General features: G+C 51.3%; 2 protein-coding genes across 7 annotated transcripts; one reads left to right on the top strand and one right to left on the bottom strand.

Moving 5' to 3' along the window:
* Nucleotides 1-35,154: 35,154 nt before the first annotated feature.
* SNX5 (sorting nexin 5) lies at nt 35,155-73,101 on the bottom strand. Of its 3 annotated transcripts, XM_073339728.2 has the most exons (14): nt 51,988-52,061; nt 51,787-51,891; nt 49,836-49,927; nt 49,038-49,148; nt 48,244-48,365; nt 47,581-47,704; nt 45,924-46,019; nt 43,464-43,569; nt 43,300-43,375; nt 41,334-41,373; nt 41,167-41,253; nt 38,874-39,033; nt 36,842-36,927; nt 35,742-36,542 (listed from the first exon to the last, which is right to left on the bottom strand). In XM_073339728.2, exons 3-14 carry the CDS (start codon nt 49,908-49,910, stop codon nt 36,462-36,464), a joined length of 1,164 nt encoding a protein of 387 aa, XP_073195829.1. In that variant the 5' UTR covers nt 49,911-49,927; nt 51,787-51,891; nt 51,988-52,061; the 3' UTR covers nt 35,742-36,461. The 3 variants fall into 3 exon arrangements, with proteins under 3 accessions (XP_073195828.1, XP_073195829.1, XP_073195827.1); XM_073339727.2 differs by lacking the exons at nt 35,742-36,542; nt 49,836-49,927; nt 51,988-52,061 and adding exons at nt 35,155-35,735; nt 72,945-73,099; XM_073339726.2 differs by lacking the exons at nt 49,836-49,927; nt 51,988-52,061 and adding an exon at nt 72,945-73,101.
* Nucleotides 73,102-73,411: 310 nt separating this feature from the next.
* Nucleotides 73,412-83,678, top strand: MGME1 (mitochondrial genome maintenance exonuclease 1). 4 transcript variants are annotated; one of them, XM_073339729.2, is made up of 5 exons: nt 73,412-74,596; nt 76,707-77,838; nt 79,275-79,497; nt 80,120-80,252; nt 81,600-83,678. In XM_073339729.2, the coding sequence occupies exons 2-5, from the start codon at nt 77,298-77,300 to the stop codon at nt 81,741-81,743; spliced, it is 1,041 nt and encodes a 346-aa protein (XP_073195830.1). In that variant the 5' UTR covers nt 73,412-74,596; nt 76,707-77,297; the 3' UTR covers nt 81,744-83,678. The 4 variants fall into 4 exon arrangements, with proteins under 4 accessions (XP_073195830.1, XP_073195832.1, XP_073195831.1 ...); XM_073339731.2 differs by having other exon boundaries at nt 77,231-77,838; XM_073339730.2 differs by having other exon boundaries at nt 73,412-73,519.
* Nucleotides 83,679-141,911: the final 58,233 nt, after the last annotated feature.

The raw sequence follows: 141,911 nt of genomic DNA on the forward strand, positions 1-141,911 counted from the left end.
TGATCATAGGAGAAGGATATGTCAAGGAACCAGCAACCCAGGACCACGATTCCAAGCTGCGGCAAATCCTAAACAGGTGCCGGGAGCAGACTGTCAGGCTGAATGCTGACAAGCTGAAGCTGAGGAGAACTGGGGTCCCCTACATTGGACAACTGTCAATTTCTTAGGAATTCCAGTGAGACCATGTGAAACTGAGATCCATTAAGGAAATGTACTGACCAAAGGACGTATAGGGAGGGCCAGCTACCTTCCCACTGGAAGGCTGTGAGCCCTTGAGACAGTTAACACACAATGGGGCAGCGTGGGAATGGTCAGAGACCCAAGACCAGGAAAGCAAATCACGAAGAAGGCACCAGTCCTAAAGCAGTACAGCCCCGTGGGGCATTCATTCTGGTTTTGTGCTGTTCTGTGCATAGGGCCTGATGCAAGCCCACTGAAGGTGATGAAACTACACCCACTTAGGCCTGGCTGGAAAACCCGTCCCATTTTGTTCCTCAGCAGGATGCAGGCGAGACCTGCTGAAATTTCTTATGAAAAACCAGAGCGAGCGAGAGCCCCTGAAATAACTTACAGCCCAGCAGAGGACGTGGGAAACCTGGGTTTCTGGGCCTGCTCCGCCTGCGGGAAAAGGAGAGACTCAAACCTAAATTGTCCACGTCCCACGTGAGCACCCGAACCGCTGGGCTAGTGGCAAGTCTAGGGCCAGCTGTGCTCAGTCTCTCATATTGAAGCTGTTCCACTTTGTTATAACTCATCAGTGCCACAAAAGATACGTCTGCGCAGCCTGAACAGTAAGCCTCTGAGCCCAGCTCGACGGACTTGACCCTCAACTGGGAGGAGAGGTAGATATGCTGGAGGGTAGGGATAGGATACAGAGGGCCCTAGACAAATTAGAGGATTGGGCCAAAAGAAATCTGATGAGGTTCAACAAGGACAAGTGCAGAGTCCTGCACTTAGGACGGAATAATCCCATGCACCACTACAGACTAGGGACCGAATGGCTCGGCAGCAGTTCTGCAGAAAAGGACCTAGGGGTGACAGTGGACGAGAAGCTGGATATGAGTCAACAGTGTGCCCTTGTTGCCAAGAAGGCCAATGGCATTTTGGGATGTATATGTAGGGGCATTGCCAGCCGATCGAGGGACGCGATCGTTCCCCTCTGTTCGGCATTGGTGAGGCCTCATCTGGAGTACTGTGTCCAATTTTGGGCCCCACACTATAAGAAGGATGTGGAAAAATTGGAAAGAGTCCAGTGAAGGGCAACAACAATGATTAGGTGGCTGGAGCACATGACTTATGAGGAGAGGCGGAGGGTACTGGGATTATTTAGTCTGCAGAAGAGAAGAATGAGGGGGGATTTGATAGCTGATTTCAACTACCTGAAAGGGGTTTCCAAAGAGGATGGATCTAGACTGTTCTCAGTGGTAGCAGATGACAGAACAAGGAGTAATAGTCTCAAGTTGCAGTGGGGGAGGTTTAGGTGGGATATTAGGAAAACTTTTTCACTAGGAGGGTGGTGAAGCACTGGAATGGGTTACCTAGGGAGGTGGTGGAATCTCCTTCCTTAGATATTTTTAAGGTCAGGCTTGACAAAGCCCTGGCTGGGATGATTTAGTTGGGGATTGGTCCTGTTTTGAGCAGGGGGTTGGACTAGATAACCTCCTGAGGTCCCTTCCAACCCTGATATTCTATGATTCTATGACTCAGGGTCATGCAGCGGCCCTAAAAATAGCCGTGTAGACCAGGGGTGGGCAAACTACAGCCTGGGGGCTGCATCCGGCCCTCCAGATGTTTTAATCTGGCCCTTGAGCTCCTGCTGGGGAGCAGGGTCTGGGGCTTGCCCCTCTCCGCGCGGCTCCTAGAAACAGCTGCATGTCCCCCTCTGGCTCCTATGCAAAGGGGCAGCCAGGGGGCTCTGCATGCTGCCCCCGCTCCAAGTGCCACCCTGCAGTTCCCACTGGCTGGGAACCATGGCTAATGGGAGCTGCAGGGGCAGCGCCTGCAGACAGGGCAGCGCGCAGAGCCGCCTGGCCGCACCTCTGCGTAGGAGCCAGAGGGGAGACATGCCCCTGCTTCTGGGAGCTGCTTGAGGTGAGCACTGCCCAGAGCCTCCACCCCAACCCCATCCTGTGCCCCAACCCTCTGCCCCAGCCCTGATCCCCCTCCTGCCCTCCGAACCCCTTGGTCCCAGCCTGGAGCCCCCTCCCGCACACTGAATGCCTCATTTCTTGCCCCACCCCAGAGCCTGCACCCCCAGCCAGAGCCCTCACCCCCTCCCACACCCCAACCCCCAATTTTGTGAGCATTCATGGCCCACCATACAATTTCCATACCCAGATATGGCCCTCTTTCTTTCGGCCTACATGGCACTCCCTTGTCCTTTTAAGTCATGGCTCGGCCTCACTAGCCCACCTCCTTCCTAGGCTTCAGGGCCTGAGCTCCAGTCCGAGCCGTAATGTCCGCACAGCTATTGTTAGCGCCACTGTGCGAGCCCTCCAAGCCCAAGTCCGTCGAGCAGGCTCGGTGGCTCACTGCCACAGGCTATGTAGACACAGGGGAAGAGACAGACTCTATAGCCTGGCGGTTAGGCCAGGCAGCCTTAACCTTGGCTTAATGGCTCTTCTGGGGCGGATGGGTCTCTGCTGTCTATCAGTTCCACCCTTGACCCCAGAAACCCAAAGTCTGGTCAAAGCTGGTATGTTTCTGCAGGAAAAAAAATCAGTTTAAACGGATCAGCATTTTCGGACTAAAAAACGTCCCCTCAAAGAACTCCCGAGCGGCTCTCTTCCCAGCACTCTGCAGGGGCTCGGGGCCTCGGCTGCTGGTCTGTACGTTCACCTTAGACAACTTTCTCCGTCGCCCTGCGAGGATCTGGAGCACCGCTGCCCTCCGCCAGCCCAGACGCCTCCTGTATTTGTTCAGCTCCCCCCCCACAGCAAAATGGAAACCCTGATGTGCGGCATGTTCGTCAAAGCTCAGCCCTGCCCCCCTTCCACCAAGGGAGAACGTCACCACAAAGAGGGGCTGTGTGGAAGCCCCCGCTCGCCCTGTTCTGAGCAGAGCCATAAAGCTCCTTTAAGCAGCTGAGCACAAAGAATAGTCTGTTACCTCACAGGCTGGTGGGCTCGCCCTCTCTCTCTCCACCAGGCACTGACGTGAGTCATCTCAGAGACTCACAATGCTGCCAGGTCAGAACTCGCAAGAGGGCCAGGGCTGGCGGGCGGGGTAGAGATTAGGAAATGTGTGTCCGTTTGGTAACTAACGAGCATCTGTAAGGAGAAGAAAGCCGCTGTCTGTAGGTATCACCGTATAACTTTACAAAGCAGTCTCTCCACTAAGAAAATACTGTCCGCCTGGTTCTGGTACAGATGCCTTCCGCCGCCTCTTGTAAGTCAAATCAAAATATTTTTCCCATGGAAACTGGCTTCTTTGGCAAAATGGGAAGTTTCGCAAGAAATGTCCAGTTTTGTCAACATTGTGGGCGGGAGGGGTTAATCCAGAACTTTTCTTCTTTTCCAGTGTAAAATCTTCCAAGAAAAATGTTAGCAAAACCCAAAAAGCAGTTCCTTTTCATCCACATTTTTTCACTGAAACAAATACAACCATTTCCCCACCAGCTTCAACCATGAGTCCTGCAATGTTTGGGGTTGGTCGTAAAGCCCCAGCTCCGGGAGGCAAGTGATTGTACATAAGAATCTTGGCTTTCATTTAAAAATTTAAAAAGAGCTTCTAGCCTGTATGGTTGTGAAGAAAATCTTGAAAATGTGACTCCTACAGGTTCAAAAAGCAGAGGGCAAATAAAAAGAACCCGAATTCGATTCATTTTTAAAATCCTATGATTTTTAAGATAATCTTATGATTTTTAAGGGGGACCCGACTCATGCTATTTTGAACACTTTAATGTTGGCAAGACTCAGACTTTGGCTATGTCTACACTACACCGGCACAGATATAGCCCTGCAGCTGTGCCCCCCTCGCATGGTAGAGTAGACACTTCTTACATCAGTGGAAGGTGTTTTCCCATCCAGGTAGCTAATCCACCCCTCCAGGAAGCATTCTTCTCTCGACCGAGCTTCGTCTACAGTGGGGGTTAGGTGGACCTAACTCTGATGCACAGGGTGTGAAATTTTTCACAGTCCTGAGCAGTGTAGCTAGGTGGATCTAATCTTTAGGTGGAGAGCAGGCCCGTGACAAGTCAAGATTTTCAAAGGATCATAAGGGCATAGGCGCCAACCCCGGGGCTGCTCTGGGGCTGGAGCATCCATGGGAAAAAATAGCTGTTTGGTGGCTGGGAGAGGCACTTGGGGAAGGGCAGAGAGGAGCAAGTGGCAAGAGGACAGGGCTTTCGGGTGGAGTGGGGTGGAGCACCCCCAGGGAAAAATAAAATAAGGATATGAGCCACCTAACTCCCACTGAATTTCAACTCAACTCTCTTTAACACTTCTTTAAAAATCTCACCCTAAATCTATCTGCTTCCATTTCCCCATCTGTTAAATGAGGCACAGGGCTTAGGTGCAACCCTACAACAACAAATCAACGTGCCTGAGCAGTGGAGAGGCTAGAGACACACATTGCTATGTCAAACTTGCAAGAACTTTTTAAAAAGCAGCGGGGAGTGGAGTGGGGTGAAATGATTAAACCCGATGAAATCAGTTTGTACCAAGGGGCTGATATCCAAAGTCCACTGGAATCAGCAGAAAAACTCCCAGTGACTTCAGCCATCCTTTTAAACTGGGAAAGCACACAGCAGGCAGGATGGTATTGAAGGGGGAAGATAAAATGCAGACAAGCAAAAGGGATCAGAGAAAGCAGCCAAAGGGGAAAAGAAAATAGATGTAAAAAGAAAGTCTCCCCAAGCTAATGAAGGACAGGATCTGTTAAACAGAGGACCCTGACAGTATTCATAAAGCCTGTATAAAGCAGCAGCTGCACAAACCAGCTTCATCACACTCAGATCCATGCATGGAAAGAGAGCCTTGCTGTGAAACGTGTGTAATACACAGAGGCAGAAACAGACAGTAGCCAGTCGCGGCCCCTGTGCAATTCTTGCTTGCAGGCAGCAGAGAAAACAGTAGGCAAGGTGCAGCCAGATCATACACGCTGTGCTCTGCGCTAGAGGGGACGACCCAATATATCATGGCCTAGCCATGGGCCATCAGGCCTAGTGAGAATGGAGCCAGGAGCCGGAGCCAGGGGTCAGGACCAAAGCAAAGGAGCAGGGCCTGTCATAACAGCCAGCTGAGGACTCCGCTTGTTGCACAAACACCTTCCTGCTGTCTCCTCCAGGATTAAGTAGTGCACCTGGACCAACCAGGGACCCCAGGAGCACTGCCAATCAGGCCTCCTGTGCATGGCACATCCTGCGGTGCCTGGCCCCATGAGGCCCACAGCCCATGGAGGGCTGCTTTGCCAGGGCAGTCGGATGGTGCTCTGGGTGTAGTAGCCATCCAGGGATGAGCAACTCCAGGTTCTAGACCCGTGGAGCCTCCCGCACCATTGGCACAGCCTGGGGGAATAAGCTACTCAGCAAACACGGTGGGGAGAGCATTGCCAGCAGGAGCAAGCAGCCCAGGTGAGATCTGAGAACAGGGGAAATGCACGCAGGGGCAAGGATAAACGCAAAGTACTCCATTTAGGAAGGAACAATCAGTTGCACACATACAAAATGGGAAATGACTGCCCAGGAAGGAGTACTGCGGAAAGGGATCATAGTGGATCATAAGCTAAATATGAGTCAACAGTGTAACGCTGTTGCAAAAAAACAAACATCATTCTGGGATGTATGAGCAGGAGTATTGTAAGCAGGACACAAGAAGTAATTCTTCTGCTCTACTCCGCGCTGATTAGGCCTCAACTGGAGTATTGTGTTCAGTCCTGGGTGCCACCTTTCAGGAAAGATGTGGACAAACTGGAGAAAGTCCAGAGAAGAGCAACAAAAATGATTAAGGGTTAAATGATTAAATCATTAAGGGTTTAATGATTAAATGATTAAAATCATGAGTCTAACCCCCCTCAATAAGAGGATTCACGTAAATATCATGAGATTTATAAGCATAACAATTTTGGCTACATTTTCTCTGCCTTCAGATGTCTGAGCTATTGAGGGCATTCAGCTGCTGTTTTCCAGCTTTTCTCTGCAACCATGAGAGCTAGAAACCCACTTTTTTGAACACATGAAGGCTGAGAGTCTATTGTAATCATGTGACTCCAGGCGCAGGGGCTCTCAGACACACACCAAATATCATGAGCCTCAGGACAAGATTGCAAGGCTTGTCAGTGCTCTATATCCCTTCCCCTTTTCTATACAATCAGCCAGTGAAGCCCAAAACACTTCACATGCATAGACCCGAGGTCCTGTTTCACAATACTGGATGCCCGTAGTACCCGGGCTTTGTCTAGGCTTGGGATCCACCCTGATGCAGCCAGTGGTGGCGCTAGACATGTGCAAACCCCAAGTGCAGATAAAGAAAACTGCACTCGTGCTACTAACCCCAGTTTCGAGCAAGGTTAGGCTGCGTTCGTGCAAATGGCATCTCAGTCTGTCTACACCAGTGGTTGGAATCATGGCAAAACCCCAGTGCTGTCAAAGCCAACATGGTCATGAAAGTCATCACACTCTTCTTAAGGCAGGCACACTCCCAATTCAGGGACTAGCTTGGAGACCTAGGGTCACATTTTCAAAAGCACCCAAGACCCATTTTCAAAAGTGACTTAGATTCTTTGGAGCCTAAGCACCACTGAATTTCAATGAGACGAAGGGTGTGTCTACATTTCTCCAGTGCAGTCGGAGGTACTGAAGCCCATGCCCCCATGTCTGAACTGTTATTTTTAGCTGTGGCAGCACAGGTAAACCTAGCGCGGGTACGTCTACCCATAGTGCACTCACACTTCTGACTGTAGGGTCGACATGACCTTAGTTCCTAAAAGTCACTTTTGAAAATGGGTCTTAGGCTCCTACTTCACTTAGTCGCTTTGAAAATTCCATTTCTGCTCCTTTCAGTTTCTGGTCTTGTGTAACAAACCCCCTGTGGGTCATTGTAGCAGAAAGGTTCACGATACACTGACTGGGGGTTTTGTTAAACAAAGCTGGGCCAGGTTTTCACGTGAGGTGTTAAAAGCCTGTCAAAGCAGATGGATTCGCAACCGTTTAGTCAACAAATAATAGGATGCAAAATTGCATAGGTTCATAGAGGCTAAGGGTAGGAGAGACCATTGTGCTCCGCTAGTCTGCCCTTCTGGATAACACAGGCCAGAGAACTTCCCTGAATTCACTCCTGCTCGAAGTAGAACATAGCTATACATGAAATATAGTGGTGAAAATGTCAATGTGAAATGCCGCAGGGAAACCATTGTGAATTCTGCACAGCTCTAGCCAGAAGGGACTGTGGAGACAGTATGTGCGGTGGGCTAAGTTCTGCTTGCGGTCAATCGGGGATCCCACCACTCCCATGCCCTAGTCCCACCCAACCTCCAGCAGCAGTTAGCCTGCTCTCTGGAGAGGTCGGCATACCATGCATTGCTCAACAAGAAACCCAACTGGCTGCTTAAAATTGTGGCGTAAGAGAACATCCTCTATTCGCCCAGCATGATGGTGGCACTGCTGTGAGGCCATGAAAGTAAAGAGTTAAAGGGATGGAATAGAAGGTCTCCAGGGACCTAGCTGGTGGTGATTAGACAGACAGACAGATGCTTCTGCCTTTGAATATGCTCACCCAGTGGGACTAGGCACATGGTTAAGGTAAAGCACACTCTCACATGGTTTCCTAGGTCAGGGCCTCCATTGCCCCTGGAACCAATAGCACCTGTACACACACACCCAAGGCCAAACTTCGGCCAGCTGTAGATAAACGATTGTTGTTAAACTGAAGTTCAAGTTCTAGAAAGAACAGTACACTCAGTGTTCTAAGCCCTCTTTTGACAGGCAGACTACGTGGAAATCACGTACCTCCTGTGAAGTTTACCCCTGTTGCTTCCCCAGTGCGTGGGATCTCAGGAATGGGGGGATATTTTGTCCCACATATCTCATATTCTTATCAATCTCTTTCAAAGCATATGTAATAGTTTGGGGAAATATGCTCCTGCTTCCCCCCTGCTACCCGCCCCCGTCCATACTCAGTTTGTTTGTGGCCAGTTAACACTGTCCAGTCAGAAAGGCAGCCACTTATTCCAATCAGAAATGGATGGAAATGAGGGACTTCAAGGCAAAAAAGCCACTGAGCACCTCCTGGGCACTTAGAAACCCTTGATCAACAACTGATTTCCCCCGAGTTCCCAGGCATGTTAGCATTCGCTGTTGTAAAGGCTGAGTCATGCTTCTACTACTCCCTGGTGGCAGTTTTCAGCTGACTTACTTGGTAATTATTATTTTTTTTAGGCTGGGGGGGAAAAAAAAACCTTACAAGTTGGCAAGGCAAGGGAGTGCCATGTAGCCCAAAAGAAAGAGCCAGAGAAGGGAAGGCATCCTGACCTCTTCTGCGACACAGTAAGATAGTTTTTAATGTCCACCTGATTCTCTACATGCTGCCTTACTCATGTGTCATTGCTCATTTTATTCCTTACAGAACATTCACAATTATTCTTGTGATGCTAGGGATTGGTGACCCATGGTAGGATCAAAAATAAAATCATCCCAAAGCACCATTTAAGCTAAATAGAAGAGCTTTGGGCTGAAGCCTGAAAAGACATTCCAGCCTGGAGCACCATTTATACGATAATGAGGAATTTATAGAGCGCCCTACCCATCTCTCTTAATTAATTATAGTCTGAACTCTTTACAGGCTGGTAAATTCCCACAACTGTTGACCCTCTCATGCCCCCTAGTGGGTTGCTACAGAGTGACTCCTGAAAGGGAGATTTGGGATTCGAAGTGGGTGACATTTTTTATCCAAAAATTTTTTTTTTTTTTTTATGAAAAATGTAAAATTGGGACACTGACACAATTCACAAATTTTGGGTTGGTTTTAGTGGAGTGTCTCAACCAAACCAGAGTTCCAGAAATATTGAAATGGTTCATTTCAGAAAGACATTTTGTTTTGGAATTTGAGTAGACCCAAAATGATTTTTTTGGTCAATTTTTCTGACCTGAACCAAATATTTGGTTATTCACACAGCCCTATTAATGACACTAAAGTCTTCAGTGCAGGGGCTGCCTCTTATTCTCTGGGTATGGACCATGCCCAGCACAATGCAGCCTCAAACTGCTCAAGTTTCCAGGGACTACAGTGATACCCATACTAGTTAGAAATGGGCAAAAATAGAGGGTAAGATATTCAAAGTTTCCTGGACTTTTCTGGAGACTCACCGCCCCTTAATGTTAAATGGAAATTGGGTATCTAAATCCCTCTGGCTGCTTTGAAAACATCAGCTGGAATCTTTGATCTGAAATACCACCACCACCAAGTTGACTTGTTCCCAGATCTTACAAACTTTTATTGTTTTTATTTTGTTTTGCAAGAGCCCAGTCTAGCTGAGCTGGTGTTTGCAAAGCAGAGACCACTCGAGTTCCCCCAGGATAGAGAAGCTCCTAGACTCAAACCTTCTATCTGCACCACTTGACCTGAGGTTGCTCAGATAAGTTGGGACCTCGATCCAAGCAATCCAGAGTCTGTTTCCCATGTGACTCACACAGCGTCTGGTTCCTGATGTTCTCAGACAAGACATGAGTTTATTTTTCTTTTGTGGTTTGCAGTGCTGGACAAACCATCATGAGCCAAGGCAGAGCCCTGCTTCAGCTCACCTGGCTGTGATATTGCATGTTTTTCATGTTTAAGGCCAGAAGGGACCATCGAGTCTGACCTCCTGTATATCACAGGCCAGAGAATTTCATCCAGTTACTCCAATAACTTCACATTTGTCTAAGGTGTATCCTCCAGAAAGGCATCCAGATCCAGCCATGATCAAAGCAGCATAGTCCCTTTGTCTTTATCTTGCAGTTCTCTGTCTCCACTCCTCAGGCTTCTCATTCCAGTCCCAACCTCCTTGCCCAGCCAATCCTACTCTGCCCCTCAAGACTCTCCAAGTCCCAGTCTCCCCCTTCCCAGTCTCCCCTCCACACCCAGTCCCAGGTCCCAGTATCTCCGATTAACAGAATATTTGAGCCACGTTTTCTAAACAGCTCTGCACCCCTGAAATGAAGCGTCAGATTTTCAAAATTGCACAGCACCCACCAGCAAACACGGAGAATAATAAAGAACCCTGTTTTCTCTTCTCCAGCGAGAGCAATGGGAGCTGCTGGCCCTGTGCAAAGAGAAGGGGACATGCCTGCATCAGGATTCAGTTTGTAAGAGTCATGGCCCATATCCTGGCCCAGCACACCACTTTCTCTCAGCCACATCCTGAGCCTTGTGTTGGTTAAGCAGGAGATCCTGATTCATCAATGCCTGAGCTTGGTTTGACCACAGGGAAAACAGTTCATCTGACTGGCCCAAAGGCAGTGCTGGGTGCTTGTCTAGCCTGAGAAGTTCCCAACGTCACCTCTTCACCTTTTGTTATTTTATTTTAAACACAAATCAACTGGTTTTGCAGCCAAACTAGTGTGAACGGCAGTAATGGAATGAGCTGCTTCGGTTTCAGATGGACAGCAGGGTCAGAGACTCCACCACCCCTGTGCAGCACTCTGCCCTGCCACACAACAACATCGTGTACTGCTGAAAACGTGGCATTGACCATCCCCTGCAACCATGAGGCAGTGCAGTGTAATGGAGAGAGCCTTCAAGGGGCCCAAGGGGAGCTGGGTTCTGTCCTTGGCTCGCACAGTGGCCTGCAGCCAAGTCTCTGTGGCTGTTTCCTCTCCCCGTTTGCCTACTTAGACACTGAGCTCTTTAGAGCATGAACCGGCATGAACCGACTCTTGGGGACGTCCAGCACCTAGCGCTGTGTTGGTCCCTTATGATGCTATTGTCGTACTAATAATACTGAGCAATGGGGGCTCTTCAGAATGGAGCCCTTTCTGCAGCCTGTTCTAAAGCCATCAACTGGGTTCATAAACATGGGGTGAAATTCATCTTTGGGAAGAAGGCCAGTGTCACCCACAGACCTCCTGGGGGTGGTATTCTCTCCCACCTAGTGCCACCGAGACCACTAAGAGAGAGAGAGAAAATGAGTCTGCTCTACAGCCTTAGCTTACAGCCAGCTGGTGTTTAACTCATGCGGTAGAGGCTCAGGCACTAAGCTCCAGAGGTCCCAGGTTTGATCCCACCCACCGACGACCGGGGTCTGTCGGTGCTACATCAGCACGAGACCTTTGTAGTCTTCATGCTAGTGCATGCACACAGGGGTATTTCGCCCCAGTGAACTAAAATCAATGTGCTACATACATATATTCGTATGGCTGGGATTCAGAGCTACATTCAAGAATTAGGGCACAGCGGATTCAAGAGCAACCCAACGTGATCCCAATTGTCCTTGTACCGAGGCCATGAGAAATGTATCCTCTGCCCCACTTATGGAGAGAAATCAAGCACAGTTTGTGATACACATTTATTTTGTACCCACTCACTACATGAGAGCGTGCTATTTGGACATATTATTAGGGCTGCATTGTATAGACTATAATATAACCACAAACACAATTAGTTATATTACATTACAGGTTGGGACTTTTAGGACCACTTATTATTAAGGTTGCCTGACACTTTCCATTTTAAGGCCTGCTTTCCGTTGCTTATAAGTTTGCCAAACTTCATCCATTTGAGCTGAAATTCACCCTTGGTGTAATTCCCAACTTCACTGGTAGCCCACTGTGTTCTGCTTCGCAATTCACACCTGCAATGCATCTGTAGAGACCCTCCATTGTTTTCCCCCAGTGTGAGCATGCTCTAGATGTGTGGTCCTAGGAATCATCCCACACCAATTTTACACATACAGCCCTACTTGGGCCCCATGATCGTACCACGGCCAACACAGCACCGGCCTCACTGCTGCATCTGGCGCCCCACCTAGCCAAAGACCTGTGGGCAAGATTTGGCTCAATAAGCATGGCCCACCCGACGCAGCAGTAGACAAGCTGTGCCACCCAAAACCATCTAAATGCACATATATTATATATATATATATATATATATATATATATATATATATATATATATATATATATATATATATATATATATATATATATATATATATATATATATATATATATATATATATAGGGCCAGATCTTCATTTGGTGCAAACTGGCACCCAATCAGTGCAGCTCTGCTGATTTACTCCAGACAAGGATCAGGCCCAGGGTCTTTTCAACCCTCACCAATTACATTTGAGATTCAAGATTACATTAAAAAAAATGCTCCACCTTTGCATTTCCCAGAGGTGAAAGCGAGGCCAATCCCTGCTGACCACAGCGGGTGTTTTTAGATAAAACCAAGAGCCATCAGGATTTCGCACCAGATTCCCCGCTGCAGTAAACCAGTGAAGTCACTGAGGCAACGCCAGTTTACGCCAGCTGAGAATCTAGCCCATCACATCATTTCAAGACTAAGATACAGGCGACCTGGCGAATTCTTTTCAAACAGCCCAAGATGGTTTTCTTGTGACTTGTTTTTATTTTTGAACCCCTGAAATCTTGCTTTTCCCAGGCACTTTTGGGGCACTTGCAACTCTTAACACCTCTTGTTTCACAAGAAACATGAAGCTTGGTATGGAAGCAGCGGTGGGGCCACCTTTGAAATGCTGTTGCTGAGGACTACACTGGTGCCCTGCCCCTAAGTCTCCCACGGACCTTTAAACCCTTACAAGTGATGTGGCCTGTAGACTTCACAAGTTACAGGCATGGCAGAGCCATCAAGCATCAGTAACAGCTCCTGACAGCATCACACAAAGCCACCGTAAATATGTCAAGATCGATTAGGAGTTAGGTAGGCACAAAAAAAAGTTTAGCATGTTACGTGGATGTAGTCAGCCTCCTGGGGCTTCTGTAGCCTTATGTAAACCAAATCAAGGATTACAACACTCCCGAAAACTCAGAGGTGAACTTTCCATAGGAAGGCACCAGCCTGGAGCTCTGGCTCATAACCACAAGTCCTCCTTCTCCCAGCATGCTCCACTAAAAACATACCAGAGACGAGAATGCTCCAGTGTTTGAGGCCCCACCCCAGAATACTGGAGACGTGGGCTCAATTCCCTGCTTGGGGACCTTGGGCAACACTTAGCCTCCCTGTGCCTCAGTTCCCCATCTGGGAAATAGGGACAATAGCACTTCCTTACCTCACAGGGGTGTTGAGAGAATAAATACATCAAAGATTATGAGGTGCCCAGGTACCATGGTGACAGGGGCCATATAAGTCCTACCACTTGACTGATACTGGGGCCCAGAAGGCTCTGGGGATCAGATTTCCAACCAGTCCTTGCGCACTTACTTTACACATACACTGTTGCACATGTGAATACTATTCTATATAGGTTCTCATAATGCTCATTACCATAGTATCTCAGAACCTTCCCGTAGAGCACTAATCAATGTAACTACACCTCTGTCTCTTGTTGGTTGTTCTCTCATTCTCTCTCCAGAGGAAGAAGTGTGTGCAGTGGAGTTTTAGTTTAGCAGGGTGTTATACACCCCCTTGTCGCTATGTTTATATTAGAGAAGGCAAAGGCAAAGAAGTGCACCTGACACTTGAAGTGGAAGGAGGTGAGGTTTTGATTGTCCTTAGTTCCTGGGGGACATTGTTCCACAATCCCCCACCGCCTGTCACGGGGGGCCCTGTGTGTCAAGTGGGGCCACCCCATTGGCTTGTGTAGGGTTGGTACACCCCATCACACAATCGTCAGGACTCCTAGTAGGATCAGGCAGTTGTAGTAAGGGGGGCTCAGGACCTCCAGTGGGGCTGAGCAAACAATCAGTCTGTGGCCTGTAGGTGAGGCAGGGCAAAGCAGAGTCTACTTCCCCTGGCTGGGGCAGACAATGGCAATTGGGGGTTCTGACCCTCTGGGCAAGGCAGGACAACAGTCAGTTTGTGGCCCCCAGGTAGGGCAGAGTAAATAAGCAGTAGCCATACTTAGTGGCAAGTGGGGGGTGGGGATAGGGAAACTTGGGCCCACCCAACTCCACCAGATTCCAAGCCAGGGCCCTATGAAGATAGGAAATTCCACATTAAGGATTTAAGCACCGGTGTCCAATACATTCCCTGGGTCACTTCCTACTGCAAGTCGCATTTCAGGCATCTCCTTGGCGTCCCAGTCAGTCTCTGCAGGCGGCTGGTCATCCAGGTCCACAGTTCCCTCCCATGCGTCTCTACAGGAGCCTGCCGCACAGGTCCTTCCTCCTCCCCAGCCAGCCCAAACTGAGCTGGTCAGCCTCCTTTTATCAGTCCCTGCCACCTGGAGCATGCACAGGAGGGGCGAGGGGCCCACAGTGAGTGGTCAGGCCCTGTTGGTCCAGTGCAGGATTCGTACACCCCATCACACCGCCCCCAGAGAAAGTTCTGTCTCCTGCACAGACAAGCTTTATTGTTATTGTGACAGTTTCATGGTGCCAGAATAGCACAGAGGTGGAGCAGAGTCTTCATCCTGGAGCTTTGGTCCATCTGGTAGGTAACCTGGGCCCAGGTCACAAAGCATTTTGAAGATAAAGTGCCAAGACCTTGAATGTGATTCGATATTGTATGGGAAGCCAGCGTAGCAAGCAGAGGACAGGTGTGATGTGCCCACCGTAGTCCGAGTTGCTGAGGAAACGCAATAGTATCTGTACAAGCTGGAGTTTCCTGGGTGCTGAAGGCTTCATTCCCATGTATACTGCATTGCTGTAATCCAGCGGAGAGGTGATGAGGGCATGAATAAGCGAGCTCAGGTCTCCATCTAACGCTGGTGGATGAAGTCTCCTAGCCAAGCAGAGATGGTAGAAAGGGCAACATGTGGATGCTGCTATATGAAAGCTCAGCATCAGCAAAGAACCCAAGAGGACTCCTAGATTACAGACTGAACCGACCAATTGTGGGTGTGCATCTTCAGTCCAAGAAGACTGTACCACAGCTGCAAACTCTTCAAGGTGCTTTCTCCTGACCACCAGCATCCCCTCTATGTTGGTCAGGTTCAAGTACAAACAGCTGTTCTTCATCCATGGGCTAATCTCACCCCAGCACTGGGCCATCTTGTTGGTAGCGCTGTGGTGGTATGTGGTACTGGATAGCTAGAGCGGTGTACCATCTGCTTAAAAGAATATAAAGTGCCCTAAAAGACCATGGAAACTCATCGTTTTAAGGCACAAGTGGACAGAGACACATTTCACAAGTACCATTCTTTCCTGTGGCAAAACTCTGCTCCCCAGAGGCACAATGTTCCCCCAGACCACCACTGATGCTTTGTCTCCCGTCACACTCCTTTACCAATAAGAATCGGCGCTGGTTTGTGGGAGCTTTTTGTGGAGAGGGGAGTGGAGATGGAAGAGAGGCCGAGAATAATTACAAACACACACACACACATTTGTTCTGTGTGGTTCAGGACAGGAGGGGGCTGTGAATGAAGCTGGGGGAAAGGAGGAGCAAGGAGTGCCGATGACAACGGTGCTGGAGATATTGAGCATAGTCCAAGCTTTGGGGATACTTTACGTCGGATGAGAAAAAGAGCTTGTGATGTTAGGCAATACACAAAGAGGTGGGGAAGAGATACAGGACCACACACACAGATGCCCCAACCAATAGATGGATGCTGCCCTGCATCTAGATGCCCCAACCAATAGATGGATGCTGCCCTGCATCTAGATGCCTTCCCTTGCTGCACCAAGACCCAGATATTCAGCTGAATGAGGATCAGACCTTATATTAGCCAAGTTCCCCAGTGGGCTAAGGATAGGCCTTCTTGAGAAACAAGGTTATAGGAATAGGTCTTAAACAAGTAATCTAGGGGCCTGATCTAAAGCCCATTGAAGTAAATGGAAAGACTCCCGTTGACTTGAACGGGTTTGGTCTCAGGCTCTTTCATATTCACCTGTGTGCTTCCTAAATAGCTGGGAACCCCTGTAAACCAGGCTGAGTGCCTGCAATCATTACCATGCATGTAAACCATGCCAAAAAGACAAACCGGTCTCTGGAGTTTAATAGCTGCAAAGACTTATGGGCTGACAGTATCTGGTTCTATCTCTAGCATGGCCTTGTCTTTCTCTCCTGCTAATGACACAGGTGTCTCCAGTTACTGAAATCACAGCTGGATTTCCTACAGAAGGCGAATTCCTCTAAATGTCACATTTGATTTCTCATGAGCTGCCCTTTTAAAGCCGGGCTTTTAATTGAATTACTCCAGAGCATATGAGTAATGCCTCATATGTTATTGCAGGGGGCCTATTGTGTCCTTATTTGGACAGAAGAAAATAGCTGAGCACATTTTTCCTTCTTTAAATCACAAAAGGAATACCAGATCACGTTCCTTATAGCCAGATTCCTTACCCCTTTGAAGACCAAAACATCTTTGTCATTTTCTCCTTTGGGCTTCTCAGATCGCTGCATGCTGTGTGGTTTCATTCATTGCTTTCTACACATTGGAATGGAGCGAACAGGTATTTGGTGCCCATGAAAGGCAAGGCGATAGGCTTCCCCCACCCCATCTTTCTCTGTTCATAGAATATCAGGGTTGGAAGGGACCTCAGGAGGTCATCTAGTCCAAACCCTGCCCAAAGCAGGACCAATCCCCAACTAAATCATTCCAGCCAGGCCTTTGTCAAGCCTGACCTTAAAAATATCTAAGGAAGGAGATTCCACCACCTCCCTAGGTAACCCATTCCAGTGTTTCACCACCCTCCTAGTGAAAAAGTTTTTCCTAATATCCAACCTAAACCTCCCCCACTGCAACTTGAGACCATTACTCCTTGTTCTGTCATCAGCTACCACTGAGAACAGTCTAGATCCATCCTCTTTGGAAACCCCTTTCAGGTAGTTGAAAGCAGCTATCAAATCCCCCCCTCATTCTTCTCTTCCGCAGACTAAACAATCCCAGTTCCCTCAGCCTCTCCTCATAAGTCATGTGTTCCAGCCCCCTAATCATTTTCTTCATTTCAAGGCTATAGTAAGGCAGCTTCTGATTCCCTGCTCCTGCAGTGAACAGGCAGATAGCTCTCTGCCCCCACGCAGAGCCCTGGTTTTCCCTGAGCTCACTACAGGCTCAGGGCCTTAAACAGAAAATAAAAGGACTATGTAAGTTTGGCAGACCACTAAAATACCCAACGATCCCTCTGCAATTCACAGCTTTGTGAGAGAAGAGGGATGACTTCAGGTTTCCAGCTATTTACATACCACCCCAGTAAGGAGACAGGTTTCAGAGTAGCAGCCGTGTTAGTCTGTATTCGCAAAAAGAAAAGGAGGACTTGTGGCACCTTAGAGACTAACCAATTTATTTGGGCATAAGCTTTCGTGAGTTACAGCTCACTTCATTAGATGCAGTAAGGAGACAGGTGACTCAGATCCCCGCCAGAGCCTGTCTCTCTCCCTGTGGAATGGGTACTGCTGGGCAACACTTTTTTGGGGGAGGGGGTCCAAAAATGGCTTTTTATAAATGAAAAATTTTCACAGAAAAGTTGACTTTTGCTAGATCGACCTCTCTTTTCTTTCATCAAAAAGGTGTAGAGCAATGGTTTTTCTTTTACTAAAAAAAAAAAAATTTCAGTCAAAGAACCATTTCAGTTAAGCTTGCGGGCAAGGGGGGAAAGGGATGACAAAAAATTGAAAAATGAGTGTTTCAAAGCCTGCCAAACTGAAACAACTTCATGTTTTAAATTTTTTGCTCATTTAAAAGTTAGGGCTGGTGGAAAATATTCCACCGAAAATTGAGGTTTCGACAAAATGGGAATTTTCACGGAAAGTATCTGCTTTCCATGGGGAAAAAACCCAACAGTTTCCCTCCCCCTCCGCACCATTTTTGTCAAAATTTTGCACAGGAAACAAGCTCCTTCAGGATCCTTTGGAATTCCCAGCCTCAGGGCTGCAATGTCCTTTAATGGATATTAAAGATGAGTGCTGAGGGGAGTAGGCCTTTACATGAGAAACTTTCCTTGCACGTTAGCCAACCCCACTCGCCCACCGGGAGCTCACTTTCAGGCCTGCAGAGTGTGACCTAATGCTCAGATCCCAGCATTTCTTCAGCAGCAACAACCACGAGCATGTCTAAGCACTCAGCATCTGCCTCACTGCTCTAGTGGAGATGAATATAACAAGCTAAGAGTGAAGCTAAGTTAAGAGTGAAGACAGAGAGAGACAGGAAACCTATGGGGCCAGATCCTCATCTGATCTAAATCGAATTTACCCAACCTGAGGGTCTGGCCCAGATTGAAGGTTTCCCCGAGGTGTGGTGGAAGTCAGATAAGCAAGGCACAAGGGAGAGAAGACAAATAGGTGAAGCGGTATTGTACTAGAAGGAAAAAGGAAGATCAGGCAGCCACCATAAAAGAAAGCACTAGGGAAGTAAACTTATATCAGCCTGCCATAAACAAAAACAGCGATGTATTCTGGTGGGTCAGATGTAGCCCCATGTGTTAGGTGAAATGTATTTCCTGACCCGACAGAACCCCAGCTTCCTGATGGTGGTGGTAGAAGCTCTGGGGGGAAGAGTTTGCCCTCAGATCTCGCATCCAGCTTTGGGGTTCAGCGTTCCTCAGCAAAAGATGGAGAGAATGGCACTGGGATTTGAGCCCTTTCACCTCTAGGATTGCAGGATGAATCCAGCCCGGGTCACAGCAACTGAAAGCCATGCCTAGGACTCCTGAGAGCCCCAGGTGAGCTTCATAGATGGTCACAAGAAGCCATCCTCAAAGCTGGTACCAGGGCCTATTGGAGTCATGGAAAGACTCCCATTAACTTCAGTGGGCTTTGGACCAGGACCTAACTAAGCACTTCGGGGGAAGTCACAGCGAGTGAGGAACGCACATGGAGACTCAGCCACCTTTTAATATCCAGGCCGCCCATCTTCCTCAGAACCCAGCATAGGATAGAAAAGCTTCTGTTTAGGCCAAGCTTGGTCTGTGGGTAAATCAGGAACTTCATCTGAAGTCCTGCCAAACTGGCATATTCCACACGCTCTGGGTTCGTGAATATAAAGTGCCCTAAAGAAAGAACAACGCTGCTCCGTTGAAGTGAGACAGGTCATGATATTATTGTTAGTACCATTCAAAATAATACCCAGCTCTTATCTAGCACTTTTCATCAGGAGATCTCAAATCACTTTACCAAGGAGCTCAGTAACATTATCCCCATTGTACAGATGGGGAAACTGAGGCACAGGAGGGGAAGTGACTTCTCCAAGGACACCCAGCAGGTCAGGGACACAACTGGGGCTCTCTGGAGTCCCAGTAGAGCATGCTTTCCACTAGGCTGTCACTGCAATGCAATGGAGCTTGCAAAAACTATCACACTTGTCACCCAGGTCAGTAATGGCTCAAGGTAGCTACAGAACCTGACAGCTATTTGGGGACCTAAGTGAAGGGGATTGTTAGTCTCATGTAGGTGATAGCAAACAAGAGTCCGCATTGCAATCACTTGGCAGCCCTAATATAGCAGCAGGGAAAACAAAAGGATATAACAAGTGACTTACATCTTTAGCACAAGAGTCATTGTCCCAGGAAAGAGAAAGAAAACTTGCACTGCTATTACCCCGACTGTACCGATTCTGGAGCGAGATAGTGGACTCACTTCCAGGATTGTCAATCCATCCCCTTTTCAACAGCAGGAAAGTCGTTTCTAAAAGTGTGATAGATGTTTGCAGAAAAATTACCTGGCTGTGTTTCGTAAGGAACCTAGAATATATGATATGCACATCATACGTTTCAGGGGACAGAGAGACACTTATCAATAAAAGTAACAGCTGCCTTCAGACACGTCAAAGGATACATAAATCAACAGTATTTTCTTCCTTTGCTCCTGGCATGCCTTCAGTAAGGACTTTCACTTTGAATAGATCAAACAAAGAGTTCCCTCCCAGCATGGTATGAGCATTACGTGGCTTAAACCAAGGACAAACGTCTCTTCGGTAACACAGATGGAAAGTGTAACAACATCAGATAGCGTCTCCTCTCCTTTGAGGTCACTTTGGCCAGCCTGAACTATGCTTGTGATTTAGGTTTCTTCTTCATCAGAAACCCTTGAGTGGAAGAGGCCTGTTATTACAGTTGGGAGCTGGCAGACCCTTTGGAAAAGCAGTATATTTAGAAAACTCTTCTCTGATTTCTGCTCTACAATCCACACTTGTGCCTGAAAAATCAGCTGGGCTTCCCTGGAGGGCCAGCTTAACTCTTCGACAGCAGCTTTCAGATGGCATCCAAGGGCCAAACTCTGTGAAAGTATTCCCGAAAAACACCAGTAAAATTCCAATAAAAACACTAGTGTGTAGCCTAGTAGTTAGAGCACCAGGCTTGACCTCAGGAGACCAGGGCTCTAGTCCTACCTCTGCTGGTGGCCTTGGGCAAGTCACTGCCCCACTCTGTGCCTCAGTTTCCCCATCTGTAAAAGGAGGAGAATTATCCTGCCCTCCTTTGAAAAGGGCTTTGAGATGTACTGGTTCAGAGTGCTAAGTAACGGTAGTATTGTGCATCAGAGTGAAATATTGGTGGAATATGAACAGTAGTAGAATATTAGCCCTGACCTTTTCCATATTCCTTCATTGTCTTGGAACCAAAACCTGAGCTGCTGTAAACGGAACTCTGCTGGTTGGCATGGCAGGGAAGGGCAAAGACATGCCTCCATCTACTTCCCACCCCCTGCCTCCTCCCTTTGGGCAATAAATTTAAAATCAACTTGGGGAAATTGGTTTTTTAAAAACCCAATGCACGTGCAGGCTGTAGAACTCATTGACATGTATGCACAGCCAATGTATGCACAGCCAATAAAAATTGCTCTCCTCATCTCCTGAGCACAGTGACTCCTGAGCATTTATTACGCCTTACACATGAAGCAGAGGATGTTTTTTATGTAGTGGGTGCTAACCAATATATAAGCATTGTGCTCTATAAATCATCATCAGACTGGTGTTAGGAAGATGCCCTCCTGCAGCGCAATCCACAAGGCAGAAATGCCACAGTTGTTCACTCGGCTATCCCTTCCTGCGGCCCCATGGAGGCCAGTAAAGGGATTTGGAAACCTTGTGTACCCAGCAGACGTGAGTGGGCAGCTTGGAAAATTAATTGCTGTGACATCTGTTACCTTCCCTGTGTGTAAATAACAGCCTGCCAATAGCGTAGGGAGGATACAAATATTTACAGACAAGGCGAGGACCAGCCGCACTGCCAACACTGTCAGTCACAAGAATTCCCGCTGGCTGCACAAACAAACCCGCCCGCGCTGCCCATTACTTTACTTTCACCCGGCTCCCAACTATTCCTGCAGTGAAAGGCAAAGCCAGGTCAGAACGGCATGGTCATAAAACAGCTGGAGTCTTTTCACCATCCCTTTACCAGCGCAGCAGACCCACCACCCCAGGAGGTCACTGGAGCACACCAGACCTGCGGTAACATACCAGCTGTGTCATGGACTCAGAGGGAAGCGTTGGGGGACACTTCAGCTGCTTGGCCATTTCAGCTGCAGCACCAGGTAGCTCCCTCCTAACACCCACCCACGCCCCTAAGGGACAGGATTATTCACCAGAGCTGCCTGCAAGGAAAGGGGGCAAGTGTAAGCCATTGGGGAGCGTAGGCTATGGGTTCCTCCCTAGGCCAGTCTTCAGGGCAGAAGAGGCTGTTACAGGCTCTAGCTCGAGCTCTTGTCCATAGCTCTGGTAGTCCTCAATTCAATACCAGCAGGTTGGCCAAGAGGGCAGCCATCACACAAATCCACCAGGTCCAATGGGTTGAATGGAGCAGCTCGTAAATGTGGCCTGGAGGGGGCAGCCTAATAGAGGTCCATTGATAGCCTCATGGCCAGTAACTCAGGTGCCCTTTCTAGTCCATCCTTTTCCTGGAGAGCAACTAAGCCTGTAGGTGCCACTGGCCAGGGTTGATTTCTGCCTCTGGTGGTCTTGGTGGGCCCCACATGCTGGCTTGCCACCCCGCCGTAAGGGTTGCCTCACGTCCCGTCTCTGCAGGCCGCTCCCTGTGGGGATGACATGCGACAAGCCCTACTAAAGTCCCCCTTTGCACATGCCGTACTCTTTTACCAGCACGGTGACCTCTCCCCTTTGGGCCCAAACACACAGTCCAATCATTGCACTGACCTGCCTCCTTGGGGTGCTTTGCAACTGAATCCTCAGTGTTACTAGATGCCCAAATAGCCGTGGTGGCAAAAACACCCACTTCTGTCTGTGATTGGCTATAAGATTGTACCCCAGCCTCTCAGACACAGACCTGACCGGAGGGATCCTTGCACTTGTGACCTCCAGGCTTCATTATTGCTCCTCACCATCTCTAGGAATTAAACCACCCGCCCTGAAAATGCTCCAGCTGGTACCAAGTGTGATAGCCATCAGCTGAGCAATGCAGGCTACCCTGAACACATCGCTCTGGTCTCCCCATTGGCTCCCCAGCAATACAGAGTGCAGCTCATAGCGTCTGCCCAGATTTTCAAACCCTCTCCAGGTTTGGGCCCAGCCCTTTAGAGATAGTTTCTCTGCCTGTGACCACAACAGCCATGTTCCCCTGGAACAATCATAGTGTCGACCAATGGGGGATGGTCAGGGGGGCAGAAGGCAGAACCTTCCCAGAGGCTGGATCCAGACTATAGAACAGCTGCAAGAGACATGCATGACCACGGACCTCACTCTGTTCAGCGCTTTCAGACGGGGCCTGGAATGGGTTACCTGGAGAGGCTGTCGAATCCCCATGAACGGAGGGACAAACTCCTGTCAGGGATGGTCTTAGTACAGTTGGTCCTGCCTTAGTGCAGGGGGATGGAGTAGCTGATCTCTTGAAGTCCCTGCCAGGCCTGCATTTCTGTGATTCTACGATTTACCCTATCTGAGGAGCTGGGCCTAACTTTCAAACCCATCAGACCACTTGTAAATCTCAGATCAGACCCTCCTGGCCCCAGGCTGCTCCCCGCTAGCAACCACCTCTCTGCAGCATGGTGCTTTACTTTTCTTTAGTCTCTACCTCCCCCTTCCCCAGGCTTTATCGTATGCATTATGTAGCTCTTGTATTTGAATTAGAATACTGTAGGATAGTAAATATAAAACAGCGATTCTTGTTCTTGGATCGCATGCTACTCCTCGAGAAGGAAATCTGTTTGGGCCAAGAAACTCTGGACCAGCTGGTGTAAGCCATCACGGCTGCATTGAAGGCAATGGACCTATGTCAATTTGCACTAAGTGGAGTCTAGCCCTTGGTTTCTGCTCGCAAGATTTCTTCTCATACCTTCTTTCAGAAGAGGCAGTTTTGTCCCTGTACCCTTTCTGTGGGGGTGTGGATCCATGTCCCAAAACCACTCGTCCCAAGAGCCATGGAGATACCTGAAACGCTTCTGCCTTGCTTTTCAGAAGTGGTGGACCCTCGCAGCTCCAGCTGCGTTCAGCAAATGGAAGATGCGGTCTAGAGATAATTTTTTAAATTATATTTATCCTTTTAATTTGGTAGAGATGGATGGACTTGGACATGGGCGGTCCTCCCATCAAGGAGGACAGCAGAAGGAGTGCCGCACAGATTAAAGACCAAGGAGAACACTGCCTTCTTCCTCACACGGAGCAATTGTGGGTGCAGGGAGCAGTAAACGAGCAGGAAAGGAACAGCTACCATCACAGATGTATGGTATTAATATATGCCTCTTGCTAATATACTAAATGCCCATATGGAGTTCCCTGCTGCAGATAATACTAACACAGCCCTTGCAGTGAGTTCCAGCCAGCTGTTTGATTTCCCTTGTCCCCTGCTCTTCAACATGCAATAACGGAATTCAGAGACAGGGCAAATATGTGCAAAAGTGGCAGGGGAAAAAAAATTAGACTTTAGGAAAACATGCCAGGCAAACGCCTTTTGGTTGTGATTTACAGTAGGATAGTTTCCAGTGTTTTCCCCACAGTGTAGACGAAGGATTTCCTGTCCTCCATAGCAACAATCTTGCATTTACTGAATAATCGGCCTGTGCCAATAATCCTTGCAGCAGTATGAAAAGTTTTAAAGTGGCACTGCATTGTAGCTCACACGTTTTAGTTGCTTCTAGCTCTTTTACCCCAAATGTCCTTCCAGCTTTTAATACACGCCCCTTTGCGTGTGAAGGAAAACAGTCTGAGGGCTGGGGAACCAAGATCATCACTCAGTGTCCCTGCGGCGTTTCGCTCCTTGGTAGTGTGTGTGTCAGATGTATAGCAGCGGAGGATCTGGCCCTTTAAAAGTAGCTTGTCAGCAAGAGGAGAGGCCTCGGTGGCAGTAGCATTTTCTTTGCTCACCATATTTTATTTTCAGTGTAAGCAGAAGCAAGTTTGGCTTTGAGTTTATGCAGATTTGGACCTTGATTGTTTTCCAGCCGACACAGCAAGTCAAGCACTTTCTATATTATTAAAATACAGCTCCCGGGGGGTACATCAACATAGTTCCACTACCGTCCATAGGGCTCCACTCATTTACACCAGTGAAAATCAGGCCCTACCTTGGGAATACATAAGACTGCAAGTAAAACTCAGATCACACCCCTTAGCCACAGCTAAGCAACCACCTGGTGCTTTACACTTAAAGGGTCTGCCTGCAATGTGTTCTCAGAGGGAGGAATCAAGCGTACCCAGCAGAAGCGAAAAGGGTAGAAGTAACCAGCTCATAGAACGAGCTCCTCCAATATCTCCCTGAATTCAAACATACATGGCTTTCCCTGAGCCCAGAATCTGGGCCCTGATTCAGAAAGATACTGAGGTATGTGCTTCAGCTCTGGTAAAGGACTTTCCTGAGCGGGGATGGATTAAACCATGTACCCAAGTGCTTTCCACAACCAGAACTGAATGGGTAGCAGCTTAGGAGAATATCTTTCAGCAGCTCCCTGGCATAAACCATGAGCCCTGAGTGTATACACAGAGTTTCCAGATTTGGGGGGGGTGGGGGGGGGTGGAAGAGGAGGAGGTGGGAGGGCAGATGCGGTGAGAGTCTTGAGCCTGCTTTAAAACAGACATTCACAAATTCAAAGGAAAGCGGAGTTGTGTTAACCCTATAGCAGCAGGATCCCTGCAATAGGACAAACAATTCAGACCTACATGGCAGGCTAGTTTTAAATGTGTGTGAAATGCTTTTCTGCCACTCCTTTCACACACACTGACCCCCACTCACAAAAGCATTCACTCAACAGAACGGGCTAGGAAGGTTGGCAAACAGCAGCGAGACAGACTTTACAGACTGTCTGAGGAAACAAAACCCAATGCTGAGACTATGTGACTTAAAGAGCCAAGCAAGAGCCCAGCTTCTGTACTGTGAGGAGTTAGCTGTTCCCCAGAGGAAGGGGGGCAAGGCCTCCATTTCAGTGGCTGAACCAAGAAGAGATGAGGAGGCTGGTTAAAGCACTGCACTGGGACATAGAAGATCTGGGTTCCATTCTCAGCTCTGCCACAGATGCCCTGTGGGACCTTGGACAAGTCACTTAATCTCTCTGTGCCTCAGCTCCCCATCTGTAAAGCTGTCGTAGATGGGACTGTCACTTAGGCCCAGATCCTCAAAGGAAGTTACATGCCTAACTCCCATTGGCTTCACCTTAATACCTCTGAGGATCTGGGTCTTACTGTGTATGCCCTAAACCCAGCACAATGGGCCCTGGATCTCATTGCGGGGTGCTTGGTGCCAATTTAATACAAATGATAATAAATACCAGAAACAAGTAAACGTCTTCATGGGAAGTAGCTAATTCAGGGTCTCACAATGTGAGAGGGGTGTAGCCTATAGGATGGTTTACACTCAAGTTAGGATTAGGGCCTAAATCAACTTGAGTGTAGAGGATTATGGGGAATTCAGTTTCCTAGCATGAGAAAGTTAGAGATAAGTTGAAGATACAGTGTTATGGGCAAGTAAGAGGTAGCAAGGACATGAGCCAGGCTTGGGTGACCTTTATAATTTGCTAAGAACTGGTTTGAGCAAGGTTTTTAATGAGTGTTTTGGAGAATAGTGAATGTCTTATTAAAATGTTATCTATATTTATCAAATAGGAAGGACATTGGGGCAACTAAATTGGTTAGTCTCTAAGGTGCCACAGTACTCCTTTTCTTTTTGCGAATACAGACTAACACGGCTGTTACTCTGAAACCTGTCATTGGGGCAACTGTTCATTGAAATAATGTGTATTTTAAGTAGCCAATAAGGAGGTGGTAGAAATATAATTGTGATAAGGGTCAGTTTAATGTTAATTAGTGTTACAATGGATTATAAAAGGAGTAGCCTTGCTAAACTGGGGGAGAGTTCCACTCGATATCTAAAAGGTTACTGTTAGCTTCCAGGATTATAAAGCTGTCCTCCATTCAGTCAGTGGGCTGGTCCCCCACTGATACACTCCAGGATAGAATGGTGTAAGTATAATTAATTGTAGTCTTGTGTAAGTGGCATTTGCATGCCCGTTTGCTTAGCTGATCATTTTCCTTTTTTTAAAAGTTTAGTTTTAGCATTAAAGTGTCCCCTAGTGGTCCTCTACTAAGCAAATTTTCTGTAACTGACCTAGAGGCTCGAACCTGAAACCTAAGTTGGATTTTATGGCCCCCTTGTCTTGAACTCAATATTAATTGGGAATATTTCAACATAAAGGTTACAGTGGAGGATAGGATCGGGATGCAAACTAGCTCCCCCTTCAGGAAAGGCAGTGAACTGCATGAGATCTAAAGCGCTACACAAGCGATTACCTTCGAGATCCTGGCTGCAGTGCAGTCAGCTCTATTTTCTACCAGTTTCTTGGGGTCTGGGATCAGCGCTCCTCGGCCATGGTCACGTCTCAACCATTTCTTCAGAGAAGCACAAACTGAAAAAGGATTTTCTTCAGTAGCTCTATCCCACATGGAGCAGCTAGCCCCTCCGCTACAGCTGGCTGTCGTCACAGAACGTTGGGTCACGCCCTGATCCCTCTGACCACAAACGGGGGCTCGGCAGCGTTAATTGCTCATGTGATGTCTGCAGAAGCTGTTCCTCTTTCTCTTGTTATGATCGATTTCGCTAAGATGACTGCGCATGCCAGATCCTCTATTAAAGCCCACCAGAATGTTCTTGGCCTGCTCCTGGTTCTCTCTGGGAAATTCTAGTTTGCCGTTATTGGAAAATTATTTATATTACGGTAAGATTCCCTGACTGAGAGCAGTGCCCCATTGCTCCAAGGAGAGACTGTCCCAGCCCCAAAGAGTTTACAGTTGACAATTAAAATTTATGGGTGGGAGAAAAATATAGTTACCCACATTTTACAGATGGGGACCTCAGGCACAGAGAGACTAATGAAACCAATGGGAGTTAGGCATCTAAATACCATGGAGGATCTGGGCCTAAGTGCAGGGGTGCTGAGACCCATTGAATCAAGCTGTAAACCCTGTACATGATGGAAACTACTTCAAACTAGGAAGTACGGCAGCACCCGTAGTTCCAGCACCTCTGCTGAACTGACCTTCTCAAGGTCAAGCAGTCTGGGACAGAACCTGGACACACTGTTGCCTGGAGTCGAGCACCCACAGGGACAGCACCCAAAGAACCACCAAAGGTTGAACCTAGAGCTCTTCAAGTCCTAGCCCAGTCTCTAACCACAAGACTATCCTTCCTCCCACCAGTGGAGAGCGCACCCAACACTTCACTGAAGTTCTATAGTGGCTTTTCCCACTAACGTCCCCAGCTTCTGTGAACCAGCCCCACCTGCCCTTTGTATTTCCTGTTCTCCTCGCCCCTGGGAATTGGGGACGGAGAGAGAGAGGGGTGCGCCCATGGTCTCCACTCCCACCCCATGGCCGTACAGTGAATTACCAGCATTGACACACACTGCAGGGCTCACACCCAGATGGAAGGTGAGAAACAATGTTTCTTAAAATTAAACTCAGGTCTTGTCTTCACTACAGAGCTTTGCCAGTAACACGTGCCTTGTGTCAGCACAGCTTCTCACGTGTCCATGCTCCACTTTGAGTCCCACTGACAAACTCCTATAATAGAGCTGCAACCCACCAGTCAGTTACCCCTCATCAGACTCAGAAGAGTTCATACATGTTCATAAGCTGGCCATGGACTGTGTAGTCACAAAATACAGAGCAGCACACTCTAGGCACAGCATGCTTCAGGCCTCCTCCTGTATCTGCACAGCGCCCAGTGGGCTCTGGTAAATACTCTTGTGCCAGGCTGATTGCAAGCACCGACAGAATATCTACTTCCTCCCTCCACTGTGCTGGTTACATTTCCCCCTTGGCATCACAAATATTCTGTAAAACACAACATGTAGCAACAGCAGTGGGAATGGCTGGCTCTCTCAGATCCAGCCTGGCCATAAGCCATCTCCATTGCCCCTTTAATCAGCCCAAGGCACGCTCCATGGTCAGCCAGCATCTGCTCAGCCAATAGCAAAACCTTCCCTTGCTGCTGTTGTCCACGTGCCCTGCGTTTGGCGTCTGGAGCCAGAGAACCAAAGGGCAGGCTGGGTCCCAGAGATTCACAATTAGTATTGCAACCTCTCTTGTGTGAACGTGGCAGCCCAGAAAAAATCTCCCTGCTGGCTGCTTTTGGAAGAGTCCAGTATTCCTAAAGAGGCAAGCACTATACACCCTCCCTGACCAGCCAACACTAAAAATCAGTGAAACACTCCAGGTGCTCCACCAGCACCTGTGTAACTATGGAGAAGTCCCCCATTTCTGTTTCTGTATTCAGAGGTAAGGCACAGGATGCGATGCTCCCATCCATCTATTATTTCCTGCATATTGCCCAGAGTCCCAGCCCTGCACAGCAGAACCCACTGAATGGCCCTGGAGCACCTGGAGGACAAATCATCCCACCAGAGATTTCCCAGCTCCAAACTGGCTCTCTACGGCGTGATGGCCACCCATTTCTTCACTGCCAAAGCAGCTCTCATTCTCTAGCATCTTTGGCCTGAGGAGCTGGGGCAAGCTCGACCCACAGATCCAGGAACGTGGCCTTACATATCAAAAAGTTGTACAGCTGATCCTTCCACAATCTGACCCCCCCCCCTTTCTCCCCCACACCCTGATGCTCATTTCACAGGCCCAAAACTGCCACGTTGGGGCATGCAGCTGATGAGTGAATGCCTACAGCATTATCCCCTCCTTAGTGGGATCATTTTCACTGCTGCACACGCATCAGCCCTAGTGACAGGTGTAGTTCCCCAAACACAAAAGAACCATCCACCTCGTCTCAAAAACCAGACCAGAGAGCTCGGCTGATCTGGTCAGCGTCTCTGCCAGCAAGATAGTGGAGAGGTTGAAAGCCAGCACGAGGAAGAGTGAGTTACAGGGCAGCACTGTTGGAATTTTTTAAAAGGATGCAAAAAAAAAAAAAAAACAACAATTCTGGGCTGGAACAGAGGGAATTATGGGAACTTGACCCCAAACTCCCACAATTTCCTGAGGAGCACTGGCTCCTGCCCCCCAGTGCACTGCAAAAACAATTCGCAGGAGGCAGCACACTAGACAGTGTCATGGGAGAAACTGGGACATTTCCCCACAGTGCCAGACATCTTTTGCAAATTCAACCAGTCACTGAGGCTGTGCAGCACCGGCAAAGGCAGCCAAATACGGATGTGCTCTAGTGACACAGCAGGGTGAGCAGCTGTAGGCCGGCAGAAATTACACCAGTGCAACTTCCTGGCATAGATGTGGCATTAGATTCTGCAGATAAGCCCCACTGAACAGCGTAGAACTGGATGAGTCAGGATAGCAAACACGCCCCCTAAGTTAGTTTTCCTCCTCCAGGACAACTGCCCATATTCCTACACCGAGCTCAAAAGGAGGAGAGAGAAGTGACTGGAGCTACAAGCCACGCACCGCAGCAAAAGTCTCTACTGCATGTGATCTCAGGCCCCGATCTGCTAACACCAATGCAAAGGCTCAGCTCTATGCACATGTGTAAAGGCAAGCTAGTGGATAAGCACAACCAGAACAGAAACTCCTGAGCAGGATCATACCTGAAAGCTGGTTCTGCTGTTGCTTCTCCGTGTGACCCCCATGAGTCATGGAGGTGGTTTTTAAAACCCTCTTTATTTTAACATACATCACCTCCTCCTGTCCTACCTTATCACCTCTATTTTGGTCCATTTGTTCTGCCAAAGGCTTAGGCAAGGTCCAGCTCCAAGGAAAATCAAATCAAAGCAAACATTAGCCAATTAGAAAACATTGCCTCACTGTCTTGTGTCATCTTATCATGACTGCCCACAAGATTTATGGATGGCTGGGTTGTGTGGGCAGCAGCTTGTTGTTTGGTGCCAACACATTTCTCTAACCTACTGCATGAACGCAGAAATGGCAGCTTAACAGATGTGCCATTTAAACAGCTGGATTGTACAGCAACTCACTGATACTTATAGTCATGCTGTAAATCCATGCCACATATTGTTAGGTACCAGCTGTAGAAGGCTGTCCAAGCCTGCCACCCACAGGATTGAAAGGAGGCCGGAGGGGGAGAGAACTAGGATGACCAGATTGCAAATATAAAAACTGGGACAGGAGATGGGGGCGGGGGGGCCTACAAAAGTAAAAGCCCCAAAATCAGGACTGTCCCTATAAAAGCAGGACATCTGGTCACCCTAGGGGGAACCCACAACCAGTTGTATTCCCACAGTCCATCAGGAAATCCATTATACCTAGGGCCCTTTCAGAGGTCAAAGCCCGATTGTGATCAAGTTAAAGCAGGACCACCTCCCCAGTGACATTGATGTGCGTTTTATACGGATGTAGCTATTACTGTGCAGGCAGAGGAGTAACTATACCAGCATAATGTACCTTTTATACGGCTAGAACCACACCCACCAGAGGGTTACCACCAGTATTATTTCCATTAAACACCCCCACCACACACACACACCCCAACCTCTTTAACTGAAACAGCTACATCAGCACAATGTAAGTGCAGATCAGCCATTTAAATTACAGCATCGCAATGACTGATCAATGAGGTTTTAAGTGGGAATCGGTCATTAAAGTCGCATGCGTAAGCTGGGTTTGAAGCATGTGTAACCTTTCCAATGCTAGCTTTAGAGAGAAAATTCAAACCCCAGGAAATGCAGAGTTATGGTCACATTTCTCACACAAGGCACTTACACGCTGTTAACTTTAACACTGCCCCAGTTTGGAACAATGCAGCATTCCCTGAAAAAAGATCAAGCAAATACACCAGAGAGGATGTCCCTCAGGGTGCTTCCAAAAGAAAACTCACAAAGTTGTGTTATGCTGGATTGCCAACCGCCAGCGTTCAAAAGTGACAAGACTGGCTTAAAACCTCCCCAAGAGATTTAAAAAAAAAAAAAAAAGTGTATATTTTAGGTTTTGGTTTAATTCGCTTTCTGTATTTTTAGCCTTTTCAATGCACTTGGACAAAAGTTTGAAGATGTGACCCAACCAGGAGAGAGCTAGAAACTTCCATTAAAAAAAAATGGGGTGGGGGGAGAGGAAGAAGAGGGGAAGGATAAGATTTTTCTCCCCCACTCACCTGATTCCAGAAGCTGGGGCTTTACGAAACACCAAATATTGCAAGAGACAACAACGCTGCTTAGGCAAGGTCCTTTCCCAAAATGTTAAGACACTAGATCTCCGCTAGGGGAATCAATTGTATGTTGGAAAGTGACAAGGAAAAGAACAGAATTAAGGAACTGCATTCACCCACCATATATTTCAAGTGGCCCAGATAATAAAGCCTTAACGTGAATCACAGTAGTTGTCAGGGTGACAGTCTCCCAGGGTTACAGAACCAACCCACTAAAATTCATGGTAATATGATTATTTTAACTTTAGGAATAGACAGAAGTCAGGTTTATAGTGGACACTCAGTTACAATCTTAACTATGGTGGAGCAGCTGCCCCTCCGTAGCGTCACTATGGCCATCAGGTCAGTAGCCACCAGGCTCAGCCAGGAGCATCCAATGGGTATTTGCTGGAGAACTAGTGTCCTTCACTGGCTTGAAAGCTGGTCAGCTCCCTCCCTATAGGTACATACAGTATATGGAGTGAGGTTCTGGGAGCACAGAGCATCTGCCGGCTACCGCACACGCACCTCTCAAGATGCAGCTGCTCTCAGGAAAAAAAAAAAAAAAAATACAATAGCATCCTCTGCTGGCTGCTATTACTCTCTGCAGAGTCACTGAATATACTGTACTCACTTCTTCCAGCCAAACTGCTGGCCACCAGACCTCTGAAGGTGGACAGAGGCAGCTCAGGGTAGACCAACAGCCTGATCTGCAACAGACCACTTCCCTTGAGGACTGTGGGGCAGTAGGCAAGTCATCTGGCAGCCCAGCACCCATTCAGACCAGGAAGGGCCCCACTCAAGTCCAGGAACTATTGCTTGCAGGTTTTGAGAAGGGAGGGATATTATTTCAGAAAATAAGGTGGTTACAGAAAGACAACATGGCCAGCCAATAGCCACTTTTCCTGGTAATTCTGTTTTTCCACTGGCCCCACAATTCAGCTGGTGACAGAAGTGTTTCAAGGCACCTTTGTCAGGCTCGTATTTCACTGGCTCTAGGCTGTCAGCTGGTGGGACACATGGGTTTTCAAACAGATCACTGATAGCCACTAGCACAAGGGAGAAAGCAGTATAGACTGCTACAAAATTCTGCCACCCAAAGCCCCATTGTCAATTCTGACAGTCATGCCCCCCTGTTGCAAGAGGTGGCCCAGATGAACTACTTGTGGGCTGGGAGCTTGGAAAGCTGTTGCAAACCATATAAATCTTCAAAGCAAGGGGTCCCTGCTTTAGACGATGTGCGGCCAAGACAGGCCATGACCTTTAGGCTTTGTCCAAGGCCAGGTGTACACTTACAAGCTTACAGCTGCACCACTGTAAGATTGCTCATATAGCTTCATTATGCCGACGGAAGAGCTCTCCCGGACAATAAAACCAGCTCAACGAACAGCAGCAGTCATGTCAGTGGGAGAGTCTCTCCTGCCAATGTAGCACTGTGCACAGGAGCACTTATGCCGGCAAAATTTATTTTGCCCTGGGGGGGGGGGGGGGGGTGTTTCTTTCACACCCCTGAGCGACAAGAGTTTTGCCTACGTAAATGCTACTGTAGACATAGGCCTAAGTCACAATGGAGCATGAAATAGACCCAAACTTGAGACAGGAAACCCCATCCCAAATCTAACTGATGGGAAAGAGCATTGGACAGCTGTAGCTTTTACCATAGGAAGAAGCTGAGGACAGAGACCCTATATGGTTTAGGCTGATCAGTGATCTGGGCAGAAGAAACAGACAGGATCCTGTAACCAAACTGTACTCACGCCAGAGCCTGAGAGAAATGCTCATCACCATGGTGATGCAACTGCAACGGTGTTTACTATTTTGACATGAACCAACTGGGTAAAACCCACCAGATCTAGACAATTACTGACACCACTGATTCACTTAGACCTACAGTTTTAAGTATTAGTTCTTGCTAAAGATTATCCCACCTCTTTCCTGGGTAAGCAAAGAGGCCAGTGTAGTGTTTTCTTAAACCCACAGCAGGAACCCACGCAGGAGAGGGCTGGAGAAAGGTTTAGACCAAACCACTACTGTAAAGCAGAGATACACTGGGGGTAGTGCTATTGGCCCTCTTCCCAGGAAACCTCTTGGACAAGGTCAGAAGCAAGCAACTTCAGCTCTTACCAGAGCCAGACACTAGCCAATTAAACAGGTGGCAAAACATCTGCAGCTAGATGAACTGTGGCTACAGGAAGTGTAGTGGATACGCCTTAGTGTTTTACTGATGACAGGTGTGTAATGAAACCCTGAGTTTATAAGAAGTGTAAAGCAGGCTTTGAGAGACTACTCAGCCTCTACATTCATAAGCCAGCACCAACCAGGCAAGTCTATTTTCCTTCTTTAAAAAGAAGGTGTACACAGATGTATACTTTGCCCATTTTAGGACTTGGCTTATCCTTTCCTATACCCCGCTCCCAGCAGTGCTACACCTACTTAACCCATCCTGTCAGGCTGCAAACTCTTCAGGGCAGAACCCTGTCTTAAGGCAGCACCTGGAAGAAGGCCACAGTCCTGCTATAGGACAAGCAACAGAGCAGATCCATTGGACTGCCTGTTGGGTTAGATTCCACCCATCTTGGAAAGGTGAAAGGACTAATGCTGGACGGAGGCAGGGACACAAGAACAGGATGTAGCAACTGAGCAGGGGGAGGAGGAGTGTGGCTAGTTATATGGTTACCAAACTGCTTTTTAGACAGGGCCACACTTTTACTGCCCAGCTAAAATGATCCTGCTTAGGTCATTGGTGACTGATTAATTTAAAGCTACTGGATTAGAACTCTTGAGACCTGGGTTCTCTTGCCCACTGTCCTCCAACAGGCAAGTGGCAGAGATGGGAAGGCGTATCATAGCTCCATGCCTTAGTTTCCCCATCTGTAAAATGGGGACAGTGATATTGCTCTTTTGTAAAGAGCACTTTGAGCACTCTGATGAAAAGCACTACACAAGCACAAAGTATACGGTGAAATAATGAAATTCAGCTGTTTACAGAAGGCTGTCCCACGAGAGATCAGCTCACCTATGCTTGCATTAACAATACCCAGTCCACCTGCCATCCTGAGCATACCAAGATGTTAAGGAATACTTGTGGCACCTTAGAGGCTAACAAATTTGAGCATAAGCGTAGCTCACAAAAGCTTATGCTCAAATAAATTTGTTAGTCTCTACGGTGCCACAAGTACTCCTTTTCTTTTTGCGGATACAGACTAACATGGCTGCTACTCTGAAACCTACCAAGATGTTGTATTTCTTTATGACAGCCAACCTGAGCTCAGCTACCTGTTAGAGGAAAGGAAAGTGCCAGGATGCAAAGTATAGCAAGAAAGCAGATCTTCAAGGCAGGAGGTCAAGTCTACCAGCCATTTTTAGTTCAAGAGTCTCAAAAAAACCCCTCAGGTTTCCTATTGGATTGCATTGTGCAACCTTTTTTAAAAATCTTAGTTTGTAAGAAGGTAATCAGACCATAAGCAGCTGTACCAATTTCAGTCTTGTTGTTGCCTTCTAATTGCAACAATCTCAGGTTAGAATGATATTCAGTGTATAACAGCTTTTCATGATATGAAAACAATTTTCCCCTAAACTACTTGGGGGTTTAAATCCCATATACAAATGGTCTATTATACAAGGCCATTTAGTTTATAGAAACACACTTCACAATATTAGACATCTTTATTTTTGTTGAGTGTACAAATACTGAATGTAGTTATAGAAATCCAAAATACACTGTAGTAGAAATCTATGAAGTGGAATGTATTTTACCTTATAAAATTGCTTAAGAATGTACATAAGACCCTCCCAAATATGAACTTCGACATGGTTTAGGCTAGAGACAGATTGCAATACCACCTTGATTTCATTCACGTGTCACTCTTGGAAAGAATTGCCCCTTTTTATCATTAGAAAACTGGTCAACATTCTGGAATCTAGTACTTGTACTTTTTGCTTACCTTGAGATATTAACTCTCAACAAGAAATTAGCTACATCCAAGTAATTCATATGCAATTCAGATTTCATTTCTACCCTGGAAGCCAATACATTGGCATCAACATGGTTAAGTATTAGTCAAACAAAATGTTTGAAACAGTGTATTTATATATTTTAACCTAATGAAGTCAAGCTAAATATAAATTTTCCCATGGCTGTTGAGTGCAACTGATGCTGTTTTCACATTAAGGCGCTTTAGTTGTTCTTGAACAAGTCAATGCAGCTTTGCAGGAGAGACACACTGTTCTGGAAGGGAAGACAGTTAATTCTGAGTGAGAAGCATGGGATCAAAAACAGGCACCAAATCAATTCTCACTCCAGAAACAAGTGAACTTAGCAGTTTTGATGTTCTCAGAAATGGAAAAGCTGAATTTTCTGTACTCTGTCTGAAAGCTACATTTAGTATCATCACTACAAAGACCACTAGAAGGATGCTAAAGTTGCACAGACAAGCAATCAAGTTAGGAAGTACCAAAAGTAAGGTTGCTTGTGCAATGTTAATTCTGCCCCTTGAAGTGTGCATATATAGTCCTTAATTATGAGATCACATACTATCCTCCTCCACCCACAGGGCCCATCTCATTCAGTGCTCACTATAAAACAAGTATTTCCAAGATCTTCTGTGCAACTTGTGAGAGGAGGTACCATCCCCATTTTACAGCTGGGGAATGGAGGGGCAGGGAGATTCAAGGCCAGGATTTGCAAGTGTCCACTAACTGTGGGTGCCTGAATGATTAATGCCCTACATGAGATACCCGCAGTCTGATTATTCAGAGGTACTGAGCATTTGCAGCTCCCATGGACTATTTGGAGGTCTGAGTGCTGAGGTGTCTCAAGTTGGGCTCTCAGAAGACGAGGAACACAGTGGCCACCTCTGAATTTAAGTGATTGTGCAGCAGCACAGAGTCTGTGGAAGAGACCCAGGAGAACCGGGTCCTATCTTCTTCCTGTAGCATTCTCTACACCTTTCAATTACTCCAGCAAATGAGGCAGGGGTCCTTCAAGCAGCCTCATTATCCGCACTGGGTATTCAATACCTGAGCATCCTCCATCCTGCACACAGAATAAGGCAGAGGCCTGTTGCATACTAACTTTTTCAATCATGTAATTAAAGACTAACATACACACAGGGGCCAAACCAATCTGGCTTTTCCTAGTTTTAGGACTTGACTCAAACTGAATTTTTCAAAAGGTTTAAAAATGTAATTTTAGCTTTTCAAAGGAAAGAACAATCCTCTAATGTGCAACCAGAGTAAAAAAATTTCATCAGGGAAAAGGTTTGGCAGTTTACGTGGCCCCAGACGTGGCATTACAGCCATGCACTTTCTACATTAGGGAAAGAGCGCGCTTACCTTTGCATGCTTGATTTCCAGCTCAGCCATTTCAATTAGATTTTTACGAAAGGCTGCTATTCTCTTCCGCTTGAAGCTGATCAGTTCTACAAACACAGGAGGGTGGGAATATATGCAAATTAAATTCTGGAGAAGCAGGGAACATAAGGACCTGCCCTGTACTCCCCACCCTCACTGCACACGGTATCAGTCTGCCAAACTCAGGGTTTTTATTGGCCAAGTTTACTTTCTTATGGTTGCAAGTCAAGCCATCCTAGTGTGATTCAGACTACAAGCAGCATTCAGCACTCAGAACAAGTTTGATACCCCTGCCTAGCTCCTCCTCTGAAGGATAGTGTGCCCAGGGAATTGAAGTTCTGGAGAGTAGACCCAAGGAATAGCCCTACAGCCTCGTTTCCTCCTAGAAGGAGAGTATAAAAGCAATAGAGTGGCACCTGTACAACAGCCCAGGGAGACTGACTCTAGGATTGTACCACAGGAAAAAGGGAACTACCCCCATTTAAACCCTGCTTAATGTGGGGCTGACTCCACATGTAAGGAATCAGCAGAGGGAAAGTGTCGCTTACTTGATCTAGGAAGGTACTTGGAATGGCTGGCAGACAATGGGTCACACCTCCTCTCTGCATGGAGGTAGGTCAGGCAAGAGGGACTACCCATTGCTGGACTGCTAGACATTCTAAAAGCACAAGAGAACCCACCACAAAGCATGGGCCCCCCCCAAACACAGCACCCACTAGACAGCGCTTCGTTCACCTCATCTGCTTACGTATTTGCATCCCTTCCCTCATCCCTTGCGTGCTTAGCCCTAGATTAAGCTGTCTGGAGTAGGAACCTAACATCTTTGCAGAATCCCTAGCATACACAAAAGATTGGGGAAATAAATGAAAGGATTAAGTTAGAGAGACATTGACTAGATACTCTAGATAGTCCAGCAGAAAGGGGAGTCAACTGGTTTCTGCTTTAAGAAAAGCACACTACTCTAGACTTATGTACATACTCCTAAATAGCAGTGGTTGAATGCAATGTGCAGTAGGTTATTAGAGTAGCCAGAGTTTTAGTCATTCATGCTGCAGTACTACAGGAACTTTTATGCAAAGTTAGTACTTTGCAAAGTGCTTAGAGATCCTTAACTGATTTTTATGAAAGTCAAGGCTTTTTTCTGTCAGACTCTTCAGAAGAGTTACTCCAGATGTGACATTTCAGTCCTGTACTCCTGAGGTGGCATGTGCAGTTCTCTGACTGTATTATTTGGCCACAAGAGAAGCTGCAGTCATGTACATTTACATTCTGGCCAACAGCATGTGCATTCCCAGATCACTCCTGCCCTTGTGCAAAAGGTATACCGATGGTCCTGTGAGGGTATAGCTGACCTGTAAGCTCTGCCCTAGAATGCCCCTCCTAGCCAGAAGAGCAGCCTTGGGAGCAGGGATTGTTGGGACCAAGACCACTTTCCTCTTGCATGTTTTACTAGCGTGCTTGGACTCGGATCAGAAAAGTTTCACCTTGTTTTCCATTAGATACCTCTCACACCAGACGGCTATGACTCAAATAATGCTCTAAATGGACCACTGATCTACACCCATTCGGGCATCTTGACTTCACATAGCTGAAGGGATTTAGTTCCAAAGTTACCCTTGGGGGAGGGAGATAGCAAGAACAAAAAGCTTCAACCCAAAAGGAAAACAGGACCATAAAAGCAGCATAAGAATAGGCCCGTTCTTTCTTCAGTATTACAATGATCTGCTGAGTTTGAAGAACACCAGATGACTGAACATTTAATTGAGGTCACCAATTATTAAAAAGGAATATTTCGGGATGCTGAGACTTGTCCATGTGATGTAAAACTAGTTCACTTGACTATCTTACTCAGAAAGCCTGCTAGTCTAGAGAGAAGAGTTAGGAGAAATGGGACTTCTGAGTGAGCTGTGGACCACAGTGCTCTGTGGAGTTACTATGGAGAAATTCCCTCTAAGAGGCCTTGGAAGGATGCAGAGGATCAATGGAATTTAGTGCGTGGTAATGATGTTTGCACCTTCCTTTGCAGACTCTGAAAGCTTCTCAAACTTCTGACAGCAGTCTTGCTGATGTGCTTCTGCCAGTCTGACATCTTTACTTTTCAATCTAGCTTTGTCCAGGGCTTTGTTTGAATTTTCATAGTCTGCAAGACTCCGGGTACGTCTGTATAGGAGATCCTTTTAAAATAAATAAATAAATAAAGAGTAGTCAGATGTTACTCTTATTTATATATCAACAGCATCTAGAGAAATTGGTTCTGGATTCTGTGCTTTGGTTACAGAGTAAGACAAGCAATAAGCCTCACACAAACTGTACTTATAAGCCAGCAGAGCACTTATCCTACCTCTTTTTCTTCAAAGCACATAAAAGACTGAAAGTAGCTTTGCAGTTCAAGAGCAGCTATTTATGGATGCCTACAATAGATGCTCCAGGAGAGTCACTTTACACTTATTTTAAAATGTTAAGCTACTGTCCCTCTCTCCTTCATCCTAACCAATTTTATCCACATCTTAAGAACCTTGGGGTTGCCTTTCCTTCCTTACAAGCATCCATATCTTGGATAGAATTCTGCTCAAGGAGGATTAGGCAGGACTTTCTGAAGCCATTAATGTCACTCCTTAAGCACCTAGAGATACACTAGCACTGTATTTAAACTAATCTAGAAATACTTTACAGAACAGAACACTATTTTGTACAACAGAATTGTTATAAGGCAACAACAATGCCCTGTAAAATTACAAAGGATACTGAGGCCACTGAGTGGCTAGAGTGTTTGAATTGCACTTCTCTGAATGAGCCAATGGAGTAACATTCATTATACTCCACACACACCATGGTACAAGCCTGACGCAAACCACCAGCTATACTAGGGTTTCTATCTTCTCCAGCCCAGTGTGGCACCCTCTTTCATAAAATCACCTGTATGATCAGAATGGAACACTGACCAGCAATAAAGTTTGCTCTCGAAGGTACATGGAAGGTCCCACCATAAACCTGATCTAATGGAATCTGGACTCTACACCAAATCCATGACAAAGCAATGAGAAGTGGTAGGAGGCAGGTGCCATTTTTAATCTTAAACATGAAGGGTGTGGTTTTTGAAAGAACTCAGTGCTGAGTTAGTCTCTCCCCATTGAACTCTGTGGGTTTACCATTACTTGAATGGGAGCAGGATTAGGACTACACTTAAGCACTTCTGAAAGTCCCACTCTAGAGCTTTATGGAAGTGGTGACAGCTCATGGTAGGTCTACACAGCAAAGAAACCCATGGCTGGCACAGGCCAGCCAATTCAGGCTCACAGGGCTCTTTTATTGCTGTGTAGGTTTCCAGCCCAAGTCTGGAAGTCAAGTTCTAGGACCCTCCCATCACAAAGGGTCCTAAAGCTTGGGCTCCAGCCCAAGCCTGGAAATCTACACAGCAATGAAAGAGCCCTGCAGCCTGAGCCCTGCATGCCTGAGTCAGCTAGCACAGGCCAGACAGAGGTTTTTCTTTGCTGTGTAGACATACCCTCAGGGGACTTAGAGCATAAAAACAGTCATACTGAGTCAGACTAATGGTCCGTCGAGCCCAGTATCCTGTCTTCTGACAGTGGCCAATGCCAAATGCTTCCAAGGGAATGGATGGCAATTGAATGATCCATCCTGTCATCCAGTCCCACCATGTGTCAGTCAAAAGCTTAGGGGAAGATTGTAACAGCCTTTTGTCATGAAAGCACACTGAATATCCAACCTGAGATTGTTGCAATTAAAGGCAAAAAACAAGACTCAAGTTGGTACAGCTGCTTATGGTCTGATCATCTTACAAACTAAGATTTAAAAAAAAATGTTGCAAAACACAATCCAAAAGGAAACCTGAAGGATTTTTTTTTTGGAGACAAACTAAAATGGCTGGTAGACTTGACCTCCTACCTTGAAGATCTGTTCTCTTACATTAAGTGGTTAAAAAAAAGGGAGAGTTTTGACTTCTTGAGAGTCTCCCCATCTGACTGCAATTGCTAAATTATGTAAGCGGTCAGCTAGCAGCCCCTTGGTTTTGGAGGGAGGAGTGGCGGCTTGTCAAGGGTCCCCTCACTTTGCTCTGAACTTCCCTACTCCATTCCTCTGGATTAAAGCCCAGAAAACATGCACAGCATGTCTATTTTTCCAGGCACAAGGGTGGGGACATGGGAGAGAGACTCAGGCTGTATTCCTTGTTGTGGGGTTTTTTTGGAAAAATGTATGCACAAGCTCATGTGCTAAATAGCAAGTTAATAATTAAGTTACTAAGCTCAGTGAATAATACAGGACAAGCTTTAGCAGAAGTGGCTCACCTTTGCTGCTTCTATGTTGAGCATATAGTATCTTAACAGTTCAGACAGCTTTAAGTCTTCGTCTGATGACACACGACTCTCTACCTTCTACAGAAGAAAGGAGTAGATAGGAATGATGTAACAAGAGACAACAAAACCTAGATTTACAGCTCTTCAAAGAAGCTTACCCTCAGTTTTTCAAAGAGCTCAGCAACTTTCAACAAGTACCTAAACAGAAAAGAAAAAAGCACAAAGGACAAAATCATTTTATTTATACTTCATGGAAATCTGTAATGTAGCACTTAAGAACACAAGATTAGTTACCATTAGAGCAGAAACCTACACAAGTTTGTATACTGGTATAGGTGCAGGTTTAGACAAGTCCTTATTTGAAAGAGGAAATTCAAGTACAGGTAAGAAAATGCATCAGGACTGAAAATGAAGACAGTGTGATAATATGGCAAGGAGCTTTTAGCTTTAACCTACTTATGAGAATCTACCCAACTTGTAAGCTTTGTTCCAATGGGCTTGTCTTTATGCTCTAGAGCCACAAAGAAGAGTTTAACAATGCTTACAGGACACCACTTTGACGTGGATATTTTGCATTGCGCCACACTTACTTACGCAAGTCCTTCAGGCCTCGTAAACATAACTGTTCTCTCCCAGTAAAAGCTGGCCTGATAAATTAACAAATCGCTGACTTGCATTGAGAAAACAGCCTCGGTATAGACATTATAAGTCAGTCAGTGTTTGTCCAAACCCACAAACGCCCAATGAATGGTATCTGTGTATTCTGGGAAGATACTGATAGCTATCCCAGGCACCTTAACAGCATATAGGAAGTCTCACATTGTGGCTGCTCCTCTAGATGTCTTAAGGGCAATGTACTCTAGTGCAATGTACTCAGGAGCTAGGAAGAAGGAAGACTGGCCAACCTGTTTACATGTAGTCGGGGTCCCTTCTACACTAAAAATTCTGACATCACCAGAAGACAGTCATGTGTCAGACTACAGGCTCCAGGCAAAGGACATACATAGTGAGTTGCCACCATGAGTATTGGCCATGTGTGGACACATGCCACATTTACAGGCAAGCTTGTCAGGCACAGGGTACAAACTTAGTTATGTTAGACAGGGCTTCTATAACATTTTGTATAATACATACAAAAGGGGAAATGACTGCGTAGGAAGGAGTACTGCAGAAAGGGATCTGGGGGTCATAGTGGATCACAAGGTATGAGTCAACACTGTTGAAAAGAAAAAACCCACCACACACACAAACATCATTCTGGCATGTATTAGCAGGAGTACTGTAAGCAAGACAAGTAATTCTTCCGCTCTACTCTGCTGATTAGGCTGCAACTGGAGTATTGTGTCCAGTTCTGGGCACTGCATTTCAGGAAAGATGTAGACAAATTGGAGAAAGTCCAGAAAAGAGGAACAAAAACGATTAAAGGTCTAGAAAACATGACCGATGAGGGAAGACTGAAAAAACTGGATTTGTTTAATCTGGAGAAGAGAAGACAGGGGACAGTTTTCGAGTACATAAAAAGTTGTTACAAGGAGGAGGGAGAAAAATTGTTCTTAACATCCAAGGATAGGACAAGAAGCAATGGGCTTAAATTGCAGCAAGGGTGGTGTAGGTTGGACATTAGGAAAAAAAACTTCTTGTCAGAGTAGTTAAGCACTGGAATAGATTGCCTAGGGAGGTGGTAGAATCGCCATCATTGGGGATTTTTAAGAGCAGGTTGGACAAACACCTATCGGGGATGGTCTAGATAATACTTAGTCCTGCCTTGAGTGCAGGGGACTGGCCTAGATGACCTCTCGAAGTCCCTTCCAGTTCTATGATTCTAGAAGACTAAAACTTGGTAAGACATCCTATGCACCAAGAGTCCAAATCTGCTGGATTCAACTAGGATTCTATTTAAAAACATTAAGTGGAACTGGATATGCAGCTAAAAAAAAAAAAGTTAAGTGTGCCATATTGATAGCACCATTAAAAAAACAGAAATAAAAACACTAGAGATATTAATTACCAAGGAGGGGACCTCAGACAAAGCCAGGATTCAGTTTATTGTGTAACAATTACAATTAGAGTGCTGCACGCAGAAGTCCAAGATCAGGTATTCACGGAATTAGTGGGTTTGCTTACTTTTTAGTGACTGTGGGCTCTTCTAAAGCCAGGCTGTTCAAGCAAGCTGAAGTGTGGATATAGTCATCTGCAACATCTGCAGGAACAAGGACAATGCTTTCAGTTTTGTCTCTAGTGACATACACGGAGATTACCTAGAAAAGGTTTGTATAAATAAAGTTCACTTTTATGGGATCTTGTCATCTTATCTGCTTTTGTGCATGCATCCTTGATTCTGTTGTAGTAGTTTACAAGAAAAATCTTCTCTTGCTCAAAGAAGTCATCCACCTCCTGAAAAGAGAATATGATCTGTTAGACCAATGGCACGGCTAGAGCAGGAGCATCTCCTTCATTTACCAATGAGTTTGGTAAGAGACTTTAAACCTTAGCCCCTATGTAGTGAATCTTGTCATTAAGTGTGGCTACACATTTCTAGCCTCCCCTTCATAGTATACACAATGAAACAGCCAAAGCTACTTAAAAAAAGAAGTTTCCTTTTTATGCAGAAGTGATGAGGGACCCCCCTCTCCATTGTTTGCTCTCCCCCACCCTCACTCACTGGGCTGGGGTTCATGAGGGGGTGCAGGCTCTGGGCTGGGGGGTTTGCAGTGTGGGAGGGGGCTCTGGGCTGGGCGTGTTGGTGCAGGAGGGGGTGCAGGCTCTGGGAGGGGGCACAGGGCTGGGGTGCTACTCCCCCTGGGTGGCACTTTGGGTCGCTCCCTGCCTACCTCACGCTGCTCCTGGAAGGGGCTAAAGGCCCCTGGCCCTGCCACTTTCTGCAGACACCTCCCCCAGAGCTCCCATTGGCTGGGAATGGGAAAAGTTTGCCAATGGGAGCTGCAGGAGCGGCACTTGCAGGCAGGAGCAGCATGTGGAGACCCCTGCTTCCCTACCTCACCCACCAGGGCCTGTGCTGGCTGCTTCTAGGAGCAGCATGGGGCCACGGCAGGCAGGGAGTCTGCCTTAGCAGCAGCCCCACTGCACTGCCATGGCCAGAGCTCATGATCAACTGGGAGAGTCCCCAGGATTGACCAGTTGATTGCAATCAATGGATTGGTGACCACTGTTCTAATGGAATGCAGCTATCATGAGAGGTTGTGTTGTGGCGTGGCAGGGCAAGGCTGTCCTTCAGGTACCAGCCATCATCCCCATGTAGAGTTTTGCAAACAAAGACTGGAAACTAATTTACCCATGGAAGACCAGGTCAACTTTGTTTAGTCAGAAGCAGTGAGTCCAGGAGAACAGATTTCAGATCATCTTAATCAGAAAGAGCAGAGCAGATCCCTTCAGTGGAGCTTATTACAGTGAGCAAGAGGGGAGCACTTCCAAAGAACTTGCTAAACAGCACCATGGTGTCCTTCCCAGGACACATCTTCAGCTGGCAGTTCTTTATGCTGGTTCAAATCTCAGCCAAATCCCTGGATAGCTGGGAGGTGCTACGTGTTTGTGATATAAAGAGGATCCAACTGGTGCCCTCCATCTTGCTGCCATTGTAGGCCACTATTTATTATCTGTGTGTGTGTGTGTGTGTGTGTGATGCAACTGCTCAGAGTCAGCACTTGGAGAGGAGCAGGTGACCACCACAAGTCTGGCTGCACACACAGGAGAATCAGTGAAGCTATCCCAATATCCCACTAACCCTTGCTGTGTTTGAGGTGGGATATTATGATTCCATGGCAGTCTATATTTAATGTTGTGGAGAAGTCCAGCAATTTGAGTGCTGCCGAATGGCCTTTGGACAAGGCCAAAAGGAGGAGGAAAACCAGTGCCACCAACATCATTTGTTCCTGGTCTGAGACCAGACTGGTGATGAGATTATCTGGTATACTGGTAGTAGTTTATGGCAAATTGAAGGCAGCCCTTGGAAAATTCTTTACTAGCTTTCTCTGGAGTTTAGATACTGGGCTGTAACTAGAGAGACTGAGTTGAGTTACAGTGTAATACTTGCTGGTGTTCCTAAATCTGGGGAAAGAGGAGATTACCCTTCTCAAAGTACTAGCACTTCCTACAGCATGAATGGGTTGAATCAGAGAGGAAAGGAGTTCATAACAGTGCACAGTCCCTGGTACCACAACAGGCTGTCTTGTATGTTTTGCTGAAACGATTTCCAACAGCCCTTCAGTGGGGTGTACTGGTTTCTGGAGCTGATTGGAGGTATTCCAGTACTATTAGATATGCAGAAGTTTCAGCAGACCACCACCACATTTCTGCCCAAGAGTTAACTACTCACAGAGCAGTTTCTTTAGCAGGGTATTACTAGGTGACTCTTCACTGTGTACTGAAAACTTTAGATATTTTGAGGGGGAAAAACAAAAACAAAAACCCTGACTCCTTAGATGCCCAGTTGCAGTATTTATATCCTTGGAGCCCAGGGATTTGTTGCTTTCATCCCCACCTTGCCAGTCACGTACTTCCTCTATGCAGGCAGGTTTTACCTATTCAGACACAATCAAGGGCTCTCAACTCTGCAACGGATTGGCTTAACTGATCCTTCAGACTGGATAGCAAATACGAGGTAGGTAAGTTATTGAGTATACTCTTGACAAAGTAGGTTTCTCCTAGCACCAGGAATAAAGCAATCCTACATAGTAGAAAGCAAGAGTGAAAAGGTATCAGATGGTTGTTGGAAGGGGAGCAAATCTTACCTTCACACCAGAGAAGAGGACTTCATCAGCACTCTTCACCATACTTTTTAAAAAGCCACCAAACATTTCTTTTGTATTTTTTCTCCGAACGCTTAGCTAAAACACAAAACACGATAAGAGATTGTTTTAGGGGAGTAATAAGTAGTTCATTGACAAGCTTCAAGTTCAATATTGTATTGCTGTGGTCACTGCACCATACGAAGTGATGTTTGTACTGCACTAAGTTCTAAGTATATTTTAAAGTGATTGAATTGCAAGTTTCCTCTAGAATTTCTGTTTTCAAGTTGTAGCACCAGAGAGGTCTTCTTGTAATGGAGACTATTGCTAGAAACATGGGAGTTAAATTGGTCTTTGTGCTGAATTCGTTTATGAACAAGGTGTTATAACAGTCTTTTCCATAGCTGCAGGTGCATTCAAAATGCACCTTACTTCAATAGCTTGTATTTAAATTCCTCCAAATAAAGAGGGAATATACAAAGCAGAGATGCTGTGTAATGGGCATGTTACACAGGAGCCCCTACAGCTGGAGAAAGACATAGGGTTTGAGGTGCACAGGCTTTTCTGAAGCTGAATTTTATCAGGGTAGATAAAAATATTTTTTTAAATTTAAAGTGCATTTTTCTTTAAAAATAATCCTATTTAAAATTAGTTCTGAATTATGATAACCTATGTTAAGACCTGTAATTACTGTAATGCTTAAAACCAAGAATATTTGAGAAGTATGTTTGCTGCTGAAGTCTCAAAGGAAGTCACTGGCTAAGCACCTGGAATCAAAGTTTGTTAAAGGGCTAAACCAGCTTAACAGTAGCCTCTCCTACAGGTGCAAGAGATTATTTTCTTCATTTTTGTGTATTCAACCAGTTTGATTCAATTACTAGTTTATTCAAAGTGTAGAATACAAGTGGGGGTTGAAAGCTTGTTCCTCCACCTCCCAATCTATAAAAAAACCACACCTGAGTATGGGAACAAGATCTACAAGTTCTAAAATCTTTAAGGACATGACAACCAGAAAGTCAAGTCAATTCCTTAACTACAGGGAATGCTTGCTTGAATAAGTTTATCAAAATGTTCTTAAATTTAAGACTTGCTTACTTCTTACCTATTCAGAACATTTAAGGCTTTTATTTAAAGCTTTAAATGCTGTTTATGCATTTTAAATCAAATTCCAAATTTCCATCTAAATGTAGTTTGACACAAATCATGATCTAGTGCATCCTCCCAACTAGCAAAAAGTAGTACCAAATTATACCACCCATAAGAATCAGCCTCTTTTGGAAGATAACTGAAAGATACACACGCAAAACAAGATTTAAATCAATGTTTCCCATTTGCTGATTTAAGTCCTGATTTAAAGTCAGTGTTTAAGTCAATCAAGCCTGGTTTGTATGTCACAGCTTATATTTTGAGGCAATGAGATTTCTGTAATGAATACTGACAAAAAAAGCTTTGAGTGAAATGGATTTTGGCCCTATGCTATTCTTGAGAAGTTGGTTGAGCAATCCTACATGGATAACAGTATAAACACTATGTAGGATTGTGTGTTTAAATGATCACTTGTGTTACAACTACAGCAAATTCTAAATGAGTTCATAGGAACTGACTGCATTCTTAACATCCTGTCCCAGAAGTGCAGAGGAAATGGAGGAAGATTCCTTACATCCTGGTCATACTCTAGGAAAACTTGGAAGTTGCGATCTTTGTTGAGCACAGGATGAGAAGAAAGTCGCTGAAGGAAAACTTCATGTGATGACACGGTCTTCTTAAAGACAGCAAGGTATTCACTGGAAGACCAAGGAGGGGAATCAAATCTCAAAGTTAAGCACCGAAGACAATGTGTAGTCTTTACTGTCTACTTCACTGCATAAAGTGTTGCTCTGACAAAAATAATTTTATTTAATGCTTCATGTTTTGGCCTAGTGCTTCTGAACAAGCATTCCTGTCTCCACCTGGCCGTTTCCAGTATATTTTAGAATTCACACAGTGATGGCCAAAAGACGTTTTATGAAGGTTAGACATACAAGCTGGGTGGTATAATCTTTTTATTGGACCATTTTCTGTTAGTGAGAGACAAGCTTTCGAGTTACACAGAGCTCTTCTTCAGGGCTGGGAAAGGTACTAAGGTTGTTATGCATTTATATGGTTTATCTAACCAAGTCCAAGACTTTCTAGAAACACAGAGACATGGATTAAAGGCGTTACGGTGAAATTGCACCAACCCTATTTAAAATAAGGTTCTGGCTTGAGGTGTTACTATGAAAGTAGATCCTCCATCAAGATGCAGAACTGACTTTGGTTTATATACACAACTACACATACTTACGCTTCTAGTTCTTGCTTCATTTTTGCAAATTCCTCTTTTGTCATAGAGACTTCTCCTTCCCCAAGTTTCTGCATCTTCTCTCTGGGACCATCAAAGTCAGGCTTTGAAGGTGCTGGAGGTATCTAGTCAATATAAAATAGACTGTATTAGTTGCAAGTGCCTATCACTCTTGAGTGAAAGTTCCTGGAGTCTCCATAGCTACCTTGTAAACTAATGTACTGCTGCTCTTTTTACCCAGGTTGTGTGTAGTGCAGTTTGTGGATGCAATGGGGCTCATCCAGAGTGCTCACAAATCCTGTGTCACAGGATGGGGAGACATGGGCCTGTATTTCTGTATTGCCTCTTGGCCCGTTTACCCCATCATCTGCAGGACTCCTGGAGAAGCTGTACTAATGGAGGTTCTCCACCAGCTGCTACCCTCGGACTCTACACTGCGGTGTCACGTTCTCAAAAGTCCTCGAAGCAGGGCAACCAATGGCTCTCTAGAAGGGTTTCTACAGGGTAAGGAATGATACCAACATGGGACAAATACACTCTGCAGTACCTGCAGGATTCCCATATTGTGAGCTTACAAGAGTGGAGGGCAGGGTATGGCCCCATGTTTTCAGACAGTTCAGGGAAGATAAAAGCAAAGCTATGTTACAACCACATTGAATCTGCATAGTTAAGATCCAAGACAGAAAATGCTAGCGGTATTTACTTTAGCAGGGTTAGCAGCCTTACTAATTTCCTTTTAGGTGCACCACATTAGATTTTCCCATTATAAAATTCAATCCTAAACAAAAACCACTTACAATAAATCCTGCATACTCTTCAGTTTCAGCAAGTGTATCATGTAGCCACACAAAGTCTTCATGCTGCCTCGTAACTGAAAACTCTGGGCTTTGAAAAGTTGGCAGTGTAGTCTGGAAGACAAGAGATTCAGAAGTCCTAGTGTTTCAAAAGCTAGTGCTTTTAGAAGCAGTTTTATTCATTAGTTTCCATAGCAAGCCCTTTTGACTAGTAAACGCCACACCTAATTGCCTTTTCTAGTGTTGGCTAGCACTCAGTTAAGGTGAGCCTTCTTTGTATCTCCCCCTTAGCAGTGACAGGATCATTGTAGGAACAGGATATTCGAGTGTCCCATACCACTTTAGAGGACCAGAATTAATGATACCTAGTTCTTACATAGTGCTTTCAGCAGAGATTGAAAACTTTACAAAAATGAGGCAGCTATTATCCCCATTTTACAGATAAAAAACAGAGGCATGGGGAGGTTAATTTCCATCCACTACTGCTTAGCAAAGCTAAGAGTGGCAGTATTGATCTGTCTGAAGACAGAAGACCACAACCACCACCACCCTGCATCAGTTACTTGGTTTCCATTTCGACAGTTCTCTTCCCCTTCCTAAGGTGTAAAAAGTATAAATAGGCAGGACAAAAGAGAATTTGAAGAGCAATTAGCAAAAGAGGCACATTAAAAAAACCCAGCAAAAAAATTTAAGTACATCAGAAGCAGGAAGCCTGCCAAACAATCAGTGGGCCCACTGGACAATCGAGGCGCTAAAGGAAAATAAGGCCACTGTAAAGAAGTTAAGTGAATTTTGACTCACTTGTCTCTGCAGAGGATGTGAGGGAGATTCCCACACCTGAGCCATTCTTTTTACATGACAAATGTGAGGAACCATCTAAGATTCAGGTGTCACTAGAGATGGTTTTGGATAAATTAAACAGTAATAAGTCACCAGGACCAGATGGGATTCACCCAAAAGTTCTGAAGAAACTCAAATATGAAATTATAGAACTAACAACTGTGGTATATAACCTATTGATTAAATAAGCTGTAATTCTGTAACAGATGACTGGAGGATAGTCACACACTTTTTTTTTTTAAAATATAAAGGCTCCAGAGGCAATCCTGGCAGTTACAGCCAGTAAGCATAAATTTCAGTACCAGGCAAACTGGTTGAATAGTAAAGAAGAATCAGACACACATGAACACAACTTGAGAGAGTCAACATGGCTTTTGTAAAGGGAAATGCCCCACCAATCTACTAGAATTCCAGGGGGGGGGGGAGAAGGAGAGGAGAGGAGAGTAACCAAACATGTGGACAAGGGGGATCCAGTAGATGCAATGTACTTGGACTTTCAGAAAGCCTTTGACAAGGTTCCAAACCAAAGACTCTTAAGCAAAGTAAGCAGTTATGGAATAAGAGGGGAAGGTCTTCTCATGGATCAGTAACAGGTTGAAAGATAGGAAACAATGGGTAGGAATAAATGGTCAGATTTCAGTACAGAGATGGGTAAATAGCTGGATCCCCATGGATCTGTACTGGGACCAATGTTATTTACAGTATTCATAAATGATCTGAAAACAGTAGGAAACAATGCAATGGCAAAAATTTACAGATGACAACTACTCAAGATAGTTAAGTCCACAGCAGACTGCAAAGAGTTAAAGGAATCTCAAACCTGTAACTAGGCAACAAAATTGAAGAAATTCAATGTTAATAAATGCAAAGTAATGCACATTGGAGAACATAATCCCAACTATACATACACAATGATGGGGTCTAAATTATCTGTTTCCACTCAGAAAAGGACCTTGGAGTCATTGTAGATAGTTCTCTACAAACATCTGCTCAGCGTGCGGCAGCAGTCAAAAGAACTAACAGAATGATAGGAACCATAAGGAAAGGGACAGATAATGATCAGAAAAATTATAATGCCACTGTATAAACCCATGGCATGCCCAAATACTGCATGCAGTTCTGGTTGCCCGATTTCCAAAGAGATGTATTAGAATTGGAAGAGGTACAGAGAAGGGCAATAAAAATGATTAAGGATATAGAAAAGCCTCCATACAAGGAAAGAGTAATAAAACTGGGACTTTTCAGTTCGGAAAAGAGATGACTAAGGGGAGACAGGATAGAGGTCTACAAAATCATGACTGGTGTGGAGAAAGTAAATAAGTGTTATTTACCCCTTCACGTAAGAGGTCACCTAATGAAATTAATAGGCAGCACATTTAAAAAACAAACAAAAGGAAGTGCTCCTTCACATAATGCACAGTCAACCTGGAGAACTAGTTTCCAGGGGATGTTGTGAAGGCCAAAAGTATAACCAGGTCCAAAAAAGACTTAGATAAGTTCATAGAGGATAGGTCCATCAATGGCTATTCACCAAGATGGTCAGGGATGCAGCCCCATGCTCTGACTGCCCCTAAGTCTCTGACTGCCAGAAGCTGGGAGTGGACAACAGGGCATGGATCACGCAATTGCCTTGTTCTGTTTGTTCACTCTGAAGCACCTGGCACTGGCCACCACTGAAAGATAGTCCATCCAGCACAGTATCCTATTTGGTCTGATCCAGTATGGCTGTTATGTTTAAGCCCTGCAGTTTGGGGTTTTTTTTGTTTTTTTTTTAAACGAAAGCCTAAGATCTAGGAGTTAATGGTGTAGACCCATTTGACAACAGTATAAGGGTCCTACTTGCCTCATTCAAGTGGATTTTAAGACTGCATGTGTGTACATTAACCACTTTCCCCTTTCACCATGAACTTACCTTAGTATGTACAGTGAACTTTACTTTGTCTTTTTCACTCAGGGCATCTGGGATGTCAATTTGGAGGGAAGGATCAATATTTAGATCCACAGACACAGCCCTCACCTGAAACACAAGTCAAAGTCAGAAGTCAAGATTAATCTTGTCTTGCCAGTAATCTAAAATTGATAAAGACAGTGCACAACCAGAAATTCTTAATACCTTGAAAATGTCTCAAGATTTGAATCTGATGTGTCATGGTCATATTTAACTGTATGCTTTAGCTGAAGGGATGCAAAAGAACCACAAGTCTTCCCCCACTCTAAACACATAGGAAGAAGCTTTTGAACTTGGAGTTAAGTTTAAACAGACATAATCAGTAGCCTTTTGAAGAGTCCTTTAAGGTACCTGTAAAGGGTTTTCAGAAGCCTGGTTTCTGCCTTGTATCTATAAAATAAAAAGCTGTTTTCAAGTTTTCCCGGCTTGTTTATCAGGAACAAAGTCTGTTCTTCCTAGATTTTGTTGGGGGTCTTGGGGCAGGGACAGAGGCACACACCAGCACCATAGATGTTTGTTAAGGTCTTGCACTTTTAAAGTCAGGGGAGTTGAAGCTTAGAGACATTGTTTCTTTCAATATTCAACCACCAGTAAGTTTTTGTAACTACATCTTTAAAAGATCAAGTAATTAGAAGCACCTTCCACCATTGCTCGGTTTCTAGTCTTAGGATGTCAATTTACTAGTTTTCTGGTCACTGTAGAGTCTGCAAACACAGACAAGACTTTAAATCAAAAACAAGCTGAAAAAACTGAACATCAAGGGTCTTTGCAAGTTATCAGCATGTAAATTAAGGCACAACCCCAGTTGTACTTTTAGAGCTCACTTTTTAAAAAAATGGGGTAGTTTAATTATTAAATTGGACTTTGGAAGACTGGGAGATCCAAAGTTAAGGTTCTATTTAAAATGCAGATGTTTGGGGGTATAGAAGTCAGATAACTAACTCTGCCCCATACTAGGACACTTCCCCATCTTTCCAACCTGCAGTCCTTTTGGTCATGACTTTTCCTTAAAATTTCAGTTTAGAGTCTTCAGCTCATTTGTGAGCATCCTTCATTTGGATAACACAAACTACCTGTACCATTTACCATAAAGTACAATAAGTATGGAGTACAGAAGTCAGTTTCTTCTTCCTGCCACCCTTCTCATACCACAAAAGCACCCCCTTCAGCTGCTCAGCTTCACACTTCCCATCCATTGAGCCATTTCCCCCACTGCTTACTCAAACAAGTCCTTCTCCAACCCCAGCTCCAAATAAAAAAAATAAAAAAAATTAAGAGATTTAAGTCTGGTAACTAACCCGATATGTGCTTCCCACCATTCTGCTTGTATCTTTTCGCCTGCCCTTTTCAGAGGTTTTTTTTGCCTTTCTGAGGCTATGTCTACACTGGCAATTGAACAACAAGCTTGTCTCTCAGATGTCCCGTCCCCCCCCCGAAAGACAAAAGTTTTGCCACAACAAGCACCAGTGTGAACAGCGTGTTGTCAGCAGAAGCACTCTCCTGCCAACAACGCAAATGCCGCTCGCTGGGGGGCAGTGGAAGTTTGTCAGCACAAGAGTCAAACAAACAGCCGCTATGCAGCATGACTTCGTGGCACAGCTGTAGCAACACAGCCATGTCTACACGACACAGCTAAATTGTAAAGCAGGGAATACACCTTCAGTGTGGTCACAGCATTGAGCACACTGCCCATCCCACCATTCAAATCCTAATTAGCACTTAACTGCACCACTGCAAAATATGGTTCCAGTCTCTACATGAAAAGTAGAGTTCATATGTAATTCTACAGCCACCACCTTTCAAGTCAGAGGCAGTGGGCTCTGCTCTAGGATGAGATTGAAGTTTATAGGCCAAGCTGTATGGAAATATGGAGAGCCAATTATACAAGTCTTTCCAAAAAGACTTTGACCCCCCACTTCCATAAATATTGTACATGAGGACTGGGATGCAACTGATTTCAGGTAGTTTTGTTTTGGCAACAACTTCCCTTAGTTCTGCAGAGATTAGTGTCTCCATGAAGATGAGAGTTTTAAGTCTTAAAACAAGATTCATACACAAATTTAAAGGTGCATCAATTTGATCATTAGAGCCAGGAACAGGTGGCCAGCCAAGAGATGCAGGAAGTATTATAGCACCTCAATTTAAGCTTGCTTTCAGAACACCCTGCACAGAGCTCCCAGATTCAGCTAGTTCCATCATGTTTTAGATAGCAGGCTGATGAAATGTGCTTTGGGTGCTAAAGGTAACAGAGAGGAACGGGCTGTTTGGGCCCCTCTGCTTCTTCACAACTTAAGAAAACCTTCATATTATTTGAATTGCCCTCCCCCTCACTGTTACAAATTCAGACCTTGCTGTCTTCCAGGGTAGACAATTGCTAACTGGAAGTCTGGCAGGTTTCTATCACCGCAAGTACCATTGGAGTGGAAACAAGGGGTGAGGATGTGATTTTATAGTCCTAGAACTGGTTACATCTATTTAACTGACCATTTGGAGGAATGATCTATTAGATTCAACCACCCCCAAATCCTTTAATTAAGGGCTAAGAGTGCTCCAAAAATATTTGGAGTCAGAGCATCAACAGAACAGGAGAGGACAAACTTCACCCTCCAGATGTTTTACAAAAAAGCCACAAATTGTAGTTAAGTCAAGACTCAGGCCTGTACCATACACCCTGCAGCAGCAAAGGAAGAAGTAAAGCTAGTTTTTCCTCCTCCTTTCCAGGACACTTTCCCATTTCCATGTAACGTTTCAGCACCAAGCACCATTTTAGTTGTGGCATGTGCCAATTTGCTAAGCCGCTGAATCGCCAACTCAGCTGGTAAAGCAGTGGGCTGTACATCCTGGATTCCTATGGTCCTAATCTCAGACATTCTTTGAAAGGACAAAGCCCAAGCTTTCCCACTCAAAAAACAGATTAATCTTCAGAACTTCTCCCCACACTGCACACCAAGAAGCAACAGAAAGAGGCCAGATTAGTTTGCAGAGACTGGAACAACTCAGTATTCTTCCCTCCCTGTCCAGAGAGCTCCCCCTCCCCCCCACACACACTTTAAGGCTTCCTCAGGCGTGAGGTTCTGTGTTTCTATTTTTTTAAAGAGACACATACAAAAGCAAGTTTCCTTCTGCTTAGCCTAGGTTGTTGGGTTTTTTTTTTGGGTCAACTTAGGCTCAGCAAGCAGATCGTGGAAATACTCTATGCCAGGACAAACAGGAATAGCACATTCCTGCAGTAGCTTTTTGCTGGGATCAGAGGTTACAGATGCCTATACATTGAGGCGAAAGTTCCTGCAGGCAAGTCAGACAAATGTTATTAGCCAGCTGTAGTAATCATTTGTAGTTCAGTAACATCTCAGGGCCTCAGCCTAACCAAATTTGGGCCCCTGCTGTGGTACAGACTATCACTGAGAGTCCCTGGCCTCAGAGTTTACAATCTAATTAGATATAACAGAAGTATTCCCACTTGTAGACCTTGGAAAACTGTCCCAGAGAGGTTAAGTGACTTACCCAAGGTCACACCACAGGAAGTTTGTGGCAGAGCTGGAACTTTAACCCAGCTACTTAGCCACAAGATTATCCTTTAAAAAGTAGGATTCTGAATAGATCATCCCCAGGAAAGAACGCAACACTCAAACACTGTAGCAGTTTTGTAGCAGATGCTCTTCCAGATGTTCTTGACTTTTACCCACAATGCACTAGAGAGTTGAAGAGGGGACTTGACAGTGTCCTGTCAGATCTACTGACCGAACACCCAAAATCCAGATGCTGTGAGCAGGGGAGACCACAGGTCATCACTTACTCCAGCCCCTACTCAGCCAGAGTCTCCTCCTACCTTCATTGGGCAGCTGCAGCTCCAGCTCCCAGCCCCATCTCTGTAGGGAAGTCCCTCCTGACCTGTGTGGGGAGGAGGGGAGAGAAAGCAGCAAACCACAGTGGGGAGGGGTGTAAGAGGAGTGGATGGGGCCTCAGGGAGAGAAGCAGGGCAGGGGAGGTTCCAGCACTCCTGCTGGAACATCTGGGTTTTTAAATATTACCAAATTGGTAAACCCTAGCACTTTCCCTGCCTCTCATTTTGTAGAATAGCAAGGAAGGAGTATTAGTCACCGTGCCTTACCATGTCCTTTTAGAAATGGAAGGATAAAAAGGTTATCAGCCATTATGCAGCAAAACACCCAAGGGCTCAGTGCCCCATAAAGCCAACCCATATGGAAGCCAGACCATTTCACTTCTGCAATAGGTCAGAAGACAGTTTATTTTAAAGCCAGACAAATAAATTTGTTTTTCCCTGAACGCATTTGCTGCCTGTAGGACACGAAGGAGTTGTAGGAGATGTTTTAAGGTCCCCATTCTTATTTTTTCAGGCTAATCTGTTGAGTGCCTGGCTCCAAGCCATTTATAGGTACAGTCTACATAAGATGTAGTACTCTAAGAATGGTTTGGTTCCCCCTAGTAGCACCCTGCTACTGTCAAGTGCTCCAACACATGATCTAGATCAGTGGTTCTCAAACTTTTGTACTGGTGACCCTTTTCACATAGCACGCCTCCGGATGCAACCCCCCACCCTTATAAATTAAAAGCACTTTATATATTTAACACCACTATAAATGCTGGAGGCAAAGTGGAGTTTGGGGTGGAGGCCGACAGCTCGTGGCCCCCCATGTAATAACCTCGTGACCCCCTGAGGGGTCCCGACCCCCAGTTTGAGAACCCCGGTCTAGATACTGTTTGGCTTAAATTTGCCTTCGCCAACTGAGTACCAGGAGTCTGAACTGTTGTATTGTCAACATAGGATGACTACTTGCCCTAATGTCCCAGAGTGCACTAGTGGTCTTCTCAAATCTTCCAAAATTGACAGTTTCTAAGAGCTGCTTTGAACCAGAGGAAACTGCAACTGAAATAGTTTGAGAGCACCACTGTTGACATAGGGGTAAGTCGATGGTTCAGAACACAAATCTGCATATCAAGTGTGGACACAAAAAACTGTTCTGGTTCAAACTGGAGCAGCCGAAGCCTCTAACAATGAGAGGTTTTGACAAAGATCTGCCTAAGTAGTTCCTGTCAGGCATGGTCAGTTTAACGAAGTCGGACCACAGCACAGCTGTCAATCTTGTTAACTGAACCAGGGCTCAGTGCAGTTCTTCTGCATATGGAGAGAAGGACAAGCTGTTCTACATTAGCTAAACAATGCGAGTTAAACAGGATTAACAGTTTCATTTCAGGTTTCAGAGTAACAGCTGTGTTAGTCTGTATTCGCAAAAGAAAAGGAGTACTTGTGCACCTTAAATCAGAACATTAAATGCTCAGATAAATTGGTTAGTCTCTAAAGTGCCACAAGTACTCCTTTTCTAGTTTCATTTCAGTTACTAGCAAGGTATTTTAGGAGCGGACTTCATGGTGCATACTGCGATTTTTAAGAGCTTACTCTTTTTGACATTCCTTATCTCCGCTGTCCAAACAGGATTGACAGGCAAAACAATACAAACTGCTGAGTCTGTGAAGAGTGTGATAAGCCAAAGGAAGCAACTTCCTTTCAGCTAGTTTTCAAGGAAAGTGTTGCACAACCTAGCCAGTCCTACAGTTGTGAGCTGTCATTTTAGATTTTGTAGGGAAAAAAGTTGCAGTGCCAAGAGGAGATCACAAATAGCCTTTGCATTAGTTGGTGACTAGAGAACATTTGCAACATATGACTCACTGTTGCACTTCTCTTCTTGGTTGCTGTAGTGCAGGGGTCCAAAAGAGGCTGTGGAAAAAGGGTAATGAATCCAAGTGATCGGTCACTTTAGCATCTTGACTAAAGCCTATGTTTCAAACTTTTGCTGATGGTTCATTCCAAATAAAAAGCTAGTTTAGTGTCACTAGGATAAGTGATTTTAACTTAACAAGTTTCTCTATAGTATAGAGACTGAAGTAAGCTTTACAGAAAGAAAAGTTTAGCAGATGTTATCTACAGCTGGCTCATTCCACTGGGCAGGGACACATTCCAGGTGCATGCAATCCTGTGCTAATGAGCCACATGCAGTGATGAGCTGCCAAAATCTTAACCAGTTCCCTCCTCACCCCACAAGGGGGTCATTGCCCACCCCGGGCCCCTGGGACTCCTGCCCCATCCAACCCCCCTGTGTTTCTTGACACACACCCCCAGGACCCCTGCCCCATTCCCCCACCTCCCCTCTCCCCAGAACCGGGCAGGAGGGTCTCATGGGCCACTGTAGTGGATACCCACCCACCCTTAAGAGCCAGAGGGACCTGCTGGGGGGTGAGGTGGGGAGTCCCGGCAGTGCTTACCTGGGGCAGCTCCCAGGAAGCACCCAGCAGGTCCCTCTGGCTCCTAGGGGCGGGGGAAGCATAGCTGCAGTGGGGGGAGCGGCCGCTCCCCCCACTGATCACATTGAAAGTGGCGCCTTAGGTGCAGACTCCGTGGGTGCTCAGGGGCTGGAGCACCCATGGGGAAAATTTGGTGGGCGCACAGCACCCACAGGCAGCTCCCCGCCCGGCCCCAGCCTACCTCCACTCCGGCCTCCGCCCCTGAATGCGCTGCCCTGCTCTGCTTCTCCACACCCCCACCCTGGCTTCCCGCGATTCAGCCGTTTGGTGAGAAGTCTGGGAGGGCTAAGAAGCAGGCAGCGGCTTCCACCCTTGGCCTGAGCTGGTGGAGGTGAGCTGGGGTGGGGAGTGGTTCCCCTGTGTGCCCCCCACCCCGAGTTACCTGCTGCAGCATGGGCAGCCCTCCTTCCCCCCGCCCCCCAAGCTCACCTCCACGTGCCTGAGTTTGAAGCCACTGCCTGCTTCTCAGCCCACCCCGGCTTCCCATGCAAACAGCTGATTTGCAGCGGGGGGGGGGCGCAGAGAAGCAGAACGGGGCAGTGAGTTTGGGGAGGGGCTGGAGGCAGAGCAGAAGTGAGCTGGGGCCAGGCATGGGGCGGGGAGCTGCCAATGGGTGCTCTGCACCCACCAGATTTTCCCCTTGGATGCTCCAGGGCCAGAGCACCCACAGAGTTGGCGCCTAAGGCGCCACTTTTGGCCGGTTAAATTTAGAAGCCCTTTTAGAACCAGTTGTCCCTTGTGGAACAACCGGTTCTAAAAGGGCTTCTAAATTTAACAACTGGTTCTAGCGAACCGGTGTGAACCAGCTCTGGCTCACCACTGGCCACATGCCTTGATCTCTGAACCAGATATGCTCACAGTGCTACTGGCAACTTAAAGAGTCTGCACTAGACTTTTGTAGGTTTCCCTCCCACCCCTGTGTTGGCACAGCTAGCTGCAGCAGCACTAATGCAGACTGGAGCTTACTAGGATGTCTGAAATACAGTTGCTACTGCTGGTCACACCCTTGTAGCGCCCAGGCACAGAAAGGCTTACACGCATTTTCCTAGCATAGACAGGGCTATGGAGGGGAGGTGACTGGACAAGGATCTGCATGTGAAAATACAGGCAGACTTTATTTCAGCGAGCAACAGGAGGCTGAGATTCAGCCTGGGGGCAAGGAATAGTATGAAGGTTGTTTTACTCTGGGGTTCTAGAGACAGCTAGTTATTTTCTCCTTCAAAAAAAAAAAAAAAAAAGGGATGTGAAGACACCCATGCACGTTTTGAAGTCAGCCTGGGGTTGCACGCTCGACCTCTGTACCGTAATCAAATCCCATGGAGTTCCTTCCTGTAGTTGTGCAACTGGCTGCTCCTAGCCTGTCAGCCCTTTACGTAGCTTATGTCTGAAGAAAAGCTACCACCCCACCCAGGTTGGTGGAACAGATTTTTCCTTCCGAAGTAAAAAGAATTCAAATACATGTGATTTGAGCTGGAGTCTAATTAAGCTGGCCCTCTTTGCCCTTAAAGCCCCAGTTAACAATGCAGAATGGGGAGCCTTTAACTTTGTATTAGTCTTAACGGAGGAGGAAGTTGCTATTCAATTGCTGAGACCAAGTCTGAACTTCCATTCAAAGCCTTCTTCTCTTCCTTCCTGCCCCAACTTGTGACTGGAGTAATCAATGCATTTGTAAAAATGGGTATTGTGATTCCCCCATAAATCTGATCAAACTTTTGGGTTTGTTTGGTTTTTTTTGTTAAAAAGCAACTAGTATCTTCCCCACCGCCACAAGAGCAGACCTCTCAAGCAGCCAAGGCCCACATGTGGATCATGATGTGTGAAACACTCATAATAGGGACAAAAATAAATACAGCAAATTTTAAATCTTGTGTTTGTTCAGGCCTAGTACAGCTGGGCCTTGGTCTATCACTGGGTGCTCTTCCTGGCCTCTACTGCAATACTAATAAAATGCTGTGGGATTCCTTCCTTTAGTACAATGGCTCTTATAGAATTATGGAATTGAGGTTATTTCTGACAGTCAGCTTAAGAGTAGGAGATAGCACATGTAGGTAGGTAACTTTGGAACTAAACTGAGGGACACTCATCTTGGACATCCCACTGTCTTTCAGCCCACAACCTCCCAGCTGTGGGGGGCTTTGTGGACACAATGTCGGTCAGCACAGCCAACTTCCTAGAAACCAGAAACTTCATCCTTATGGACTGGAGCACAGAGAAGAGGAAGGGATCATACTAGATCAGTGGCTCTCAACCTTTCCAAACTACTGTACCCCTTTCAGGAGTCTCCTTTGTCTTGTTTACCCCCAAATTTCACCTCACTTAACTACTTGTTTACAAAATCAGACATAAAAATACAAGTGTCAGCCACTATTACTGAAATATTGCTTTCTCTCATTTATACCATATTATAAAATAAATCAACTGGGATATAAATATTGTACTTACATTTCAGGATTTAGTACACAGAGCAGTATAAACAAGTCACTGTGTGAAATTTTAGTTTGTACGGACTTTGCCAGTGCTGTTTCTATAGCCTCTTGTAAAACTGGGCAAATATCTAGAGAAGTTGATGTACCCCCTCAAAAAACCCTGCATATCCTCAGGGGTACGGTGGAGAACCACTGGATAAACCAGTTTCATTATCCTGGGAAGGGTCCATTGGAAATCAGAGAAGGGGGGAGCAAGGGTTGAGACTATGCAGTCTGTTTTATATACCTCCCCCCATTACTACAGTATCTAAGCACATCACAATCTTTAAAGCATTGCTCCTCACAACACTGCTGAGTTAAGAAGCGCTATTATCCCCATTTCACATGTGGGGAACTGAGGCACAGGCACATGAAGGGCTAGATTGACAAAGAAATGGAGGCTTGGTGATGCTCAGCATCACCACACTTCACTTTTAGATGCTTAGAAAAATCATTGAGACTCACAAAGCCTGAGTTTGGCACCTAGGATCCCTTCACAAGGGATGGGGAGAGACAGGCACTTCAGAATGGGGTTCACAAAAGCCAGCATGCTAGGTGACTTGCTGCCTAAACTAGCCAATAGGACTCACCCCTTTCCCTGGGATATCCGAAGCCCCCCAGCCATCCTCCCCCTCACAGCGTTCAGCACCTAAATCCAGGCTGCAGAGAGAGACACCTCCCACTGCTTGGACTTCTCAGCTGCCAATCCTCTCCTTGTGTTAAATAGCTATACCATTTTTGCGAGAAGTTCTCTTTTTTGGGGGGGGCGGGGGGGTGGAGGGAGAAGGAAGACCTCCCTCATCAACTTCTAGCCCAGTGATTGGGGTACTCAGCTGGAGCAGAGACACCACCAGTTCTGGTCTCCCCCTCTTGCGGGGGGAGACAGAATTTTAAAAAGGGCTTTGCCACCTCTCAGGTGAGTGCTCTAAGCAGTAGGCTAGGAGATATTCTGATGTGGGGATCCCTCAGTCTCTCCTGTTGAAGCTATTCTTGTCGATAAATAATGAATCATTGGGCCAGAGAGAAAAAGACACCCAAGCAGGAGAATAACTCTGTACCTAGTGGTTAGAGCCCATTCCTGAAAGGTGGGAGCCCTAGGATCCAGTCCCTCTGCTCCATTGGCTACTTTTAATCACTTTCTCCGCTTGAAGCTGTTCTACTGCGGAGCTTCCCGAGTCACCCACAGCCAAACATCCCAAACCAAGTGACTCAGGCACTCATCTGAGTAGTGGCAGATCCCTGTTCAAATTTCTTCTCGCCCTCAGGTGGGTGACTTGAATCAGTGGTCTCCACATACCAGGTAAAGACCCTGACCACTGGGCTAAAAGTTATCAGGTCCTAATCCTCCTCCTGCACCTGCTTTGTGTAAGCTCACCTATAGTGGCCCAATTCAGTAAGCCACCTCTAAGCCAATGGCCCAGATCAGGCCCTGCAGGCAAGTTAAGTGGAGAACACCTAGGTTTCCCCAGTTCGTGCATTATGGTGGGGCTTAGGCATCAGCGTGCACCCAGAGACAGAAACAGGCAGACTGGGAACCTTTATGCAAAAATTTAAGCACAGAAGGAGTTCAGGCACCTACATGGCTCAGCAACAGCTCAGTGGGAGTTTTGTGAATCCCAGTGGGGCTGGATTCTAGGATTTAGATGCCTGAAGTGACAGCTTGGTGCTTAAGTCCTTTTGTGAATCTAGCCCTAAGTGAGTTGCTAACAGTCAAAGTCTGTGGCAAAGCAAGGAAATGAACCCAGGCCTCCTGTGGCCCAGACTAGCACCCTAACCACTGGGCCATGCTCTCTTAGATGAGAGGCATTCAAGGGGAACAGTCTCTCTTGCCTTCCTAAAGCATCTAGACCCACGTGATTAGAGAATCTGTTGTGTTTGGGACTGTTCCATGTGTGAGGCCTCTCACAGGTGGAACCTCATCATTTCTGCCCTCCAGCAATGAACCATGGGAGCAGGGGTGGAGAAGAGAAAGGAACCTCTTCTGCACCCACTACCCAGAAACAGATGGTGGGAGGGCCTCCTCCACCCAGTGACCCCCTCTCTAGGGAGGGTGGTCGAGAGAGCTGGGAGATATTACTTCTTCACCCATGCAGTGGCACTTTAGGCAGCTGAGTGGGTGGTGGAAGGTGCTGGGGACAGCTCAGCAGGAAAAGTTGCCCAAGGTAGTTGACTAGTTGCAGGAGAAGCATCTTTGTGTGGCCCTGCGTGGGAAATGCCAAAGGCAACGGGCTGGGAGGATGGAAGGGATTAGTGCTAGTAGGGGCCCATGCTCACCTCCCCTTGCTACTGGTGCTCTTGTTTCCTCCTCATCTTCAGCATGCTGCAATCTAGTAGAGGGAACGGCAGGTGGGGAGGCAGACGCCACCTGTCACCCTGCAGAGTGCCCTCTAGCAAGAGGGGCAGAGTTAAGGTTGCTTAGATGCCTTGATTATGAATTTCTACGCTTTCAAATGTTTGGATATTTTGAACAACTGAATTTCTTTGATTTAATGATTGTTTTGATACAGAGTGTTTGTAAATTTACCTAGAAGTAGTGATATGTTCCCTCAGCTCTGACTCCAGCTTATGCTCATTTGTCTGGAAATGAAGTTAAAAAAAAAAGACAACTGGTACCATCTAGAGCAAGTGAGACTCCCAAAGTCAAATGCATTTGCCTACCATAGCTGCAAATTCAGTCTTTAAGCACCACATGACAAAGTCAAGTGCTTTCAGCAATCCACGTCTTATAGCTATTGTGCAAGTCCCTGAATTATGTTACTGATTTTATATAGTACTACTTATTTGTAACATTTTCCTAATATTAAGGATGCCAAACAATTAGATGTTATCATTTAAGTTACTGCAATAGATGATCCCATTGTTTAAATAATGGCTTGATAAGCCAAAGTTTCAAATAACCACATCAATAAACTTGCTTTGCAGAGCTTAGATACAGCATGTGGACACTAGCAGTAAGAATATACTGCAAATACTTGTCTCATCAATTTTAAGCATGTGCAAGAGCTCCTGATTAGGAAATTTAGTTATTAGCTAGGACACTGGAACAAGAGGCAATCACTACTAAAAGTGTAAACAAGGGGTGTCATTTTATGAAGTGACTTTGCTTTTAACCAGTTATCTTTAAAGCCACCCTTCTTTTCACGCAAAGCAACATCACCTAATTTCAACAAAATATATGTTAGCAGCTAGATCTTAGAGATTGTAGCCAAGAAACAAATATGGAAGAAGTGTTATGAGCAACCTTCCACAGCTGTATTTCTATTGGACACACTACAGCGCTATGTTCTAGAGTTCTTAAAATATCGAGAAAAAAATCTCAGTTCCATTTAATGTCTTTAGATGGAGGTTTTCCTGAATCTAGTCAGGAAAACTTACTTTGAAATATTCTAGAAGGACATCACTAGCAGTAATCTTAAACATTAAGAGACCTGCAGATACTATTATAAATAATTAAAAATCAGGGCAATGCTGCATGCTTCAAACATCATGCACCTAATTTGATTTCCTTTTTGTTTCAGTAAAACATGTACTCAAGCCTTCATTTACTAGAATATATACAGTACAAAGAAATAGAAGGTTATGCAATATTGTAAATAGTTGTGCAACCGGAATAAAATCAAGACACGCAATAGTTCCAAAAGCAGCAGTTGCTTAGCCACATCAGTCCTGAAATTTTAATATGTTTTATAAGCAGTCTATTAAGCGAGGCATTTAACCAGAAAAACCAGGACCATGCACTACATATGTGCAATGCATATTAGTGCAGATATTAAGGTATTAATAGCAACATTTCCCCCCATCATGGATTTTAGCTGGGGAAGCTTAGAGTTGAAATTACATTAAATTTGTACTTTAAGCAAAGAAACTGAGGGCATGTCTACACAGGGATAAAAGACCCACAGCACAGCCATGGCTGGCCCACATCAACTGACTCTGGGTCGTGGGGCCAAAAATTGCTGTGTAGACAGTCGGGCTTGGTCTGGGAACCCAAAGCTCTGGGACCTTCCATCCTCACAGGGTCCCAGAGCTCAGGCTCCAGCCTGAGCCCAATGTCCACACAGCAATTTTTCAGCCCTGGAGCTGGAGCCCTGTGAGCCTGAGTCAGCTGACCTGGGCCAGCCATGGGTTTATCCCTGTGCAGACGTACCCAGGGAGCAAGATGACATTGGCCCCTGTTTAGTGTTACTATTTTAGCCTTATTTGTTAAGCACCTGAGTGAGGTGGCTGGACTGAAGGGCAAACTACTGATCCAGATTGTTCAAGAGAAGTCAGGAGGGCTGTGCCCACATAGTTCTGAAGATATCCCACAATTGTAATTCCACTGATGCTGGCACTAGTGGAAGTAGCGTTACTGATGGGCTTCCAGTGTTTCAGGTTGAACATGACGACAGAACATGATGGCAGCATGCTGGCAGCCAATCTATACTAGTGCTCCCAGCCAGTGAGATTAAGCTGGGTGGATAAAAAGCAATTTTAAAAAAAGGGGGTGGGGGGCCTATTTAAATTGGGTTTTTTGATAACATGCTTTGAGGGAAAAATAAAACGCTTTAGATAAGTTTAAGATACATTATAGCTCAAAGTTATCTCATCATGGAATAGAGATTATAAATTCTACAGTATGAAAATATATTAGTGTAATTTAAGAAAAGTTTTGTAAATGAGTTCCAATAGTTCATGGATTAGGGACCCAATTTTATGGGGTTCCACAGGCTTCTGTATAGATTTAGGTTAACCTTTCTATCTACCCAGTGCTCAGTCTAAAAGAAACCACCAGAGATGCACCAGTTTTGCAGTTCTCAAACTGTGGATTTGTGTCTCCAGAGGTAACATGCTTGTTAACAGCAAAAATGTTTTAAAATAAATATGTAAAGGTGAGAAACAACAGACCTCAACTCTATTGTCCCTCTGCAAATTTGTGTACACAGTCAATCCCTTACCTCTCTCTAAAAGTGCAAAGTTTCAAAAAGTCCAATGAATAGAAGATTGTTGGGGGCAGAATAGTTCTGGACAAGGAGAAGGAGTCTGGAGATAAATATGAAGCGAGGGACATGCGTCTGTTTTCTTACAATATGTTTGCTATTGAAGAAAAAAATCCAGAATACTTGATGTTGTTTTAGTTAAATAAAATAATTTAAATGTCTCATGATGTTCTCCTAATACAGCATGGCAAGAAAATCCTCCAAATATTAATGATTAACCTATCGAATTGGAGATAGTTCACCTTCCCAATGACTTCATAAATATCTGCTTCAATTACCTTGGTAAATGAAATAACTAAACAATCATTCATTTTCTGATATAGCGGTAAAACTAATCTGAAAAGTGCTCAAAATAAATCATTGTTTAAAAATGTATAGTGTGCACCTTCTAAAAATGAAACCTACATCTGAGTTGTGAAGAATATGTATTAAGGTTATAACAACAAGAATACACTTTTCTATAGAAAACCCATGATTAAACTGAGTCTTCCTGACTAGTTATTTAAATCAAACCCACCCCGAGATGAAGTAAAACTCACAGCCCTTCCATGTACAGAACTGATTTAACAGCAACAGAACAGGACCCAGTCTCATTTCACAGCAGCTCAGGAGGAGGTTTGAGACTCTCCATCCTGTCATCAGCACCGAGATTTGAGGGTATAGCAGCATTGAATCCTTGGCTTACAGCACATGGGCAGATCTGCATGCAGGACAGAACCATTAAGTACTAAGGGTATTCACTACAGTAAATGTCCAACCAGACATGCCACAGAGGTTATGGATCTGCTCCAGCTATGCTAGGAGTTGTGCAATAAATGCAACAATCCCTAAACCCTGCCGATGTTTGCAGAGATGCTGTGTGGATGGTGCACCGTCATCATTTGGACCCATTTGTGTTTCAGTGGTGCAGTTCTCCAACTCAGAGAATGGGTCGGAAACTGCCCACAATCCGCGATGACAGCCAGCCTCTTTAGACAGGTTTCAGAGTAACAGCCGTGTTAGTCTGTATTCGCAAAAAGAAAAGGAGTACTTGTGGCACCTTAGAGACTAACCAATTTATTTGAGCATAAGCTTTTGTGAGCTACAGCTCACTTCATCGGATGCATACTGTGGAAACTGCAGAAGACATTATATACACAGAGACCATGAAACAATACCTCCTCCCACCCCACTGTCCTGCTGGTAATAGCTTATCTAAAGTGATCATCAGGTTGGGCCATTTCCAGCACAAATCCAGGTTTTCTCACGGAAATGGCCCAACTTGATTATCATGCACATTGTGTAAAGAGTTGTCACTTTGGATGGGCTATCACCAGCAGGAGAGTGAATTTGTGTGGGGGGGTGGAGGGTGAGAAAACCTGGATTTGTGCTGGAAATGGCCCAACCTGATGATCACTTTAGATAAGCTATTACCAGCAGGACAGTGGGGTGGGAGGAGGTATTGTTTCATATTCTCTGTGTGTATATAAAGTCTGCTGCAGTTTCCACGGTATGCATCCGATGAAGTGAGCTGTAGCTCACGAAAGCTCATGCTCAAATAAATTGGTTAGTCTCTAAGGTGCCACAAGTACTCCTCCTCCTCCTCAGGCAGAATCAATTCAAGCACTATTACAGTCAAACTCAGGTCCTAGGGTTTGGGCCTTATAACAACTGTTCCATACAATGAAGCTCCCTTCCACTGCACATGAAAATGTGATGCAGCTAGCATCAAGCAGAGAGAAAGCTGCGAGTATGGCTTACCTGTCCTCCCCTTCCTCTCAGCAACATAGGTCCCAGTAGCCTCATCTACCAGCAGTGCTCTCTACAGGTGGAGCAGAATTTAAGAAAACTCATTTCCCCCAGAAGAGTCCTAGCAGCAGCAACCAGGAGAAGGAAGCAACTCTTTAGTCTCCAGGAGCAGCAATGTTAGTTCTCCTAGCAGGAGCCATCATCGTACTATCTGAGCACCAAGTCACTTTCCCTCTGACGCTTGCCACTCACATCCTCCACCAGGATCAACCCAGGGCATCAGGGGACTGGAATCAATCCACTTGTCCTAGAAAGATTAACTTCTTCACCTACGGGCACCTAGGGCATTAAAGTGAACCCAAAAGGACAAAGCCTGCTAATACCTATGATCATCACACTTACACCACCACACTACTGTTCAAGTACAAGCCCCATAATTTAAGCCAGCAGTTGTCAATCAGAGGTCTGGGACCCCCCGTGGGGCTGCAAGCAGGTTTCAGGGGGTTTGCCAAGCAGGGCTGACAGACTCACTAAAGCCCAGAGCAGAAAGCTGAAGCCCCAGGCCCTGAGCCCCACCAGATGTGATGGAAGCTAAAGCCTGAGCAGCTTAGCTTTGCTAAGCCACCTGTGGCATGGGGCCCCAGGCAATTGCTACCTTCCAACACCAGCCCTGGCTTTTATATGCAGAAAAACAGGTGTGTCACAGGTGGTGCATGGAGTTTTTAATAGCATGTTGGGGGGGAACCTCAAAAAAAATGGTTGAGAACCCCTGATCTAAACAATACAGTAACTGGTTGGGTAGCATGCTTTGCCTTCTGTTTAGGGCTTATTTTGAAGTGCAATGTACTAGTAGGACTGATTGAACACCAGAATATAGTCAGTTTCACTGGCACTTGCTAAATATATTCATGTTCCAATATTTGACCAGCTATAGAGCTGTTTGAGTTCTGTAGGACAGTATTTATCAGATAAATCTGTAAGTACTGGTGAAGTTTGTCAAGTAAGTGACTTGACTGAATAGTTACTTTTAAAGTATTGTATCCATTCCTTTCCTGGCTTCACATCACTTTTCCTTCCTCTAATAGATCATGCTGTTCTTTGCATTCCATTTCCTGTTCTCTTGATTCTACTCCTCCCCACCCCACACATAGACCTCCTCCTTTCCGTGTGTTCCGTTTTCTACTTTTGCTGCTCCTTTCCTCTGCTTTGAAAAGTGTGCTGCGAGAGTGGGCAAATGTATGCCTATCCCACACAGGCCCATCCTCACATGGGTCTTGGAAATTGTTAGCCACTTGATACTGCAGGGACTAGCCACTGGACCAATGCAAAGTTGGGCAGAAGCAGGCACTGTCTGGAAAAAGCCAGCTTTCTCTCAGCTACTGAAAAAAGGAGAGAGTTAGAATTCCTACCAGTGTGTTGCACCTGGACCCTGCCTAGGGATTGGTATATCAGCCTCTTGCCACTAGGTGTGGCATGTTTGAAGCCAACCCAACTCCTGGGGAAAGGAACACACTTTTCTCCCATTCCCCAACCACCACCCCCTTCCAGATCTTCCTGATTGCTATGAAGGTTGGTAGTGCTGTCCACTACTCTACCACTCCCTCAGCTTTCTAGCTTTTGCAGGGGGAGTATCTCCAGTACCTTATCCCTCACCCACATCTGTTTTGGGATCTTCTTCCCCAGTAAATAATTCCACTACCTGCCGAGACTGTTTAGGTTAGCTTAACTATGTCACCCAGGGGTGTGGATTTTTCACACCCGTTAGCAACTTAACTGAGTCAACTTAAATTTTAGTTTAGGCCTGGCCTTAAGTCACTCTGGGGAAATTACTCCATCCTCAGCCTCCTTGAAACCAGAAGTCTAAAGAAAGAGGCAGGTTTGATTTCCCTGCTGGATGACAGACTTGTAAGTTGCCAGGGAGGGCACCTGCTCCAACTCTGTACCATTTTGCTATCTCTAGACACCTTCTAGATTTTTAATAACTTTAAGCAGCTTGCCACTTAAGTTTGTTTTAAATCAGTTAAGTAAACTCCTAATGGTCATCTCTACCCTTTCCCTTTGCTTTCCCCAAGCTAGACCAGCACACCACTCCTCCCAGTCCTTTCCCACCTCCAACCTATCCTACTCACACCCTGACCACCTTCCATCACAGTGTAAAAGCACATGGTCTCAGCTCCCAACAAGAAGCTTAGCTTATGAAGCAGAGGTCAGACACCCATCCTGCTTGATAGTTAGGGCCCAAAGACATTCAAGAACAAGCAGAATCTAAGCTTTTGTTTAAAGTACTTACCTAATCCTTGAGCCACAATTGGAAGGTTACACAAGCATAATCAGCACAGTTGCCTCCCTGACCCTGTAAACAGCTTGAAACAATGATTGAAATGCTGCTTCCCACTAAGTGCACTGGGATGTTAATGCCACTTTAATGTCAGCATAACCATTCAATTACAGGTTTCAACAGAGTTGGGGAAGAGACCAGAAGTGAAATCCACAAAGAAAGAAACAGAGAGAAGACAAAGGGAGTAGGAACATCTGTGGTCCTAAAAGGGAGCCAATTTTCTGACTACATGATGCTACTTCTAGATGAAATATTGATATAATAAGCAGTGAAAAGTTTAGTTACTACACTGAGACCATGCTCTGTCTAACCTTGATGTTCATGCAAGTCTCTCAAAGACCCCAGGGGAAACTTCATCACAGATTGAAGGCTGGGCAGTATTGTAATTTTAAGTTTATTCCTGGCCCAGAGCCCATAAGAACTCTGTCCTCCCCACAACCCAGTTGAAAGGGGCTTTGTCTACACTGATTCAGAGAAGGCCTTCTGGTCATTAAGACAATTCCATTGAGCTAATAGCTGAAGAAAACACGGTTTTTGTCCATGCCAATAATCTCAGTGTACTGCAAGAGAGCTTCTGAGAAGTTAAATAACTTCTGCTTTCCTCCACATGTTCTAAACAGAAGGTGTCATTTTAGAACAGAAGTACACAAGGGAAGCCAAGTGAGACTTCATGGTTGCTGTGAAGTGTATTACAAAAATACGTGCAGGTTCTAGTTTTCCTCATTTTTTACTGGAGAATTTAAATTTAAGGTGCCCCTTAAAAGCCACTCTTCTAGAGGAAAGTTTCCAAGACTCCAACAGGAGAGACTGCCTCAGACATTTATAACTCTCCCCCCTCATCTTTCCCCTGCCAAACTAGTGATGGTGGTCTGATCTAAGGGCAACCACTACATTGTTCAGTGTGCAGGAGAAGTATAGCAAGCATGGCAATTTTAAAAGGCAATGCTCCTATTAAAAGCCATCACAGACACAAAAGTTTACGTTTTGTAACGCCAGCCAAGGGGCTTAATCAATGCTGGGGCAGTTTACTGCTATAAATGGATATTCACACAGCTTGGCTAATATCTTGGAAAAATGGCTAACACTAACTAGTGCTAGCTAAAGAAAGTGTAAAGTGGGCTCTGAGTCATGGTGGGGTGTGCCAGATAAGTATAACTCAATAGGTTTCGGTTTTAAATTAATTTGAATTGGCACAACACTGTTAGAAGTCTGCATGTCACAGCAGATACCACACTAAGCTAGTGTCAGTCATTTCTATGATGGTGAGCATTCTGTTCTCCCACAAGAGCGCTAACATGCCAAGTCCCTTAGGGCTCACTGCTCCAAGATGCAAGGTACAACCATTAAAAGAAAACTATCAACATGGACTGTGATTAAGGACATGCAGCCTGTGTTTCATCTAGAAATCATGGCTGTCTCACAGGTAATAGCATGACTCTGGGAGACTGGATCATGAAAGATCAGCTGTCTGAAACTGACTCCAGGAAAGACTGAAGCAATGCTAACTGGAAGAGGTAATCTTGTTTGAGCACCAGCAGTTGATATGCATTACCTGAACTTTCATTTGTTCAGTACTTCCATGAAATATTCAATATAGTTTATTTTGACATTTTGTTCCATTTTAAGGCTACTGCTATTTCTACCTTTTGTTTCTCTTCCTTCCCCATCCTCCTTTTTGTTTCACCACCCTTTTTCCTAAGTTTGTGCATCACCTCCTTCCTCCCCTCTATTTTATTCCCTGCAACTCACATTTTCCCCAACCCTCTTGCAAGCTTCACTAAGACTCCATCCCTCAATCAGTCTGTTAAAATGATCAGCAGTTAAGCAGTGCTGACATAAGCTTTAGAGTTCAAATTCAAAGAGTTTACCCCCCTCCATCATTACTTTAGCTGCCTGCAGACTCAGGAAGACAACAGCACATCATGACAGGTTTCAGAGTAGCAACCGTGTTAGTCTGTATTCGCAAAAAGAAAAGGAGTACTTGTGGCACCTTAGAGACTAACCAATTTATTTGAGCATAAGCTTTTGTGAGCTACAGCTCACTTCATTGGATGCATTCAGTGGAAAATACAGTGGGGAGATTTATATACATAGAACATGAAACAATGGGTGTTACCATACACACTGTAAAGAGAAAAAAGAAAAGGAGTACTTGTGGCACCCTAGAGACCAACAAATCCACTCGAGCATAAGCTTTCGTGAGCTACAGCTGCATCCAATGAAGTGAGCTGTAGCTCACTAAAGCCCACACTCAAACAAACTTGCTACTCTCTCAGGTGCCACAAGTACTCCTTTTCTCTTTGCGAATACAGACCAACATGGCTGCTACTCTGAAAACAGTAAAGACAGTGATCACTTAAGGTGAGCTATTACCAGCAGGAGAGTGGGGGGGGGGAGCTTTTTATAGTGATAATCAAGGTGGGCCATTTCCAGCAGCTGACAATAAGGTCTGAGGAACGGGGGGGGGGGGTGGGTGTCACATCTGGAAAGTTCTCTTTGCAACCATGGAGGCTAGACAGACCAAGTCAGCCATATAAGTAGACAGAGACCAGATCCTGCCCACAGGTCAGGTATTTGGCTTAAGGCAATCTGTTTTCGTGCCCTTACACACTCCCTTAGTACTTCACTGGAGCTGTGGGTATTAAGCTGATGTTGCCTTTTCCTCCCTACTGTATCAACACACAATCCTAGAGTACAGGGAGCATTTTGTTTAAGGCATTTGGGGTTTCAGCTTTCAAAGACACTGAAGTCACTCAGGAGGAGAGCTATTCTGCGTTGCCTCCACAGGTCTCACGTGGCTAGGGTCAGTAGTCACGGTGCCCTGGGGAGGGGCCACGGTGTGTTAGCTACAGCACCAGCCCTGCCCCCGTGGTACAGGCACAGTCAAGACACACACACAGGGGAATTCAAAGCAGGGGGCAGGCAGCAGAGCAGGGAGCGAAGACGGGGACAGGGCAAAGTGCGCAGCACAAGGGGGAGGCAGGTTACAGACCTATCCCCGGGCAGAGCCCAGCCAGGGGCTCCAGGACGGGCAGCCAGCCCCACCGGTGGGGGGGGGGTCATCCGCCCCCCAGCAGGGGTGGCTCAGCCAGCAGCCCCTTGGCAAGGAATAGGGATGTTCGGGGGTCACAGCCCCACTGGGAGGAGGATCCAGCCCGGGGAAGGGGCGAAGCGGCCCCAAGGGAGAGGGAGCGGGGGGGGGTCTCAGTCCCCGGTAGGGAAGCAGCCCCCAGAGGGGGGGGGGGCTAAGCCACCAGGGCGCCCCACAGCGACACGAGCCCCGCCCCATACCTTCCTCTTCTCCTCCACCTCCTCGGGCAGCGCAGCCATAACGCCCGCCGCTGCTCACCCACAGCCGCCCCCTTCCCTCAGGGCCCGCGGCGGCTCATATAGGCTCAGGCCACCTGACCCACGCGAGCGGGGCCGGGCGCCGCCTCCTCAGCGCCTCCCCCACCTTCCCAGCAGCACGCGCGCGGCCCACCATAGAGACCTAAACGTGTTTCCCAGAAGGGGGAGCACGCGCCCGGCTTGGGGAGGCCATTTTGGCTCCGGGCGGGAAAGCCCGGCTAGGCATGTACGCTCGGCGACCCTGCCCTTAGTTGGGAAGTGGGCGTCACCCGTCTCCGTCACGTGTTCACACCCCCCCTCTCCTATCACAACTGTAACCTTCCGCTGACGTAAATCTCAACCGCCGAGCTCCGCGCCGAGGAGGGAGGCGAAATGCATTGTGGGTGTTGTAGTTCTTCGGATCAAAGCTCTGTACAGCCGATAGGCTGAGGGAAGGAGGGAGAGAACAACAAATCCCGAGAGGCGGCGCGCTGTTCTGGCGGGAAGGTAGCGGCGGGCCGGGCGCTGAGTGAGCGGAGGTAACGGTGTTAACGGTTGGAGGGAGAGCGTTCGGCTGGGGAGCGGGGCAAGGGCCCCGAGTCTGGCGAGAGAGACGGGTTCGGCTGGGCTGAGCCGTGTCCCCCTCTGGCCGGGCCCCCGGTGGGGCAACAGCCTCCCGCTGCCGCCGGCTGGGGGAGCTGCCCCAGCCGCGTGGAGACAGAGTTCTCCTCAGGGAAGGAGGCACTGTACTAACAGCATCCAGCCCTCTTCACCCCGGACCTCCCAGCGCTTGGCAAAGGAGGACAGCGCCGTCATCCCACACTTTATAGATGGGGAAACTGAGGCACGGAGCCAGGACAGTGACTTGGCCATGGGCACCCCGCAGCCCAGTGACTGGGCTGGGAACAGAACCGAGATCTCCCGCCTCCCAGTTTGCCGTTGTAGTCACCAGGCTAGGCTGCCTCACTGCAACACACATCCCCAGAGAGACCTTTTAACTTTCTCTGTTAAAGTCAACATCCAGGAAGGGGGACTCTCACCTCAATGCAGTGAAAACTGGCAACACGTGTTGCCTAGTGGTTAGAGCACTCGACTGCTCAGGGATCTTGGGCAAATAATTTTGCCTTTTGTGCCTCAGTTTTCCCCATTTGTGAAACGGGGGTAATGTTACTGACATTCTTTATAAAGGGCTTTGAGCGCTATGGATGAAAAGTACAATATCAGAACTAGATACTATTGTTATAAATAAGTTAAGTAATGCTCATTGCAGTTACCACTGAGGTGGCATTAGTGGCTTTTATTTGCCACCCAGTAGGCAGCAGTCTTCTTGGCATACGTGCAACTCTAAGGCACGTGACCAGGATTTATCACTGAATTTGAAGGAGTAGGACTAGATTTTTTTTTAATTGTCTCTCTGTACAGCGAGTGTAGGCAGAGTTTAATTTTCCTTTGTAAGTGATCATGGGTTCTTTACATACAAACATCATGTGATTCAGGGCATAGAGCTTAGTATTCTCCTTCATAAAAACTCAAAAATGTCCTTTAGTTTGTATTCGTCATAAGACTTTCTTCTGTATGTCGGCATGAGAGGTCAATGGGCACGTGCATGCTAGCAGGTAGGTTATAAATTTCCTCCAATCCCTAAAATTGGTAGTGTGAGCAAGGGAGAATGGATTATCACCCTACCCAGATTTTTGTAATGAAACAATGCTTCCCTGAAATAACTTGCTTCTGGTAACAACGGCTGACCTTTAGATATCAATTTGCTATGCTCACCACTTCACATCATTTCATACACAAGATAGTATATTTTGACAGTCTTTAGAATTTATATCTCTTTCATAATTTACAAACATCACTTCTTATTCTTTGTCTAGCAAGTAGCAAATTATGACCGGTAACTGACCTAAATCAGAGACTGGAAATAATTCTATTAAAAATGAAGAGTGGTCACAGGATTAAAAAATAGTACCTATTGGCAAGAACAGATTGTTTTAATTAATTCTCTATTCAGTTAAGCTTCTGTTCAGTGATAGCAAACATGAAATATAAGGCTCACAAGAAACCCAAGGTGGACTGATTTTATAATTGTGACTGAGAAGAACTGAAACGGATGTGTATTTAATGCAAACTACAGTACTTCTTTACACTACCAGAAAGAATAAATGTATTACTAAAAAGAAGGGATCCAGCCCCTACTGTAGGAAGAGCAAAACTGGAGAAAAACATCCTGCCACCAAATAAAAATAAGAAGTAATACAAAAATTGATATTGTTCAGGTTTTACTCAAAGCTTGTGCAATTAATTTCAATGAGATTGAACTGGACAGAATTTAGCCCATTACATAAAATCAATCTACATGGTTACTACTCATGATCTAATTTTGGCAATAGTTGCACACCTTGTCTTAGTAAGAAAATGATTGGAATGGATTGGATTGCCCTTCCCTACTACACCTGACTGCTCTATTCTTGTGTGCAGGCAGGAAACTAAACTTGACAAGAGTCTGAATGTCAGGATGCTCAGAGCAAGATTCATGTCAATTTCCCATTGTTGCACACTGGAAAAGAGCTATCAGATATAAGAGGACATGGCAAACATAACAGGACACAACACAATCCTAATTTTTTTTTTAAGTAGATCAAGATTTTGACTTATCCCTTTAAGCTTGGATACTGTCATCTCTGCTATACAAATGTAATAAATTGGGAAATTGTATACTTTGGTATTCAAAATGTCTTGGTAGGAAAGGTTTCCTTTTTAAAAGTACTTTGTTTTTATTCTAAACCAGAAAAAATGATAATAGCTATATTGACCAGGAAGTTATGGTTTCTTTTTCATTTCCACTACATTCCTTATGGTTAACTTATATTATACAAACCAGTCCAAACAATTCTGGGATGGAACAGCTTGTATTGTGATTTTTCTTGTTTTTGTTTTTTTTTTCCTCTCTTTCTCTTTTATAGTCCACGACGTAATCCTAAAATTACTAGCAATTCCCTTGATGAATTGCTAGTAAGGGAAGCACCTTAACTGGGACTGCATAAAGTCCTTTGTCACTAGGATTGCTCCATCTACTAAGCTGTAAGCGCTTTTGGGCACAGATCTTGCAAGTTGTTCTGTGAGCCCCATTGACTTCATCGGGACTCCGTATGAGCACAGGGATGTCCCTGTCTAGACTAATTTATAAGATCAAGACCTTTGTATTTTTTTTCCTAGTACTCCTACTGTTTGAACAGCGTGTGGAGTGTTTGAGAAATGCAGTGAATGAAATGAAAAATACTGAAGTGTTTCAAGAACAAAGCAGTCGTGTTAGCTTGTAATACATATTGCCTGCATGTTTTATGCAAAACATGGAATGAAGTAACTTTGATTGCTAAGTGGATAGCTCTCAGTAGAGGAAACTTAAGCCCTAATAGTGCAAAGACTTGTGCCTATGTTTAATTTTAAGCATACTAGGAAACAGTTATTTCAGTGCAACTACTCAGGGTCAGAACCAAAAATTGCAACTACAACATACTTTTCAGAGCCAGACTATAAGATAGACTATCTTGGTCTGCAGCTTCTATTAAAGAAATATCCTAAAATGTCTTAGCTTAAAAATAGGACTTGTTTTATTCTCAGTTAGAAAAAAGATCTAAATTTTTAATTTAAAATATATATTTTCCAAAACAGCTTAAACTGGTATTTGAAGATTGCGAATATTTTTTATTTCCCTTCTCTCAGGCTTCTCCAAGTCTCAGCTCTCCAGATTCTAGGCTGTACATAAAACTGCTGGCTGCTTTCTCACACGTACCAAGAACAAACAGATCCCCACCATTCCCAAAGAGCTCATCTTCCCTCTCTAGTCAGTTAATTCTGCTCCAGGGACTTGCTTCTGTCTAGCCCATGTAGCTTGTCTCTTTCTCCCTGCATGTAGTACCATCTTCTCTGTACCCTCCTACAGTTTTGCTACTGTAAGAGGCAGAGCCTTCTGCACTGCAGCTTCTCCCACTTGCAACAGCCTTCTCTCCACCTCATTTCAAATCAGAAAATAATTTTTCCTCTTGTCTATACCTCTTATTTTATCTTTCCATTTGCTATTATTTCTCACTGTTACTGTATTGTTTAACTCAAAGTGGTTGAAGTTCAGTTGGTATGAAAGGCACTAATGAATACTGTGCAGCTTTAGTATCCTCAAGCTATCATCTCCCTTTACAAATTAAAGAGTTGCAGTAACTCTTCAAATCATGGAAATTCTTTTTCTACAGTGGGAAATTATGGAAGGTTATGAATGCTCCTAACGGAAGAAAGAAAACTCTGTTTAACCATCTATAAATGCTGCTTCAGGGAATGAAATCCCTCAAGCTATTAACCAGAAAATCTGGGAGACTAAAAATGCTGTTCACAGAACATTTTTGCAAAAATCAAGTCCCGTGTGTGTGCCTGTGTATCTCCTCCTACCTTTGTAGCAAGAAGAAAAAAGAGAATGGTTATGAACAAGTTGACCAAGAAAGATACATGAACTTGGTCCGTTCTGTCACATCTTCCAAAGCCAGCCCTCAGACACCGGAAACATTGTTTGAAGAAGATAATCTGATATATGGACCAGTGAGTAAATTTAAGCCTCCAGTTAAGGATGTTGAAGCAAAAATTCCAAAAAACTGGGTCCCTCTGATAAACTCCAATAAGAGAGCTTTGCCTTCAAACAGTGACGGAAAGCACCTGCTGAAAATCAGTTTACAAAGGCACAAGGTGCCCAGTGTGACGAGTGTTCTTCAGCAAACCATGCCTTTGGACCAGGCATTCTACCTGAAGAGGTGGAAGCAGCGGATGATTCTGGAACTTGGAAAGGATGGTTTTGCAGAATATACTAAAAGTAAGTCTAACCAAAGTGCTTCTGAAAATAATGGGCCGTGCTCAATAACATAGCTGCCGGATCTGGCCCTAGAAGACACACACTTTGCATATCCATATAGCAGCGTCCATTTCAGAATCCCAAAGCACTTCACAAGAATGCCTGGTATTAGTGGACCACATTTTGAGGCCTTCCCTGATTGCTTATTTAGGGACACTCCCATTGACTACAAGAACCACAGGGGTTGGACCAATAACCTAATAGTACTTAGTGGTAAAATGGGATTCGAATTTAGGAGTTCCTTGCTCCAACTCCCATTATTTTGGTAGTACTTGCTAGAATCTGCAACAGGTTGATACTTCCCACCTGATTTATGGAGTTTGAGTAGCACTTCTACAGATAGAATGATATATATATTTTTTTTAATGTTTGGGAATAAAGTGGCTCACTGCACTATATAACTGATTGTCTGAGGATCATAGGACACCCAGAATTTTTGAATAACTGGACATGACCGTTCTGGAGACTTTGATATTTGCATTCAGGGACCCAGACATGGAGTGCAAACTTCAAAGCCTGCTGGCCAGTTATCTGATTTTAGACCACTGTCTGTCTCAACAGGTCTGAGGCTCTAAGAGTCTTTGGTCCTGCTGTGTGCTCCAAACCAACCAACATTTGGGCAGCCACACAGCTTGCTTGATATACTGAAGTCCTTAACTTTATATGTGAATTCCAAGTTTTTCTGTGAAGTCCTAGTGCATATCAGGTCTTTAATTCATAAAGACTGTTAACTGATTTTCCCCATGGTCAGTGGGGCTAAGGCACCCTAGTCCTGCTGAAATGCCCAATCTTGGGGGTGCTGGCTAGCTCTTGTTATACCTAGAGCTTGGTTAATACTTTGAAACTTCTTACATAAATTTTTGCTCAACTGAAAAGCTGAATTTGCTGTATTCACACTGCGTCTGTGTTCTTGAATATTTTCATGAACAAACATATTAGCAAGAATGTTCTACAGAAACAGCACATTTTAAGCAGCTATCATTCCTAACTCAAACCTTATCCTAAGAGTTGTGTTCTGTCAGGTAGCAGATGCATCCAGTTAAAACTAACCATCACAGCTTTGATATCAAATACGATGAACTGCTCAAAAGCATTCTACAGGCCAACACTGATTCATAGAAATTGTATGGCAAATATGTTTGACTAAAGAATAAATCTGACTACATCGTCAATTGCTCCAGGACAATTCATGAACACAGGCTAATTTAGATTAATACCTTAAATAATTCCATTATTTGTTCCCTTCCTATACCCTTGAAGCTGTTTCAGCACCAAAATGGGGCTGATTTTAGAGTCTCAACTATATAGTAGTTTTAAAAATACATATTTATCCCATATATGAGCATTGCTTATTAAGAAAGGGGTTTTAAAGGTCTTTTTTCTGTCATCTTTCATAGACATCTTCTTTCAAGGAAAACTATTCCATGCAGCTTTGGAATCTGTCTTTTTATCTGAAGAGGTCCCGTTGAAGGAGCAGGAAAAAGATACCACGGTCTCTGGCTACTTAGCCAGTGTGCAGCATGTCCTGAGAGACATCAGTGGAGTAAAAGCTCTTGAAAGTGCAGTTCATCATGAGACTCTTCACTATTCAGGGCTTGTAGATTGTGTGGCTGAGTATCGGTGAGATGCTGGTTCTCCTGTTATATCGCACTGTGTTTTATATGACTTTGGTGACCAAACAGCTGGCTTGTGGGCCAGATCTGACCTATTTGATGTTATGTGGCTAAGATGGTAGGACACGTCGCATATGAGCTGGGAGGTTGAGTGGTCTGGGGGAGGAAGCCAGAGAGACTGCAAAGCTGAAGAAGCATCAAAGCAGCAGCACCAGGGATGGAACATGGGAGGTCAGGCAGGTTCAGGATGAGAAATAGGGATTGGAGGAGAGGAACAGGGGAGATCACACAGATTGCCCTGCTAACAGCAGTGCTGCTATTCTTTTAGCAAGCCATCTCTGCACAGCAATGGAGTGGCACGTTAGCACGAAAGGGCTAAGTGAACCAAAGTGGTGTCATTTAGAACTGCCATTGGTATTTGTACTACTTAGTCCCTGGATCTAATCCAGCCTGTGCAGAAGGAGTTCATAACTCAGGCTGGCACCAGCAACGTGATAATAACAAATGACACCTCATCAGCAGGAAACAGGAGAAATAGAGTAAAGTGTTTGACTTACGAGTCTGACATCACGTTTTTTTCATTAGCACATAGTTTAACTAAAATACTCCTCTTTTGCTTGGTTTTACAGAGGCCAGTTATGTGTGATTGACTGGAAGACTTCAGAGAAATCAAAGCCGTATCTCCGGAACACATTTGACAACCCACTACAGGTTGCAGCATATACCGGAGCCATAAACCATGATGCTAATTATGACTTCCAGGTCAGTAGGCCTACTACCTGCTGAGACAAGCAGCAGTGCTCACATCAACTTCATTTTCCCCACTCACGTCCTCTAGTCACCCCCATCCAATATAGAACTGCAGCTAGCATTTACACACTTGCACCTGTCCCAGCCTAAGTTAATTCCATCATCATTGCTGCTCCTGCTGCCTCCCTTGGTCAGCAGTATGTTGTCAGTGTACTCAAGGAACTTTTCACTCATCAGGCCCTTAGCAAATGGCACAACTATTGAGAAGTGCTGAGCTCCCAAATCTCCAACTGAACTCAGTGGGAACTACAGGTGCACAGCCCTACGGAAAGTCAAACCCTAACGCAGCAAGCCAGTTTACAGTGAGAACATAGCACGTGGCAACACACAGTGGGGGAGAAGAACCATCCAGCTCCATGCTGCTTTGCGTGAGCATGGCACGTGAAAGGGGAGGAGAGGAATCAAACTTGAGAGCAGGCAGACAAGGAAATGAGCTAGCAACAAGCACCCCTCATTGCCTCCTAGAAGAGTGCCTTACTCCACTGGCAATTGAATGGATGTGGTTAAATGCCCTCCTTAAACCATCCGGGAACATTACTCCATTCCTTGGCGGTGAAGGGAAGTGGTGCCCATTACTCAACAGCTGAGGAAGGGACGTGTGTTTATAGACTCCAAAGAGGGTCAGCTTGGGCTGAAGGATGGCAGTTCCTGATTTGGAGAGGGAAGATTAAAGCAGGAGAAAATGACAGGATACCCAAGGCCCTGTCAAGGACTTTTTAGGAAAGGAAAGAAACAGATCAGTTAAGCTGAGGACTTGTATAATGCTATGGCAGGATCATTTCTCTGAGAAATATAGGAAGTAGCTACATGGTTCTGTTCCCTCTCTTTTTTTTTTTTTTAAATGGCTCTGTTAGGCCAATGATATCACTTTATTCTTCACTGTTAACATTTTATGTTGTTTTATTTGACAAGTCTGATAGTTAGTGGAACATGCAGAAGGAACCATTTCCTTACAGCCTGATTTGCTGAATGGCATGGGCCTGAATCTGTACTGGCACAAGCAAAAATCTACTCAAAGTCCATGGGAATTTTGTCAGTGTCCAGAACACAGGATTAGACCCTTAAAGCCTGATATGTAGGATTGCTGAGCACATACAACTCCAAGTCATTGGGCACTTCCATACCTTGGAAAACTGGGCTCCTAGTGCTTTATTGTGAATAACATTGCTTATTAAAGTTAGTGGTTTTTATTTTAGCTTTACATTGATCTACGTGGTGAAAATGCAGTTTAATCTTGGGAATAGTCTACTGAACCTGCCTGTTGATATTGAACAACTGATGTTATGCTTTTCATTGCAGGTTAATTGTGGACTTATTGTGGTTTCTTATAAAGATGGTTCCCCTGCACATCCACATTTCATGGACTCAGATCTGTGCTCTCAGTATTGGAACAAATGGCTCCTGCGCCTTGAAGAATACACAGAGAAGGAAAAAAAACAATAATTCAATTGAGACAAGTTAGAGGGGTATGATCTGAGCACAGAAGTGAAGCAGGAAGTCCTGAGTTTTAATATAGTCTCCAATACTGACCCTCTTTGACCTTGGGCAAATCACTTAATATCTCTGCCTCAGTGTCCATTTGCAAATTGGGTCTAATACTTGCCTACTTCACAGGGGTACAAAGAGGATTTAATGGGACAACTTAAATTGGGCTGATATTTACATTTTGCAGCAAGCTTTTATAAAACCTGAAATCAATAGAAATGTTCTGACAATTAAAGAAAAAAATCCAGTTAAAAGTTTATGTAAGCAAGCTATCACACTCTTGCAGTGTTTGAAACCTAACCCTTGCTGAACTGAGAACATGAAAGTGAAATTGACTCTGAACCAAAGCAAAACTTGCATTGTCAGAGCTGAGTGAAATGCAAACAATAAAAGCATAGGTAGTGACAAGTAGACTTAATTTTAAACATTTCAGCTCTTGTTAATCTCTCATCTGTTTACAACGTATGATTTTTATGTTGACAGTGTCCCTTTGAAGGCAGAAAAACTACAAGTGCTAAGAATTCTAATTAAACCTTCATTAAGCAATCACTCAGGATGTTAAGACAAGTTGGTTGCTTTAGCAGACATGCTCCACAAAAGAGGAGCAGAAATATAATTTGCATAGCTGAAGACTACCCCTAAGAACCATATAAAACAAGAGGTTGCTCTAACAAGAGGGAGCTCTCCTACAGACTTCTCTGCCTTCGTACAAAGCTGCGTCTCTCACATAGAGCAAAGTGAGAATGAAACTGAGGCTTTGTATCTTAGCCCCCAATTGAGCAATGAGTCCCAAGCAAAAACTCTTGTGCCAACACTGCCCCACTGATTTCACTGGGGTGTTCCATAAACGAAGGGGGCTCACCCATGCAGAGCTAATTGCAGGATCAGAACCTGGGGCGGGGGGGAGAGATGTATAGTGATGCCTGAATATTTTTCAGAAACCTTAGTCTGTGGTTTTGAAATTTAAGAACTGATGATTTAAGAACTGAAAGCTGATGCTAGTTCTAAAATAAATAAGTAAAAACGGCAACCATATCCCTCACGGACTAGAAAGGTATCTTGCTTTCTGTTAATACGTTAAGTCGACTAAATAAGTTTATTGATTAATAATTAGTCCTAAAATACAGGAGTCACTTTTGAGACTCATTTCATAAAAACGAGTTTGTAAGAAGGGAGAGTAACAAGATAGTGTTGTAAATGTTGAATAAAAACTATGGGGTAGTTCTTAGATGGTGTTGCTTTGTGTATGTGTCAACTTTTCTCATTTGTTTCATTCCTTTGAATCATACACTTGAGCTTTTCTTGTCATCACTCAGAATTACGTATTTAAGTACAGCTAATCCATAATTTTAAGGACTACCAACCGGACAGTACCCGAAAAGGACTGAACAGGTTTGCTTTTGAACAGAAAAAGGGCCATGCTGGGTCAGACTCATAGTCCATGTAGCCCAACAGTTCTCAAACAGTGGGTTGGGACCCCAAAATGGGTCACGACCCTTTTTTAATGGGGTTGCCAGGGCTGGCATTCGCCTTGCTGGGGCTTGGTGCTGAAGCTGAAACCCAACACCCAGGGCCAAAGCCCAAGGTCTTCAGGTTATAGGCTCCCTGCCTGAGACTGAAGCCCTTGGGATCTGGATTTGGCCCCCCCACCCAGGGTGGTGGGGCTTGGGTGAGCCTAGGCTTCTGTCTCCCCTCTAGGGTTGTGTAGTAAATTTTGTTGTCAGAAGGGGGTCACAGTACAATGAAGTTTGAGAACCCCTGAGGTAGTCCAATATCCTGTCTTCCAGCACTGACCAATGCCAGACACTTCAGAGCAAATTAACAGGACAATTATCAAGTGATCCATCCCCTTATTTTGTAACGCGTTACTGATCCATGAGAGGACCTTCCTTCTTATCCTATGACTGTTTACTTTGCTTAAGAGATTTTGGTGTGGGATCTTGTCAAAGGTGTTCTGAAAGTTCTAGTACCCAATGTCAACAAGAGTGATCTGGTTGACACCCTTAAAGAATTCTAATAGATTGGTGAGGCATGATTTCCCTTACAAAAGCCATGTTCATCTAGCTGTCTGATAATTCTGTTCTTCACTATAGCTTCAACCACTGTGCCTAATACGGGCTGTTAAGACTAACTTCAGTAAGTGCCAAGATCACGTCCAGAGCCTTTTTTTAAAATCAGTGTTACATTACCTGTCCTCCAGGCATCTGGTATAGAGACTGATTTAAACAAGAGGTTTCATACCATAGCTGCTTGTTTTTCAGTTTCATATTTGAGTTCCTTCAGAACTTTTGGGTGAATCCCATCTGGTCCTGGTGACTTACTACTGCTTAATTTATCCATTTGTTCCAAAACCACCTTTAATGATACCTCAATCTGGGACAGTTGATAGGAGCTGGAACTACGGGTGCTACCACACCCCCTCCCTTGAAGTGGTTTCCATCATATACAGGGTTTACAGTTTGATTCAACAGCTCTCAGCACCCCCACTATGAAAACTGTTCCAGCACCCCTGGGCCCCTTCCTCAGATTTGTCACCTAAAAAGAATGGCTCAAGTGTGGGAATCTCCCTTGCATCCTCTGCGGTGAAGACCGATCCAAAGAATTCATTTAGTTGGTGTTCAACAGCATTGTCTCCTTTGAGTGCTCCTTTAGCACTTTGATTGTCCAGTAGCTCCCCTGACTGTTTGGCAGTCTTCCTGCTTCTGATGTACTTTCATAAATGTTTTGCTGTTTTTATGTCTTGCTCGTTGCTCTTCAAATTCTTTTTTGTCCTGACTTTTATACTTGACTTGCCAGAGTTTGTTTCTTTCTAGTTTCCTCAATAGGACTTCACTTCCAGTTTGAAAAGGATGCCTTTTTGCCTCTAACCACCTGTTTTACTCTGCTGTATAGCCATTCTGGCATATTTTTGGACCTCTTACTGTTCGTTTTTTTTAGGGGTGGGAGGGAGGATATATTTAATTTGGGCCTCTATTATGGTGTGTCCATGCAGGCGTTTCACACTTGGCACTGTTCCTTTTAATTTATGCTTAATTAGCTTCCTTGTTTTTGTGTAATTCTCCTTTTTAAAGTTAAATGCTACTGAGGTTGGTTTCTTTGGTATTCCCTCCCCCCTTACAAGGATGTTAAATTGAATTGCATTATGGGCACGATCAGCAAGTGGTTCAGCTATATTCACCTCTTGGCCCAAATCCTTAGAGCCCTGTGCGGATACAAAATTTCTGTCTACATGTGATCCGTAAACATGGTCCGTGGGTATAAATCAGATGGCTGCAGATTTGCAGGGCTCTAATCTAAAATTTGGATCCGCATCCATCCGCAGTCTGCCAACATGGTCTACAGCTATCCGCATCCACAGCTATAAAGCGGCTATCCACATATTGGCGGGGCGCTACAGATCCTGTGCTCCACAAAATCAGGAATTGCCTCTCCCCTAGTGGGTTCCATAACTAGCTGCTCCAAGAAGCAGTCATTTAAATGCTGCACAGAAATTTTCTCTCTGCTTCCTCTCCTGCGGTGACATGTAACAGTCAATAAGGGGATAGTTGAAATCCCTCTTTATTACTGGGTTTTCCGTTTTCTGTAGCTTCTCTAATCGCCTTGAGCATTTAACTGTCACCATCCTGCTGAAATGGGTCAGTAGTATATTCATAGTGCTGTAGTCTATTATTGAAGCGTGGACTTTCTATCCACAGAGATTTGTTTATTCAAGCAAGTTGGATAAGCTTCTAGCTGTAAATAGAAAGCTAGACTTGAATTTGCAGCTCGTGCAGAGCACACAGCAGTGTGGAAAACAATACAGTGAAACTCCATATCCGTTATTATGGCACTTCCTTGTTCACATCTTGCCTGTGAATTGTGTGTTTACATAAGAGCTAATTAGATTCATAACTAAAAGGATGACTGTGACACAGATGCGCATTTGTGGTTCACTACTTTGTGTCTGCAGCTCTTCTCAGGCCTGACATACTCACTGCACCTAACACTTGTCATGAGCTATATCTAAATGAAAAAAGAAAAGGAGTACTTTTGTCACCTTAGTCTCTAAGGTGCCACAAGTATTTCTTTTCCTTTTGTGGATACAGACTAACACGGCTGCTACTCTGAAATATATTTAAATGGTATCTCATAAGATATTAGTAAACTAATAACTCACTGATAGTTAACGTTCTTGCATGATACGTGTACTGGGTGTGTACAAAGAATTATGAATATGTGCTAGAATTATTTCTTAAAATGTGTTTGGCAAACAGTACATAAACCCAATCTGTCCTAGACAAAGGAATGTGTATTTGCTTGTCAGGCAGAGACAACAAAGATCTAATTACATAAAAGGTAACAAAGCTGTCAAGCAGGGGCAAAGATAGCTTGACATCTGCATCCCAGCAAGAAAGAGAAACCTTATCTGGACTATAAAGACAGGGGATCTAAACCTCAAATGAGAAGTAATTCAAACAACTGATTGTATACATTACTGTATTATAAAAGTGTATCCACTCAGCATGATGTGACCACAAACAATAGAGGCCCTTTTTACATACAGATCAGCAGGGGAATGGGAAGTCCACAGAACGGGAAGAACTCCATGAGGTCAGCCTGAGACGGGGGACAAAACAATAAGTTTGGGAAGATGTATGGAGAAGCCATCTTGGCACCTATCACTGGACAGACACAAGGGAACAGAGCTCTGGCAAGTGAAGAAAGGAGTTCCTTCGACCAAGGGGCTCAAAGTCTCTGCGACTAGAAGATGGGGAAGAACCTTGAACAAAGACTGTAGCTTGTTAAGTTAGGTCTTAGCCATTAGAATGTGTATTTTTACATTTGTTTGCAACCCTTTCTAACTTCCTTGCTTCTACTTGGTGTCACAACCTATGTTGTGTTATTTTGTTTTATTTTCACAACACACCAACTCTGAGCTGTGCTTGAAGGGAAGGGAGCATTTGCCCCAGCCCCAATAAGCTGTAATGTGCTTTTGTCTCTTTAAAAGAGACAACAAATGTTATTGGCACTCTGCATGTTCTACGGAAGGGCTGCGACTCTTCAGGGCTGACAACACGGGAAATTCAGGACTGGCAGCGTGTTGGGATCATCTTGCCAGGCATAACCAGAGTGGGTCCAGGGGTAACAAGCAGGCTGCTGGAATCAGAAATGCTGAATTAGAGCTAACCCACAGACACTCAGACCAGGCTTGTATGCTGCCTGGGAGCATCTAGACAAGAGCAGAGCCTTTTGAGGGTTACAGGACAGGCAATGATACGACCCCTCTGGACTGCACTCAGAATGTGACCTTAACATTCCGGCCAGGCCTAAAAGCTATATTTAGATAGCTGAGCCGATGACTAGTCAGGGCTGCCACAGTTATGCTACCTGTTATGCAGGGATGTCCCACAAGTCAGAATTGCAGTGTTTAGGTGGGTGGTTTCAAGCGCTTTACTTGATGGGCAATATTTTGTGGAAGGGTGAACCTGTATATAGCAAAGGGATGGCAACAACCGAAGAACATCTAAACTAGGAAATGAGAGGAAAGCCCCAGGCGTAAAGCTGCAGTCAGGTATGATCATCTATGTTGCAGATGCCTCAAAAGTCAGGAGAATGGCTACTAGGAAAGAGAGCGCCGAGCGTTCTAACGACAGCTGCACAAGGTTAGAATGCTGAAATTGTTTAATATAGGATATGACACAGCCGCTAGATGTCTGCGTGCAGTATGGAGTTCCACTCTGGAGGTGGCCCAGAGGACACAAAGCTGGAACAAGGGCTGTGGGAACCCTGTTTGCATCTGGCTACAGTTGATTTCTTTTATTTACTAAAACACCTTCTGTTTAAAGAGGAGAGGCAGAATCACCTCTCAACTGATAAACTAAACCGTAATAAGTCAACAGGACTGGATGGTATTCACCCAAGAGTTCTGAAGGAACTCAAATATGAAATTGCAGGACTACTAACTGTAGTCTGTAACCTATCATTTAAATGAGCTTCTGTACCAAATGACTGGAGGATTTTTGTGGGGCCAATTTTTAAAAAGGGCTCCAGAGATTGATTCTGGCAATTACAGGCTGGTAAACCTGACTTCCATACCGGGCAAATTGGATGAACAGGGATGGTGTCCCTAGCCTCTGTTTGCCAGAAGCTGGGAATGGGCGACGGGATGGATCACTTGATGATTACCTGTTCTGTTCATTCCCTCTGGGACCCCTGGCATTGGCCACTGCCGGAAAACAGGATACTGGGATAGCTGAACCTTTTGTCTGACCCAGTATGGCCGTTCTTAAGACAGTTTCTAACGCCATATTTAGCGTCTGATGCTGCACCACTGAAGTCAAAAGACGCATGAAGAGCACTACACCAAAGTGGTCAGTAGGGTGGCAGGAAAGGTTATTCAGGACTTTTCCAGGTCTAGTCACTTAGACCTGGTCTACTCAGGCTTTTTTTATTTTATTTTGTAAACACCACAACTATACTGGTCACTTTTTTCATTAGTAAAATGCTTATACCAAAACAACCCTAGCATGGATGTGGTTATACTAGTTGTGACAAAGTTCCTGTTCTACCTTGGTGGGTCTTGCACTTATTGGCGGATTTGCTCGCCTTGGAGCTTCATGGCAGCCCTCAGCTTGGCCGTTTTTCTGAACCCACAGTCCAGGTCGACTCCTCCTGTGTCTGACCAGGAGTTGGGAGGATTTGGGGGGAACCCGGGCCCGTCCTCTACTCCGGGTTCCAGCCCAGGGCCCTGTGGAATGCAGCTGTCTAGAGTGTCTCCTGGAACAGCTGTGTGACAGCTACAACTCCCTGGGCTACTTCCCCATGGCCTCCTCCCAACACCTTCTTTATCCTCGCCATAGGACCTTCCTCCTGGTGTCTGATAATGCTTGTACACCTCAGTCCTCCAACAGTCCACGTTCTCGCTCCTCACACGCACACCACAAACTGAAGTGAGTTCCTTTTTAAAACTCAGGTGCCCTGATTAGCCGGCCTTAATTGATTCTAGCAGCTTCTTGATTGGCTGCAGGTGTTCTAATCAGCCTGTCTTAATTGTCTCCAGAAGGTTCCTGATTGTTCTGGAACATTCCCTGTTACCTTACCCAGGAAAAAGGGACCTACTTAGCCTGCTCTTCTGCTGCTGTCCTCTGGCCTGGGTTTTCCTTGCTTTTTGCCCCTGCTTTCGGCTTCCCCCCGACCGGGCCAGATGCTTTCCCTCTTTCTTTTCGTTGTTTTTTTTTTCTTTCTCTGCTGTTGCTAGAGTACTCGCCGGCTGCCGGCCGGCTGTTAGCACCCCACCTGCCCGCCCTCGGACGCTGCTGCCGCTCCAGCTGAAACTCCCCCCCCCCCCCCCAACCGAGAGGGGGGGGGGCCTGCAGGCCCGCTTCCCCAGAGAGGGGGAGTGGAAGGACCCAGCCCCCGGACCCAGCCCCCAGACCCAGCCGCTTGCTGTTTGTCTGCGGACCCAGCCCCCAGACCCAGCCCCTTGCTGTTTGTCTGCGGACCCATCTCCGGTCAAGAGGACTCTTATCACATGCTCCGGCATTTCTGAAATGCAAAAAAGAAAGCCCGAAACAGACAGAAAAACAGCCGTCCACCGGAGGAACACCGCCCGGGGAATCTACAAATCGCCGTGGAGGGGGCCTAAGACTGAGTAACTTTCGAACTGTGTTCTCGTGTGAGGGGAGGCCTTGACTATGTCTTAACTGTATTTGTAGGGACACAGGGGGTGTGGCACGGAGCTGCCCCCCGATCCATCTGTGTGCTCCCAACCCCCACACTATGATCTTTACCCCCCACTCCACCATCTTTGCTGGCTGTCCAACATCTGCCTCTGGACCCAGCTGCTCGCCCTGACTCCACCGCATGGGCCAAAAGCACCAGCCAACCAAATAGGACTCTCTGGACAAGCGTACGGTGGTTAATGTGCCCCCCCCCGAATTGTCCACCCCACAGCTTGTCCCTTTCTACCTGACCCAACTCCTGTTAATCACCTGCCACCGCCCCCGCTGGGGCATTGGCAATGGAGGGCACTGAGGTGACCTCCGCTGCTGCCATGCCCATCGCCTCTCCAGACTCTAGGGAAATCCCCCCAGCCGGCGGGAAAGGCCAGGGCAAGAAGAAGGGGATTGGCCCCGCTAAAACCACCAGGCCCTCCATGGCAGGGGCCACCCCCACTGCTGCGGCCCCACCACCGACCACGGCGTCCTGCCCCGCTGCCCCCTCACCAGCCCTGCGGATGTCCCTCCCTCAGCCCCCAGGATGTATGCCCGGGCGGCAGCAGCCCCCCGCCTGCCGCCTCGTCATCTCTCCTGCCCACCACCTCCGCCATCATCAATAGCAGCCAGAGCCCCTTTCCCACCATGACAAAGAAGCACAGTGTCTGATACCTCCTGGTGCCCGCCTCGCCCACGTGGAGACCTACATGCGGGCGTTGGCGAGGGTGTGGGGCCCTCGGCCATTGTGGCGGCCTCCAAAATGTACGGGAAGGTCGTTTTCTTCTTAGCATCGGAGGCTGCCGCCCAGGAAGCGGTGGAGAGGGGCCTGGCAGTGCGGGGGGGATGTTTGTCCCCCTAGAGCCGCTGGAGAACCTGGGCGTCTGCCTGGTCCTGACCTCTGTCCCTCCTTTTCCTCAATGCTGCCCTGCTACCCGCCCTTTCCACCCTGGGGAAACCTGTTTCTGTTATCAGCCCTCTCCCATGGGGCTGCAAGGACCCCACCCTCCGTCACATTTTTTCCTTCCGCCGCCAAGTGCAACTTTTACTGTCGTCAGCGGCGCGTGACGGAGTGGCACTCGAAGGGTCCTTCCTAGTCCCCCACCAGGGGGCCTGTTACCGGGTGTACTTTTCCATGGGGGAGGCCCGGTGCTACCTCTGCTGGGCGTCGGGGCATGTCCGGAGGGACTGCCCCTTAGCCTGGCAAAGAGGGGCACCTGGGATCCCCGAGACCCGGCAGGACATCGGCCCCGTCATTGCCGACACCCCTGGCCACCCGGTACCCGAACCTGCCCCCTCTCCTCTTCGGACCACCGCTATTCCCGCTCAGGCCCAAGGGGCACCTCCCCTACAATGTCCAGACAAGCGAGAGAGCCCCGCCCTCGCTGCTGACAATCTAGCGGAGCCTATGGAGGAGGGTGTGGCAGAGATACCAGCAGGCATAGGAGAGAGCCTGCCCCAGGGAGAATCCTCCCTCCCTATGTTGCCCCACCGTTCCCCCCTCAAGTTCCTGAGCCATCGCCTTTACCCCCTGACACGACCCCTGCTACCCAGCCCCCAGATGATGCCATGGAGGGCTGGGCCCTAGTCCAGGGGAAGCGAGGCAAGCGGAAGGCTCGAGCGCCGCCTCATCCACCCGAGGCGGAGGCCCCCCGGAAGACCAGGAAGGGGGGCACCAATGCCGAACCTTCCGCTTTGCCCACGAGTGCGTCCCATCCACCTGTGTCAGCCGGGAAAGACGTGGCAGCACCGGAGGGTAGTGTCTCCCCTCCACGGGAGACCCTCCGCTCCGAGACCCTTGAGGAAGCCCCTTCTGTCCTGATGCTACCTGAAGCCCCCGTGAACCCCGAGGTAACCGTCGTGGCGGGTGCTGGCGGGGAGAACCCCGGGGCGGTGGAAAGTGTCCTCTCCTCCATGTTCGAGGAGATCAAGGCCTTAGATCTGACCCCGGTCACCCAGGAGGAGGATGACCTTTTGCCAGCAAATCTTGATCTCCACCCCTCTTTTCCCCATGCTCCCTCCCCCAACTGCTGTTTCTGCTCCCACCTCCGAGGAGCCCCTGGACTTCTCCATCGACCCGGCCACTGATGGCACCTTGCTGACGACCACCGAGCCTGCTCAGGTGACAGCCGGCGCCACGCGGCCAGGGCATGAGTCGCCAGGGGCACCCCCTATTGGTGCAGAGCAATCGACTTCCTTCCCGGGCAGGGGCCCTACAGAAGATAATCCATCTCCTGATCCTGTGGCCGCTAAATCCACCACAGAGTGCGCGCCCAGTGTCACTGAGACCTCCCTCCCCACCCCCTTAACCCTTGAGACTGATTGGGAGGCGCCACCATCCAGCTGCCTGCCTCCCAAAACCCAGAACCTCGCCTCTGCCCCTGCCCCTGCCCCTACCCCTATCCAATTTACCTCCTGCAATATCATTGCTGACCTCGGGGCTGTCTCCTTCCCTTTCCCAACTGATGACCCCCAGGGAGCGGCCTTTATGTTTTCCTGCCCCGACCAATTAGGAGCTGCTATTTTCCCTCCACTGCCCCCTATCGCCCCAGAGCTTGAGGCGGGCCTAGAAGCTCCAGCCCATCAGGCACCCCGTCGGGGGTCTGCACCCTGCTTATCCGTTTTAGTGGACCACAGGGCTGCACCAAGGGCTCCGCCGGGGAACAACGGGAAACCGTAACCCCACCCCCCCCATGAGCTGCGAGGAGAGCTGCGGAAGTTTTTAGAGGATGTCCGTGGCTCCCGCAACAAGGTACAACTTGCTCTCCAGCAATGGGGGGACTTTTCTCAAATCTTCCGGGCCACAAGGGCACTCATGGGGGAAGGTAAAGGGACAGGGAAGCAGGATGCCGCGGCCTACTGGCGGGTCCGCGTCTTCCGTGAACAATTACTCACCTACAGGATGGGTCACGGACTGCTGCGTGGCCCGCTGGGAGATGCGAGCGTCCCTGCCAGTGAGGACCCCCCCGACCCTCCCCATGACACCTCTCACCATCACAACGTTGAACACCCAGGGTTGTAGGTTGGCTCTCCTCAGGTCCCAGGTGCTCCCCTTCCTTCAGGAGGGAGGGTACTCTGTGGTTTTCCTGCAGGAGACCCATACGGACCCGACTGCTGAAGACAGTTGACGGCTGGAGTGGGGGGACAGGGTCTACTTTAGCCATGCCATGGTTTGACAGGCTGGAGTGGTGACCCTGTTCTCCCCTGACCTATGGCCTGAGGTGCTAGGGGTCGCTGAGGCCATGCCCGGTCGCCTGCTGCCTCTCCAGGCCTGTATGGAGGGGCTCGTGGTTAACCTCGTTAACGTCTATGCCCCGACATAGGGCCCGGAGCGGCTGCAATTCTACCAGCAGGCGTCCGCCTTCCTCTGCATCTTAGATTCTCACGAGTGCCTGGTCCTGGGAGGGAACTTTAATACCACCCTCGAGGAACAGGACCGCTCGGGGACCGAGCAGAGCCCGGCCACCACGGACACCCTCCAGGAGATAGTCGAACATCACTCCCTAGTGGACATCTGGCGCGACCACCACCCGGATGACACTTCCACGTTCACCTTTGTCCGGTGGAAGCCCATCGGTCGAGCCACTCCTGGTTGGACCGCATTTATTTATCACGCTTCCATCTCTCACGAGCCCACTCCTCCAGCATTCGGCTAGCCCCATTTTCTGACTATCATCTAGCCTCCGTGACAGCCTCCCTCTGTGCGGAGAGGCCAGGGCCGGCCTACTGGCATTTTAACAACAGCCTGTTGGAGGATGAGGCTTCATGACATCCTTCCGGGAATTCTGGCTGGCCTGGCGGGAGCAGTGGCGTGCCTTTCCCTCGGTGCGGCGCTGGTGGGATTTAGGGAAGGTACGCGCCAAGCTCTTCTGCCGCAACTACACTCGGGGCACCAGCCGACGGAGAAATGCGGCGATAGAGCAGTTGGAACGGGAGGTCTTAGAGCTAGAGAGGCGCCTGGCCGCCAGCCCCGGGGACCCGTCCCTCTGCGGAGCGTGCCGGGAGAAGCGGGAGGAACTTCGAGCCCTCGAGGACCACCGGGCCCGAGGTGCCTTTGTCCGGTCCCGCATCCGCCTCCTTCAGGAGATGGATCGCGGCTCCCGCTTCTTCTACGCCCTGGAGAAAACGAGGGGGGCCAAAAAACACGTCACCTGCCTTCTAGCGGAAGACGGTACCCCCCTCACGGATCCGGAGGAGATGTGTGGGAGGGCCCGTGACTTCTACGCAAACCTTTCTCCCCGGATCCGACCGATCCTGGCGCTTGCGGGGTGCTCTGGGAGGAACTCCCCACGGTCAGCGTGGGCGACCGAGACCGGCTAGAGCTGCCTCTCACCCTGGCCGAGTTCTCGGACGCCCTCCGTCGCATGCCCACCAATAAATCTCCGGGCATGGACGGGCTGACCGTGGAGTTTTACCGCGCGTTCTGGGACATCCTTGGCCCAGACCTAGTCACTGTCTGGGCTGAGTCCTTGCAGAGCGGGGCCCTCCCTCTCTCGTGCAGACGAGCGGTGCTCGCCTTGCTGCCGAAGAAGGGGGACCTCCGCGATTTACGAAACTGGCGTCCCCTCTCACTCCTTAGCACGGATTACAAAATCGTAGCGAAAGCAATCTCGCTGCGGCTAGGGTCCGTGATGGCGGACGTGATTCACCCAGACCAGACCTATACTGTCCCGGGTCGCAGCATTTTTGACAACCTCTTTTTAGTCCGAGACCTTTTGGAACTCGGGCGGAGAGACGGTCTGTCGTTCGCCCTCCTGTCTCTCGATCAAGAGAAGGCGTTCGATAGGGTAGATCATGGGTACCTCCTGAGCACCCTGCGAGCGTTTGGATTCGGACCTCAGTTTGTGAGTTTTCTCCGGGTGCTGTACGCCTCCGCGGAGTGTCTGGTTAGGCTCAACTGGACCCTGACCGAACCGGTCAGCTTCGGGCGAGGGGTGCGGCAGGGGTGTCCCCTCTCAGGCCAGCTGTACGCTCTGGCGATCGAGCCTTTCCTCTGTCTCCTCCGCAGGAGGTTGACGGGGTTGGTGCTGCGGGAGCCGGAGCTGCGGCTGGTCCTGTCGGCGTACGCCGATGACGTCCTCCTCGTGGTCCAGGACCCGGGCGACTTGGCGCGAGTGGAGGCCTGCCAAGCCATCTTTTCGGCAGCCTCCTCCGCCCGCGTCAACTGGGTCAAGAGCTCTGGCTTGGCGGTGGGGGGCTGGCGGCAGGTGAGCTCCCTCCCACCCGCGCTTCAGACCATCCGGTGGAGTGCCGGCCCTCTGCTCTATCTCGGCGTTTACCTTTCTGCCACGCACCCTTCTCCGCCGGAGAACTGGCAAAATTTGGAAGGCGGCGTGATTGAGCGGATCAGGAAATGGACGAGGCTACTCCGATGTCTCTCCCTTCGGGGGAGAGCACTGGTGCTTAACCAACTAGTCCTGTCCACGCTCTGGTACCGGCTCAACACCCTAGCCCCGGCCCCGGGTTTCCTGTCCCACCTCCGGAGATTGATTCTGGAGTTCTTTTGGTCAGGATTGCACTGGGCCCCTGTTGGAGTTCTCCACTTGCCCCTGAAGGAAGGAGGGCAGAACCTGAAGTGTCTGTACACTCAGGTCCGCGTTTTCCGCCTCCAGGCCCTGCAGAGGCTCCTTTATAGTGCAGGTAGTTCGACGTGGAGCATATTGGCGCATGCCTTTTTACGCCGTTTCCATGGGCTCCGATATGACCGACAGCTCTTTTATCTTTGCCCGAGAGGTTTTCCGCGAGACCTCTCCGGGCTGCCGGATTTCTACCAGGACCTCCTCCGGGCCTGGAAACTGTTTTCAACGACCAGGTCCGTGGCGGCCATCGTGGGGGCAGATCTCCTCACGGAGCCCCTGCTACACAACCCCCAACTTTGTGTGCAGGCGGCGGAGTCCCGCACGGTGCGCCAGAGGTTGGTCCTGGCGGGAGTTACGAGGGTCGGGGACCTCCTGGACTACGACCGGGGGGACTGGCTGGATCCCCTGACGCTCGCTCGACGCATGGGGCTCTCCAGCCTTCGCACCCCCCGGCGCGTGCTTCAGGAGGTGGAGGCTGCTCTGACCCCCGCCGCTCGGGCTTATGTTAGCCGAGCCTTGTGCGAGGGCGCACCCCGCCCATCCCTTACCCCAGGCCCGCCGGACCTTTCCATCGGGCCCCTACCCTGCCGATCCCAACACACCCCTCATCCTTTCACTGCAAGCCGGCTGCATGAACTGCAACCGGTCGGTTTTCAAGTTGCATCACGGCAATATTTATATACACTCACACTCCATACCCTTCATGCCCGCACCCTGGTGTCCCGCCCCGATACGAAGTGGCGAGATCTCTTACCACCTTTGGAGGGTGAGCAACCTCGGTGGGCCAGCCTGTACTCCACCTTGGTCCCGAGGCCCGTCGGGGACATCAGTTGGCGGCTCCTTCACGGGGCTGTGAGCACGGGCGTGTTTTTGACGCGTTTTACCTCCCTTCCGGAGACTTGCCCTTTTTGCAACGTGAGGGAAACCCTGGCGCACGTCTATTTAGAGTGTGCCAGATTGCAGCCTCTTTTTCGGCTCCTCACAAATATTCTTTTGCGCTTTTGGCTTCATTTCTCCCCCCACCTCTTTATCTATTCACTCCCCATCCGTGGCCCCACCAAGTCGCGGGATCTCCTGGTTAGCCTCCTCCTAGCCCTGGCTAAAACAGCCATTTATAAGACCAGAGAGCGGAGGTTGGCTCATGAGGCGTCCTGCGATTGTGAGGCCGTTTTCCGACTCTCAGTACATTCACGTATCCGGGCGGAGTTCCTCTGGGCAGCGTCCACCGACTCCCTTGACACCTTCGAGGAGCGGTGGGCGCTGTCCGGGGTTCTCTGCTCGGTGACCCCGTCCGGTTCCCTCCGTCTGACCCTCTGAATGAGGGAAAGAGCGAGAGCCGCCGGCCACAGCCGTTAGTTGCTGTGAATACCATTATTACTGTCTTCTAGGAGGGGTCCTATAATACATGGGTGTACCCCCCTCCCTCCCAACCACCCACCCCGCAGCCGTGCCCATCTTGTTGGGCACTCTCAGGAGAGGGAGGGTCAGTGACCCTGGGCGCGGCACTAGGTAACTCGAGAGGGTGGAAGACCACGAGTGTCGAGGAAGCCCCCCCGCTCTAGGCCACCAGGTAACTCAGGAGGGTGGAAGACCACGAGTGTCGAGGAAGCCCCCCCGCTCTGGGCCTGGGCTAACCTGAACACCTCTCCCTCCTGAAAGCTGTTGTATACCTTCTGATTGCGTTGTTTTGTTGCTAAGTTTATCTTTATCCTTTTGTATTCTTTGTAATTGTTACAAATAAATTTCCTTTCTGTTTCAAAAAAAAAAAAAACCTTCCCTGTTGCCTTACCCAGGGAAAGGTGACCTACTCAAAAAAAAAAACATTCCCTGTTACCTTACCCAGGAAAAAGGGACCTACTTAGCCTGCTCTTCTGCTGCTGTCCTCTGGCCTGGGTTTTCCTTGCTTTTTGCCCCTGCTTTCGGCTTCCCCCCGACCGGGCCAGATGCTTTCCCTCTTTCTTTTCGTTGTTTTTTTTTTCTTTCTCTGCTGTTGCTAGAGTACTCGCCGGCTGCCGGCCGGCTGTTAGCACCCCACCTGCCCGCCCTCGGACGCTGCTGCCGCTCCAGCTGAAACTCCCCCCCCCGCCCAACCGAGAGGGGGGGGGGCCTGCAGGCCCGCTTCCCCAGAGAGGGGGAGTGGAAGGACCCAGCCCCCGGACCCAGCCCCCAGACCCAGCCGCTTGCTGTTTGTCTGCGGACCCAGCCCCCAGACCCAGCCCCTTGCTGTTTGTCTGCGGACCCATCTCCGGTCAAGAGGACTCTTATCACATGCTCCGGCATTTCTGAAATGCAAAAAAGAAAGCCCGAAACAGACAGAAAAACAGCCGTCCACCGGAGGAACACCGCCCGGGGAATCTACAAATCGCCGTGGAGGGGGCCTAAGACTGAGTAACTTTCGAACTGTGTTCTCGTGTGAGGGGAGGCCTTGACTATGTCTTAACTGTATTTGTAGGGACACAGGGGGTGTGGCACGGAGCTGCCCCCCGATCCATCTGTGTGCTCCCAACCCCCACACTATGATCTTTACCCCCCACTCCACCATCTTTGCTGGCTGTCCAACATCTGCCTCTGGACCCAGCTGCTCGCCCTGACTCCACCGCATGGGCCAAAAGCACCAGCCAACCAAATAGGACTCTCTGGACAAGCGTACGGTGGTTAATGTGCCCCCCCCCGAATTGTCCACCCCACAGCTTGTCCCTTTCTACCTGACCCAACTCCTGTTAATCACCTGCCACCGCCCCCGCTGGGGCATTGGCAATGGAGGGCACTGAGGTGACCTCCGCTGCTGCCATGCCCATCGCCTCTCCAGACTCTAGGGAAATCCCCCCAGCCGGCGGGAAAGGCCAGGGCAAGAAGAAGGGGATTGGCCCCGCTAAAACCACCAGGCCCTCCATGGCAGGGGCCACCCCCACTGCTGCGGCCCCACCACCGACCACGGCGTCCTGCCCCGCTGCCCCCTCACCAGCCCTGCGGATGTCCCTCCCTCAGCCCCCAGGATGTATGCCCGGGCGGCAGCAGCCCCCCGCCTGCCGCCTCGTCATCTCTCCTGCCCACCACCTCCGCCATCATCAATAGCAGCCAGAGCCCCTTTCCCACCATGACAAAGAAGCACAGTGTCTGATACCTCCTGGTGCCCGCCTCGCCCACGTGGAGACCTACATGCGGGCGTTGGCGAGGGTGTGGGGCCCTCGGCCATTGTGGCGGCCTCCAAAATGTACGGGAAGGTCGTTTTCTTCTTAGCATCGGAGGCTGCCGCCCAGGAAGCGGTGGAGAGGGGCCTGGCAGTGCGGGGGGGATGTTTGTCCCCCTAGAGCCGCTGGAGAACCTGGGCGTCTGCCTGGTCCTGACCTCTGTCCCTCCTTTTCCTCAATGCTGCCCTGCTACCCGCCCTTTCCACCCTGGGGAAACCTGTTTCTGTTATCAGCCCTCTCCCATGGGGCTGCAAGGACCCCACCCTCCGTCACATTTTTTCCTTCCGCCGCCAAGTGCAACTTTTACTGTCGTCAGCGGCGCGTGACGGAGTGGCACTCGAAGGGTCCTTCCTAGTCCCCCACCAGGGGGCCTGTTACCGGGTGTACTTTTCCATGGGGGAGGCCCGGTGCTACCTCTGCTGGGCGTCGGGGCATGTCCGGAGGGACTGCCCCTTAGCCTGGCAAAGAGGGGCACCTGGGATCCCCGAGACCCGGCAGGACATCGGCCCCGTCATTGCCGACACCCCTGGCCACCCGGTACCCGAACCTGCCCCCTCTCCTCTTCGGACCACCGCTATTCCCGCTCAGGCCCAAGGGGCACCTCCCCTACAATGTCCAGACAAGCGAGAGAGCCCCGCCCTCGCTGCTGACAATCTAGCGGAGCCTATGGAGGAGGGTGTGGCAGAGATACCAGCAGGCATAGGAGAGAGCCTGCCCCAGGGAGAATCCTCCCTCCCTATGTTGCCCCACCGTTCCCCCCTCAAGTTCCTGAGCCATCGCCTTTACCCCCTGACACGACCCCTGCTACCCAGCCCCCAGATGATGCCATGGAGGGCTGGGCCCTAGTCCAGGGGAAGCGAGGCAAGCGGAAGGCTCGAGCGCCGCCTCATCCACCCGAGGCGGAGGCCCCCCGGAAGACCAGGAAGGGGGGCACCAATGCCGAACCTTCCGCTTTGCCCACGAGTGCGTCCCATCCACCTGTGTCAGCCGGGAAAGACGTGGCAGCACCGGAGGGTAGTGTCTCCCCTCCACGGGAGACCCTCCGCTCCGAGACCCTTGAGGAAGCCCCTTCTGTCCTGATGCTACCTGAAGCCCCCGTGAACCCCGAGGTAACCGTCGTGGCGGGTGCTGGCGGGGAGAACCCCGGGGCGGTGGAAAGTGTCCTCTCCTCCATGTTCGAGGAGATCAAGGCCTTAGATCTGACCCCGGTCACCCAGGAGGAGGATGACCTTTTGCCAGCAAATCTTGATCTCCACCCCTCTTTTCCCCATGCTCCCTCCCCCAACTGCTGTTTCTGCTCCCACCTCCGAGGAGCCCCTGGACTTCTCCATCGACCCGGCCACTGATGGCACCTTGCTGACGACCACCGAGCCTGCTCAGGTGACAGCCGGCGCCACGCGGCCAGGGCATGAGTCGCCAGGGGCACCCCCTATTGGTGCAGAGCAATCGACTTCCTTCCCGGGCAGGGGCCCTACAGAAGATAATCCATCTCCTGATCCTGTGGCCGCTAAATCCACCACAGAGTGCGCGCCCAGTGTCACTGAGACCTCCCTCCCCACCCCCTTAACCCTTGAGACTGATTGGGAGGCGCCACCATCCAGCTGCCTGCCTCCCAAAACCCAGAACCTCGCCTCTGCCCCTGCCCCTGCCCCTACCCCTATCCAATTTACCTCCTGCAATATCATTGCTGACCTCGGGGCTGTCTCCTTCCCTTTCCCAACTGATGACCCCCAGGGAGCGGCCTTTATGTTTTCCTGCCCCGACCAATTAGGAGCTGCTATTTTCCCTCCACTGCCCCCTATCGCCCCAGAGCTTGAGGCGGGCCTAGAAGCTCCAGCCCATCAGGCACCCCGTCGGGGGTCTGCACCCTGCTTATCCGTTTTAGTGGACCACAGGGCTGCACCAAGGGCTCCGCCGGGGAACAACGGGAAACCGTAACCCCACCCCCCCCATGAGCTGCGAGGAGAGCTGCGGAAGTTTTTAGAGGATGTCCGTGGCTCCCGCAACAAGGTACAACTTGCTCTCCAGCAATGGGGGGACTTTTCTCAAATCTTCCGGGCCACAAGGGCACTCATGGGGGAAGGTAAAGGGACAGGGAAGCAGGATGCCGCGGCCTACTGGCGGGTCCGCGTCTTCCGTGAACAATTACTCACCTACAGGATGGGTCACGGACTGCTGCGTGGCCCGCTGGGAGATGCGAGCGTCCCTGCCAGTGAGGACCCCCCCGACCCTCCCCATGACACCTCTCACCATCACAACGTTGAACACCCAGGGTTGTAGGTTGGCTCTCCTCAGGTCCCAGGTGCTCCCCTTCCTTCAGGAGGGAGGGTACTCTGTGGTTTTCCTGCAGGAGACCCATACGGACCCGACTGCTGAAGACAGTTGACGGCTGGAGTGGGGGGACAGGGTCTACTTTAGCCATGCCATGGTTTGACAGGCTGGAGTGGTGACCCTGTTCTCCCCTGACCTATGGCCTGAGGTGCTAGGGGTCGCTGAGGCCATGCCCGGTCGCCTGCTGCCTCTCCAGGCCTGTATGGAGGGGCTCGTGGTTAACCTCGTTAACGTCTATGCCCCGACATAGGGCCCGGAGCGGCTGCAATTCTACCAGCAGGCGTCCGCCTTCCTCTGCATCTTAGATTCTCACGAGTGCCTGGTCCTGGGAGGGAACTTTAATACCACCCTCGAGGAACAGGACCGCTCGGGGACCGAGCAGAGCCCGGCCACCACGGACACCCTCCAGGAGATAGTCGAACATCACTCCCTAGTGGACATCTGGCGCGACCACCACCCGGATGACACTTCCACGTTCACCTTTGTCCGGTGGAAGCCCATCGGTCGAGCCACTCCTGGTTGGACCGCATTTATTTATCACGCTTCCATCTCTCACGAGCCCACTCCTCCAGCATTCGGCTAGCCCCATTTTCTGACTATCATCTAGCCTCCGTGACAGCCTCCCTCTGTGCGGAGAGGCCAGGGCCGGCCTACTGGCATTTTAACAACAGCCTGTTGGAGGATGAGGCTTCATGACATCCTTCCGGGAATTCTGGCTGGCCTGGCGGGAGCAGTGGCGTGCCTTTCCCTCGGTGCGGCGCTGGTGGGATTTAGGGAAGGTACGCGCCAAGCTCTTCTGCCGCAACTACACTCGGGGCACCAGCCGACGGAGAAATGCGGCGATAGAGCAGTTGGAACGGGAGGTCTTAGAGCTAGAGAGGCGCCTGGCCGCCAGCCCCGGGGACCCGTCCCTCTGCGGAGCGTGCCGGGAGAAGCGGGAGGAACTTCGAGCCCTCGAGGACCACCGGGCCCGAGGTGCCTTTGTCCGGTCCCGCATCCGCCTCCTTCAGGAGATGGATCGCGGCTCCCGCTTCTTCTACGCCCTGGAGAAAACGAGGGGGGCCAAAAAACACGTCACCTGCCTTCTAGCGGAAGACGGTACCCCCCTCACGGATCCGGAGGAGATGTGTGGGAGGGCCCGTGACTTCTACGCAAACCTTTCTCCCCGGATCCGACCGATCCTGGCGCTTGCGGGGTGCTCTGGGAGGAACTCCCCACGGTCAGCGTGGGCGACCGAGACCGGCTAGAGCTGCCTCTCACCCTGGCCGAGTTCTCGGACGCCCTCCGTCGCATGCCCACCAATAAATCTCCGGGCATGGACGGGCTGACCGTGGAGTTTTACCGCGCGTTCTGGGACATCCTTGGCCCAGACCTAGTCACTGTCTGGGCTGAGTCCTTGCAGAGCGGGGCCCTCCCTCTCTCGTGCAGACGAGCGGTGCTCGCCTTGCTGCCGAAGAAGGGGGACCTCCGCGATTTACGAAACTGGCGTCCCCTCTCACTCCTTAGCACGGATTACAAAATCGTAGCGAAAGCAATCTCGCTGCGGCTAGGGTCCGTGATGGCGGACGTGATTCACCCAGACCAGACCTATACTGTCCCGGGTCGCAGCATTTTTGACAACCTCTTTTTAGTCCGAGACCTTTTGGAACTCGGGCGGAGAGACGGTCTGTCGTTCGCCCTCCTGTCTCTCGATCAAGAGAAGGCGTTCGATAGGGTAGATCATGGGTACCTCCTGAGCACCCTGCGAGCGTTTGGATTCGGACCTCAGTTTGTGAGTTTTCTCCGGGTGCTGTACGCCTCCGCGGAGTGTCTGGTTAGGCTCAACTGGACCCTGACCGAACCGGTCAGCTTCGGGCGAGGGGTGCGGCAGGGGTGTCCCCTCTCAGGCCAGCTGTACGCTCTGGCGATCGAGCCTTTCCTCTGTCTCCTCCGCAGGAGGTTGACGGGGTTGGTGCTGCGGGAGCCGGAGCTGCGGCTGGTCCTGTCGGCGTACGCCGATGACGTCCTCCTCGTGGTCCAGGACCCGGGCGACTTGGCGCGAGTGGAGGCCTGCCAAGCCATCTTTTCGGCAGCCTCCTCCGCCCGCGTCAACTGGGTCAAGAGCTCTGGCTTGGCGGTGGGGGGCTGGCGGCAGGTGAGCTCCCTCCCACCCGCGCTTCAGACCATCCGGTGGAGTGCCGGCCCTCTGCTCTATCTCGGCGTTTACCTTTCTGCCACGCACCCTTCTCCGCCGGAGAACTGGCAAAATTTGGAAGGCGGCGTGATTGAGCGGATCAGGAAATGGACGAGGCTACTCCGATGTCTCTCCCTTCGGGGGAGAGCACTGGTGCTTAACCAACTAGTCCTGTCCACGCTCTGGTACCGGCTCAACACCCTAGCCCCGGCCCCGGGTTTCCTGTCCCACCTCCGGAGATTGATTCTGGAGTTCTTTTGGTCAGGATTGCACTGGGCCCCTGTTGGAGTTCTCCACTTGCCCCTGAAGGAAGGAGGGCAGAACCTGAAGTGTCTGTACACTCAGGTCCGCGTTTTCCGCCTCCAGGCCCTGCAGAGGCTCCTTTATAGTGCAGGTAGTTCGACGTGGAGCATATTGGCGCATGCCTTTTTACGCCGTTTCCATGGGCTCCGATATGACCGACAGCTCTTTTATCTTTGCCCGAGAGGTTTTCCGCGAGACCTCTCCGGGCTGCCGGATTTCTACCAGGACCTCCTCCGGGCCTGGAAACTGTTTTCAACGACCAGGTCCGTGGCGGCCATCGTGGGGGCAGATCTCCTCACGGAGCCCCTGCTACACAACCCCCAACTTTGTGTGCAGGCGGCGGAGTCCCGCACGGTGCGCCAGAGGTTGGTCCTGGCGGGAGTTACGAGGGTCGGGGACCTCCTGGACTACGACCGGGGGGACTGGCTGGATCCCCTGACGCTCGCTCGACGCATGGGGCTCTCCAGCCTTCGCACCCCCCGGCGCGTGCTTCAGGAGGTGGAGGCTGCTCTGACCCCCGCCGCTCGGGCTTATGTTAGCCGAGCCTTGTGCGAGGGCGCACCCCGCCCATCCCTTACCCCAGGCCCGCCGGACCTTTCCATCGGGCCCCTACCCTGCCGATCCCAACACACCCCTCATCCTTTCACTGCAAGCCGGCTGCATGAACTGCAACCGGTCGGTTTTCAAGTTGCATCACGGCAATATTTATATACACTCACACTCCATACCCTTCATGCCCGCACCCTGGTGTCCCGCCCCGATACGAAGTGGCGAGATCTCTTACCACCTTTGGAGGGTGAGCAACCTCGGTGGGCCAGCCTGTACTCCACCTTGGTCCCGAGGCCCGTCGGGGACATCAGTTGGCGGCTCCTTCACGGGGCTGTGAGCACGGGCGTGTTTTTGACGCGTTTTACCTCCCTTCCGGAGACTTGCCCTTTTTGCAACGTGAGGGAAACCCTGGCGCACGTCTATTTAGAGTGTGCCAGATTGCAGCCTCTTTTTCGGCTCCTCACAAATATTCTTTTGCGCTTTTGGCTTCATTTCTCCCCCCACCTCTTTATCTATTCACTCCCCATCCGTGGCCCCACCAAGTCGCGGGATCTCCTGGTTAGCCTCCTCCTAGCCTTGGCTAAAACAGCCATTTATAAGACCAGAGAGCGGAGGTTGGCTCATGAGGCGTCCTGCGATTGTGAGGCCGTTTTCCGACTCTCAGTACATTCACGTATCCGGGCGGAGTTCCTCTGGGCAGCGTCCACCGACTCCCTTGACACCTTCGAGGAGCGGTGGGCGCTGTCCGGGGTTCTCTGCTCGGTGACCCCGTCCGGTTCCCTCCGTCTGACCCTCTGAATGAGGGAAAGAGCGAGAGCCGCCGGCCACAGCCGTTAGTTGCTGTGAATACCATTATTACTGTCTTCTAGGAGGGGTCCTATAATACATGGGTGTACCCCCCTCCCTCCCAACCACCCACCCCGCAGCCGTGCCCATCTTGTTGGGCACTCTCAGGAGAGGGAGGGTCAGTGACCCTGGGCGCGGCACTAGGTAACTCGAGAGGGTGGAAGACCACGAGTGTCGAGGAAGCCCCCCCGCTCTAGGCCACCAGGTAACTCAGGAGGGTGGAAGACCACGAGTGTCGAGGAAGCCCCCCCGCTCTGGGCCTGGGCTAACCTGAACACCTCTCCCTCCTGAAAGCTGTTGTATACCTTCTGATTGCGTTGTTTTGTTGCTAAGTTTATTTTTATCCTTTTGTATTCTTTGTAATTGTTACAAATAAATTTCCTTTCTGTTTCAAAAAAAAAAAAAAAAACATTCCCTGTTACCTTACCCAGGAAAAAGGGACCTACTTAGCCTGCTCTTCTGCTGCTGTCCTCTGGCCTGGGTTTTCCTTGCTTTTTGCCCCTGCTTTCGGCTTCCCCCCGACCGGGCCAGATGCTTTCCCTCTTTCTTTTCGTTGTTTTTTTTTTCTTTCTCTGCTGTTGCTAGAGTACTCGCCGGCTGCCGGCCGGCTGTTAGCACCCCACCTGCCCGCCCTCGGACGCTGCTGCCGCTCCAGCTGAAACTCCCCCCCCCCCCCCAACCGAGAGGGGGGGGGGCCTGCAGGCCCGCTTCCCCAGAGAGGGGGAGTGGAAGGACCCAGCCCCCGGACCCAGCCCCCAGACCCAGCCGCTTGCTGTTTGTCTGCGGACCCAGCCCCCAGACCCAGCCCCTTGCTGTTTGTCTGCGGACCCATCTCCGGTCAAGAGGACTCTTATCACATGCTCCGGCATTTCTGAAATGCAAAAAAGAAAGCCCGAAACAGACAGAAAAACAGCCGTCCACCGGAGGAACACCGCCCGGGGAATCTACAAATCGCCGTGGAGGGGGCCTAAGACTGAGTAACTTTCGAACTGTGTTCTCGTGTGAGGGGAGGCCTTGACTATGTCTTAACTGTATTTGTAGGGACACAGGGGGTGTGGCACGGAGCTGCCCCCCGATCCATCTGTGTGCTCCCAACCCCCACACTATGATCTTTACCCCCCACTCCACCATCTTTGCTGGCTGTCCAACATCTGCCTCTGGACCCAGCTGCTCGCCCTGACTCCACCGCATGGGCCAAAAGCACCAGCCAACCAAATAGGACTCTCTGGACAAGCGTACGGTGGTTAATGTGCCCCCCCCCGAATTGTCCACCCCACAGCTTGTCCCTTTCTACCTGACCCAACTCCTGTTAATCACCTGCCACCGCCCCCGCTGGGGCATTGGCAATGGAGGGCACTGAGGTGACCTCCGCTGCTGCCATGCCCATCGCCTCTCCAGACTCTAGGGAAATCCCCCCAGCCGGCGGGAAAGGCCAGGGCAAGAAGAAGGGGATTGGCCCCGCTAAAACCACCAGGCCCTCCATGGCAGGGGCCACCCCCACTGCTGCGGCCCCACCACCGACCACGGCGTCCTGCCCCGCTGCCCCCTCACCAGCCCTGCGGATGTCCCTCCCTCAGCCCCCAGGATGTATGCCCGGGCGGCAGCAGCCCCCCGCCTGCCGCCTCGTCATCTCTCCTGCCCACCACCTCCGCCATCATCAATAGCAGCCAGAGCCCCTTTCCCACCATGACAAAGAAGCACAGTGTCTGATACCTCCTGGTGCCCGCCTCGCCCACGTGGAGACCTACATGCGGGCGTTGGCGAGGGTGTGGGGCCCTCGGCCATTGTGGCGGCCTCCAAAATGTACGGGAAGGTCGTTTTCTTCTTAGCATCGGAGGCTGCCGCCCAGGAAGCGGTGGAGAGGGGCCTGGCAGTGCGGGGGGGATGTTTGTCCCCCTAGAGCCGCTGGAGAACCTGGGCGTCTGCCTGGTCCTGACCTCTGTCCCTCCTTTTCCTCAATGCTGCCCTGCTACCCGCCCTTTCCACCCTGGGGAAACCTGTTTCTGTTATCAGCCCTCTCCCATGGGGCTGCAAGGACCCCACCCTCCGTCACATTTTTTCCTTCCGCCGCCAAGTGCAACTTTTACTGTCGTCAGCGGCGCGTGACGGAGTGGCACTCGAAGGGTCCTTCCTAGTCCCCCACCAGGGGGCCTGTTACCGGGTGTACTTTTCCATGGGGGAGGCCCGGTGCTACCTCTGCTGGGCGTCGGGGCATGTCCGGAGGGACTGCCCCTTAGCCTGGCAAAGAGGGGCACCTGGGATCCCCGAGACCCGGCAGGACATCGGCCCCGTCATTGCCGACACCCCTGGCCACCCGGTACCCGAACCTGCCCCCTCTCCTCTTCGGACCACCGCTATTCCCGCTCAGGCCCAAGGGGCACCTCCCCTACAATGTCCAGACAAGCGAGAGAGCCCCGCCCTCGCTGCTGACAATCTAGCGGAGCCTATGGAGGAGGGTGTGGCAGAGATACCAGCAGGCATAGGAGAGAGCCTGCCCCAGGGAGAATCCTCCCTCCCTATGTTGCCCCACCGTTCCCCCCTCAAGTTCCTGAGCCATCGCCTTTACCCCCTGACACGACCCCTGCTACCCAGCCCCCAGATGATGCCATGGAGGGCTGGGCCCTAGTCCAGGGGAAGCGAGGCAAGCGGAAGGCTCGAGCGCCGCCTCATCCACCCGAGGCGGAGGCCCCCCGGAAGACCAGGAAGGGGGGCACCAATGCCGAACCTTCCGCTTTGCCCACGAGTGCGTCCCATCCACCTGTGTCAGCCGGGAAAGACGTGGCAGCACCGGAGGGTAGTGTCTCCCCTCCACGGGAGACCCTCCGCTCCGAGACCCTTGAGGAAGCCCCTTCTGTCCTGATGCTACCTGAAGCCCCCGTGAACCCCGAGGTAACCGTCGTGGCGGGTGCTGGCGGGGAGAACCCCGGGGCGGTGGAAAGTGTCCTCTCCTCCATGTTCGAGGAGATCAAGGCCTTAGATCTGACCCCGGTCACCCAGGAGGAGGATGACCTTTTGCCAGCAAATCTTGATCTCCACCCCTCTTTTCCCCATGCTCCCTCCCCCAACTGCTGTTTCTGCTCCCACCTCCGAGGAGCCCCTGGACTTCTCCATCGACCCGGCCACTGATGGCACCTTGCTGACGACCACCGAGCCTGCTCAGGTGACAGCCGGCGCCACGCGGCCAGGGCATGAGTCGCCAGGGGCACCCCCTATTGGTGCAGAGCAATCGACTTCCTTCCCGGGCAGGGGCCCTACAGAAGATAATCCATCTCCTGATCCTGTGGCCGCTAAATCCACCACAGAGTGCGCGCCCAGTGTCACTGAGACCTCCCTCCCCACCCCCTTAACCCTTGAGACTGATTGGGAGGCGCCACCATCCAGCTGCCTGCCTCCCAAAACCCAGAACCTCGCCTCTGCCCCTGCCCCTGCCCCTACCCCTATCCAATTTACCTCCTGCAATATCATTGCTGACCTCGGGGCTGTCTCCTTCCCTTTCCCAACTGATGACCCCCAGGGAGCGGCCTTTATGTTTTCCTGCCCCGACCAATTAGGAGCTGCTATTTTCCCTCCACTGCCCCCTATCGCCCCAGAGCTTGAGGCGGGCCTAGAAGCTCCAGCCCATCAGGCACCCCGTCGGGGGTCTGCACCCTGCTTATCCGTTTTAGTGGACCACAGGGCTGCACCAAGGGCTCCGCCGGGGAACAACGGGAAACCGTAACCCCACCCCCCCCATGAGCTGCGAGGAGAGCTGCGGAAGTTTTTAGAGGATGTCCGTGGCTCCCGCAACAAGGTACAACTTGCTCTCCAGCAATGGGGGGACTTTTCTCAAATCTTCCGGGCCACAAGGGCACTCATGGGGGAAGGTAAAGGGACAGGGAAGCAGGATGCCGCGGCCTACTGGCGGGTCCGCGTCTTCCGTGAACAATTACTCACCTACAGGATGGGTCACGGACTGCTGCGTGGCCCGCTGGGAGATGCGAGCGTCCCTGCCAGTGAGGACCCCCCCGACCCTCCCCATGACACCTCTCACCATCACAACGTTGAACACCCAGGGTTGTAGGTTGGCTCTCCTCAGGTCCCAGGTGCTCCCCTTCCTTCAGGAGGGAGGGTACTCTGTGGTTTTCCTGCAGGAGACCCATACGGACCCGACTGCTGAAGACAGTTGACGGCTGGAGTGGGGGGACAGGGTCTACTTTAGCCATGCCATGGTTTGACAGGCTGGAGTGGTGACCCTGTTCTCCCCTGACCTATGGCCTGAGGTGCTAGGGGTCGCTGAGGCCATGCCCGGTCGCCTGCTGCCTCTCCAGGCCTGTATGGAGGGGCTCGTGGTTAACCTCGTTAACGTCTATGCCCCGACATAGGGCCCGGAGCGGCTGCAATTCTACCAGCAGGCGTCCGCCTTCCTCTGCATCTTAGATTCTCACGAGTGCCTGGTCCTGGGAGGGAACTTTAATACCACCCTCGAGGAACAGGACCGCTCGGGGACCGAGCAGAGCCCGGCCACCACGGACACCCTCCAGGAGATAGTCGAACATCACTCCCTAGTGGACATCTGGCGCGACCACCACCCGGATGACACTTCCACGTTCACCTTTGTCCGGTGGAAGCCCATCGGTCGAGCCACTCCTGGTTGGACCGCATTTATTTATCACGCTTCCATCTCTCACGAGCCCACTCCTCCAGCATTCGGCTAGCCCCATTTTCTGACTATCATCTAGCCTCCGTGACAGCCTCCCTCTGTGCGGAGAGGCCAGGGCCGGCCTACTGGCATTTTAACAACAGCCTGTTGGAGGATGAGGCTTCATGACATCCTTCCGGGAATTCTGGCTGGCCTGGCGGGAGCAGTGGCGTGCCTTTCCCTCGGTGCGGCGCTGGTGGGATTTAGGGAAGGTACGCGCCAAGCTCTTCTGCCGCAACTACACTCGGGGCACCAGCCGACGGAGAAATGCGGCGATAGAGCAGTTGGAACGGGAGGTCTTAGAGCTAGAGAGGCGCCTGGCCGCCAGCCCCGGGGACCCGTCCCTCTGCGGAGCGTGCCGGGAGAAGCGGGAGGAACTTCGAGCCCTCGAGGACCACCGGGCCCGAGGTGCCTTTGTCCGGTCCCGCATCCGCCTCCTTCAGGAGATGGATCGCGGCTCCCGCTTCTTCTACGCCCTGGAGAAAACGAGGGGGGCCAAAAAACACGTCACCTGCCTTCTAGCGGAAGACGGTACCCCCCTCACGGATCCGGAGGAGATGTGTGGGAGGGCCCGTGACTTCTACGCAAACCTTTCTCCCCGGATCCGACCGATCCTGGCGCTTGCGGGGTGCTCTGGGAGGAACTCCCCACGGTCAGCGTGGGCGACCGAGACCGGCTAGAGCTGCCTCTCACCCTGGCCGAGTTCTCGGACGCCCTCCGTCGCATGCCCACCAATAAATCTCCGGGCATGGACGGGCTGACCGTGGAGTTTTACCGCGCGTTCTGGGACATCCTTGGCCCAGACCTAGTCACTGTCTGGGCTGAGTCCTTGCAGAGCGGGGCCCTCCCTCTCTCGTGCAGACGAGCGGTGCTCGCCTTGCTGCCGAAGAAGGGGGACCTCCGCGATTTACGAAACTGGCGTCCCCTCTCACTCCTTAGCACGGATTACAAAATCGTAGCGAAAGCAATCTCGCTGCGGCTAGGGTCCGTGATGGCGGACGTGATTCACCCAGACCAGACCTATACTGTCCCGGGTCGCAGCATTTTTGACAACCTCTTTTTAGTCCGAGACCTTTTGGAACTCGGGCGGAGAGACGGTCTGTCGTTCGCCCTCCTGTCTCTCGATCAAGAGAAGGCGTTCGATAGGGTAGATCATGGGTACCTCCTGAGCACCCTGCGAGCGTTTGGATTCGGACCTCAGTTTGTGAGTTTTCTCCGGGTGCTGTACGCCTCCGCGGAGTGTCTGGTTAGGCTCAACTGGACCCTGACCGAACCGGTCAGCTTCGGGCGAGGGGTGCGGCAGGGGTGTCCCCTCTCAGGCCAGCTGTACGCTCTGGCGATCGAGCCTTTCCTCTGTCTCCTCCGCAGGAGGTTGACGGGGTTGGTGCTGCGGGAGCCGGAGCTGCGGCTGGTCCTGTCGGCGTACGCCGATGACGTCCTCCTCGTGGTCCAGGACCCGGGCGACTTGGCGCGAGTGGAGGCCTGCCAAGCCATCTTTTCGGCAGCCTCCTCCGCCCGCGTCAACTGGGTCAAGAGCTCTGGCTTGGCGGTGGGGGGCTGGCGGCAGGTGAGCTCCCTCCCACCCGCGCTTCAGACCATCCGGTGGAGTGCCGGCCCTCTGCTCTATCTCGGCGTTTACCTTTCTGCCACGCACCCTTCTCCGCCGGAGAACTGGCAAAATTTGGAAGGCGGCGTGATTGAGCGGATCAGGAAATGGACGAGGCTACTCCGATGTCTCTCCCTTCGGGGGAGAGCACTGGTGCTTAACCAACTAGTCCTGTCCACGCTCTGGTACCGGCTCAACACCCTAGCCCCGGCCCCGGGTTTCCTGTCCCACCTCCGGAGATTGATTCTGGAGTTCTTTTGGTCAGGATTGCACTGGGCCCCTGTTGGAGTTCTCCACTTGCCCCTGAAGGAAGGAGGGCAGAACCTGAAGTGTCTGTACACTCAGGTCCGCGTTTTCCGCCTCCAGGCCCTGCAGAGGCTCCTTTATAGTGCAGGTAGTTCGACGTGGAGCATATTGGCGCATGCCTTTTTACGCCGTTTCCATGGGCTCCGATATGACCGACAGCTCTTTTATCTTTGCCCGAGAGGTTTTCCGCGAGACCTCTCCGGGCTGCCGGATTTCTACCAGGACCTCCTCCGGGCCTGGAAACTGTTTTCAACGACCAGGTCCGTGGCGGCCATCGTGGGGGCAGATCTCCTCACGGAGCCCCTGCTACACAACCCCCAACTTTGTGTGCAGGCGGCGGAGTCCCGCACGGTGCGCCAGAGGTTGGTCCTGGCGGGAGTTACGAGGGTCGGGGACCTCCTGGACTACGACCGGGGGGACTGGCTGGATCCCCTGACGCTCGCTCGACGCATGGGGCTCTCCAGCCTTCGCACCCCCCGGCGCGTGCTTCAGGAGGTGGAGGCTGCTCTGACCCCCGCCGCTCGGGCTTATGTTAGCCGAGCCTTGTGCGAGGGCGCACCCCGCCCATCCCTTACCCCAGGCCCGCCGGACCTTTCCATCGGGCCCCTACCCTGCCGATCCCAACACACCCCTCATCCTTTCACTGCAAGCCGGCTGCATGAACTGCAACCGGTCGGTTTTCAAGTTGCATCACGGCAATATTTATATACACTCACACTCCATACCCTTCATGCCCGCACCCTGGTGTCCCGCCCCGATACGAAGTGGCGAGATCTCTTACCACCTTTGGAGGGTGAGCAACCTCGGTGGGCCAGCCTGTACTCCACCTTGGTCCCGAGGCCCGTCGGGGACATCAGTTGGCGGCTCCTTCACGGGGCTGTGAGCACGGGCGTGTTTTTGACGCGTTTTACCTCCCTTCCGGAGACTTGCCCTTTTTGCAACGTGAGGGAAACCCTGGCGCACGTCTATTTAGAGTGTGCCAGATTGCAGCCTCTTTTTCGGCTCCTCACAAATATTCTTTTGCGCTTTTGGCTTCATTTCTCCCCCCACCTCTTTATCTATTCACTCCCCATCCGTGGCCCCACCAAGTCGCGGGATCTCCTGGTTAGCCTCCTCCTAGCCCTGGCTAAAACAGCCATTTATAAGACCAGAGAGCGGAGGTTGGCTCATGAGGCGTCCTGCGATTGTGAGGCCGTTTTCCGACTCTCAGTACATTCACGTATCCGGGCGGAGTTCCTCTGGGCAGCGTCCACCGACTCCCTTGACACCTTCGAGGAGCGGTGGGCGCTGTCCGGGGTTCTCTGCTCGGTGACCCCGTCCGGTTCCCTCCGTCTGACCCTCTGAATGAGGGAAAGAGCGAGAGCCGCCGGCCACAGCCGTTAGTTGCTGTGAATACCATTATTACTGTCTTCTAGGAGGGGTCCTATAATACATGGGTGTACCCCCCTCCCTCCCAACCACCCACCCCGCAGCCGTGCCCATCTTGTTGGGCACTCTCAGGAGAGGGAGGGTCAGTGACCCTGGGCGCGGCACTAGGTAACTCGAGAGGGTGGAAGACCACGAGTGTCGAGGAAGCCCCCCCGCTCTAGGCCACCAGGTAACTCAGGAGGGTGGAAGACCACGAGTGTCGAGGAAGCCCCCCCGCTCTGGGCCTGGGCTAACCTGAACACCTCTCCCTCCTGAAAGCTGTTGTATACCTTCTGATTGCGTTGTTTTGTTGCTAAGTTTATCTTTATCCTTTTGTATTCTTTGTAATTGTTACAAATAAATTTCCTTTCTGTTTCAAAAAAAAAAAAAACCTTCCCTGTTGCCTTACCCAGGGAAAGGTGACCTACTCAAAAAAAAAAACATTCCCTGTTACCTTACCCAGGAAAAAGGGACCTACTTAGCCTGCTCTTCTGCTGCTGTCCTCTGGCCTGGGTTTTCCTTGCTTTTTGCCCCTGCTTTCGGCTTCCCCCCGACCGGGCCAGATGCTTTCCCTCTTTCTTTTCGTTGTTTTTTTTTTCTTTCTCTGCTGTTGCTAGAGTACTCGCCGGCTGCCGGCCGGCTGTTAGCACCCCACCTGCCCGCCCTCGGACGCTGCTGCCGCTCCAGCTGAAACTCCCCCCCCCCCCCCAACCGAGAGGGGGGGGGGCCTGCAGGCCCGCTTCCCCAGAGAGGGGGAGTGGAAGGACCCAGCCCCCGGACCCAGCCCCCAGACCCAGCCGCTTGCTGTTTGTCTGCGGACCCAGCCCCCAGACCCAGCCCCTTGCTGTTTGTCTGCGGACCCATCTCCGGTCAAGAGGACTCTTATCACATGCTCCGGCATTTCTGAAATGCAAAAAAGAAAGCCCGAAACAGACAGAAAAACAGCCGTCCACCGGAGGAACACCGCCCGGGGAATCTACAAATCGCCGTGGAGGGGGCCTAAGACTGAGTAACTTTCGAACTGTGTTCTCGTGTGAGGGGAGGCCTTGACTATGTCTTAACTGTATTTGTAGGGACACAGGGGGTGTGGCACGGAGCTGCCCCCCGATCCATCTGTGTGCTCCCAACCCCCACACTATGATCTTTACCCCCCACTCCACCATCTTTGCTGGCTGTCCAACATCTGCCTCTGGACCCAGCTGCTCGCCCTGACTCCACCGCATGGGCCAAAAGCACCAGCCAACCAAATAGGACTCTCTGGACAAGCGTACGGTGGTTAATGTGCCCCCCCCCGAATTGTCCACCCCACAGCTTGTCCCTTTCTACCTGACCCAACTCCTGTTAATCACCTGCCACCGCCCCCGCTGGGGCATTGGCAATGGAGGGCACTGAGGTGACCTCCGCTGCTGCCATGCCCATCGCCTCTCCAGACTCTAGGGAAATCCCCCCAGCCGGCGGGAAAGGCCAGGGCAAGAAGAAGGGGATTGGCCCCGCTAAAACCACCAGGCCCTCCATGGCAGGGGCCACCCCCACTGCTGCGGCCCCACCACCGACCACGGCGTCCTGCCCCGCTGCCCCCTCACCAGCCCTGCGGATGTCCCTCCCTCAGCCCCCAGGATGTATGCCCGGGCGGCAGCAGCCCCCCGCCTGCCGCCTCGTCATCTCTCCTGCCCACCACCTCCGCCATCATCAATAGCAGCCAGAGCCCCTTTCCCACCATGACAAAGAAGCACAGTGTCTGATACCTCCTGGTGCCCGCCTCGCCCACGTGGAGACCTACATGCGGGCGTTGGCGAGGGTGTGGGGCCCTCGGCCATTGTGGCGGCCTCCAAAATGTACGGGAAGGTCGTTTTCTTCTTAGCATCGGAGGCTGCCGCCCAGGAAGCGGTGGAGAGGGGCCTGGCAGTGCGGGGGGGATGTTTGTCCCCCTAGAGCCGCTGGAGAACCTGGGCGTCTGCCTGGTCCTGACCTCTGTCCCTCCTTTTCCTCAATGCTGCCCTGCTACCCGCCCTTTCCACCCTGGGGAAACCTGTTTCTGTTATCAGCCCTCTCCCATGGGGCTGCAAGGACCCCACCCTCCGTCACATTTTTTCCTTCCGCCGCCAAGTGCAACTTTTACTGTCGTCAGCGGCGCGTGACGGAGTGGCACTCGAAGGGTCCTTCCTAGTCCCCCACCAGGGGGCCTGTTACCGGGTGTACTTTTCCATGGGGGAGGCCCGGTGCTACCTCTGCTGGGCGTCGGGGCATGTCCGGAGGGACTGCCCCTTAGCCTGGCAAAGAGGGGCACCTGGGATCCCCGAGACCCGGCAGGACATCGGCCCCGTCATTGCCGACACCCCTGGCCACCCGGTACCCGAACCTGCCCCCTCTCCTCTTCGGACCACCGCTATTCCCGCTCAGGCCCAAGGGGCACCTCCCCTACAATGTCCAGACAAGCGAGAGAGCCCCGCCCTCGCTGCTGACAATCTAGCGGAGCCTATGGAGGAGGGTGTGGCAGAGATACCAGCAGGCATAGGAGAGAGCCTGCCCCAGGGAGAATCCTCCCTCCCTATGTTGCCCCACCGTTCCCCCCTCAAGTTCCTGAGCCATCGCCTTTACCCCCTGACACGACCCCTGCTACCCAGCCCCCAGATGATGCCATGGAGGGCTGGGCCCTAGTCCAGGGGAAGCGAGGCAAGCGGAAGGCTCGAGCGCCGCCTCATCCACCCGAGGCGGAGGCCCCCCGGAAGACCAGGAAGGGGGGCACCAATGCCGAACCTTCCGCTTTGCCCACGAGTGCGTCCCATCCACCTGTGTCAGCCGGGAAAGACGTGGCAGCACCGGAGGGTAGTGTCTCCCCTCCACGGGAGACCCTCCGCTCCGAGACCCTTGAGGAAGCCCCTTCTGTCCTGATGCTACCTGAAGCCCCCGTGAACCCCGAGGTAACCGTCGTGGCGGGTGCTGGCGGGGAGAACCCCGGGGCGGTGGAAAGTGTCCTCTCCTCCATGTTCGAGGAGATCAAGGCCTTAGATCTGACCCCGGTCACCCAGGAGGAGGATGACCTTTTGCCAGCAAATCTTGATCTCCACCCCTCTTTTCCCCATGCTCCCTCCCCCAACTGCTGTTTCTGCTCCCACCTCCGAGGAGCCCCTGGACTTCTCCATCGACCCGGCCACTGATGGCACCTTGCTGACGACCACCGAGCCTGCTCAGGTGACAGCCGGCGCCACGCGGCCAGGGCATGAGTCGCCAGGGGCACCCCCTATTGGTGCAGAGCAATCGACTTCCTTCCCGGGCAGGGGCCCTACAGAAGATAATCCATCTCCTGATCCTGTGGCCGCTAAATCCACCACAGAGTGCGCGCCCAGTGTCACTGAGACCTCCCTCCCCACCCCCTTAACCCTTGAGACTGATTGGGAGGCGCCACCATCCAGCTGCCTGCCTCCCAAAACCCAGAACCTCGCCTCTGCCCCTGCCCCTGCCCCTACCCCTATCCAATTTACCTCCTGCAATATCATTGCTGACCTCGGGGCTGTCTCCTTCCCTTTCCCAACTGATGACCCCCAGGGAGCGGCCTTTATGTTTTCCTGCCCCGACCAATTAGGAGCTGCTATTTTCCCTCCACTGCCCCCTATCGCCCCAGAGCTTGAGGCGGGCCTAGAAGCTCCAGCCCATCAGGCACCCCGTCGGGGGTCTGCACCCTGCTTATCCGTTTTAGTGGACCACAGGGCTGCACCAAGGGCTCCGCCGGGGAACAACGGGAAACCGTAACCCCACCCCCCCCATGAGCTGCGAGGAGAGCTGCGGAAGTTTTTAGAGGATGTCCGTGGCTCCCGCAACAAGGTACAACTTGCTCTCCAGCAATGGGGGGACTTTTCTCAAATCTTCCGGGCCACAAGGGCACTCATGGGGGAAGGTAAAGGGACAGGGAAGCAGGATGCCGCGGCCTACTGGCGGGTCCGCGTCTTCCGTGAACAATTACTCACCTACAGGATGGGTCACGGACTGCTGCGTGGCCCGCTGGGAGATGCGAGCGTCCCTGCCAGTGAGGACCCCCCCGACCCTCCCCATGACACCTCTCACCATCACAACGTTGAACACCCAGGGTTGTAGGTTGGCTCTCCTCAGGTCCCAGGTGCTCCCCTTCCTTCAGGAGGGAGGGTACTCTGTGGTTTTCCTGCAGGAGACCCATACGGACCCGACTGCTGAAGACAGTTGACGGCTGGAGTGGGGGGACAGGGTCTACTTTAGCCATGCCATGGTTTGACAGGCTGGAGTGGTGACCCTGTTCTCCCCTGACCTATGGCCTGAGGTGCTAGGGGTCGCTGAGGCCATGCCCGGTCGCCTGCTGCCTCTCCAGGCCTGTATGGAGGGGCTCGTGGTTAACCTCGTTAACGTCTATGCCCCGACATAGGGCCCGGAGCGGCTGCAATTCTACCAGCAGGCGTCCGCCTTCCTCTGCATCTTAGATTCTCACGAGTGCCTGGTCCTGGGAGGGAACTTTAATACCACCCTCGAGGAACAGGACCGCTCGGGGACCGAGCAGAGCCCGGCCACCACGGACACCCTCCAGGAGATAGTCGAACATCACTCCCTAGTGGACATCTGGCGCGACCACCACCCGGATGACACTTCCACGTTCACCTTTGTCCGGTGGAAGCCCATCGGTCGAGCCACTCCTGGTTGGACCGCATTTATTTATCACGCTTCCATCTCTCACGAGCCCACTCCTCCAGCATTCGGCTAGCCCCATTTTCTGACTATCATCTAGCCTCCGTGACAGCCTCCCTCTGTGCGGAGAGGCCAGGGCCGGCCTACTGGCATTTTAACAACAGCCTGTTGGAGGATGAGGCTTCATGACATCCTTCCGGGAATTCTGGCTGGCCTGGCGGGAGCAGTGGCGTGCCTTTCCCTCGGTGCGGCGCTGGTGGGATTTAGGGAAGGTACGCGCCAAGCTCTTCTGCCGCAACTACACTCGGGGCACCAGCCGACGGAGAAATGCGGCGATAGAGCAGTTGGAACGGGAGGTCTTAGAGCTAGAGAGGCGCCTGGCCGCCAGCCCCGGGGACCCGTCCCTCTGCGGAGCGTGCCGGGAGAAGCGGGAGGAACTTCGAGCCCTCGAGGACCACCGGGCCCGAGGTGCCTTTGTCCGGTCCCGCATCCGCCTCCTTCAGGAGATGGATCGCGGCTCCCGCTTCTTCTACGCCCTGGAGAAAACGAGGGGGGCCAAAAAACACGTCACCTGCCTTCTAGCGGAAGACGGTACCCCCCTCACGGATCCGGAGGAGATGTGTGGGAGGGCCCGTGACTTCTACGCAAACCTTTCTCCCCGGATCCGACCGATCCTGGCGCTTGCGGGGTGCTCTGGGAGGAACTCCCCACGGTCAGCGTGGGCGACCGAGACCGGCTAGAGCTGCCTCTCACCCTGGCCGAGTTCTCGGACGCCCTCCGTCGCATGCCCACCAATAAATCTCCGGGCATGGACGGGCTGACCGTGGAGTTTTACCGCGCGTTCTGGGACATCCTTGGCCCAGACCTAGTCACTGTCTGGGCTGAGTCCTTGCAGAGCGGGGCCCTCCCTCTCTCGTGCAGACGAGCGGTGCTCGCCTTGCTGCCGAAGAAGGGGGACCTCCGCGATTTACGAAACTGGCGTCCCCTCTCACTCCTTAGCACGGATTACAAAATCGTAGCGAAAGCAATCTCGCTGCGGCTAGGGTCCGTGATGGCGGACGTGATTCACCCAGACCAGACCTATACTGTCCCGGGTCGCAGCATTTTTGACAACCTCTTTTTAGTCCGAGACCTTTTGGAACTCGGGCGGAGAGACGGTCTGTCGTTCGCCCTCCTGTCTCTCGATCAAGAGAAGGCGTTCGATAGGGTAGATCATGGGTACCTCCTGAGCACCCTGCGAGCGTTTGGATTCGGACCTCAGTTTGTGAGTTTTCTCCGGGTGCTGTACGCCTCCGCGGAGTGTCTGGTTAGGCTCAACTGGACCCTGACCGAACCGGTCAGCTTCGGGCGAGGGGTGCGGCAGGGGTGTCCCCTCTCAGGCCAGCTGTACGCTCTGGCGATCGAGCCTTTCCTCTGTCTCCTCCGCAGGAGGTTGACGGGGTTGGTGCTGCGGGAGCCGGAGCTGCGGCTGGTCCTGTCGGCGTACGCCGATGACGTCCTCCTCGTGGTCCAGGACCCGGGCGACTTGGCGCGAGTGGAGGCCTGCCAAGCCATCTTTTCGGCAGCCTCCTCCGCCCGCGTCAACTGGGTCAAGAGCTCTGGCTTGGCGGTGGGGGGCTGGCGGCAGGTGAGCTCCCTCCCACCCGCGCTTCAGACCATCCGGTGGAGTGCCGGCCCTCTGCTCTATCTCGGCGTTTACCTTTCTGCCACGCACCCTTCTCCGCCGGAGAACTGGCAAAATTTGGAAGGCGGCGTGATTGAGCGGATCAGGAAATGGACGAGGCTACTCCGATGTCTCTCCCTTCGGGGGAGAGCACTGGTGCTTAACCAACTAGTCCTGTCCACGCTCTGGTACCGGCTCAACACCCTAGCCCCGGCCCCGGGTTTCCTGTCCCACCTCCGGAGATTGATTCTGGAGTTCTTTTGGTCAGGATTGCACTGGGCCCCTGTTGGAGTTCTCCACTTGCCCCTGAAGGAAGGAGGGCAGAACCTGAAGTGTCTGTACACTCAGGTCCGCGTTTTCCGCCTCCAGGCCCTGCAGAGGCTCCTTTATAGTGCAGGTAGTTCGACGTGGAGCATATTGGCGCATGCCTTTTTACGCCGTTTCCATGGGCTCCGATATGACCGACAGCTCTTTTATCTTTGCCCGAGAGGTTTTCCGCGAGACCTCTCCGGGCTGCCGGATTTCTACCAGGACCTCCTCCGGGCCTGGAAACTGTTTTCAACGACCAGGTCCGTGGCGGCCATCGTGGGGGCAGATCTCCTCACGGAGCCCCTGCTACACAACCCCCAACTTTGTGTGCAGGCGGCGGAGTCCCGCACGGTGCGCCAGAGGTTGGTCCTGGCGGGAGTTACGAGGGTCGGGGACCTCCTGGACTACGACCGGGGGGACTGGCTGGATCCCCTGACGCTCGCTCGACGCATGGGGCTCTCCAGCCTTCGCACCCCCCGGCGCGTGCTTCAGGAGGTGGAGGCTGCTCTGACCCCCGCCGCTCGGGCTTATGTTAGCCGAGCCTTGTGCGAGGGCGCACCCCGCCCATCCCTTACCCCAGGCCCGCCGGACCTTTCCATCGGGCCCCTACCCTGCCGATCCCAACACACCCCTCATCCTTTCACTGCAAGCCGGCTGCATGAACTGCAACCGGTCGGTTTTCAAGTTGCATCACGGCAATATTTATATACACTCACACTCCATACCCTTCATGCCCGCACCCTGGTGTCCCGCCCCGATACGAAGTGGCGAGATCTCTTACCACCTTTGGAGGGTGAGCAACCTCGGTGGGCCAGCCTGTACTCCACCTTGGTCCCGAGGCCCGTCGGGGACATCAGTTGGCGGCTCCTTCACGGGGCTGTGAGCACGGGCGTGTTTTTGACGCGTTTTACCTCCCTTCCGGAGACTTGCCCTTTTTGCAACGTGAGGGAAACCCTGGCGCACGTCTATTTAGAGTGTGCCAGATTGCAGCCTCTTTTTCGGCTCCTCACAAATATTCTTTTGCGCTTTTGGCTTCATTTCTCCCCCCACCTCTTTATCTATTCACTCCCCATCCGTGGCCCCACCAAGTCGCGGGATCTCCTGGTTAGCCTCCTCCTAGCCCTGGCTAAAACAGCCATTTATAAGACCAGAGAGCGGAGGTTGGCTCATGAGGCGTCCTGCGATTGTGAGGCCGTTTTCCGACTCTCAGTACATTCACGTATCCGGGCGGAGTTCCTCTGGGCAGCGTCCACCGACTCCCTTGACACCTTCGAGGAGCGGTGGGCGCTGTCCGGGGTTCTCTGCTCGGTGACCCCGTCCGGTTCCCTCCGTCTGACCCTCTGAATGAGGGAAAGAGCGAGAGCCGCCGGCCACAGCCGTTAGTTGCTGTGAATACCATTATTACTGTCTTCTAGGAGGGGTCCTATAATACATGGGTGTACCCCCCTCCCTCCCAACCACCCACCCCGCAGCCGTGCCCATCTTGTTGGGCACTCTCAGGAGAGGGAGGGTCAGTGACCCTGGGCGCGGCACTAGGTAACTCGAGAGGGTGGAAGACCACGAGTGTCGAGGAAGCCCCCCCGCTCTAGGCCACCAGGTAACTCAGGAGGGTGGAAGACCACGAGTGTCGAGGAAGCCCCCCCGCTCTGGGCCTGGGCTAACCTGAACACCTCTCCCTCCTGAAAGCTGTTGTATACCTTCTGATTGCGTTGTTTTGTTGCTAAGTTTATCTTTATCCTTTTGTATTCTTTGTAATTGTTACAAATAAATTTCCTTTCTGTTTCAAAAAAAAAAAAAACCTTCCCTGTTGCCTTACCCAGGGAAAGGTGACCTACTCAAAAAAAAAAACATTCCCTGTTACCTTACCCAGGAAAAAGGGACCTACTTAGCCTGCTCTTCTGCTGCTGTCCTCTGGCCTGGGTTTTCCTTGCTTTTTGCCCCTGCTTTCGGCTTCCCCCCGACCGGGCCAGATGCTTTCCCTCTTTCTTTTCGTTGTTTTTTTTTTCTTTCTCTGCTGTTGCTAGAGTACTCGCCGGCTGCCGGCCGGCTGTTAGCACCCCACCTGCCCGCCCTCGGACGCTGCTGCCGCTCCAGCTGAAACTCCCCCCCCCGCCCAACCGAGAGGGGGGGGGGCCTGCAGGCCCGCTTCCCCAGAGAGGGGGAGTGGAAGGACCCAGCCCCCGGACCCAGCCCCCAGACCCAGCCGCTTGCTGTTTGTCTGCGGACCCAGCCCCCAGACCCAGCCCCTTGCTGTTTGTCTGCGGACCCATCTCCGGTCAAGAGGACTCTTATCACATGCTCCGGCATTTCTGAAATGCAAAAAAGAAAGCCCGAAACAGACAGAAAAACAGCCGTCCACCGGAGGAACACCGCCCGGGGAATCTACAAATCGCCGTGGAGGGGGCCTAAGACTGAGTAACTTTCGAACTGTGTTCTCGTGTGAGGGGAGGCCTTGACTATGTCTTAACTGTATTTGTAGGGACACAGGGGGTGTGGCACGGAGCTGCCCCCCGATCCATCTGTGTGCTCCCAACCCCCACACTATGATCTTTACCCCCCACTCCACCATCTTTGCTGGCTGTCCAACATCTGCCTCTGGACCCAGCTGCTCGCCCTGACTCCACCGCATGGGCCAAAAGCACCAGCCAACCAAATAGGACTCTCTGGACAAGCGTACGGTGGTTAATGTGCCCCCCCCCGAATTGTCCACCCCACAGCTTGTCCCTTTCTACCTGACCCAACTCCTGTTAATCACCTGCCACCGCCCCCGCTGGGGCATTGGCAATGGAGGGCACTGAGGTGACCTCCGCTGCTGCCATGCCCATCGCCTCTCCAGACTCTAGGGAAATCCCCCCAGCCGGCGGGAAAGGCCAGGGCAAGAAGAAGGGGATTGGCCCCGCTAAAACCACCAGGCCCTCCATGGCAGGGGCCACCCCCACTGCTGCGGCCCCACCACCGACCACGGCGTCCTGCCCCGCTGCCCCCTCACCAGCCCTGCGGATGTCCCTCCCTCAGCCCCCAGGATGTATGCCCGGGCGGCAGCAGCCCCCCGCCTGCCGCCTCGTCATCTCTCCTGCCCACCACCTCCGCCATCATCAATAGCAGCCAGAGCCCCTTTCCCACCATGACAAAGAAGCACAGTGTCTGATACCTCCTGGTGCCCGCCTCGCCCACGTGGAGACCTACATGCGGGCGTTGGCGAGGGTGTGGGGCCCTCGGCCATTGTGGCGGCCTCCAAAATGTACGGGAAGGTCGTTTTCTTCTTAGCATCGGAGGCTGCCGCCCAGGAAGCGGTGGAGAGGGGCCTGGCAGTGCGGGGGGGATGTTTGTCCCCCTAGAGCCGCTGGAGAACCTGGGCGTCTGCCTGGTCCTGACCTCTGTCCCTCCTTTTCCTCAATGCTGCCCTGCTACCCGCCCTTTCCACCCTGGGGAAACCTGTTTCTGTTATCAGCCCTCTCCCATGGGGCTGCAAGGACCCCACCCTCCGTCACATTTTTTCCTTCCGCCGCCAAGTGCAACTTTTACTGTCGTCAGCGGCGCGTGACGGAGTGGCACTCGAAGGGTCCTTCCTAGTCCCCCACCAGGGGGCCTGTTACCGGGTGTACTTTTCCATGGGGGAGGCCCGGTGCTACCTCTGCTGGGCGTCGGGGCATGTCCGGAGGGACTGCCCCTTAGCCTGGCAAAGAGGGGCACCTGGGATCCCCGAGACCCGGCAGGACATCGGCCCCGTCATTGCCGACACCCCTGGCCACCCGGTACCCGAACCTGCCCCCTCTCCTCTTCGGACCACCGCTATTCCCGCTCAGGCCCAAGGGGCACCTCCCCTACAATGTCCAGACAAGCGAGAGAGCCCCGCCCTCGCTGCTGACAATCTAGCGGAGCCTATGGAGGAGGGTGTGGCAGAGATACCAGCAGGCATAGGAGAGAGCCTGCCCCAGGGAGAATCCTCCCTCCCTATGTTGCCCCACCGTTCCCCCCTCAAGTTCCTGAGCCATCGCCTTTACCCCCTGACACGACCCCTGCTACCCAGCCCCCAGATGATGCCATGGAGGGCTGGGCCCTAGTCCAGGGGAAGCGAGGCAAGCGGAAGGCTCGAGCGCCGCCTCATCCACCCGAGGCGGAGGCCCCCCGGAAGACCAGGAAGGGGGGCACCAATGCCGAACCTTCCGCTTTGCCCACGAGTGCGTCCCATCCACCTGTGTCAGCCGGGAAAGACGTGGCAGCACCGGAGGGTAGTGTCTCCCCTCCACGGGAGACCCTCCGCTCCGAGACCCTTGAGGAAGCCCCTTCTGTCCTGATGCTACCTGAAGCCCCCGTGAACCCCGAGGTAACCGTCGTGGCGGGTGCTGGCGGGGAGAACCCCGGGGCGGTGGAAAGTGTCCTCTCCTCCATGTTCGAGGAGATCAAGGCCTTAGATCTGACCCCGGTCACCCAGGAGGAGGATGACCTTTTGCCAGCAAATCTTGATCTCCACCCCTCTTTTCCCCATGCTCCCTCCCCCAACTGCTGTTTCTGCTCCCACCTCCGAGGAGCCCCTGGACTTCTCCATCGACCCGGCCACTGATGGCACCTTGCTGACGACCACCGAGCCTGCTCAGGTGACAGCCGGCGCCACGCGGCCAGGGCATGAGTCGCCAGGGGCACCCCCTATTGGTGCAGAGCAATCGACTTCCTTCCCGGGCAGGGGCCCTACAGAAGATAATCCATCTCCTGATCCTGTGGCCGCTAAATCCACCACAGAGCGCGCGCCCAGTGTCACTGAGACCTCCCTCCCCACCCCCTTAACCCTTGAGACTGATTGGGAGGCGCCACCATCCAGCTGCCTGCCTCCCAAAACCCAGAACCTCGCCTCTGCCCCTGCCCCTGCCCCTACCCCTATCCAATTTACCTCCTGCAATATCATTGCTGACCTCGGGGCTGTCTCCTTCCCTTTCCCAACTGATGACCCCCAGGGAGCGGCCTTTATGTTTTCCTGCCCCGACCAATTAGGAGCTGCTATTTTCCCTCCACTGCCCCCTATCGCCCCAGAGCTTGAGGCGGGCCTAGAAGCTCCAGCCCATCAGGCACCCCGTCGGGGGTCTGCACCCTGCTTATCCATTTTAGTGGACCACAGGGCTGCACCAAGGGCTCCGCCGGGGAACAACGGGAAACCGTAACCCCACCCCCCCCATGAGCTGCGAGGAGAGCTGCGGAAGTTTTTAGAGGATGTCCGTGGCTCCCGCAACAAGGTACAACTTGCTCTCCAGCAATGGGGGGACTTTTCTCAAATCTTCCGGGCCACAAGGGCACTCATGGGGGAAGGTAAAGGGACAGGGAAGCAGGATGCCGCGGCCTACTGGCGGGTCCGCGTCTTCCGTGAACAATTACTCACCTACAGGATGGGTCACGGACTGCTGCGTGGCCCGCTGGGAGATGCGAGCGTCCCTGCCAGTGAGGACCCCCCCGACCCTCCCCATGACACCTCTCACCATCACAACGTTGAACACCCAGGGTTGTAGGTTGGCTCTCCTCAGGTCCCAGGTGCTCCCCTTCCTTCAGGAGGGAGGGTACTCTGTGGTTTTCCTGCAGGAGACCCATACGGACCCGACTGCTGAAGACAGTTGACGGCTGGAGTGGGGGGACAGGGTCTACTTTAGCCATGCCATGGTTTGACAGGCTGGAGTGGTGACCCTGTTCTCCCCTGACCTATGGCCTGAGGTGCTAGGGGTCGCTGAGGCCATGCCCGGTCGCCTGCTGCCTCTCCAGGCCTGTATGGAGGGGCTCGTGGTTAACCTCGTTAACGTCTATGCCCCGACATAGGGCCCGGAGCGGCTGCAATTCTACCAGCAGGCGTCCGCCTTCCTCTGCATCTTAGATTCTCACGAGTGCCTGGTCCTGGGAGGGAACTTTAATACCACCCTCGAGGAACAGGACCGCTCGGGGACCGAGCAGAGCCCGGCCACCACGGACACCCTCCAGGAGATAGTCCAACATCACTCCCTAGTGGACATCTGGCGCGACCACCACCCGGATGACACTTCCACGTTCACCTTTGTCCGGTGGAAGCCCATCGGTCGAGCCACTCCTGGTTGGACCGCATTTATTTATCACGCTTCCATCTCTCACGAGCCCACTCCTCCAGCATTCGGCTAGCCCCATTTTCTGACTATCATCTAGCCTCCGTGACAGCCTCCCTCTGTGCGGAGAGGCCAGGGCCGGCCTACTGGCATTTTAACAACAGCCTGTTGGAGGATGAGGCTTCATGACATCCTTCCGGGAATTCTGGCTGGCCTGGCGGGAGCAGTGGCGTGCCTTTCCCTCGGTGCGGCGCTGGTGGGATTTAGGGAAGGTACGCGCCAAGCTCTTCTGCCGCAACTACACTCGGGGCACCAGCCGACGGAGAAATGCGGCGATAGAGCAGTTGGAACGGGAGGTCTTAGAGCTAGAGAGGCGCCTGGCCGCCAGCCCCGGGGACCCGTCCCTCTGCGGAGCGTGCCGGGAGAAGCGGGAGGAACTTCGAGCCCTCGAGGACCACCGGGCCCGAGGTGCCTTTGTCCGGTCCCGCATCCGCCTCCTTCAGGAGATGGATCGCGGCTCCCGCTTCTTCTACGCCCTGGAGAAAACGAGGGGGGCCAAAAAACACGTCACCTGCCTTCTAGCGGAAGACGGTACCCCCCTCACGGATCCGGAGGAGATGTGTGGGAGGGCCCGTGACTTCTACGCAAACCTTTCTCCCCGGATCCGACCGATCCTGGCGCTTGCGGGGTGCTCTGGGAGGAACTCCCCACGGTCAGCGTGGGCGACCGAGACCGGCTAGAGCTGCCTCTCACCCTGGCCGAGTTCTCGGACGCCCTCCGTCGCATGCCCACCAATAAATCTCCGGGCATGGACGGGCTGACCGTGGAGTTTTACCGCGCGTTCTGGGACATCCTTGGCCCAGACCTAGTCACTGTCTGGGCTGAGTCCTTGCAGAGCGGGGCCCTCCCTCTCTCGTGCAGACGAGCGGTGCTCGCCTTGCTGCCGAAGAAGGGGGACCTCCGCGATTTACGAAACTGGCGTCCCCTCTCACTCCTTAGCACGGATTACAAAATCATAGCGAAAGCAATCTCGCTGCGGCTAGGGTCCGTGATGGCGGACGTGATTCACCCAGACCAGACCTATACTGTCCCGGGTCGCAGCATTTTTGACAACCTCTTTTTAGTCCGAGACCTTTTGGAACTCGGGCGGAGAGACGGTCTGTCGTTCGCCCTCCTGTCTCTCGATCAAGAGAAGGCGTTCGATAGGGTAGATCATGGGTACCTCCTGAGCACCCTGCGAGCGTTTGGATTCGGACCTCAGTTTGTGAGTTTTCTCCGGGTGCTGTACGCCTCCGCGGAGTGTCTGGTTAGGCTCAACTGGACCCTGACCGAACCGGTCAGCTTCGGGCGAGGGGTGCGGCAGGGGTGTCCCCTCTCAGGCCAGCTGTACGCTCTGGCGATCGAGCCTTTCCTCTGTCTCCTCCGCAGGAGGTTGACGGGGTTGGTGCTGCGGGAGCCGGAGCTGCGACTGGTCCTGTCGGCGTACGCCGATGACGTCCTCCTCGTGGTCCAGGACCCGGGCGACTTGGCGCGAGTGGAGGCATGCCAAGCCATCTTTTCGGCAGCCTCCTCCGCCCGAGTCAACTGGGTCAAGAGCTCTGGCTTGGCGGTGGGGGGCTGGCGGCAGGTAAGCCCCCTCCCACCCGCGCTTCAGACCATCCGGTGGAGTGCCGGCCCTCTGCTCTATCTCGGCGTTTACCTTTCTGCCACGCACCCTTCTCCGCCGGAGAACTGGCAAAATTTGGAAGGCGGCGTGATTGAGCGGATCAGGAAATGGACGAGGCTACTCCGATGTCTCTCCCTTCGGGGGAGAGCACTGGTGCTTAACCAACTAGTCCTGTCCACGCTCTGGTACCGGCTCAACACCCTAGCCCCGGCCCCGGGTTTCCTGTCCCACCTCCGGAGATTGATTCTGGAGTTCTTTTGGTCAGGATTGCACTGGGCCCCTGTTGGAGTTCTCCACTTGCCCCTGAAGGAAGGAGGGCAGGGCCTGAAGTGTCTGTACACTCAGGTCCGCGTTTTCCGCCTCCAGGCCCTGCAGAGGCTCCTTTATAGTGCAGGTAGTTCGACGTGGAGCATATTGGCGCATGCCTTTTTACGCCGCTTCCATGGGCTCCGATATGACCGACAGCTCTTTTATCTTTGTCCGAGAGGTTTTCCGCGAGACCTCTCTGGGCTACCGGATTTCTACCAGGACCTCCTCCGGGCCTGGAAACTGTTCTCAACGACCAGGTCCGTGGCGGCCATCGTGGGGGCAGATCTCCTCACGGAGCCCCTGCTACACAACCCCCAACTTTGTGTGCAGGCGGCGGAGTCCCGCACGGTGCGCCAGAGGTTGGTCCTGGCGGGAGTTACGAGGGTCGGGGACCTCCTGGACTACGACCGGGGGGACTGGCTGGATCCCCTGACGCTCGCTCGACGCATGGGGCTCTCCAGCCTTCGCACCCCCCGGCGCGTGCTTCAGGAGGTGGAGGCCGCTTTGACCCCCGCCGCTCGGGCTTATGTTAGCCGAGCCTTGTGCGAGGGCGCGCCCCGCCCATCCCTTACCCCAGGCCCGCCGGACCTTTCCATCGGGCCCCTACCCTGCCGATCCCAACACACCCCTCATCCTTTCACTGCGAGCCGGCTGCATGAACTGCAACCGGTCGGTTTTCAAGTTGCATCACGGAAATATTTATATACACTCACGCTCCATACCCTTCATGCCCGCACCCTGGTGTCCCGCCCCGATACAAAGTGGCGAGATCTCTTACCACCTTTGGAGGGCGAGCAACCTCGGTGGGCCAGCCTGTACTCCACCTTGGTCCCGAGGCCCGTCGGGGACATCAGTTGGCGGCTCCTTCACGGGGCTGTGAGCACGGGCGTGTTTTTGACACGTTTTACCTCCCTTCCGGAGACTTGCCCTTTTTGCAATGTGAGGGAAACCCTGGCGCACGTCTATTTAGAGTGTGCCAGATTGCAGCCTCTTTTTCGGCTCCTCACAAATATTCTTTTGCGCTTTTGGCTTCATTTCTCCCCCCACCTCTTTATCTATACACTCCCCATCCGTGGCCCCACCAAGTCGCGGGATCTCCTAGTTAGCCTCCTCCCAGCCTTGGCTAAAACAGCCATTTATAAGACCAGAGAGCGGAGGTTGGCTCATGAGGCGTCCTGCGATTGCGAGGCCGTTTTCCGGCTCTCAGTACATTCACGTATCCGGGCGGAGTTCCTCTGGGCAACGTCCACCGACTCCCTTGACACCTTCGAGGAGCGGTGGGCGCTGTCCGGGGTTCTCTGCTCGGTGACCCCGTCCGGTTCTCTCCGTCTGACCCTCTGATTGAGGGAAAGAGCGAGAGCCGCCAGTCACAGCCGTTAGTTGCTGTGAATACCATTATTATTGTTTTCTAGGAGGGGTCCTATAATACATGGGTGTACCCCCCCTCCCTCCCAACCACCCACCCCGCAGCCGTGCCCATTTTGTTGGGCACTCTCAGGAGAGGGAGGGTCGGTGACCCTGGGCGCGGCACTAGGTAACTCGAGAGGGTGGAAGACCACGAGTGTCGAGGAAGCCCCCCCGCTCTAGGCCACCAGGTAACTCAGGAGGGTGGAAGACCACGAGTGCCGAGGAAGCCCCCCCGCTCTGGGCCCGGGCTAACCTGAACACCTCTCCCTCCTGAAAGCTGTTGTGTTATATCTCTTGATTGCGTTGTTTTGTTACTAAGTTTTTCTTTCTCCTCTTGTATTCTCTGTAATTGTTACAAATAAATTTCCTTTCTGTTTTAAAAAAAAAAAAAAAAAAAAAAAAAAAAAAACATTCCCTGTTACCTTACCCAGGAAAAAGGGACCTACTTAGCCTGCTCTTCTGCTGCTGTCCTCTGGCCTGGGTTTTCCTTGCTTTTTGCCCCTGCTTTCGGCTTCCCCCCCGACCGGGCCAGATGCTTTCCCTCTTTCTTTTCGTTGTTTTTTTTTCTTTCTCTGCTGTTGCTAGAGTACTCGCCGGCTGCCGGCCGGCTGTTAGCACCCCACCTGCCCGCCCTCGGACGCTGCTGCCGCTCCAGCTGAAACTCCCCCCCCCCCCCAACCGAGAGGGGGGGGGGCCTGCAGGCCCGCTTCCCCAGAGAGGGGGAGTGGAAGGACCCAGCCCCCGGACCCAGCCCCCAGACCCAGCCGCTTGCTGTTTGTCTGCGGACCCAGCCCCCAGACCCAGCCCCTTGCTGTTTGTCTGCGGACCCATCTCCGGTCAAGAGGACTCTTATCACATGCTCCGGCATTTCTGAAATGCAAAAAAGAAAGCCCGAAACAGACAGAAAAACAGCCGTCCACCGGAGGAACACCGCCCGGGGAATCTACAAATCGCCGTGGAGGGGGCCTAAGACTGAGTAACTTTCTAACTGTGTTCTCGTGTGAGGGGAGGCCTTGACTATGTCTTAACTGTATTTGTAGGGACACAGGGGGTGTGGCACGGAGCTGCCCCCCGATCCATCTGTGTGCTCCCAACCCCCACACTATGATCTTTACCCCCCACTCCACCATCTTTGCTGGCTGTCCAACATCTGCCTCTGGACCCAGCTGCTCGCCCTGACTCCACCGCATGGGCCAAAAGCACCAGCCAACCAAATAGGACTCTCTGGACAAGCGTACGGTGGTTAATGTGCCCCCCCCCGAATTGTCCACCCCACAGCTTGTCCCTTTCTACCTGACCCAACTCCTGTTAATCACCTGCCACCGCCCCCGCTGGGGCATTGGCAATGGAGGGCACTGAGGTGACCTCCGCTGCTGCCATGCCCATCGCCTCTCCAGACTCTAGGGAAATCCCCCCAGCCGGCGGGAAAGGCCAGGGCAAGAAGAAGGGGATTGGCCCCGCTAAAACCACCAGGCCCTCCATGGCAGGGGCCACCCCCACTGCTGCGGCCCCACCACCGACCACGGCGTCCTGCCCCGCTGCCCCCTCACCAGCCCTGCGGATGTCCCTCCCTCAGCCCCCAGGATGTATGCCCGGGCGGCAGCAGCCCCCCGCCTGCCGCCTCGTCATCTCTCCTGCCCACCACCTCCGCCATCATCAATAGCAGCCAGAGCCCCTTTCCCACCATGACAAAGAAGCACAGTGTCTGATACCTCCTGGTGCCCGCCTCGCCCACGTGGAGACCTACATGCGGGCGTTGGCGAGGGTGTGGGGCCCTCGGCCATTGTGGCGGCCTCCAAAATGTACGGGAAGGTCGTTTTCTTCTTAGCATCGGAGGCTGCCGCCCAGGAAGCGGTGGAGAGGGGCCTGGCAGTGCGGGGGGGATGTTTGTCCCCCTAGAGCCGCTGGAGAACCTGGGCGTCTGCCTGGTCCTGACCTCTGTCCCTCCTTTTCCTCAATGCTGCCCTGCTACCCGCCCTTTCCACCCTGGGGAAACCTGTTTCTGTTATCAGCCCTCTCCCATGGGGCTGCAAGGACCCCACCCTCCGTCACATTTTTTCCTTCCGCCGCCAAGTGCAACTTTTACTGTCGTCAGCGGCGCGTGACGGAGTGGCACTCGAAGGGTCCTTCCTAGTCCCCCACCAGGGGGCCTGTTACCGGGTGTACTTTTCCATGGGGGAGGCCCGGTGCTACCTCTGCTGGGCGTCGGGGCATGTCCGGAGGGACTGCCCCTTAGCCTGGCAAAGAGGGGCACCTGGGATCCCCGAGACCCGGCAGGACATCGGCCCCGTCATTGCCGACACCCCTGGCCACCCGGTACCCGAACCTGCCCCCTCTCCTCTTCGGACCACCGCTATTCCCGCTCAGGCCCAAGGGGCACCTCCCCTACAATGTCCAGACAAGCGAGAGAGCCCCGCCCTCGCTGCTGACAATCTAGCGGAGCCTATGGAGGAGGGTGTGGCAGAGATACCAGCAGGCATAGGAGAGAGCCTGCCCCAGGGAGAATCCTCCCTCCCTATGTTGCCCCACCGTTCCCCCCTCAAGTTCCTGAGCCATCGCCTTTACCCCCTGACACGACCCCTGCTACCCAGCCCCCAGATGATGCCATGGAGGGCTGGGCCCTAGTCCAGGGGAAGCGAGGCAAGCGGAAGGCTCGAGCGCCGCCTCATCCACCCGAGGCGGAGGCCCCCCGGAAGACCAGGAAGGGGGGCACCAATGCCGAACCTTCCGCTTTGCCCACGAGTGCGTCCCATCCACCTGTGTCAGCCGGGAAAGACGTGGCAGCACCGGAGGGTAGTGTCTCCCCTCCACGGGAGACCCTCCGCTCCGAGACCCTTGAGGAAGCCCCTTCTGTCCTGATGCTACCTGAAGCCCCCGTGAACCCCGAGGTAACCGTCGTGGCGGGTGCTGGCGGGGAGAACCCCGGGGCGGTGGAAAGTGTCCTCTCCTCCATGTTCGAGGAGATCAAGGCCTTAGATCTGACCCCGGTCACCCAGGAGGAGGATGACCTTTTGCCAGCAAATCTTGATCTCCACCCCTCTTTTCCCCATGCTCCCTCCCCCAACTGCTGTTTCTGCTCCCACCTCCGAGGAGCCCCTGGACTTCTCCATCGACCCGGCCACTGATGGCACCTTGCTGACGACCACCGAGCCTGCTCAGGTGACAGCCGGCGCCACGCGGCCAGGGCATGAGTCGCCAGGGGCACCCCCTATTGGTGCAGAGCAATCGACTTCCTTCCCGGGCAGGGGCCCTACAGAAGATAATCCATCTCCTGATCCTGTGGCCGCTAAATCCACCACAGAGCGCGCGCCCAGTGTCACTGAGACCTCCCTCCCCACCCCCTTAACCCTTGAGACTGATTGGGAGGCGCCACCATCCAGCTGCCTGCCTCCCAAAACCCAGAACCTCGCCTCTGCCCCTGCCCCTGCCCCTACCCCTATCCAATTTACCTCCTGCAATATCATTGCTGACCTCGGGGCTGTCTCCTTCCCTTTCCCAACTGATGACCCCCAGGGAGCGGCCTTTATGTTTTCCTGCCCCGACCAATTAGGAGCTGCTATTTTCCCTCCACTGCCCCCTATCGCCCCAGAGCTTGAGGCGGGCCTAGAAGCTCCAGCCCATCAGGCACCCCGTCGGGGGTCTGCACCCTGCTTATCCATTTTAGTGGACCACAGGGCTGCACCAAGGGCTCCGCCGGGGAACAACGGGAAACCGTAACCCCACCCCCCCCATGAGCTGCGAGGAGAGCTGCGGAAGTTTTTAGAGGATGTCCGTGGCTCCCGCAACAAGGTACAACTTGCTCTCCAGCAATGGGGGGACTTTTCTCAAATCTTCCGGGCCACAAGGGCACTCATGGGGGAAGGTAAAGGGACAGGGAAGCAGGATGCCGCGGCCTACTGGCGGGTCCGCGTCTTCCGTGAACAATTACTCACCTACAGGATGGGTCACGGACTGCTGCGTGGCCCGCTGGGAGATGCGAGCGTCCCTGCCAGTGAGGACCCCCCCGACCCTCCCCATGACACCTCTCACCATCACAACGTTGAACACCCAGGGTTGTAGGTTGGCTCTCCTCAGGTCCCAGGTGCTCCCCTTCCTTCAGGAGGGAGGGTACTCTGTGGTTTTCCTGCAGGAGACCCATACGGACCCGACTGCTGAAGACAGTTGACGGCTGGAGTGGGGGGACAGGGTCTACTTTAGCCATGCCATGGTTTGACAGGCTGGAGTGGTGACCCTGTTCTCCCCTGACCTATGGCCTGAGGTGCTAGGGGTCGCTGAGGCCATGCCCGGTCGCCTGCTGCCTCTCCAGGCCTGTATGGAGGGGCTCGTGGTTAACCTCGTTAACGTCTATGCCCCGACATAGGGCCCGGAGCGGCTGCAATTCTACCAGCAGGCGTCCGCCTTCCTCTGCATCTTAGATTCTCACGAGTGCCTGGTCCTGGGAGGGAACTTTAATACCACCCTCGAGGAACAGGACCGCTCGGGGACCGAGCAGAGCCCGGCCACCACGGACACCCTCCAGGAGATAGTCCAACATCACTCCCTAGTGGACATCTGGCGCGACCACCACCCGGATGACACTTCCACGTTCACCTTTGTCCGGTGGAAGCCCATCGGTCGAGCCACTCCTGGTTGGACCGCATTTATTTATCACGCTTCCATCTCTCACGAGCCCACTCCTCCAGCATTCGGCTAGCCCCATTTTCTGACTATCATCTAGCCTCCGTGACAGCCTCCCTCTGTGCGGAGAGGCCAGGGCCGGCCTACTGGCATTTTAACAACAGCCTGTTGGAGGATGAGGCTTCATGACATCCTTCCGGGAATTCTGGCTGGCCTGGCGGGAGCAGTGGCGTGCCTTTCCCTCGGTGCGGCGCTGGTGGGATTTAGGGAAGGTACGCGCCAAGCTCTTCTGCCGCAACTACACTCGGGGCACCAGCCGACGGAGAAATGCGGCGATAGAGCAGTTGGAACGGGAGGTCTTAGAGCTAGAGAGGCGCCTGGCCGCCAGCCCCGGGGACCCGTCCCTCTGCGGAGCGTGCCGGGAGAAGCGGGAGGAACTTCGAGCCCTCGAGGACCACCGGGCCCGAGGTGCCTTTGTCCGGTCCCGCATCCGCCTCCTTCAGGAGATGGATCGCGGCTCCCGCTTCTTCTACGCCCTGGAGAAAACGAGGGGGGCCAAAAAACACGTCACCTGCCTTCTAGCGGAAGACGGTACCCCCCTCACGGATCCGGAGGAGATGTGTGGGAGGGCCCGTGACTTCTACGCAAACCTTTCTCCCCGGATCCGACCGATCCTGGCGCTTGCGGGGTGCTCTGGGAGGAACTCCCCACGGTCAGCGTGGGCGACCGAGACCGGCTAGAGCTGCCTCTCACCCTGGCCGAGTTCTCGGACGCCCTCCGTCACATGCCCACCAATAAATCTCCGGGCATGGACGGGCTGACCGTGGAGTTTTACCGCGCGTTCTGGGACATCCTTGGCCCAGACCTAGTCACTGTCTGGGCTGAGTCCTTGCAGAGCGGGGCCCTCCCTCTCTCGTGCAGACGAGCGGTGCTCGCCTTGCTGCCGAAGAAGGGGGACCTCCGCGATTTACGAAACTGGCGTCCCCTCTCACTCCTTAGCACGGATTACAAAATCATAGCGAAAGCAATCTCGCTGCGGCTAGGGTCCGTGATGGCGGACGTGATTCACCCAGACCAGACCTATACTGTCCCGGGTCGCAGCATTTTTGACAACCTCTTTTTAGTCCGAGACCTTTTGGAACTCGGGCGGAGAGACGGTCTGTCGTTCGCCCTCCTGTCTCTCGATCAAGAGAAGGCGTTCGATAGGGTAGATCATGGGTACCTCCTGAGCACCCTGCGAGCGTTTGGATTCGGACCTCAGTTTGTGAGTTTTCTCCGGGTGCTGTACGCCTCCGCGGAGTGTCTGGTTAGGCTCAACTGGACCCTGACCGAACCGGTCAGCTTCGGGCGAGGGGTGCGGCAGGGGTGTCCCCTCTCAGGCCAGCTGTACGCTCTGGCGATCGAGCCTTTCCTCTGTCTCCTCCGCAGGAGGTTGACGGGGTTGGTGCTGCGGGAGCCGGAGCTGCGACTGGTCCTGTCGGCGTACGCCGATGACGTCCTCCTCGTGGTCCAGGACCCGGGCGACTTGGCGCGAGTGGAGGCATGCCAAGCCATCTTTTCGGCAGCCTCCTCCGCCCGAGTCAACTGGGTCAAGAGCTCTGGCTTGGCGGTGGGGGGCTGGCGGCAGGTAAGCCCCCTCCCACCCGCGCTTCAGACCATCCGGTGGAGTGCCGGCCCTCTGCTCTATCTCGGCGTTTACCTTTCTGCCACGCACCCCTTCTCCGCCGGAGAACTGGCAAAATTTGGAAGGCGGCGTGATTGAGCGGATCAGGAAATGGACGAGGCTACTCCGATGTCTCTCCCTTCGGGGAGAGCACTGGTGCTTAACCAACTAGTCCTGTCCACGCTCTGGTACCGGCTCAACACCCTAGCCCCGGCCCCGGGTTTCCTGTCCCACCTCCGGAGATTGATTCTGGAGTTCTTTTGGTCAGGATTGCACTGGGCCCCTGTTGGAGTTCTCCACTTGCCCCTGAAGGAAGGAGGGCAGGGCCTGAAGTGTCTGTACACTCAGGTCCGCGTTTTCCGCCTCCAGGCCCTGCAGAGGCTCCTTTATAGTGCAGGTAGTTCGACGTGGAGCATATTGGCGCATGCCTTTTTACGCCGCTTCCATGGGCTCCGATATGACCGACAGCTCTTTTATCTTTGTCCGAGAGGTTTTCCGCGAGACCTCTCTGGGCTACCGGATTTCTACCAGGACCTCCTCCGGGCCTGGAAACTGTTCTCAACGACCAGGTCCGTGGCGGCCATCGTGGGGGCAGATCTCCTCACGGAGCCCCTGCTACACAACCCCCAACTTTGTGTGCAGGCGGCGGAGTCCCGCACGGTGCGCCAGAGGTTGGTCCTGGCGGGAGTTACGAGGGTCGGGGACCTCCTGGACTACGACCGGGGGGACTGGCTGGATCCCCTGACGCTCGCTCGACGCATGGGGCTCTCCAGCCTTCGCACCCCCCGGCGCGTGCTTCAGGAGGTGGAGGCCGCTTTGACCCCCGCCGCTCGGGCTTATGTTAGCCGAGCCTTGTGCGAGGGCGCGCCCCGCCCATCCCTTACCCCAGGCCCGCCGGACCTTTCCATCGGGCCCCTACCCTGCCGATCCCAACACACCCCTCATCCTTTCACTGCGAGCCGGCTGCATGAACTGCAACCGGTCGGTTTTCAAGTTGCATCACGGAAATATTTATATACACTCACGCTCCATACCCTTCATGCCCGCACCCTGGTGTCCCGCCCCGATACAAAGTGGCGAGATCTCTTACCACCTTTGGAGGGCGAGCAACCTCGGTGGGCCAGCCTGTACTCCACCTTGGTCCCGAGGCCCGTCGGGGACATCAGTTGGCGGCTCCTTCACGGGGCTGTGAGCACGGGCGTGTTTTTGACACGTTTTACCTCCCTTCCGGAGACTTGCCCTTTTTGCAATGTGAGGGAAACCCTGGCGCACGTCTATTTAGAGTGTGCCAGATTGCAGCCTCTTTTTCGGCTCCTCACAAATATTCTTTTGCGCTTTTGGCTTCATTTCTCCCCCCACCTCTTTATCTATACACTCCCCATCCGTGGCCCCACCAAGTCGCGGGATCTCCTGGTTAGCCTCCTCCCAGCCTTGGCTAAAACAGCCATTTATAAGACCAGAGAGCGGAGGTTGGCTCATGAGGCGTCCTGCGATTGCGAGGCCGTTTTCCGGCTCTCAGTACATTCACGTATCCGGGCGGAGTTCCTCTGGGCAACGTCCACCGACTCCCTTGACACCTTCGAGGAGCGGTGGGCGCTGTCCGGGGTTCTCTGCTCGGTGACCCCGTCCGGTTCTCTCCGTCTGACCCTCTGATTGAGGGAAAGAGCGAGAGCCGCCAGTCACAGCCGTTAGTTGCTGTGAATACCATTATTATTGTTTTCTAGGAGGGGTCCTATAATACATGGGTGTACCCCCCCTCCCTCCCAACCACCCACCCCGCAGCCGTGCCCATTTTGTTGGGCACTCTCAGGAGAGGGAGGGTCGGTGACCCTGGGCGCGGCACTAGGTAACTCGAGAGGGTGGAAGACCACGAGTGTCGAGGAAGCCCCCCCGCTCTAGGCCACCAGGTAACTCAGGAGGGTGGAAGACCACGAGTGCCGAGGAAGCCCCCCCGCTCTGGGCCCGGGCTAACCTGAACACCTCTCCCTCCTGAAAGCTGTTGTGTTATATCTCTTGATTGCGTTGTTTTGTTACTAAGTTTTTCTTTCTCCTCTTGTATTCTCTGTAATTGTTACAAATAAATTTCCTTTCTGTTTTAAAAAAAAAAAAAAAAAAAAAACATTCCCTGTTACCTTACCCAGGAAAAAGGGACCTACTTAGCCTGCTCTTCTGCTGCTGTCCTCTGGCCTGGGTTTTCCTTGCTTTTTGCCCCTGCTTTCGGCTTCCCCCCCGACCGGGCCAGATGCTTTCCCTCTTTCTTTTCGTTGTTTTTTTTTCTTTCTCTGCTGTTGCTAGAGTACTCGCCGGCTGCCGGCCGGCTGTTAGCACCCCACCTGCCCGCCCTCGGACGCTGCTGCCGCTCCAGCTGAAACTCCCCCCCCCCCCCCAACCGAGAGGGGGGGGGGCCTGCAGGCCCGCTTCCCCAGAGAGGGGGAGTGGAAGGACCCAGCCCCCGGACCCAGCCCCCAGACCCAGCCGCTTGCTGTTTGTCTGCGGACCCAGCCCCCAGACCCAGCCCCTTGCTGTTTGTCTGCGGACCCATCTCCGGTCAAGAGGACTCTTATCACATGCTCCGGCATTTCTGAAATGCAAAAAAGAAAGCCCGAAACAGACAGAAAAACAGCCGTCCACCGGAGGAACACCGCCCGGGGAATCTACAAATCGCCGTGGAGGGGGCCTAAGACTGAGTAACTTTCTAACTGTGTTCTCGTGTGAGGGGAGGCCTTGACTATGTCTTAACTGTATTTGTAGGGACACAGGGGGTGTGGCACGGAGCTGCCCCCCGATCCATCTGTGTGCTCCCAACCCCCACACTATGATCTTTACCCCCCACTCCACCATCTTTGCTGGCTGTCCAACATCTGCCTCTGGACCCAGCTGCTCGCCCTGACTCCACCGCATGGGCCAAAAGCACCAGCCAACCAAATAGGACTCTCTGGACAAGCGTACGGTGGTTAATGTGCCCCCCCCCGAATTGTCCACCCCACAGCTTGTCCCTTTCTACCTGACCCAACTCCTGTTAATCACCTGCCACCGCCCCCGCTGGGGCATTGGCAATGGAGGGCACTGAGGTGACCTCCGCTGCTGCCATGCCCATCGCCTCTCCAGACTCTAGGGAAATCCCCCCAGCCGGCGGGAAAGGCCAGGGCAAGAAGAAGGGGATTGGCCCCGCTAAAACCACCAGGCCCTCCATGGCAGGGGCCACCCCCACTGCTGCGGCCCCACCACCGACCACGGCGTCCTGCCCCGCTGCCCCCTCACCAGCCCTGCGGATGTCCCTCCCTCAGCCCCCAGGATGTATGCCCGGGCGGCAGCAGCCCCCCGCCTGCCGCCTCGTCATCTCTCCTGCCCACCACCTCCGCCATCATCAATAGCAGCCAGAGCCCCTTTCCCACATGACAAAGAAGCACAGTGTCTGATACCTCCTGGTGCCCGCCTCGCCCACGTGGAGACCTACATGCGGGCGTTGGCGAGGGTGTGGGGCCCTCGGCCATTGTGGCGGCCTCCAAAATGTACGGGAAGGTCGTTTTCTTCTTAGCATCGGAGGCTGCCGCCCAGGAAGCGGTGGAGAGGGGCCTGGCAGTGCGGGGGGGATGTTTGTCCCCCTAGAGCCGCTGGAGAACCTGGGCGTCTGCCTGGTCCTGACCTCTGTCCCCTCCTTTTCCTCAATGCTGCCCTGCTACCCGCCCTTTCCACCCTGGGGAAACCTGTTTCTGTTATCAGCCCTCTCCCATGGGGGCTGCAAGGACCCCCACCCTCCGTCACATTTTTTCCTTCCGCCGCCAAGTGCAACTTTTACTGTCGTCAGCGGCGCGTGACGGAGTGGCACTCGAAGGGTCCTTCCTAGTCCCCCACCAGGGGGCCTGTTACCGGGTGTACTTTTCCATGGGGGAGGCCCGGTGCTACCTCTGCTGGGCGTCGGGGCATGTCCGGAGGGACTGCCCCTTAGCCTGGCAAAGAGGGGCACCTGGGATCCCCGAGACCGGCAGGACATCGGCCCCGTCATTGCCGACACCCCTGGCCACCCGGTACCCGAACCTGCCCCCTCTCCTCTTCGGACCACCGCTATTCCCGCTCAGGGCCCAAGGGGCACCTCCCCTACAATGTCCAGACAAGCGAGAGAGCCCCCGCCCTCGCTGCTGACAATCTAGCGGAGCCTATGGAGGAGGGTGTGGCAGAGATACCAGCAGGCATAGGAGAGAGCCTGCCCCAGGGAGAATCCTCCCTCCCTATGTTGCCCCACCGTTCCCCCCTCAAGTTCCTGAGCCATCGCCTTTACCCCCTGACACGACCCCTGCTACCCAGCCCCCAGATGATGCCATGGAGGGCTGGGCCTAGTCCAGGGAAGCGAGGCAAGCGGAAGGCTCGAGCGCCGCCTCATCCACCCGAGGCGGAGGCCCCCCGGAAGACCAGGAAGGGGGGCACCAATGCCGAACCTTCCGCTTTGCCCACGAGTGCGTCCCATCCACCTGTGTCAGCCGGGAAAGACGTGGCAGCACCGAGGGTAGTGTCTCCCCTCCACGGGAGACCCTCCGCTCCGAGACCCTTGAGGAAGCCCCTTCTGTCCTGATGCTACCTGAAGCCCCCGTGAACCCCGAGGTAACCGTCGTGGCGGGTGCTGGCGGGGAGAACCCCGGGGCGGTGGAAAGTGTCCTCTCCTCCATGTTCGAGGAGATCAAGGCCTTAGATCTGACCCCGGTCACCCCAGGAGGAGGATGACCTTTTTGCCAGCAAATCTTGATCTCCACCCCTCTTTTCCCCATGCTCCCTCCCCCAACTGCTGTTTCTGCTCCCACCTCCGAGGAGCCCCTGGACTTCTCCATCGACCCGGCCACTGATGGCACCTTGCTGACGACCACCGAGCCTGCTCAGGTGACAGCCGGCGCCACGCGGCCAGGGCATGAGTCGCCAGGGGCACCCCCTATTGGTGCAGGAGCAATCGACTTCCTTCCCGGGCAGGGGCCCTACAGAAGATAATCCATCTCCTGATCCTGTGGCCGCTAAATCCACCACAGAGCGCGCGCCCCAGTGTCACTGAGACCTCCCTCCCCACCCCCTTAACCCTTGAGACTGATTGGGAGGCGCCACCATCCAGCTGCCTGCCTCCAAAACCCAGAACCTCGCCTCTGCCCCTGCCCCTGCCCCTACCCCTATCCAATTTACCTCCTGCAATATCATTGCTGACCTCGGGGCTGTCTCCTTCCCTTTCCCAACTGATGACCCCCAGGGAGCGGCCTTTATGTTTTCCTGCCCCGACCAATTAGGAGCTGCTATTTTCCCTCCACTGCCCCCTATCGCCCCAGAGCTTGAGGCGGGCCTAGAAGCTCCAGCCCATCAGGCACCCCGTCGGGGGTCTGCACCCTGCTTATCCATTTTAGTGGACCACAGGGCTGCACCAAGGGCTCCGCCGGGGAACAACGGGAAACCGTAACCCCACCCCCCCCATGAGCTGCGAGGAGAGCTGCGGAAGTTTTTAGAGGATGTCCGTGGCTCCCGCAACAAGGTACAACTTGCTCTCCAGCAATGGGGGGACTTTTCTCAAATCTTCCGGGCCACAAGGGCACTCATGGGGGAAGGTAAAGGGACAGGGAAGCAGGATGCCGCGGCCTACTGGCGGGTCCGCGTCTTCCGTGAACAATTACTCACCTACAGGATGGGTCACGGACTGCTGCGTGGCCCGCTGGGAGATGCGAGCGTCCCCTGCCAGTGAGGACCCCCCCGACCCTCCCCATGACACCTCTCACCATCACAATGTTGAACACCCAGGGTTGTAGGTTGGCTCTCCTCAGGTCCCAGGTGCTCCCCTTCCTTCAGGAGGGAGGGTACTCTGTGGTTTTCCTGCAGGAGACCCATACGGACCCGACTGCTGAAGACAGTTGACGGCTGGAGTGGGGGGACAGGGTCTACTTTAGCCATGCCATGGTTTTGACAGGCTGGAGTGGTGACCCTGTTCTCCCCTGACCTATGGCCTGAGGTGCTAGGGGTCGCTGAGGCCATGCCCGGTCGCCTGCTGCCTCTCCAGGCCTGTATGGAGGGGCTCGTGGTTAACCCTCGTTAACGTCTATGCCCCGACATAGGGCCCGGAGCGGCTGCAATTCTACCAGCAGGCGTCCGCCTTCCTCTGCATCTTAGATTCTCACGAGTGCCTGGTCCTGGAGGGAACTTTAATACCACCCTCGAGGAACAGGACCGCTCGGGGACCGAGCAGAGCCCGGCCACCACGGACACCCTCCAGGAGATAGTCCAACATCACTCCCTAGTGGACATCTGGCGCGACCACCACCCGGATGACACTTCCACGTTCACCTTTGTCCGGTGGAAGCCCATCGGTCGAGCCACTCCTGGTTGGACCGCATTTATTTATCACGCTTCCATCTCTCACGAGCCCACTCCTCCAGCATTCGGCTAGCCCCATTTTCTGACTATCATCTAGCCTCCGTGACAGCCTCCCTCTGTGCGGAGAGGCCAGGGCGGCCTACTGGCATTTTAACAACAGCCTGTTGGAGGATGAGGCTTCATGACATCCTTCCGGGAATTCTGGCTGCCTGGCGGGAGCAGTGGCGTGCCTTTCCCTCGGTGCGGCGCTGGTGGGATTTAGGGAAGGTACGCGCCAAGCTCTTCTGCCGCAACTACACTCGGGGCACCAGCGACGGAGAAATGCGGCGATAGAGCAGTTGGAACGGGAGGTCTTAGAGCTAGAGAGGCGCCTGGCCGCCAGCCCCGGGGACCCGTCCCTCTGCGGAGCGTGCCGGGAGAAGCGGGAGGAACTTCGAGCCCTCGAGGACCACCGGGCCCGAGGTGCCTTTGTCCGGTCCCGCATCCGCCTCCTTCAGGAGATGGATCGCGGCTCCCGCTTCTTCTACGCCCTGGAGAAAACGAGGGGGGCCAAAAAACACGTCACCTGCCTTCTAGCGGAAGACGGTACCCCCCCTCACGGATCCGGAGGAGATGTGTGGGAGGGCCCGTGAACTTCTACGCAAACCTTTCTCCCCCGGATCCGACCGATCCTGGCGCTTGCGGGGTGCTCTGGGAGGAACTCCCCACGGTCAGCGTGGGCGACGAGACCGGCTAGAGCTGCCTCTCACCCTGGCCGAGTTCTCGGACGCCCTCCGTCGCATGCCCACCA

Source organism: Lepidochelys kempii, chromosome 3 (assembly GCF_965140285.1).
Source record: "Lepidochelys kempii isolate rLepKem1 chromosome 3, rLepKem1.hap1, whole genome shotgun sequence".
Lineage (NCBI taxonomy): Eukaryota > Metazoa > Chordata > Testudines > Cheloniidae > Lepidochelys > Lepidochelys kempii.

Bases quoted from the DNA above. Each gene is read 5' to 3' on its own strand.
- MGME1 (XM_073339729.2), top strand. From the start codon at position 77,298: ATGCTGCTTCAGGGAATGAAATCCCTCAAGCTATTAACCAGAAAATCT. The intron at 77,839-79,274 runs GTAAGTCTAACC...CATCTTTCATAG, and splicing joins TTTTGCAGAATATACTAAAA to ACATCTTCTTTCAAGGAAAA. The intron at 79,498-80,119 runs GTGAGATGCTGG...TTGGTTTTACAG, and splicing joins GATTGTGTGGCTGAGTATCG to AGGCCAGTTATGTGTGATTG.
- SNX5 (XM_073339726.2), bottom strand. From the start codon at position 72,983: ATGGCTGCGCTGCCCGAGGAGGTGGAGGAGAAGAGGAAG. The intron at 46,020-47,580 runs GTAAGGAATCTT...TTTGTGTTTTAG, and splicing joins TCCTAGAGTATGACCAGGAT to CTAAGCGTTCGGAGAAAAAA. The intron at 43,376-43,463 runs GTGAACTTTATT...TTGTTCCTGCAG, and splicing joins GATGACAAGATCCCATAAAA to ATGTTGCAGATGACTATATC.